Below are 144179 nucleotides of genomic sequence, written 5' to 3' on the forward strand. Positions count from 1 at the left end.
TGCTACCATCTTCCACACTGGGTCCACCCAGACAGTCCGGGATATGCGGCTCAATTCCAAAATCAGCTTAACAAACTGAAACCCACCTGTAACCCTAAGCCCTCTGTTACATGTATAGTAACGTAGCCATGAGATGTGGGGATTAGGCTCTAGGCATATTTGAAGCCATTATTCTGTCTTCTATACCCCAGTGCAGAACAAAGGCTTATGACTCATGGGAGATGTGCCAGACCTGGTACCAAATGGGATGTGGCTGGAGGCACCACTGACCCTTGGTTCTACTGTGTCACACACCACCTGCAAATTTAGTGTCACAAAACAGCTGATTTGTTACGTGCACAGAATCTCTGGGTTGAGAATTCAGCCAGAGTATGGCAGGGACAGTGCATCCCTGCTCCATGAGATCTGAGGCCTCAGCTGGGAAGATTCACACATGAGGGTGGCTGCATGGCTGGGGGCTGGAGCCTGCCGAAGGCACCTTGTCTGTGTGGCTGGCAGTGGTTGCTGGCTATTGCCTGGGACCTGGATGGAAACTTCTGGCTCACAGCTGGGACAGCTACAGCCGGTCTCTCCACCTGGCCTTGGTGTCCTCACAATATGACCACTTCTGGGAAGTGGAACTTCCCCTGTGTTGACTGAGGGCTCCAAAGGCTACAGCTGGGCGTCCAGTCCCAGACATGGAGGCGGAATCTGCGTTGCCTCAGAGGTCACATTACAACATTTCTGCCACATTTCTGTTGATTTTAAGAAAGTTACCGGCCAGGCGTGGTGGCTCACACCTGTAATCCCAGCACTTTGGGAGGCCGAGGCAGGAGGATCACCTGAGATCAGGAGTTTCAGACCAGCCTGGCCAACATGGTGAAACCCTGTCTCTACTAAAAAAAATACAAAAAATAGATGGGCATGGCGGTGTATGTCTGTAATACCAGCTACTCGGGAGGCTGAGGCAGGAGAATCACTTGAACCCAGAAGGTGGGGTTTGCAGTGAGCCAAGATCACGCCGTTGCACTCCAGCAGGGGTGACAGAGAGTGACTCTGTCTCAAAAAAAAAAAAAAAAAGTTACCATCCTCTCCACCTCCCTAATTCACAGCGAGGAATATTGGATTTCATCTCCTAATGATGGAGCGACATGGGCTGAGAAGAGCCTGCAGGATCGGAGAGGCTGAGGCATCCGTCTTTGGAAAAACAATCCACCATATTCTTTTAGGATCCCAGCAAGCCCAGATGCCAGCAGGAATGAAGGTGGTTTCCAGCCCAACCCTCATGCTAGGGTTGCCAGATTTAGCAAGGAAAACTACAAGACATCCAGTTAACTCTGAATTTCATGCGAACAGTGATTGAAAGCACAGTTATGCCCATGCAATATTTGGGATATACTTATGCTAACAAATTTGGTGTTTATCTGACATTCAATTTTCACTGGGCTTTTCTACATTTTATCAGGCAACCCTACTCCATGCAGAATGTCCATTTAAAAATATGTTGATCATCATCCCTGGACATGAGGGAGGAGAGAGAGTAACAAGGAGGCAGCTATGAAGAGGAAACGCTTGCAGAGGGAGGCTGAAAGACCCAGACCCGAGGTGGTTAAGCCTGTTTATTCCTTGGCCCACCTCAGAGCTGATGTGATCCTTTTTCTCTTTCCACAGTCTGTAAAAATACCTCCTAGCCTTCTGGTAATTAATGGGAAGTGTAGAACCCATTCTTCTGATGAACTTTCAATTAGCCTGCGTCTAATTTTCAAATGCTCATGAATAAATGATTAACTCAGATCAGAAACAAAAATCAAAGACCTCACCTGCTCATAGACAGAAAGGTGTGAGAGATTACCTCATCATCATTTTCACAGCCTGCACCATCACTGGCTTCCTCATGACCCAGAAAACAAGACTCATCAGCCGTTACTGAGCGTCTTCTCTGGGAGACACCGTCATGCGTTCCTTCATCCCTTGAAGAACTCACTGTTTCTATTATTTTCTGAACAATGCAAACCAGCAGATGGGTGGGTGACCAGCCCAGGGTCCCACAGCCAGAAAGCAGCAGAGCAGGAAGGATTCAGTCTGGGTCCCCCAGCCCAGGTCCTTGGATCTTTCATAGGAATCACTTTTGTCTCTACATTTCTTCAAGCCTCACAGTCTTTTTGCCTTGTGAGGTCATAAAAGTGAATTAGTGTGGACTAGCACTGGGGTGAATAGGTCCCTTTGGCTGCTACAGTAGCATGAATATTGTCCCCCCAAATATGTCCAAGTCCTGATCCCTGGTAACCCTGAATGTGACCTTGTTTTGGAAACAGGACCTTTGAAGGTGTCATCAAGGACCTCCAGATGAGATCATCCTGGATTTAGAGTGAGACCTAAATCTCTTTAGAGCTTTAGGTCTCTTTGATGTACTTATAAGAGAAAGGAGGGGATGTTTAGAGGCACCGGCAGAGCGGGAAGAAAGCCATGTGGAGACGGAGGCGGGTTGGAGTGATATTTCTACAGGTCAAGGAGGGCCAAGACTTGCTAGCAGCCACCAGCACCAGGAACGAGCCATGGAAGGGATGTTCCCGCAAAGCCCCCAAAAGGAACCGACCCTGGTTTCAGATTCCTGGCCCCCAGAACTGCAAGGCCTTGGATTTCTGTTGTTACAGCTCCTAGCTTGGGGCCCTTCATCACAGTAGCCACAGGAACATGGATGTTGTCTCTCTCAGGCCCGCCGTCCGCTCAGCTGCTCAGCTCCATCCCTGTGATCCCCAAAACCGAAGGCCCCATGTTTCTCTCACCACAGAAAACACACGGCTTTAGCTTCCTCTCTTTGTATGTGAGATGCAAATGGAGATTTGCGATTCCGTGTGTGCCTCTGCCTGCCCACCTGGTGCTGGAGAAAAGACAGATCATGTCACCAACACCCCTACTGGGGTCTTCAGAGGGAAATTTAGAGTAACACGAAGTCGTTGTGCTTTTCTTAGTCACATAATAAAAATTACAGCTTTTATAACTCGAACTACCAAAGCACTTAAATCAACTCCAGGAATGAGCCGGCCAGCCACTTGTTGGCATGACTCCTGAGAGAAAGCTGAAGGGGGCATGTGTCTGGGAGGATGAGAAATCTTTGCTAAGTAAGAAGCTCACTGAGTTTAAATCAAAACCCAGCACCTCTGGTTTTAGGCAAACTTTTAAGTCTTACAGCCCCTGTTTCCCTGTGTGCAAATACCCCTCGGAAAGGGCAGAAGCAGAACCGAATTTTGCCGCTTTGCTTCTTTCTCAGGGCAAATTCCACTGTGTCTCCGAAAATAAACACTGTCATGCGTCAACCAGCCAGTTCCCCACGACTCCTGCCTGCCAGCCCCTGCAAAGGCAGGTCTGGCGCTGCGTCCTGTGGTAACTGCCTGCGGAGCCAGCTGAACTCTTTTTCCCCTAAACTTCAGAAAGTGCCAGAATCACCCCAGAGCAGCTGAATGTGTGCCCTGTGAAGACAGCAAGGAAATGGGAGGGGATTTGAAGGATCTGCTCAAGAGCGGCTTTGAAGACCTCCACCGGGGTGAGAGCCAGCTTAGCACAGAGCCAGCCCGAAGAGGGAGCATTTTTCTAGTAAGGATCATCTTTAATTTGCATTGCAATAGCACAAAAGGAAGGGGCAGCTGTTGAGACCAGGGCATCAGTGAAATGAAAATGTATTGTTTCCCTCCATCTTCCCACCCTGGCGAGGCCAGGGGTTCTCCGAGACAGACACTCTCTAAGTGAAATCTATGAAATTTTGGAAACAAGATAAAAAACATACTAGAGTGCATTGCACATTCTCTCCGTGGAGCCAGGCACGCGTGGCTCAGGCTCTCTGGGGTTTGGGTTCGTGGGCTTCGTTTCCTTTCTGTCTGCTGCTTGCCCTGACCATAGTGCCCTGTGGGTGTGGACAGCAAGAAAATGAACCCAAGACCCCTTGCCACGGCTGTGCTAGTCACTCATTTTTAACCTGAGCAAGTTCTGATTTATTCTAAGCCATCCGCCTTTATCAGTGAAATGGAGATAATGGGGATAATGCTTTGCTGGGTAGTTTCGAAGATCAAATAAGGTGATGTCGGTCAAGATAATAGCATTGACTGCCATTGACTGAGGCCTGTCGTGCCTGGGCACCATGCTAAGTGCTTTCCAGGCGGGGCACTGATTTGCTCCCGTATTACACTGGAGGGTAGGGAGGCGCAGACAGGCAAGGGAACCCGTTCAAGGTCGTATGGTGCAGTAAGGAGCCAGGACTCCAATCCACATCTGAGCTAGTGCTCTGACTCGTTACGCATTTTTATAAAGGGCCAGATCGTAAATATTTTCAACTTGGCAGGTCTGAGTGGAAAACATGAACTCAGTGAAAGTGCTTTTTCCATTCTCTCACTCACAGCAATCAACACAGAAGACCTCTGTGATCAAATGTGGCAGAGAGGGGTTTCCCACACACAAAGCAAGCAATCAGTTCTGCAGCAGGCACCAGCTGGGTGTCCTCTAATGCAGTTTCATGGAGACAGCATCAGGTCCCACAGGTTGAGGGCTGAGTCCCCGAGACTGCTCCCCACCCAGTTCCAGTGCCAATCACAAGCCCAGGTTGTTTTGCCAGTGCTTCTGACCGAGGGGCTATAAATCGGAGTTCCCCAAAGCCCCTCCATGGGCTTAGTGAATTCACTAGAGTGACTCACAGAACTCGAGCAAACACTTACCTTTAACAGTTTGTTACAAAGCGTATTTCAAAGGATATAAATAAACAGCCAGATGAAGAAACACGTAGTGTGAGTTCTGGAAGGGTCTGAGTGCAGGAGCTTCTGTCTCCGTGGATTTGGGATGCACCAGCTGTCCGGCGCGTGGATGAATTCTTTTTCACCTTCCTGCCTCCTGGAAGCTCCCAAACCCTTTTCTCTTGGGCTTTTGATAGAGACTTTGTTGGATAGGCATGATTGACAACCACGTAGAAACGTGACTGGACAAAAGGAATCTGATCTAATATTAATGGATTGAGTGGGGAACCCCAGCAAGGCCTGTCTGTCCAGATTCTTCTTGGCCTCCCCTTACAGCATTCTTTCTTCCAGAGTATGGGACAGAACCCATTCTGAAATGGACTTCTCATTATAGACAAAGTAGGTCAGAAAATATTTTTATTGCTAGCTCCAAAACAGAGGCGGGGAAGATTCCTGCTTTGGGGAGAAAAGGGAGCAAGTGAAAGGAGGGAAGGGGAAGGTCAGAGAGAGAGATTCAGTTTCTAGGCCTATTCCTGCGGCCTAAAGCATGCAATACAATAACGAATGAGAACCTCTATCTGTCTATCTGTCTGTCTATCTATCTGTCTGTCTGTCTATCTATATATCTATCTGTCTATCTGTCATCTACCTACCTATCTAGATATTATGTATATTATAAATATATAAAACATAGTGTCACCACAGGTCTCTCTTGTATCTACTCAACTATTCAGCTCTGCCACTGTAGCACAAAAGCAGCCACAGACAATCCATGAACGGATGGGTGTGGCTTGTTTCAAGACAACTTGATTTACAAGACAGGCCACGGGATGGGGAGAGATTGTGTAATGGATGAAGGTTCTGTCTTTGTCCATGTGGGCTGCTGTAACATAATACTGTAAACTGGGTGGCTTGTGAACAACAGGAATTTATTTCTCACAATTCTGGAGTCTGGCAAGTCCGAGATCAAAGTGCCGGCAGATTAAGTGTCTGGAGGGCCCCACTTTCTGGCTCAGAGATGGTGCTGCATGTGTCCTTGCATGAGGGAAGGGGACAACTCCTGCCTCTGCAGCCCCTCATAAAGGCACCCATTCCATTCACGAGGGCCTCACCTTCATGACTGAATCACCTCCCAAAGGCCCCACCTCCTAATATCATCACATTGAGGATGAGGGTTCAATGCATGGATTTCAGAGGAACATGAGCAGTGAGTCCATAGGAGGGTTTTACCGTGGAGTGTTGGCAGTGCCTGGAACTAGGTAGACAGGTACACTGGGAATGTACTAAGTGCCAATGAATTACTGGCTTTAGGATGGCTAATGTTACATGAATTTCACTTCAACAAATTGTTTTTAAAAATCAGGCAATGGACCCAATTTGTCCCATAGGCCATAGTTTGCTGACCCCGGCAAGCTGTCCCTGGTCCTAACTAGGTTAGATGAAGATATTTGAGAGAAGTTAGGGATCAAGTCTTTATCAGCACCTTAAGTTGATGGATTCCATATAGACAGAGGCACTCGAGTCAGGTAGGAGGAATCCATAGTATGGGTGTTCAGTGCCAGCCACAGTGGGTTTGCGCCGTGGCTGTGGCAAGTACTACCAAGTCATCCCACGAAAATCATTTAGTATCTCTGGTTTCATTTCTCAGGTCTTTAAGATGGGGACAATAAGGATTCCTTCTTTATGGAGTTAAGAGGATCAGCTGAGTTAATACAGGTGAATTACCCAGACAGGGCCCAACGCATAAATGTCTCACATAAGAGTTTGCAATCAGTTTAATTTTAATAAATGAAGGAGATTTGCTTACCCATTAGCTGCTGCTCTCTGACCCGAGAACTCCCCCAGGCAGTTCTGTTTTTTCAGAGTTGGCATAAGCAAGCTATGGGTAGGCATCCTAACAAAAGGCAGCCAGGGAAGCTCCAGGCAGATGTGGCTTCTTCCTGGGAGCTGGCAGGTGCTGTGAGCAAAGCCCAGCCTGATAACTCCTGTTTCTTATGCGTTAGAGCCATACACATGGCCTGAATTTCTCTATTCTTCAGGGCTCACAGCCCAATCAGTGCCCAGCTGACAGTGGGAGAGGCTTCTTCTTGGCCACAGAAGGCTTGCCTTTCCCTGGGTGTGGGTCAGGACTCAGGACAGAAACTGACCATGAACTGGAACTGGTGATGAAGCATTTGGTAAGGTGGTATTTTCCAGATGTAGGCAGGTTGAAAGAACCCTGGGCTGATAATAGTGGAGGAACCACTTCTGCCGCAGTGCCTATAGGAGCAAGGAGGGTAGCAGTTATGGTAACTGAGAGAGGGGAGCTGTGAGGAGCCACAGCTGCCTGGAGCCAGTCACCCGATGGAAACGGGGGCTTCAGAAGAAGGATGGGGATGACCTGCTGCACTGGAGCAGAGAGAAAACCAGAGGAACAAATGCTTAAACCACTCTTCATTCTCAGATGGGTTCTCCCTTGAGGGGCCAAAGCCAGACAGCAGCCCCTCCAGGTTGAGGCCACCTCCACAGCAACCATTTCAGCCAACAGCGAAAGTTCAACAAAAGTCCTAGGGAAGGTTCTGATTGGCCAGGATGGAGTCTTCACTATTGCCGGTGGGAGAAAGCATTCCGATTGGCTAATCCTGGTGTACAAAAGGGTTCAGACAAGAAAGACAAGCTCAGAGGCCCAAGAATAAAGGAAGAGCAGGCGGCAGAGGATGATTATATCTGCTGACATCCACCACACTCATTTTTTTCTCTCAGAAAATGGCTGTTCCAGCCTTCCTTACCTGGATCACCAGCATTTTGCAATGACCTGCCCCAGAAGCCTACAGATCTCCCCATTTCCCCCTCCACCTCTTTCTTCTCCTCTCTTCTCCTGTCTCTTAAAGAATAGACTTTGCAGCTTTAGAGTCACAGCAATATCGAGTGGCAGATACAGAGATTCCCTGTGCATAACCTGTTCCCACACATGCACAGCCTTTCCGGTTATCAACATCCTTCACCAAAGCAGTGCATTTGTTACTATTGATAATCCTACATTGACAGGTCATTATCACCCAAAGACCATAGTCTACATAGGGCTTACTCTTGGTGGTAGACCTTCTATGGGTTCTGACAAATGTATGATGAAATGTATCTATCATTACAGTGTCATGAAGAACAGTTTCACAGCCCTAAAAATCCTCAGTATGCCACCAATTCTTCCTGCCCTCCCTCCAAGCCCTGACAACTACTGATCCTTTTTTTTGTTTCCAAAAAAGTTTTGCCTTTTCTAGAAAGCCACGTAATTGGAGTAATACAGTATGTAGCCTTTTAGATTGGCTTCTCTCGCTTAGTAACATGCATTTAAATTTCTTCCAAGGCTGTGTGCAGTGGCTCATGCCTGCAATCCCAGCACTTTGGGAGACTGAGGCAGGAGGATCACCTGAGGTCAGGAGTTTGAGACCAGCCCGGCAAACATGATGAAACCCTGTATCTACTAAAAATACAAAAATAAGCTAGGCATGGTGGCGGGCACCTGCAGTCCCAGCTACTTGGGATGCTGAGGCACTAGAAACGCTTGAACCTGGGAGGTGGAGGTTACAGTGAGCCAAGATCACACCACTGCACTCCAGCCTGGGTGACAGAGTGAGACTCCATCTCAAAAAAAAAAAAAAGTTTCTTCTAAACACTAACTCCATTGTCTGAATGAACCACTGTTCATTTATCCATTCACCAACTGAAGAATGTCTCACTTGCTTCTAAGTGCTGTCAATAATGAATAAAGATATTATAAACATCCATAGGCAGGTTTCTGTGTGGAAATACATTTTTATCTCATTTAGGCAATTACCAAAGACTGAGGTTACTGGATTTTATAGTAAGACTACAATAGTTTCCCCTTATCCTAGGGGGACATGTCCCAAGACCCACTTCAGATGACTAAAACCGCATGAATTTCTTTTTCCTTCTTCACAATTTCACGGATAGAAGATTCGTTTTTACTGTAGGTCTTAGCAACCTCAGCATACTATATTTTTTTCTTTCCTTATTAAGTCTAGAGCGTTCACCTTTTCACTTAAAGAAAGCACTTTATAACTTCTCTTTGGCATATCTGAATTGCCAGCATCAATAATCTTGCCCTTTGGGCCCACTAGTAAGTAAAATAACGGTTACTTGAACACAAGCACTGTGAGGCTGTGACAGTCAGTCTGATTACCAAGACAGCAGCTAAGGAGCTGAGGAGCAGGTAGCTTTAGGTGGTGTGAAGACCCTGGACAAGGGATGGTTCACATCCCAGGTGGGACAGAGCAGTCAGAGGTTTCAACATGCTACTTAGAATGGGGTACAATTTAAAACTTATGATTGTTTGTTTGGAGAATTTTCCACTTATTATTTTCACACCATGGTTGACTGAAGCAGCGTAAAGAGAAACTGTGGACAAAGGCGACTATTGTGTGTTTAGCTTTGTAAGAAATTGCAAAAATGTCTTCCAAGGCAGCTGCACTCTTTTGCATTCCCACCGTCAGAGAATGGGAGTTCCTGTTGCTCCACTTTCTTGCCAGCAGCATTCACTGTCATCAGTGCTCTGGATTCTGGGTACTCTAGCATATGTGTAGCATCCTTGTATTTATTTATCCTAAATGTGGATTAAGTGCCTCTCCCAGTTTCTCAGAATAGGATTAAAATCATGCTATTTTGGTATTCATCACAGCTTCCATGGAAAGGTGGGAGGGACAGGAAGAAGTTGAAGGAAGGCTGTGATTTTAAGCCAACCAAGTTCCATCATAGGAGTCAGTCTCCACGAGACGTGCTTCTCCTTAACCCTCAACTGAACACCAGGTTTCTTGATCAGCCCTCCAGGACTGCACCCCACCTCCCACCTGTCATCCTAACTCTTATTATGGGTCTGACCACCTTAAATCTTTGGGAACCAACAGAAATACCTCTCCACCTCTAGCCCAGTGCACACACACTCAAACAGCAAGTCCAGCTCCCCAGACACACCACCAAACTCCAGGTGAATTCTGTCCGCAGTGCTGACAACCCTTCAGATGATGGTGCAGAGTGGTTTCACTTCTCACAGATCAGAATCTCTCCATTCCTCAGCAGGGTTTGGGATTCCTCCTTGCAAAATCAAAAGGCTCATTGAAGTGCTTTGTGATTTTTTTTTGGTTAATTTTTTTTTCTGAAAAAAAAAAAATAGGATTGATATTCCTCCTAAGGATGGACTCAAAAATTTGCAAGCTTAAAAATAGCCTGTCTTCCTTCATACCTATCAAGTATTCAAAAACATGAAATTCAGGCTCAGAATATCCAGTTTACAGAAGGAAATATTAAAATATTACAGTTAAATTATTGTGAAAATCTATTTTCTGCTGGGAAGAATTGACCTGTGATGTGGCATGATGTTTTCTAGAAAAGCATCTCACTTTTGCCTATTCATCAGGAATCGTAGCTGGACCTCAGAAGGCTACATACAGGTCGGGAGCTCTGTTGCTTTGGCCAAGTGCATTCTCTGTTCTTCCACCCATGTCTGGAGATGCATTATAATTAATCCCTCCTGAGTTCGGATTTCTATTTTTTTGATTTTTTAAAAAGTACTTTTTAATAGATGAGCTTTCTCTGCCACCCCCAGTCAAGTCTTTGCAGTGTCTGTAATCACAGAGGTATGAAATCAAAACAGCAGAGGAGATTTTGCTCTGAGCTTCTGCATGTATCCCTAGCGGTGGGGGACGTTTTGCCCAGCAGATTTAATTGGTACCTTGGAGTTCTGAAGATAATGCTACTCCATTATCTGCTATTGTAATAAACATTTTAAACATTTTATGATTTCAGAGAAAACCATTTGTGTGTGTGTGTGTGTGTGCGCGCACGCACGTGCGCAAGTGTGCCTCTGCACAGATTGGTTCTTCTTTTCTTTCGTTTGGGAATGTTTACTACATCTTTTGGAACTGCTGATTTCAGTCAGGAAACAAATTGCAATCAATATGGGCATTGAGTATCGATCCAAGAGGCAGAGCAGTCCATGAAGGGGACCAGCCGGCAGCGGCTTCTCCATCCAGTGTTCTCTTGGACTCTAAGTCATCCCCTGGGCCATCAGGACCCCCATCCCACATCCCACGAGGCCTGGATGGCCACAGGCCTGAAGCACCTGAATAGCTTCAGATCTCTCTGGCCCTGCTGACTGCAATAGGTGACATCCTCAGGGGATGTGCATACCCTGAACTGTCTTTTCAGAAGCACATTTGTCCTATTGGCCTCTCCACATGTCTTCAGAGTTGCAGGTGCCAAGAGACATCCAGCCAGGACTAAAGAACTCACTTCCAACTTACAGGGAACAGTTATGAAAACAGTGGGGAGGGGTCTTAGTTGGAGCGCTGCTGATAGTTGCTGTGCCCAGGAGCGGGTAGAGCATCCACACCGCAGCAAACTGCAACGTGGAGGCTGATTCCAGTGCAACTGCTGTCCAAACAAAAGGTGCCCCGGCGCAGTCTTCACTTTAGGTGGCTGATTTTGGAGCACAACAGTTTGAAAGGACGGAGAAGGAAGGATCCACAGACATGAAATATTTTCCACGTGATTTCAGAGGGGTTCTACGTTTCCTGAAGCCTCACTTTGGGCCCCATGTTCAGAGCTCTTATTCTCTCAGATCTGCTCTGAAACCAACATGCTCATGTATCCCCTGATTTATTTAACAAACACCAATTGAGGGTATGTTAGGTACCAAGTGTTAGTGACACCTGAGTGAATAAGACAGACGGATCCTGTCCTTTGGGGGGCTTACGGTTTGTTGAGAGAGGACACACTATAAGCCAATAATGAACAAGTAGGGAGTTATAAAATGCACAAGTGCTATAAACAAACCCAAATTATTACTAACAGAGGTGAACTGGTGCTGACATGGGTGGTCATGTACTCAGAATGCTGGTCCAGAATGGTCTCTGTGAGGAGGTGGCATTTAAACCAGTCTGAGAGAGGATGAGGACAAAGGCCTCGAGGTCGGGAGGAACTGGGCGTGGTCCAGCACGGAGTAGAGGCCAGTGCGGTTCTTCCCAGGGAGCGAAGGGGAGAGATGCACAGAACTGAATCGTGCAGATTCCTGCAGGACAGGTGGGGCTTTGGGATTTTCTTCTAAGTTTGATAAGAAGCTAAGCATGGATGTGACCTATGGCCCATTTGAGGTTTAAGACTCCTCTTCAGCTGTAGTGGAGTGAGCTGGAAGGGGCAGAAGTGGGGAAGGTTAACTGGCGCAGTTATCCCAGTGGGGCCGATGGCAGCTTGGACTCGGGTGGCTGCAGTGGTGATACCAGTGGGCTAGGCGAGGCCCCCAAATGCCAGTGAGACCTCAACCCTGGCCAGTGTCTAGGCTCTTGATGCCCTCATGAGTAGGAATTCAAGGAGGAGTTGAAAAATGGTGAAACGATGGAGATTTATTGCAATGAGAAAAGCTTGCACTCAAGGCAGGGAAGTGCAGGGATACTCAAGAGGGTCACGCCTGAGGCAATTTGGGAATTCCATCTTTATGGGTTTCTTTAACCAAGGGGTGGAATATTCATGAAAATTCCTAGAAAAATGTGAAGATTTCTCAAAGCTGATGTATTTTTACGCCATGCAAGTGTGTTTGTAGAGCTGTCGTGCCACTGATGGGTGTGTGACTTAGAATGCTAATGAGCATATAATGAGGTTCTGGGGGAAACCTGGGTCAAATCCAGCGTGATGTTGGGTCCAGTCCTCTTAGCCAGCATGGCCCAGATCCTGTTGTTCGGGGTCTCGTTGGCCCCTCACTGCTGCAGCTATTTCAGCAGTTTTCCTTGCTAATCATGCGACACTGCTGCCTGGAAGTTTCTAGTCTCTGGTGACCGCCTGACCACCCTGTATTATTCATGTCTCGGTGGGGATGGAGAGATGTAAAGCAATTTGGGGCACATAGGTGGTGTGCCGGCAAGCCAGCTCTCTGGAATAAACATAGCCCTAAGTGGTAGGGTTTGCTGATTTCCTTGGTGTGAATACTCCCACCACGGGCTGACCCCACAGCCACCAGTGTGAGGTCATGGCCAAGCTGGGAGGCCTTGTGTATGGTCCAGCAGCCTCCCCCTGCTGGCTGGGAAGAGAAACCTGAGGCCCATGCATTGGCCACGGTTTGGTTTGCGTCGTTAAGGATGGCAGTTCCTTCAGCTGGGACGGTACAAGAATGCAAGGGACACAGATTTGTGGGTGGGGCAGGGGACTTGCAAACAAGGCCTGTCTGGAGCTCCTGCTCTCACAGGTGTCTCCATCAGCTCACAGAGGCCTCTCCCCTTAGAAACCTCTTGTACTCGGCCGGGCGCGGTGGCTCACACCTGTAATCCCAGCATTTTGGGAGGCCGAGGCAGGTGGATCACGAGGTCAGGAGTTCGAGACCAGCCTGGCCAGCATGGTGAAACCCTGTCTCTATTAAAAATACAAAAATTAGCTGGTTGTGGTGGCACGTGCCTGTAATCAGAGCCTGAGGCAGGAGAATGGCTTGAAGCTGGGAGGTGGAGATTGCAGTGAGCCAGAGTTGTGCCACTCCACTCCAGCCTGGCGACAGAGTGAGACCCCATCTCAAAAACAAAAAAAAAAAAAAAGGAAAAAGAAAATAGAAACCCCTTGCACTAGTGTTGGTTCTTAGCCTCTTATCGTAAGCACAGGGCCCTGCTCTCTAGTGTCTGATCACATAGTTATGCAGAGATCTGTGCAGTAAGTTGTAGTAACAGGGGTGCTGGGCTGGAAATCCACAGATCAGGAAACGGGCTGGAGGGTGATAAGCGTGGGGTTACCTGAGTGCTGAACCACTCACATGCAGGCCTTCTGACCCAAAAGGGCCCACCTTCTCCTCTAGGTTTTAAGAATTCCCTGATTCTTAAAAATCTATTCAAAACAGAACATAAAAACTAAACAGATATTTTTTTCTCATTTATTTCTCTAACCCTGTTTTTCTACTAAATTATTATGCAAGAGAAGAAGTAGCCTGTGCTGAAAAATGATAGTTAAATATTCCCTGTATAGTAAGGGGGAGAAGTAATGAACCGAAGCGTAAACGCTGCAACATACAAAGACAGCAGCAAACGTGTTCATTTAGAAATGATGCAGGTAGTATGCTTTGAGCTTTTGTTCTGTGTTAATCCTTCAGGCGCTGGTTAAACCAAGGCGTTGTACACACGGTGGACCTTGATCTGAGCCTTGCTGATATCAAAGGCTCAACCCGGAAAGCTTTCTGCTGATTTTCTTGTGTGTCTTCTACCATCTCCAGGCACTTTGAGAGCAATTTCAGAGCAACTGTCAAAGCTAGCAGATGATATTTATATCAAGATGCTGTTTGTGCTTATTTATTTAACATCTGATGGTGGCAGCCAACCTGCCCATTAGACAGTATTAATAAAATGCACAATGTTAACAAGGTATACAGCGGACTTTTTGCTTATCCTCATCCACTTAACCCAAGACAGAGCTTTTAATCTTCATTCAGGTAAAGTAAGAGGTTGAGAAGAAGCAAGAAGCTGAGGGAAGTAGCTCATGTGTGCAATTCCAGCACTTTAGGAGGCTGAGGCTGGAGGATCACTTGAGGGCAGGAGTTTGAGACCAGCCTGAGCAACATAGAGAGACCCTGTCTCTACAAAAAAAAAAAAAAAGAAAAAAAATAGCTGGACGTGATGGTGCGTGCCTGTAGTCCCCAGCTACTCGGGAAGGTGAGACAGGAGGATCATTTGAGTTGAGCCAAGGAGGTTGAGGATGCAGTGAGCTCTGATGGCAGCACTGCACTCCAGTCTGGGTGACAGACCAAGACCTTGTTTCAAAAAACAAAAAAGAGCAAAAACTCAAGAACTCTGGGGTCAGATAGATCCAGATTTGAATTCCAGCTTAGGCTCTTATTCACTACATGGTGTGTGCAGGCTTCTTTCTTTCTTTCTCTCTTTCTCTCTCTTTCTCTTCTTCTCTCTCTCTCCTTCCTTCCTTCTCCCCCCCCCCTTTCTTTCTTTCTTTCTTTCTTTGAGATGGATGGAATTTCACTCTTGTCATCCAGGCTGGAGTGCAGTGGCTCGATCTTGGCCCACTGCAACTGCCACTTCCTGGGTTCAAGCTATTCTCCTGCCTCAGCCTCCTAAGTAGCTGGGATTACAGGCATGCACCAGCATGCCTGACTAACTTTTTGTATTTTTAGTAGAAAAGGGGTTTCACTATGTTAGCCAGGCTAGGCTGGTCTCAAACTCCTCACCTCAGGTGGTCCACCCATCTTGGCCTCCCTAAGTACTGGGATTATAGATGTGAGCTACTGCCTATAAAGTTTCTTAAACTCGCAGGGTGTTTGTGTTCCTGTCTGTGAAGTGAGAGTCATCTTAGTGCATGTCATAGAGCTGTTCTGAAGATTACAAGTGCAGGTTTCTTCATACTAATGATGGTCATTATCATGATTGTTATCTTTATATTCATAACCTGAGTCCAGCAGATACGGGCTACGAGCCCAGTTCTGCCCTTTACTCACTGGTCACCTTGGCCCCCCCATTCTCCGAGGTTGTTTGAGAGCACCATGGACGCTGCCTCAAGCCCCCTAGCTCCTGTCAGCTCTGACATGTCTGCACGCCCTGAGAATTGACTTCCTCACAGTCAGTTCAGGGCTGGGTTTCTCTTTTTCAAATCTCACTTGCTCTTGTCTCTTTCTTTTGACTTACATGTGAAATCAGGCTCTTTTTGTGTGATTCACACACACACACACATGCACACTCACCCACTCACAAAACATCTGTGTATGTCATAGGCTTTACTGACAATGGAGGGGCTTGGAGGGCTTTCCCGTACGAGACCTAGATGTCTGACAACTAAATCTCAGGCACCTCTGCCATGAAAAGCCCTGGGGTCCCCCCACCTTGGCACCTGCATTTCCTATCTTTCTCCTCACCGCCTCCCACTCCACCGCCCCACTCTCCTCTCCATCCTCTGTGGTCCCAGAGCCTGTTCCTACATGAAATCCCAAGACCTCTAGAAAGACACGGTGATTCAGAGGTGAGAGCAGAAGGCTCTTCATTTTCCAGTCTGGGAAACTTTGATGGACTAGCTCCAAAAACGTCAACCACGCTAAATTCCTTGCCCACCTCTCTAACCACTCCCTGATGGCACTAGGAGGTCCCACCGATCATTTGAAATCTTTAAAGGATGAAAAACAGAGATGTTAGACATTCATCCAAAAGCATTGGTTAGGCATGGTGGCTCACACCTGTAATCCCAGCACTTGGGGAGGCTGAGGTGGGAAGATGGCTTGAGCTCAGGAGTTCAAATCCAGCCTGGGCCACATGGCAAAATGCTGTCTCTACAAAAAATACAAAAAATTAGCCTGGCATGGTGGTACGTGGCTGTAGTCCAGGCTACTTGGGATGCTCGTGCCCAGGAGGTCGAGGCTGCAGTGAACCATGATGGTGCAAGTGTACATCCAGCCTGGGAGACAGAGTGAGACCCTGTTTCAGTAAATAAATAAATAAGCATTGCATTAAAATTGGGTATTTTCTATTTAGCACTATTATGTCCCAGGTAAGAAGGTGTCCTGTCCTAGAAGCTGAATCCATACAACTGCAGTCAAACCCTCCTCCCAAACCACCTCACTGAGAGGCAGAAATCAAGAAGTGCTTACCACATTAAGAGTTAAAAGAGGAAAGGACTATTAATCTTCCCTTTTTAGCCATGAAATTTGTACCTGTATGCTTACGAGAAGTATTATTTTAACCTTTATATTTCTCTTTACATTACTTTGTGGAGACAAAGTTAAAAGTTAAAAATGGATACTTGACATCAAAGCTCAGCATGCTGAAGGGTACGACCCACAAAAAAAAAAAAAAAAAAAAGGAAGAAGAAATGGCGGCCTTTGAAGACTTTGGGAATAGCAACATTGAAGAGTTTGCATTGTCTACAAAGATCTATGTCAGAGAAATAGCCTAGAAAGACATGTGGCAGGGAAGGGGAAGATAAGATTTGAGTACTTTGAAATGAGTCTTTACAATTAGAAGAACATAAAACATCTGAAGAGGTTTCCACAAACTAATGAAGACAGTACACAGGAAAGCATACCTGCCAGCTAACCCTTATTTCTTTTCTATTTATAAATCATGGATTTTTCCCCCATATCTCCAGTAGTAAAGAGACATTTCACCTTAGCTCATCCTCTCTGCTTCAGTCATACCCTCTGCTGTGCCATGACCTGCCTAGCCTTAGCCCATAGCGGTCCAGGGAGGAGATCCCCCATGTGCTTATGAAGGTGAAAAAAAAATTCCTGTTCAAATCTCAATGCAACTCTTTCCAAGAAGCCCTAAGAACAAGGAGAGATACACTTAAGAATACTGCATGCCTCTTTTCTGATTATAAGAAACATCTCTGTAAATAAGCCATGAGTATAAAACTGTAGACAAGATAAGTATTATGTTGGAATGAAATACATCCATTAAGTAAAAAAATATTAGATCAAATGATTGAAAATAATAACTAGCATTTATTACATGTTTCCAATGTATCAGGCACTTTACTTAAACTATTTCTTTTATTTTGTACAATTACCACTTTAAGTTCTAGAATTTCTATTCCCATTCGACACACAGGACAGTGGGGCCAAGAGAGCTGAGCCAGGGGCAGAGGGGGCCAAGGACTGCCAGTGTGGAGTCCTGGCTTCCAGCAGGGGTTTCAGAGGCTGCCCTGTTGCAGTGATACAGCTGGGGCCTGGTACAGGGTACCTCCATAGAAAACACACCCTCCTCTCCTCCTTTCCGTGACCAGTCACCACGTATATAGGTGAAATGAACCTCCTTCCCTCCGTTCCTCCATCCCCCTCTCCGTTTCTTCCTCTCCATTTCTCTCACTCCATCTCTCTCTCCCTATTTCTTTTTCTTTTTCTCTTTCTCTCTCTCTTTCTTTCTTCTTTCAAGACGGAGTCTTGCTCTGTTGTCCAGATTGGAGTGCAGTGGCGTAATCTTGGCTCACAGCAACCTCCGTCTCCCAGGTTTAAGCAATTCTCCTGCTTCAGCCTCCAGAGTAGCTGGGATCACAGGCTCATGCCACCACCCCCGGCTAATTTTTTTTTCTTTTTGTATTTTGGTAAAGATGGGGTTTCACCATGTTGTCTAGGCTGGTCTGAAACTCCTGACCTTGTGATCTGCCTGTCTCAGCCTCCCAAAGTGCTGGGACTATAGGTGTGAGCCACCACTGCACCCGGCCTGGTGACAAGAACTTTCTAAACTCATTCCTTTGTTTATTTTCACCCATCGCTTTCCATCATGGAAAGTATAGTTTTGCGGAAGTTCAAACAAGCCACCTGGCTGAAGTCTCCCTGGGGATACCTGACCTTCTGCGCTCAGGCAAGCCCAAAATTAAGATGCTTCTGTTCTTTCTGGGCTTGTCTTTATCCATCTAAATAATAAATACTCATGTCCCTCTATCGTGATAAATATCCCCTTTATCATCAAGCACCTCGGTGCTGCTTGAGTGATGGATTTGTCAAAATCCCTTGAGGCTTGGCCTCTGCTGCTGCAGGCTGGCTGCCCCCACCCCCATCTGTTTTACTCAAGGACGGCACAGCAGAGCATCCCACTGACCTCAGCATATAAGGCGGTTCCTCCTCACGCCTCAAGGTGCTGCAGTTGGCGCTGGGCCCTGGGGCTCCTCTCCCAGATAACCCCGAGGTTCCTCAGGCTGGGCCCTGCCGGGGTCGGGACCTCACTTCCTTAGGACCTGGACACCACAGAGCTAGCTTTTTATTTCTTCATTTATTTTTATTGGGTATTAACACATTTTAATTGTGTATATTTATGAGATACAAAGCGATGTCATGACATGTGTATGCAATGTGGAATGCTTGAATTCTGTTCACTGACACCTCCATTGCTTCAAGTGTGTATTTTTTCCTTTTGCCTCACTAAAAAACTGCATCTGTGGTCAGCATCGTCCTGTTCCCCCACACCGCAGCCCCTGGTAACCACTATTCTGTTCTCTGACTCTGTGTGTTTGATTGTTTTAGGTCTCACACAGAAGTGAGGTCATGTGGTTTTTCTTTTGTGCCTGACTTATTTCACTTAGTATCATGTCTTCCAGGGTCATCTATATTTCCACAAGTGACACAAATTCCTCCTCTCAGCCCAACTCTTCCTCATGCAGGCGGGTCAGCATTTGTGTCCACAAGACCCCTCTTATGAGATGCCTGAGACTTTCATTGCTAAGAGCAGGATGAGTACCATCAGAAAATATGGCTCAGAATCCAGGAAACTTTCTATATAGAAGAAAAAGTAGATAAGCAAGAACATACCTTCGCTTTGACAAAAAAGCCTGCGGGGTCCTTGAAAGTGCCCATGTCCAGAACAAACATAGGCACTAAATGGAAATGAGAATTGACTTAAGGAGAGAAACTCTTCCCTCTGCCTCCCAGCATGAAGACATGAACACTCAGGTTGAGCTCCAAATACATTTTTTAAACTATGAAACAAACACACTTCTCTGTGCTTTACATTTTGTCTGAGAACAGGATGGAAAGGCATTCTGCAGGTTCCTGTTTTCTTTGGAAACATTTGAGCAGTTCTGTGACAGTGAGTTTGTCAAAAGCTTCAGTTCTTTTATGTCATGGACCCCTTAGGGTCCATCACCTCTTCTCCATGAGAAAAGGAGGACAGAGCAGCCTACTTCAGCCAGCCAGGATTGACTCACCTGCACTGCAGACCCTGGAGCATTGGAGATTTGCCTAAGGATATGACTAGCATGTATAAATACATACACAAACACGCACACGCAATATGTAAATGTATTAAGATGACCAACTAGGCTGGGTGTGGTGATGCATGCCTCTAGTTACAGCTACTTAGGAGACTGAGGTGGAAGGACCATTTGAGCCCATGAAGTTGAGGATGCAGGGAGCTGTGATCACACCACTGCACTCCAGCCTGGATGGCAGAGTGAGATCTTGTCTCTAAAGAAAATGCCAGTTATAGCACAGAAAGTCCTGTGTCCTAGGAAACCTTACAGTCCCAGGCAAACTGGTATAGTTGGTCACCCTCCTACTTCCTGGAGGCTGGCACCTACTGAAGCTAGAAGGAAGTCTTCTAGTTACATGATCAAGTCTGAGATGCAGAGACATTCTGTGGGCAACACGGGGAGAGGGACGTGCATGAGATGTCACTGTCTAGAGATGTTTTGCCCTGAAGCTGCATGACCACAAGCCCTTTGGGTTAAGTCACTCACTTCCCCCTACCCCATCCAGTAGCGAACCCAGAGCTAGAGCATGAAGACCGAGAGTCATGTAGAGGTGACCCAGAGGTGCTGGTCCTCATTCTGCCTCCTTGCTGGATGCGCTCTGAACGCAAGAGTCCAGACCCAGCAGTGTCTGAAGCTCTTGATTCAAGACTGAATCTCTGAGCAACCTGGCAGCACTTAGAGGGAGACCCTGCCATGGATCATGGACAGAGACTGCAGGTAAATTCCAAGGGAGAACTGAGGAGCAAGGAAGCAGGAGAGCTCAGGGAGGGGAGGGCCCAGAGGGAGAGTGACAGGCACCGAGCATGCTGTTGCCATCCTTGCAGGGACCCAGAGAAGGGCAGGTGCTGTGCTGGGCTCTGAGAGAGCTCTTGTTGCAGGGTGGATGTGAGAAGGAATATTGGACTATGAGGTCACATTGGGATGGGTGGAAAGGGCCGGGAAAGGACCGCATCTTCCTTCCAGATCAGCCTTTCATTTATTCATCATTGATGGAGTACCTACTATATGCCAGGAACTATTCTAGGTATTGAGGCTACAAATATAGCAGGGCTGAATAACAACTTCATATTCACATGTGCATAGAATATTGAAAGCCCTTATTTTCTTTATATCAAGGAGTGAAAACTCTGAGCCTTCATTTTTCCTGGCAAGAGGAAAACTCAACCTCACTTGTTTTGATGAATTAACTCCCATCTGCAAGCCCCACAGAAGTTGCAGGGTCTTAGGCAGCACCAGGCATTGAGGAGGTTGCCTTGGCCATTGCCATCAGGCAAAGGTGCTTGTTTACCAGAGTGAACCAGAGACATTCAGGGGCTCTGCTGCAAGTGCCTGTCCTGGGCTGCAGGAATCACTGGCCAGGAGCTCTGGGATGCAAGGCAGGGAGGTGTACCATACAGCTGTGCCCTAAGATGTAGCCAGAGCTGGGGTCTCATCCTCCTCGTCTATCTGCTCCTAGGAGGCACTCCTTTCCCCCAGTCCTGCAGATTCGACTCCGTTCCAGATTTCATGTTCTTCTCACCCTCTGCCCACATCTAATACCTGCCAAGCTCTTTCCTGTCCCAAGGCCTTTGCACTTTCTATTCCCTGTGCTATCAGTGTTATTTCCTGGGTTTCGCGTGTCTGTGTCATCCTTTTGGCCTCGTTTCAATTGTCATCTTCACAGAAGATGGCCTTCCGTGGTCACTTGATTTTCGTGGTCCTCATCCTTCATCGCTTTCTATCCTACACCCTGTTTGCTTTTCTTCATCATAATGTATTGCATCTTACTGTATTATGCTGACTTGTTTATTGCACATCTCTCCTAGCAGAATGGAGGCACATGAGGGGGATGACTTGTTTTGTTTTGTTCACCGCTGGACCCCTGGTGACCTTTCCAGCCTCTGACACACAGTAGGTGCTCAGTAAATACCTGTTGAATGAAGGAGGAATGAATTCAAAAAGTCTGGCTGCTCCCACACTAGGTAAAGTACTCAGCGTTCCTAACTCCTGACTCCAAAGCACCCCTGTGACTAGAGTTGACTGACTTGAGAAGTAGTCTATTTTATTTTGTTTCTGGATCTCATAGACTACATCTATTTCTATCTTAATTAAAAAATAAGAAGAGACAATAAAATGTGCTGTTACAGATTGGATGGGTAAAACATTGGCTTGACAGCAATCTAGGAATTTAATTATAGCAAAACATGCCCATGGAATACACATACTCAGGAAGGAAGAGTTGAAGAGGTCCAATAAATCATTGTTTTTAAAAACAGAAGAAGCCTTTGTAATCGTCCAGTTACTGCTGATGAGGCCATAAAGAAGCTCTAAGCAGCCTTCGTGCCATGCATCATGGGCTTTAATGTGCAGGCGCCTCTTTACAATGGAAAGCTGCCTGGGAAAAGGCTAAAGCATTTGGTTATTTATTATATAAATGGGAAGCAATGATGCAAAGTCTCGGGGAGCTGGCTAGCGAAGCTCCTTACTGCTGACCACATGGTCCTGCACATCTTTGGTCAGGGTCCTAAGGAGCAAGGGGAAGGGCAAGAACTGGCAGGAAGTGGTTGTAGCCCCAGCTGGGAAATCACCTGGGTAGACAGGTTCTGGGACTTCACAAGCACAGCAGACCTGGATGTTCTTCCTCCAGGTTCAGGGGGCTGAGGGCATCCTTCTGGGGGCCCACTGTCCTGACGATGGGTGCAGATACAGAGCGGCTCTGCAAGCCTTTCTGTTCTGGCATCTCCTTCATCTGCCAGCTCCCGAGAGAGGCCTCCTGCCTTTCTACCTGAATAACTTCCCATTCTGGCCCCTCCTCACCACCTACCCATCGCCATCTTTAATCTTCTTCAGAACCTTTATCCCCATCGGAAAGTGCCCTATTGCATGATTTTTTCATGCGCTACCTGGTCTCCAGTAGAATGCGAACTCCCAGCAGTCTACTGCGCTTCCATCAGTACCTTGGACAGCGCTGGGCTCCCATTAATTGTGTGTTAGCAAATGAGCATGTGGGCAAGGATGAAATGCTCCACCTGATCCTAAAACCAAACATTCATCCACACTAGCCTGCTCCTTAAGGAAGTGCAAGTGCTGACGACATTGATGAGCTCCCAGTGAGTGGAGGCTCTGACCCCACCCTGAATCTGCAGAAGGGACCATGGATTGAAGTCACGATTTATTTTTAATCTTTTATATTGATTGATGATTCATTGATTGAGAAAGGGTCTCACTCTGTCACCCAGGATCGAGAGCAGTGGTGCAATCATGGCTCACTGCAGCCTCAACCTCATGGGCTCAATGGATTCTTCAGCCTCAGCCTCCCAGATAGCTGGGACCAAAGGTGCATGCCACCACGCCCAGAAAATCTTTGTATTTTTGTAGAGATGGAGTTTCACCATGTTACTGAGCCTGGAATTTTTAATCCTTTAAACATTTGCTGAGATCCCAATTCTGTGAGAAAGCTCTTACCATGCACACACACACACATGGATGTGACACACAGAGACCTGTATACATGTAACACACATTATTAATAGTGCAGTAATCAGTGTGGATTGCTAAACCTGTCTAGCTTTCTGACTCTTGTGCATATATTAGGATCATACCTCTGGTGTTCTCTCTTTCCCTTCCCCATGGTTGGGTGGGTTTATGAAACCAGTCCTAGCCAACGAGTTGTGAGTGGATTGACATGTGTTACTTTCATGCCTGAGAACATCCTTCTGGTGTGAGACCTGAAAACGGTCTCCCATTCTTTGCTGCCTGGAGCAACAAGGCGCCAGGCAAGAGCTGCTCACTCAGCCTGCGTCCTGCCTGGGTGAGAGTCCCCTGGTGCAGTCCTTTCACTCAAATGATGATGGGCCTGTTGCTTAGAGGAGAAATGAACCTTTGCTGTTTTGAGCCACTGTGGTTAGGAAGCTGTTTGTTACCATAGCACAGCCTTGCCTACCCTGACTAATAAAAAATATTGTTTTTTTCTTTATGCAAAAATAAAGTATAACATAAATATTTTAATATTACAGAAACTAGTTGAACTCACCCAAATTCTTACTACTAAGGGATTTGTAATGTTTCCGAGTAGTTCCCTATATTTTTCCAGGGGTGTGTGTGTGTATGTGCACGTAGAGAGAGAACAAGGTATGTCTATTTAGATGTGTGGACATAAATATCATAAGAGACAAAGGAAGAGGCCTCTATAACTATGCACCTGACTCAGGCTTTATCATTGTGGCCAGTTCTTAGATCTGCAAATCTCTAACCTGTCAAGTAAGTAAATTTGAGCCCAAGGCAGGGTCTTGATACTCCCAAGGTCTTGGAGTTTAAGAGCAGAGCTGCCTGGGACAAAAAGCAAGTCTTTGTTCTCCCAGAAAGTCCCTCTACACCACGACTCACCATTCTCTTTGTTTCTTCTGATGATGGAGGATTTTTATTTTTATGCTTGGAGCAGGGCCCAGGAAGGTATTTCAAATATCGTCAGTTCTTTTGAGGCATTAGTCATTTTATGCCTGTCTTTGCACCTTTCCTTTCCTCTGATTCCTTGGTTATGTGTTTATCCTCAGGCTGTTTTGTTCTTCTTTAGATTGGAATAATTTCCCAGGACTCAGGTACTTCTCCATGGGTTAAATACAGCTTTTTTTCCAAAATGTTGTTTAAGGACCATGGGCATGAACATGACCTGGGTTGCTTGTTGTGCATTCAGCTGCCTGAGCCATCTCCAGATCTGCTGAGATGAAACACTGGGGTTGGGGCCCAGGACCAGGCATGCTTAACTTCAGGAGGAGTTTCTCATGCACCCTGAAGTTGAGGCCCATGGAACTGGTAGTAGTGTAACACTAAGCACCTGTAACTGATTATTAAATCTCCACAGTCCTGGGCTCAACTCTGATAACATTTATGGTGATGCTGTCATTTCGTGACTAGGGAGTAGGAAGGTCAAGTTGAAATTTCAGCATTTCCTAAGAAACTCAAGTTTATGAGGGATTATAAGAATGTGTTTGTTACTCTGTTCATTATCTTAGATAGGACCTGCCGGAGTAAGTCCCTTCCCACGCAGTGGACATCTGTGCTTGCCTGGCACTTGTACCTGGGAAATGGAATGTGCATTGTCCTTTTATGGAACCACCCTTCTGCTGTTTTTAGTCCAGGAGGTTTAAGAGCAGCTGTCTCCATCTCTATCCATAAGAGAACCGACCTGGCCTAGACAGCCAATCTTTCCCATTTCTTTGACTACGGTAATTTGTTCAGGGATGGGCATGACTCATCAATCAAAGGAGCCTTGATACTTGTGCTTAGAGAACTCTTTTTCGGAAAAAGCTCTCTCTTTGCTGGAACAATAAGCTGATCAGAGGTGAGCCTGGTGCTGCTAGTGGCCACCAGAATAAAGGGAGAAATGGCCCCAAAATAAAGTCAGTGGGAATGAATGTAAATTGAATGACGACATTTGAACACCTGTATTTGGCCTGGTTCTAGGTCTCTGGGTTATGGGGGTCAATTGTTTTCTTGTTTTTAATAAGCCCATTTGTATCAGGTTTCTGTCACTTAGAACCAAAAGAGCCCCTGGCTGGTGCGGCTTGAGTCTCACTCCCCAATCATGATTTCACAAGTCATCTCTCATGCTGGCCTGGTGCACAGAGCTGACAGTGGTGTTTCTAAAAGGTGATCGGCATCCCTGCAGGTACTGTTCCTGTGACATTGGGCCAACTGACTCATGATGCCAAATGCTTTCACCAGGGATCATCTCATGCAGGTGGTTGGTTTGACTCACCAGATGGTGCCACGAGCCTCACCCTGAGCCAAAACAGAACAGCTGGTCGCCCCATCTCCTGTTGCTTCCCAAGGATGCAGAGAACTCTACTTGGAGACTCTTTAAGGTCTGTTCAGAGGTTCTGCCATTCATTTTCTGCCAACCACGCTGGTCCCGGCTCCAGCAAATGGCTGGCTGCACCTCCCTTCACAGGTCCTTGTGTAGAAATAGGACCAGGAAGCTGCCTGCTGGGGTTTTAGTTTTGTCTTTATTTGTAAAAACAGAGCAAATCAAGTACGCTGCAAGGAATTCGTGTGTGAATGATAAAATGGAGAACTCTTCCCGCACAACATACAGAGCGCTGTGGTTCTGATAGGCTGGGAAACACCAGTTGCAATAGAGTAGGGTAGATTTTTGTGCTGCTGGGGCAACGTGGTGCAGCTAACACACCTGGGCTATGACTTGACCAGGCAGAGGTGCTGGCAGCCTCTGCCAACCCGACTTGCCCACAGGACTCCTGGTTTGGAGAGTATCTCTGGGGATTAAACGTTCTGCAGAGCATTCTTTGGGAATGCTTTAAGGATTATGAGAAGTAGAAAAGTTTCTTTTTGAAGTTTCCTTTCTTGTTAAAAAATAAGTGTGCTAATAACTTTGTTAAGCCCTATCCTACGTAGCTGTTAGACATGCCATGCTTACAGGCACGTAGTATATTCTGTGTCCTTGTACTTTAACCAAGATATCTGTGCTGGATGTGCTCACAGGCATGTCCCAGCTCTCCAATGCTTTTACCAATTTAGAAAAGTTTTAAGTTGTTAACCCATTGGGTTTTAGTTTAAATAGTGAGGTCTGGCTCCAGTCAACAGAAATCAAACACAGCAGTAAGGGGGACCCCAAATGTGTAAGGAATAAATTTGTGTGTTTTCCTTTGTTCATTGTACTCTCGTGGCACAAGCTAGCAAGGGTACCCTTCCTGCAGTCCAGGAAGTAAAAATTGCATTGCTGAAAGATCCTTTGTCTCAGTGCTCTGTGTGTGTGTGTGTGTGTGGCACTGAGCATCTGTTTCCAACAGGATAAGGGTGCAAAAGGATCTTCTCCCCTCCTGGGGTGCATCTGTAGCCCTGGAAAGTCCAGCATGAGAATCGGGGTTCCATTGTTTACCTTGCTCATTTGCCAGCTTCATGAGGGCAGATGCCTGCTTGCCTCATGTGCCTCTCTGTCTCCAGCACCTGCCACGATGTCGATGCGTGGTTGGCACAGGATGGACGATGGCTGAAAGAGGCAATGAAGGTGTGCGGATGAGGCTGCGTGTGCTCAGCGTGGAAGCGAGGTGAACTGATGCAGCAGGCAGGCTTTCTGTGGCCTCTGAAGGGCCGTGGTGTGAAGGGAGGGATTAGTTATACTCCTTGTGGCTTTAGAGACCAGAAGTTGGGTCCATGGGTGGGCTTGTCATAGAAGAGGAAGTCAGCTCTGGATAAAATAGGCTTTTCTAGCAGTTGGTAGCAGCTCAACAAGCAAAGTGCTGCCTCCAGAGCTAGGAACATATGAAGGCTACTTTAGAAGGATTTGCACCTCAGATTTAGGCTTGCCTGCTGTTATTTTTGATGGTAAGTCTGAGTCTACAATCGTGTTGAGATAGCCACGTGTTCTTTCCCTGTAACTTCTTAATCTGCGATCTAAGCTGTTTCTGAAAGCTGTTGGCATTGAACTCCATGTTTATTGAGCCGACTTCAAATATGTGAAGGTGTTGGTAATGTTTGTTATTTGCCCTGAGAAGCCCTGAATCCATACTATTGGGTACAGTTTGATTTCCTTTCATAAATTCAACATATATAAAAATAAGATAATACAATAAAGTGGTTAAGGAACAAAAGTGCTTCCATTTGCAGCAGTTCATTTACAGAGTGGCTGCTTTCTTGGTGATACTGAGTCTTATGGTGGGTTTCTCAGAAGCATAGCCTGATAAGAGGATGCCTGTGCAAAGGCTTTAATCAAGAAAGTGATCCCCAGGGAGACTGGCAGGAGGGAGTAAGAACAGCACCAGAATGCGGGCAGGCGAGCAGGGTGTGATCTCAGGTAAAGCCCCGCAGACGCAGAGCAGGCTTCCCTGATCCCGCAGGTGGATTCTGGAGTCTAAGCTACATCTGCATCCTGTCACCATCAGAGACAAGATGGAGAAGTTGCAACATTCATATACTGCTGGAGAATGCTCTAGTTCTTAAAAGTACTTGCCTAAGTATTAAGAGCGAAGTGCCATGGTGTCTCAACTAGCTCTCAAATGCTGCAGCACACAAAAAAAAAAAAAAAAAAGGAAAGAAAAAGAGAGAAAAAACAGTCTATGCATGTCTACACACATAAATGCTTCTTTAGCAAAATGTCTCTATGTAAATATCTATATCTAGATACACAAAGCACGATGTGGCAAACGAATATATCATGAAAGTGCATTCTTTCAGCTTTGCTATAGGTTTGTAATTTTCAAGATAAAAAGAGGAAGAGTTAACCATGATTCCACCTTCCAAAAATAAACACTGGCAGTTCTGTTCATATTTTGGTCTGTAGTGTTTCCTTCCTACTGTGTGTGTGTGTGCGTGTGTGTGTGTGTGTGTGTGTGTGTGTAAGATGAAAGTTTCTCTTAGAGTGGGAAATGGTAACATGAAATCATGGTGATAATTCACAGGGAACCCATGAATGTCCAGATCCTCCCCTAGCCCAGGCACTCCTTCACCACGAAACAACGCAGACCCCAGTGATCTGGTTCACATTCGTGGTGGGCTTCTTTGCTTGGTCAAGATTTGCTGAAATGCGCTGTTGTCCTCAGTGAATCCCCCCAAGTCCTTGGTTTGAGGAGAAGGATGGAGTCCAGGAGGTGGCTGGGGCAGGGCACGCTGGTGGCAGAGCCACAGTCTTCCCAGCAGAATGGGGGGCCCTGGGAAGACCACTTCTCCCATGAGGCCTTGCATCCAAGGAAAGAGAGAGGTGGTGAGTTTCTTCTCAGATCCTATGGAAGAAAAACAAGACATGCCATGTGCTGCGACCTTTGTCACTTTCTCAAGTTTTCCTCTAAAAGTGCAGTCCAACCATAACCCCTGAGCTTAGACAATTCTTCTCTAAGTTATAGATCAGTGTGTCTTTCCCTTAGTCCCAAGTCACCTTTAGGGAGGAAGAAGGAAGAGGCTAAGCCCGGACTCTTGATGCCATCAAAGAGATGGTAGGGCAGTCACCATGGTGCTGTATGTAACCTGCTTCACTTATTTGGTTATTTGCAAGTTAATAGACTTTTAGGGCAGTTTCAGTTTTACAGAAGAATAAGTGGAAAGTACAAAGAGTTCCCACATGCCAAGTTCACCCCCTACCGGCTTCCCTATTATTAACAGCTTGCAGTACTGTGGTGCATTAGGTACGATCTGTGAGCCAGTATTGATACACTATTATTAACCAAAGCCCATAGTCTGCATTAGGGTTCACTCAATGCTGTACGTCTGTGGGTTTTGACAAATGTATAATGACATGTATCCAGCATTACAGGGTCATAGAGAGTCGTTACTGCCTGAAGACCCCTGTGCTCTGCTGTGTTTCCTTTCTTTCTCCCCCAGAATTCTTGGCAACCACTGATCTTTTTATTTTCAATAGACCATTAACATTTTCTTATGCCATTAAATACTATTTAAAAATAAGCTTTTAAAGATTTACTTTAATGTTCTCTAGTTATTATATATATATATTTTAAAGATATATGTATATTTTAATTTCAATGTTCATTTGCGATACAGCAGGTACATGTGCGTATTTTTTACATGAGCATGTTACTTGCAGGCAAAGCAGCTCACGCCTGTAATCCAAGCACTTTGGGAGGCCAAGGTGAGAGGATAACTTGAGGCCAGCAGTTTGAGACCAGCCTGGGAAACATAGCGAGACCCCGTGTCTACAAAAGAAAGTTAAAAAATAGCTGAGTGTGGTGGTGCACACCTGCAGTCTCAGCTACTTAGGTGGCTGAGGCAGGAGGATTGTTTGAGTCCAGGAGTTTGAGGCTGCAGTGAGTCATGACTGCATCACTGCACTCCAGCCTAGGCAACAGAGAAAGACCTTGTCTTTAAAAAACAAAAACAAAACACATTTAACCATCTGTATTAGTCAGGGTTCTCTAGAGGGACAGAACTGATGGAACATACACAGAACTGATGGAATATACATATATATGTATTATATTATTTTATATATATGATGGAATGTATATAATATATATATATAACACATATATTCCATCATATATATTTCTACAAAAAGGGGAGTTTATTAAGCATTAACTCACACAATCACAAGGTCCCACAATAGGCCACCTGCAGGCTGAGGAGCAAGAAGAGCCAGCCCGAGTTCCAAAACTGAAGAACTTGGAGTTCGATGTTGAGGGCAGGAAGCATCCAGCACAGGAGAAAGACATGGGCTGGGAGGCAAGGCCAGACTCCTAGTTCAATTTTTCTGCCTGCTTATATTCTAGCCATGCGGCAGCTGATTGGATGGTGCCCACCCAGATTGAGGGTGGAGCTGCCTCTCCCAGCCCAATGAATCAAATGTTCATCTCCTTTGGCAACACCCTCACAGACACACCCAGGAACAAGACTTGGTATCCTTCAGTCCAGTTAAGTTGACACTCCGTATTGATGCTCACATCATCTTGCTTGGGCATTTAGGCCATTTTCAGTTTTTTATTCTACTGTCAGATTGCTGTGATGAACATCCTTCCACATCAGGGTTTCCCAGCAGTTGACACTTTGAGCAGGATAATGCTTTGTTATGGGAGCTGCCCTGGGCATGGTGCGATGTGCAGCAGCACTGCTGCTCCCTACCTCCTAGATGCCAGAATCACCCACCTTCCTCCCCTCCATTGTGACAACCCCAAATTTGTCCAGACCTTGTTGAATGCCCCCGGGGCTATATTGCTGCTGGTTGAGAAATGCTGCTTTACCTCCATATATCTGCACACATCTGATTATTTTCTGGGGCTAGGGTCTTGCAAGGGGATTAGTAACTCAGATTGTTTAAATATTTTTACTTCTTTTGATGAAGTTTTATATACTGTCCTTCACAGAAGTGTTTATCCACATCTGACCACAAATTATCCTCTTCTCCTTCCAAGGAGAGGCTACTTGGGGAAAAGTGGGGAGTGTGAGGTCCCAGAAGATCTAATCTGTGATATGGGGGTGTCTGGAGCCATCCAGGGAATGATGGGTATGGGCAGGATAAGAGCTCGCCCCAGGATAATCAAGTTTGCCTGTTAGTAGCTTTGCCCAGCACTGGCCTGAAATCAACAGGCAGTTAAAGATGCTGATGCTATGTCGTGAATTACTACCTGTTGTAAACCTCCCTTCCCTTCTGGTCATCACAACCCTCCTGGCTGACAGGAGCCCCAGGAAGGCAGGTGATATGATTTGGCTGTGTCTCCACCCAGATCTCATCTTGAATGGTATTAGTTCCCATAATCTCCACGTGTCATGGGAGGGACGAGGTGGAAGGTAATTTAATCATGGAAGAGGTTACAGTCTTGCTGTTCTCCTGATAGTAAGTGAGTTCTCATGAGGTCTGAGGGTTTTATAAGAGCTTTTCCCATTTTTGCGCACTCACTTCTCATTGCTGCTGCCATGTGAAGAAGGACATGTTTGCTTCCCCTTCCACTATGATTATAAGTTTCCTGAGGCCTTCCCAGCCATGCTGAACTGTGAGTCAATTAAATCTCTTTCCTTTATAAATTACCTAATCTCAAGTGTGTCTTTATTAGCGGTCTGAAAACAGACTACTACAGCAGGAGAAGCAGGCAGTGGCTTCACAGCACAGCCCAGCAGTCTAACGTGAGCCCCATGAGGAGCTCAGCTAGGCTCCAGCTCTGAGTCCCCAGAGAGGTGCAGATGAGGCTGAGCTGGTGACTGCACAGGCAGCTGCCTGATGAGAAGGCATTCCTTAGGACAAATTCAGCAAAAAGCAGGTCTTCCAGCTGGCAGTGGCTTGGACCTGAGGAACCAGACTTGACCTGATGTCTCACCCTTGCTTGGTGACCAGCCCCCTCCAAGTCCCACGATGGCCTTACCTTGCCTGCATTTTGATCCATGAACAGGAGGTTTAGCTGATGATCGCTTTATTTTCATCAAGAAGGGATTTAATTACCAGGTCACCGAGAGCGGAGAAAGTCTAGACGGCACTTCACGCCTCCAAAATTTGCTCCTAGCTGTCCTCCTGCTTGTGGTCTTAAGAACACGAACCCTCTGCAGACCTGCTGCCTCTTCCTCCTTGTTCGGGTGGCTTCTCTTCAAGGTTTCCCTTTCCTCTAAGTGTGCTGATTTAGATCAATCTATTTTCACCAGCTATGCGGCTTTTCCCTCCTCTAGTGGATACATGCCCCTTTTGATCAATATTCTTCTCTCTGCTAAAATCATGTTTGTGTTTCTGTGTTGCAGTCTTCTTTGTGCACATGTACCTGGAGCCATGAGTGCACAGAAGCATGAATTATCCACATCCTGAATCCCCTCCTGGGGAGTTCACTGCCCCATGTTTAAGGGGAGTTCATGTCCCCCTCCTGCCATCAGCTCCCACAGTGGGCAGTCACACCAGCCTCACAGCCGCCATCATAACTCACTGAGCTGATGGGAGGTGGAGTCCACTGTGCCGCTCTGTGTTGGGATCTGGGGGGTTCTCCTGACATAGATTCATGGTTCTGGGAGCCGTGTGGAGACATCACGTCTCACTTCCCTCATCCTCATGTATCCGGCGCAGGTGTACGGGGTGGCCGATCCCGGAGAATGTGGTCCTCCTCGGCATGTGAGGGAGACTCCGTCTGTAAGGGTCACTGGCTGTGAGCTAAGCCAGACTGCTGCATGTCAGCTCTTGGTACCAGCCACAGGTCCTTGTGAGCTCTTTAGGAACACAAGTCTCACTTTAACCTACTTAGTAAATCTCATTTGGCCACTAAAATAGCAGGTGTTTGATAAATGTGTTACGGTAGTCCCCGCTTATCCGCGGGGATTCTTTTCTAAGACCTCTCTACCAGATGCCTGAAACCAAGCACAGTACAGAACCCTATATAGCCTATGCTTTTGTCTTACAAATGTATACCTGTGAGACCATTTTATTTATAAATTAGGCACAGGAGATCAATAATAATATCTAATAATATGGAATCATCATAACAATATATTTGAATAAAAGTTATGTGAACGTGATCTCTTTCTTCTCTCTCTCTCGATATATATTGTACTATACTCTTTTTCTTGTGGTATGAGCCGATTAAGTGCCCGGATGATGAGATGAGGTGAAGTGAATGGCGGAGGCATGGCGAGGCACTGTTAGGCTGCTATTGACCTTTTGACCACAGTCAGAAGAAAGATCATCTGCTTTGGGGGATCTTGGATCATGGAGCCATGACGATGTCCTGTGGATGGACCGATGTCAGGAATAGAGGACGTTGGTGACTAATGAGTGGGTAGTGTATGCGGTGTGGACACACTTGAAGACTAAACTCTGATATTTTACTTCTCTTGCCCAAATTCCTACCGAAGGGGCCTGGAGAGTCTGCTCCACAAACCATAAAATCTCTTTAGAGGGGTCTTATTTAACCCTATCTAACACGGCTCACTTTCCAACCTGACTCTGGCATAATATCACATGATAGATAAAAAAGGAAATAAAAATATTTTACCCCTAAATATGTTTACTTGCTGTATTTTGAAATGACCCGCAAAGCCTTCGCTGTAGGGTACCATTGTCCCTGCAAAGAATCTCTATGAAAACAGTTAGATCTTTCCCCCTTCCAGGCTCGCCCAATCCTGAAGCGATTAACTGAGCATCTAGCACCTAATAGAGGTCTGAATAGAAAACATTTGCCATCTACTGTCTCTACAGGTGGCCACCTGTGAGGCTTCATCTATACTACAAGGGTCTTGCTCTCCACATCCCCTCACTGTGACCCAGATACTCCTTTCTAGTGATTCCAGGCCTTTCAGTAATAGCTTAGCTTTTTCATTCACTTGCCCATCAGAAAATCCTTGACTCCACCTACATCCTGTAAGTCTCCTGTTCCAAGTTGTCCTGTCTTTCCGGACGGAACCAGTGCATACCCACATGCCTTGATTGATGCCTTATGCCTGCCTCCCTGAAACATGTAAAACCAAACTGCAGCCTGGCTGCCTCGGACACATGTTCTCAGAACCTCTTGAGATTGTGTTCAGGCCTTGGTCACTCACATTTGGGCAGAATAAGCTTCATTTTATAGAGTTTGACTCCTTTCCTCAACACAGTGGACGAAGGATGATTTACTTCCCAGGTGGAACAGGGCGGGATGTGTGAGATTTCATCACACTACTCAGAATGGTGCACTAATTTATAACTTATAAATTGTTTCTTCCTGGAAATTTCTATTTAATATTTCCAAAACTCAGTTGTCACCAGGTAACTGAAACCCTAGGAAAAGAAAAAAAAACTGTGGATAAGCGGGGGGGTCTCATGTAATTAAGTCATGGAGAATGCTATCACATCTCCCCAAAGACTGCCATCATTGTGAAGTTCATTTAATAGGGATCATCCAGTTTTCAACAGAATAGAATAATTACATCTCATTGCTTGAGCAGGACGACATGGTTAGACAGGTTGGAATAAGAGCCTTATTGTCAAAAAGTATAAAAAGAAACCCTCTGTTGTTTATGAAAACTATTTTTTAAATTTATGTTCTTGCCTACATGCACACAGGCCACACCAGTGACTCGGTGCCTGCATCACGATCTCAACAGGACAGCTGATGAGTGAAGAACTCAACTTTCTGGTGGCGAGTTCAGAGCAAGAGAGCACATGTATATTCTGGTGCCTCATGAAGCCAAAGTGAGCAAACGCAAGACTGTGGAATGAGGGGTGATGTTTACAGGTCTGCGTCTTTCTCCACAACTGTGGTCTGTGGGCCCTGGGACCGAGTAAATGAAGATGGAACCACGTGGCTGGCAGCCTCCACATTGGTTTTATTGCCATATCATGCCCACACCAGAGGAATTGAACAATGTCTTGGACTGAGCCTGAGTCAGAAATGAGACTTTGACAAAGGTTTCATAAGTTTCAAAATTATATATAAATTCCCATGGCCCCTCCGTCAATTCACTCCCAGTCAACACCACCAGCTCCCGAAGGATATGGCGGATGGAGGGAAGCAGTTATCAGCAGAGAGTGGCAACCTTCACAAAGTGTCCTGAGTACCCTGGGTTTCTTCTTCAGTAGTGCAAATAAACTGCATCTAAACTCTCTGGGGCTCCAAGCGGGAGCTTCAAATTCTTAAATCTAGACTGACAGTCCCGTGGTTCTTCAGGTGTGATTTCTGGACCAGCAGCAGCAGTTCACCTGGGAAATTCACTGAAAATGCACGTTCTCAGCTCCTCCCAGGTCTCCTGAATCAGAAGCTGAGGGTGAGACTAGCAACAGGGCTTTCACGGCCAGCAGGTGATCCTGATGCATGCTCCAGTTTGGGAATCACTGGGATACACATTCCATGTTACCGGCCTTCTTAATCTTATTTACAGAGGGCTCTAAACTCCCTGCTAACAGAGCCACTCTGCATTAGCTGAGAATTAAAAGAGGAAGGAATGCTATTATGTAAATGAAGGCTATTCAAATCTCCATGCCTTGAGAGACTCCTTGAGCACTGGAGGGCAGTGGCAGGGGAGGAAGTATTAGAGTAAGAGGTGGTTACGGAGCAGAGATTCAGGCAGCCCTCCTGGTTCAAGTGCACGCACAGCTGAGTCCAGCTGCAGGATCTCAGCTAAGTTCCTTAACCTCTTTGTACCTTGTTTTCTTCTTCCATAAAATGCTGAACTACAGCACCTAGCTCGTGGAGCTGTTGGAGGGTTAAATCGGTTGAGTGAAGCATTTAGAAGCTTGCGTGGCCAAGACTAAGTGCGGCTTGTTGTTAGTATTATTTATCTGAATTCATTTTCAGTCCTTCTCCCATTTTTAATAGATCTCAACCGTGCTCTTATCTTCTTCCATAGCAACATGTCAGAGAACAAGTGCACCAACGTCCTTTCCATTTAAATTAGGAGTGTGGCCAGATTTAAGGGACAGACATTCAGTTTAAACAAATGAGAAGTTATTTTCCTCACCTAAGAATCTGAAGGCTGGCAGTTGCTGTCTTTTAGTGACTCATTAATGCAACTCACCTCTAAGACCACTTGCTTTTAGCTCTGTAGATTAAGAACTGGCTCCCTCTTGGGTCAGTAGGCCTGGGGAAGGGGATGAGAATTTGGGTGGCCGACAAGTCTGCAAGGGCTGCTGCTGCTGCCAGCCTGAAGGCTGCACTTAAAAGCCGATTCCGTGAACGTATCAGGATGCATCATCTGAGACTGGGAACATTGTGCCTTGAAGAAAATCGGGATGATGTTAGTATGAGTGAAGGGGGATAGAGGTCAGGTCTCCAACAGGCAGCCGGAGACACACCTCCTCACAACAGGCTTTGTCTCCTGAGGCTCCTTACTCTAGTGAGGTCACCATCCCTTTCCTAATCCCCAGAATTCATGGCACATCCTGTGGATAACAACAACCATTTTCAGGTAACCAGAGGACCGCTGAGGATGCTCAGTTTTGAGGGAATATTTCATATGATGCCAGTAGTGAAAAGACGTTCCTTCTGGCTGAAAACTGGTGTTAGAGTAGCAGCATGGCACAGCAGCTATAGCCTGCAGTCTTGTCTCCTGTCTCTGGATGACACTCTTCCTTTCTCTGCATGACACCGCCCCCCCCACGCTGGCTGAGCACCTGCTGACCTCAGAGGAGCCTCCTTCTGAGGAAGTTTGTGGTTAGACACAAAGGCAAAATCTCATAGAGGCAAAATCACTTTGGAAAATACAAGTAACTTTAATAAATCCCTTCCAGTTTGAGAACAGATTATCATGTCTTTATTGAATCCCATATAAAATGATAGAAGTTTATATTCATTAAACACAGACTACGTGCCAGGCACTCTAAAATACCCTGAGTAATGCATTTAATCTTCACAACAACCCACTGAGGAAAGTGCCAGCATCATGCTCATGGATTGGTGAGAAAGCTGAGGCACAGAGAGGTGAAGGAACTTGCCCAGGTCACACAGCTTTTCAGTGGTGGGGCCAGTAGTCTGGATTTGGTGCTATTTCTCTCCAATAGGAAAGGTCTTGGCTGGCACCTTGGAGTCATATTGTAGGAAAAACACATGTTTTCAAGCACTGGAATCATAGAGGACTGTGAGCCATTTCCCTGGAAGAGGCACAGGGGAAACAAGGCAGCTGGGGAGTCACAGACTCATGGGCCCACTCAGCTGGGGAGTCACAGACTCACAGCACCCACCCAGGCTCATTCCAGACCCACACTCCCGGGGTGGAACAGAAAGTGGAGTTTTGCGTGTGGTTCTTTCATCTCTCTCTCTGTCACTTCTGGATTTCCTGCCCCTGGAACAGTGACCAGTGCAGAGGACTCGCTCTGTGTCCCTGTGCGCCGAATGAATGAGGTGATGAGCACAATGTCCCCCACAGAGCACTTTACCCATGCCTGGGTCTTCAGTCGCCTCCTGGGTCTACTTCACCAGGGCATAGTTACACTAAGTTGTTTTCTCAAAGTGTGTTTAGCGATGCCCTGGGATAAACACACCTGGTGATAATTTTGGATATGACGTGATTGGCAACTACCTCCTATCCACCACAGCCTCGTTCTGATCGTCGTTTTAACTCAGTAATTATGCAAACTCAAGTTTTATATGTGACTGATTTTTAAAATTTGCATTATGAAGGAATTTTCCTTTGTGTGTACATGTGATAGATGGAAAGAGAGAGAGAGGTGACTGGCCTAGCAACACAAAACAGCAAAATAGCAAGCTACTGAACCCAAGGCATCTTTACGACTAGGAAAGAATAATCAGCAATGATACTCACTAATCTTCAGCATTTTAATCCCAATTGAGAAGAGGTGGTATCACTTCAGTCCCCTCCTCAGCTTGGTAGAGCCCAGGTTTGCACTCTTCCTTAAGGGTTAAGAAGCCATCATGGAAAGCTATGGAGTTAAGCCCTGGGGATGCCATGTGAGCAAGACATGGTCCCTGCCCTCATGAATTTTATATTTTAACTGAGAAATGGAATACTGACAGCTAGGTGCATAAGCATAGAGCTGCATTGTGGACACTTCTATGAAACGGGATTGGGGCACTATTGGAGTGGACCCCAGTAGACCTGGCCTGAGTCTTCACTTCTGAGCTGGTCTCTGAAGGATGGGTAGGAATGTGTCAGAGATGGGCAGGAGTCATTCCGGGGTAGTGAGCCAGATGCGCAAAGGTCCCAGGCAGGGAGGAGGGTGAGCACTGAAGAAAGTCATGTATCACACTTCAGGCTGCCCAGAAGTGGAGCGTTCTCCAGAGCTTTGGGGAAAACACCCACTTGAGGCTTTTCGAGTTGGGGTCCTGTCTCTCACGAAAGGACCGGACAAGGCCAGGCCCTGGCTCCCTTGCCCCTGTGGTCTGTGATGGGGCATTCATGACTTTGAGGCGGGGGCAGGGATGTCAGCTCAGTGCAGTAGGGACTTCAGGGTTCATCCAGGTGATGACGATGCCGGTAATGGCACCTGGTGGCCTTGGTGCCAGTCAGGCTCCCTTGGCTTCTTTCCCTGTCCTAAGCCTGATCCTGCAGCACCCCCATCAGTCCTATGGGCTCTTCATGGCCTTGAGCCCAGCAGTGACTTCCCAGAGCCCCTTAAGTTAACCAGAGGCAGATTCTCTTCTTGCAGTACTGAACCTTGACCGTTACAGAGGACCAGTGTGGCTGGAGCCGAGGGAGGAGGAATAAATTGCAAGACTGGTCAGCCAGGCCAGTCCCTGCTGCCATGCAGGGCCTTGGCGGTGGTAAGCTACAAAAGGGTTTCAAACACACAGGCACGGGGCATGCATTCAATGCCATCTAAAAGCCTCATTGCTTCTGAGATGTACAGGGTTTGGAAGGGGACTGGAAGGAGAATTCTATTTCCTCTTTCTTTTGAACATCTGGAACTCTAAAGAGTGTTACTTTTTAAGCTGCCACTAGGAATGCTGAAAGAAACGGGTTACCCATTTAGAGGATGATTATCAAGCTGCAGCCTGCATGACGTCCATTTTTATAGCTTGCTCTGACCCCCGAAACACAGAGTTGATCACGACAGTTTGGGTAATGCTTTGAGTTCAACGGCAGAGCAATAAAGAAATTTAAGTGGAAAGTGCTTCTCACTCCTGGCTAAGTCCTTCTCTCAGCAAAATTTCGCTTCAAGTGTCTTTTCATAATAAAATAATTCTGCATTCCAGCTGAGAACTCCATGCACTTGCGCTAGTCATGTGGCAGTAGCCTGTTTTTTCACTGCTGGGCACGATTTGCTAATGGGCCCTTTATTGCTAAGTGTGTTGTCCCTTTGGGAAAAAAATAATTTTATCCCAGCGCGTGTCTGTCTCCGAGTCTACTGATCGTGGCGTTATTATGCTTGCAAGAGACATTTGTAAGCTTTTCAAGTGATATGCCAACGTCTCCCCTCCTCCAGGTAAAAGAGAGAAAACGCTAAAAGCAAAAAGCTAGATCTCCCAGGGGATGGGGGGAGGCGTCCTTGCCATCAAATTGATGTTTATCTTACACGTGTTATAAATCAGGATGTGCCCTGCTCGCTGCTGTTTTTTGTGCAAGTTTTCGAAGTTAGTCTAGCTATTAAGAGCGGAAGTGTACTCAGATGAAAATTCAAGTTCCTGTCTCACTCCTTAGCTGTCAGACTGAGAGAAAGGGCCCCAAACTCCAAGCCTTGATTTTCTCATCTGTGAAACGGGAACAGTAAGGATATTTCGTTCTTAGGATGATTGTGAAGATTAAATGATGTAACAAAGCCTAAAAGCACGGAGCACTATTTTGAGTACATATGAAATGCCACTTTGCAGTGGGTTCTGGTTTTTTTTTCTTCGGTAGGTGCAATTTTTGCAAATGCCTCAACATTCAATGGATAGTCTATGCTGGAGAGTGTTCCTTCTCCCTTTACTGTTAATCACAAACCAGTTTGGGGGCAAGGCAGAGATAACATCTGTCTCTTTATTTTTTTCTGAAAACATTGCTGAATGTCTTAAAAACGAAACTTGCCTGGAACTTGCTTGTTATGTGCTCAGAACTAACACATACTCAGTCCTTGCTGACAACGACTCTCTGTGAGAGGTTTGTGTGTGTGTGGTTTGAATGTTCTTATAAAGATTTTCATAGATGGATAAGCTGATATTTAAGAGGTTGGGTAACCCGCCTAGGGTTGCCACTGAAGTAAGAGTCAAACTAGGCTCTGAAGCAAGGTGCTTGAGAACCAAGGTCCTTCTTAATCTTAAAACATCCTCCCAGCTTCTCTGCCATTCTCTGGTGCTCTCATTCCTGAAGGAAGATAATCCCAATTTAGAATATGTAGGTCAGGATGACAGGTGGTCTGGAAACAGGTCATTAGAATGTCAGCTATTTTGCCAACAGAGTTTCTCAAATTCAGCCATGTGGGCTGCCAGGTCCACGTCTCCTGCCCTCGTGAAGTGAACTTGAACTTTCTCGTTGGTGGCTCTTGAAGGAGATGCCACACAAGGCAATGGCTCACTACAGTTGTTGCCAAGCAACTCATGTAAGCCCAAAGCCACCAAGGGGATGTCTTCCCACAGGTGAGCTAGTGGGGTGCCCTAAGCTTGGCTTGTTTATGGTGGCTGCCACCAGACCAGAGGGGAAAACTGAGTAAAACCATCCTATATTCACTAATAAAACATAATATGCAAGTGCATTTCTCTTTTATGAAACTTCTTACCCCATACATTTAGTGAACTCAATTCTTAACAGCTGAAAATTCTAGGAGAGTTGAATTTGCTCCTGACCACGCTTTCCAGTGATCTTACAAGCCACTACTGTGCTCTGTAGTTGGAGGGATTATCATGGAGGAAATATGGATAGTTCAAGCTCACTGCCAAGTGAGATCTTTTAGTTCCGTGTCCCTGCTGAAATCTCAGGCTGAATTGTAGTTCCCAGTGTCAGAGATGGGGCCTGGTGTGAGGTGATTGAATCCTGGGGGCGGATTTCCCCCTTTATGCTCTTCTGGCAGTGAGTCCTCAAGAGATCTGGTCATTTAAAAGTGTGTGGCACCTTCCCCCGTCCTTCCTCCTGCTCCAATCATGTAGAGGCTGCCTCTCACTTCACCTTCTGCCGTGATTGAAAGCTTCCTGAGGCTTCCCAGAAAGCCAAGTAGATGCCAGCATTATGCTTCCTGTAGAGCTTGCAGATCTATGAGCCAATGATAAATTACTTTTCTTTATAAATTACTTTGGTGCTCTCATTCCTGAAGGAAGATAATCCCAATTTAGAATATGTGGGTCAGGATGACAGGTGGTCTTTTCTTGATAAATTACTCAGTCTCAGGTATTTCTTTACAGCAGTGGGAGAATGGGCTAATACACCAATAAACTGATTATAAAGTTGGAGGACAGGATGGGACAGGGGAGGATCTTTACTGTTTCTGATATGGCTCCTCTAATCTTCCAAAACTTGACTCTCAACTGGGGACGATTCCCTTCCCAACCAGGAGACATTTGGTAACATTTGGAGACATTTTCAGTTGTCACGACGGGGAGGGGGGTCCTCTTGGCATCTAGTGAGTGGAGTCCAGGGATGCTGCTAAACGTGCTACAGTGCCCTGGACTGGCCCTAGCAACAAAGAATTATCTGGCTAGAATTGTTCATAGGTCAAAGATTGAGAAATCCTGTTTGAAGTTTAAAAACAAAAAGTTGAGCATCAAAAACCTGCAGTCGTCCACCAAAAAGGTCAGTTTTACTGTATATCAACTTAAAAGTAGAAAAGTAAAACGTTATCGCATAGACCTCTAGATTTAATTGCCAATTTACAGGAAATGCAGATGAGTAGGACACGTTAAAATGAGGCCAGGAGGATGCAATCTGCAAAATCTAGACTTCGGAAAAGTCTATGGTACATGTGACCTTACCAAACCTTGTAAGAAAATAAGACTTATGATACATAACAATGAATTGCAATGTATAGACCTCGTTTGTTAAAACGAAACTAAAGAAGTTGTCCTTCAGTGTTTATAAGGGATTGGTTCCAGGACAACCTTCCACCCACCCCTCCCCCAACCTCAAAATCCATAAATGCTCAATCCTCAGGTATAAAATGGCATAATATTTGCATGTAACCTATACACATCCTCCCATATACTTTAAATCATCTCTAGATTACTTGCAATACCTAACACAATGTAAATGTTATCTAGTTGATATATTGTATTGTTTTTTATTTGTATTTTTGTTGTATTGTTATGTTTTATTTTCTTCAACTAGTTTTGATCTGCAGTTGCTTGAATCTATGGATGTAGAACCCAAACAGATACAAAGTCCACTGCATATCAGATGATTAAGGAGGTGAACAGGAACTGAATATCTCATGGTGTTAAAATATTATGTTTTTAGTGCAATATCATACTGCAGTTAGGTATAAAGGAGTCTCTGTCTTTTAGAGATATATTTTGATATACCCACAGATGAAATTATGTTTGAATTCCATTTCAAAATAATTGGAGGGAGTAGAGTCTGTGATTATAGGTGGAACTAAATTGACATGAGTCAATCCCAGTTGATGAATGCATGGGGCTCATGATTCTTTCTCTGTACTTTTGTCTATGTTTGGAATTTTCCATACTAAAATGTTTTCAAAAACAAACAGTGCCAGAAGCCGAGTTACATGGGCCAAATTCTCATAGCTCGGGCAATGCTATCTAACTCAGATGGGCCCTGCACGTCTGTTCTCCTCACAGTGCCCCACGGGCCACCGAGGGTCCTCCCTGGCTTCCACAAAGGACACTGGGACTTGGAATTTGAGCAATTACCTGTGCGCGTGAGTGCGAAAGTGGTGGGGCTGGAATTCAAGCTCAGATGCTTCTGCCCACAAATCTAGGTTCTTTCTGCTCTGCACCGTTGCCTACCTCCTCCAGAAGGCAGGTGCTGTTTTGCAGGGTGGGTGGAAGCCTATGCTAATCAGCTCCCTTCCAAAGCTGCACATAAGCTCTCCTTGTCACCTGGTATTTGGACAGCTGAACCTTAAGGAATCACAACATAATGCCTGATTACTACCCTGGGAACTACAAGCTAATTCCAGGTCGAAATGTAAATATTTTCCCCACGGAGAAGAGGTGGTTTTAGCTGCTTCTAAATAGGAAATGCTGGCAGCTGTTAATATTGGTAGTTATTCCTTGAAAAATGGCTTCAAGGTACTACTAATCAATTGTCTTTCAGAATGAAGAATGGAACACTCTGCTCTCCCGGAATTGCAACATGTATTTATAAACACATGCTTTGCAGAACAGACAGGCAAAATGAGCCAAGTCTTTGGCATGATGATCGATATTCAGAGTGATGAAAGCAATGATTAGCATCTATATTGAACTTTGAATTTACAAAATTCCTTCTTTAAAAAAACTGGCCATTGTAGCTATTTTGTGTTTCAGTTATTTGATGTTCTGCTAGGTATACCAAATTGTGCTACGTGGCATTGGATTGAAAGTTAACAAGGGCTGGGACTGTTTCTTTTCTCACTTGGTAAATAAGTAGCTTTGCACTTGGCTAGAAACATCTGCATGATTTAGGCACTGGCTTGTAACAATGTTTGCTTTGCTTTGTCCTCCTAGAACTGATATTTGCATGAAAGGCTCATGGCAATGAGTTTCTTTTTTTTTTTGAGACGGAGTTTCACTCTTGCTGCCCAGGCTGGAGTGTAGTGGCGCCATCTCGGCTCACCGCAACCTCTGCCTCCTGGGTTCAAGCAATTCTCCTCCCTCAGCCTCCAGAGTAGCTAGGACTACAGGCACGTGCCACCATGCTCAGCTAATTTTTGTATTTTTAGTAGAGACGGGGTTTCACCATGTTGACCAGGATGGTCTCGATCTCTTGACCTCGTGATCCACCTGCCTCGACCTCCCAAAATGCTGGGATTATAGGCGTGAGCCACCGTGCCCGGCCATGAGTTTCTTACTCAGCCTAGATTTAATGTGAGATGGATGAGGGAGGTTTTGGTTCTTTGTTTTGAAAACCCTTCTGGGATCCAGGATCTGGAGAGGCAGGAATTGGATTCCAAGATGATCTCTCATTGTAATCCCTCCCGTTGAATGTGGGTGTGACCTGTAACTTGCTTTTAGCAATTGAATATGGCAAAGGGGATAGAATATTATTTATGTAATTGTGTCACGAAAGGTTGCAATATCTGTCTTGCTAGAAGACCCTCACTCCCTTGCTAGCTTTGAGGAACCCCCACCCCCACCCCCGGGGCCATGCTAAGGATGCTCCTGTGGCAGGAACTGTGGATACCCTCTGGTTAAGAGCCAGCAAGGAAGACCTCAGTCTGACAGCTGCCAGGGAGTGTGGCTGCCATCCAACCATGTGAGCTCAGGGATGAATCCTGCCACAAGCGAGCTACTATGGGCACCTTGATTGGAGCCTTTGAGAGACCTGGAAGCAGAGAGGGGGCCCAGCTAAGCTGTGCTGGACTCCTGGCCCGCACAAATCCACGAGATCATAAAAATGTGTTGTTTTAAGGAACTCGTCTGTGGTCAGTTGTTACACAGCAATACACTGATACAGCAGGTAAAATAGCCCACTGTGGTTACCCAGGTAGCCAATGGTAGACCAGGGACTAAAATTGATTTCACTTTCCTTTTTCTGAGAGGTTGCTCAAGGCAAAATTTTTAGGCTCCTGATGTAAAGCAAGAAAATTAACTGGTGGAGTTGGTGATGGAAAATGGATGATGGAGTTGGTTGAGGGTAAGAACTCACAGAGGTCTTCTAGCATGTTCCCAGTTTGCCTTTTTTATAAAAGTGGGAGACTTCTGAGGATCCAATATCATATCCCAGTGTCTCAGCACTTACTATAGCCTAGGATTTTTGAGAAAACTAACTTATTTAATCCTCAAAATAACCATATTTATTCTATGTTATTATGCTTATCTATATTATTCTGCTTAAAAGAAACCTAATGTCCAGAGTGATTCAATGACTTGAAACATTTTATGCAGGTGGTGAGTACTCTGACACCACAGTCCAGCTCCTAACCTCCACAACCTGCAGGTCCATTTTAGTAACATAAAACTGCCTGGCACATAGTTATAAAGTGAGCACAAGACTGTATTCCAGTGTTATGAATGAGTGAACACACTAGAAATATGTGGGGACTTTGATGTGCAGGGCGGTTTTAAAATGTGCCTTGGATTTGGTTTAAGCGGGTATGGTAACACATGCAGACACAAAAATGTTTGTCATTAAGAAAGAAGTTTATTATGCTCATGGTCCCAAGAAGCAGGGAGCAGACCCACCGCGCAGGGCCATGGGGCAAGCAGCAAGGGAGACGAGGAGGCAGCAGGAAAGGGGCACTGTGGTGGGAAGCCTCGCTGTGTTTTCATAGGAAGGAATGGGAAAAACAAAGTGAGCAAGTGGGGCAGCCTTTGCATTGGAGGTTTTGAATTATTCCGGCAGGCTCTGAGCTATGGGAGTGTTAAGGTTTGACTGTGTCCTCACCCAAATCTCAGCTCAAATTGTGATAATCCACACGTGTCAAGGGCAGGGCCAGGTGGAGATAATTGAATCATGGGGTAATTTCCCCCCTACTGTTCTCGGGGTAGTGAATAAGTCTCATGAGACCTGATGGTTTTATAAATGGGACTTCCTGTGCACACTCTCTCTTGCTGCCACCTTGTAAGACGTGACTTTGCTCCTCATTTGCCTTCTACCATGATCATGAGGCCTCCACAGCCATGTGAAACTCTGAGTCCATTAAATCTCTTTCCTTCATAAATTATCAGTCTCAGGTACGTCTTTATTAGCAGTATGAGAACAGACTAATGTGAGGAGCTTATCCTAGTTGTTTGGTATCTAGCTCTAGGAATGATTAGGGCAAGAGAATGTGTCCAGACTTCAGGAGCCTAAGAAAATAAGACAGGTGTGGGTATGAATTCTGACTAATTTGCATATCCAAGGTGTGCACTCAGGCAAGGTATTTGCTATCTAGGAATTAGCCAACCCTAGAAAGGGTGGTCCTTTTTCAGGTCCCCAAGGCCTCAGATGTCAGAACATCAAGAATACAGAAAATAAGAAAATACAGTTGATATAAGGTGCTATTATGCCATATGAGCTGTTGACAAAGCATTGGCAATAGTTAGGATATCAGTTAGGAGATCAGACTCTTTCTAAGTCATAAAAGAATGCTGCAAAAAGGGCCACAAGCATTGGTATGTCACTGTTATTCCAAGCACAGATAATGAGATGACGGATTCCAACTCCTCCTTCCTCGGAAACAGTGACCTTATGTTTACATGTTTAACAAAACACAGTGGACATCTCCATTCTTAGGTAATGTGTGTTTGATTTCTGTTGTTGTTTTTCTGTGCTTAAATACAGCCATTGCTCTTAGAGACCGCTGATTGGCCCTTTGTCATGATAAGCACTGACAATGATTTCTAAAGTGCAGCCTCCCCTCTCTATAAGGGATTGAATGTTCAACATCTAATACTCTGCTGAGTTACAGAGTTAGCCAGTGCATGCTTGGTTTTTGGTGCATCTTCCAGAAAACTCACCCATCTGTTTACCCACTGGGTTGGTTACATTCATCATGAACTGTGAAAGGTGGATGTTGAAAAACTACAAGATTCCTCTAAGGAGTCTATTAGGAAGTCCTGCTTTTCTTCCCTTACAAGCCAATATCCCATGATTTTCTTTTTTTTTTTACAAAGAAGAATACATCATTGTCTCCTTAATGTGTCATGAATATGAAAAGACTTGAACTGTGTCTAAGCATCATAACAGAAAAAACGCCCTTCCTCCCATCCCCAGCACCAGAAATCCTGTCATTTGCAGGAACACGAGTGCAACTGTGGGTTGTTATGTTAAGTGAAATAAGGCAAGCAGAGAAAGACAAATATTGCATGTGCTCACTCATATGTGAGAGCTACAAAAGCAGGTTTTATGAACATAATAGATTGGTGGTTACCAGAAGCCAGGAAGGGCTGGTGGTGGTGAAGGGGAAGGTTGAAGAGAAATTGATTAATAGATATACACGCACAGCTTGACAGAAGAAATAAGACCTACTGTTTAATGGGTCAGTAGGGTCACTATAGTTTACAGTAATCTATTGTATATTTCAAAATAGCTAGAAGAAAATAATTCCAATATTTCTAGCATAATTAAAAGATATTTAACATGATGGATACCCCAATTATACTGATTTGGTTTTTACAAATTATATGAATGCATTAAATTATCACAAGTACCCCCTAAATAGGTACATTTATTAAGTATCATTAAAAAATAAAACAAAAAGAGAATTATCTAAGGTCTTTCCCATAAATATATTGCAAGGCATAAAAACATAAGGTTAAGAAGCAAAAGGGCAGTTCACAAAGAGAAGCAACCACGTGAAATGCTTCCTGAATTAATTCACACAATGTATGGAGAAGACCTAAGAAACTTAGGATGTTCTTCAGGGCGGACTGTTCTACCTACAAGTCAGAGTGGTGAAAGGATCCTGCTGGGCATTCTCCAACATGGTCTGTTCACATCTCGTCTTCATTCATTCATTCATTCATTCAATTGGCAAATGCTTATTGAGCACCAACTGCATGCTGTACGTGATTTAGGTGCTGCGAATAAAGCAATGGGCAATCGTTTCCTACCTTCACAGGGCTTACATTCTGACGATGGGCACAGTCATCAGAATCTGCTCTGCTCCAGGACCCCAAAGACCACCATTCTGCAAATTTCCTTGATATTTCTTGAGGCACCGCACTTAACTACGGGGGCTATACCTCCTTTTTGTAACACCCTCCTCTTCTGGGCCAGGGAGAAGGCAACGGTGTGATATACTCTAAAGAGGTAGGTAGGATCCAGACCATTTGGGACGTCATTGGTCACAGTGGAGATTTAAAGAAAAAAAAAGGAAGCTAAACTATTTTAATCAGGTGCATGTTTCTGTCTAATTTGTTTTTATTTAAAGACACGATGGCTTTGAGGTGGGTGTGGCAAGGGAAGAGGAAGAAGGATCTCTTAAATGTCTTCTGGAGTACAAACCAGGCCAGAAGAGGCAGCAGGTTAATAGTAGAAGGAAGAAGGTGAATGAATCTGAAAAAAAAAAAAAAAAAAAAAAAAAATCAGAAGCAGCGGCATGCTGGTAAATGTCAACAACCATTTCTCTAAGGGAAAAAAGATAGCAATTTGTGGCATTTACTAATTTCAAGCAACCAAGTTGGCATCACTGAATGCAGATTTCAGAAGAGATGCACAAAATAGGCTCACGCAAGCTAGAATGAGCCGGCTTCGTCACAGCACTCTCTTAGCAGGGGAAACAGGCAATACGTGGTGATGAATTGGATGTGGGAATGAAGGAGAGAAAGAGGTGCCAGGAATGAGCGGGAGCTTCTGATTTGCTGAACGGAATGAATGATGGAAATGTCCACAAATAGAAACAACGAAGAGGAACGGGCTTGGGGGAAAAAGATCTGTGAAGCTAACGATAATGGGGGAGTATTAGTCAAAGTTATCAGGAACTGGCAATCTGAAGGGGGACCCAGAGGCTGAGTGGATGGTATATCAATCCAAACTGTGTGTTAACATTTTTAGGTCTACACTTACCAAGAACTCCCTGATTTTTTTTTTAACCAGGGATGGAATCCTATTATGATTATTTTGCAAGCCTATTACATTTCAAGCTTTTGTGAGGTGTCTTAGAGGATGGGTCAAGGAGGTGGTAGAATATTCCAGCTAAAAATCAGAGGAGTGTCTGGGCATGGTGGTTCTTCCCTGTAACCCCAACACTGGAGATCAAGCGTTTAAGACCAGCCTGGGCAACATAATGGGTCTGCATTTATACAAGAAATTAAAAAATTAGGCAGGTATGGTGGTGTGTGACCGTAATTCTAGCTGGAAGACTGAGGTGGGAGAATCAATTGAGCCCAGGAATTCAAGACATTTGAGCCCAATTTGAGTGCAGTGAGCTATAAGCATGCCACTGCACCCTAGCCTGGGCAAGACCCTGTCTCCATTTTTAAAAAAGAATAGAGAAAACGAAATGAGAGGAGTGATCTTGGCTGAAGATATACATTTGAGAATCATACAGGTATAAGTAAAATTGAGAGGAGATTACCTAGCATGAAAGTAAAAACTTCACCTATAAATGGGGTCTCCAATTTCTCTTTTTCTCTCCCTCTTTCTTTTGTGAATATAACATGTACTGTCTGGGTAAAGGAGGATGTGCCCTAAAAGGAGAATGAGAAATAAAACCCAGAAGGAGAAAAAAATGTAGAGAATATTGCTGACTGCAGCCAAGGGAAGAAAATGTTTCCAGAAGGAAGTTACCACTGAGAGGTCAAGTAAGGGGCTGGAGAAGGCTCCTGTATTTTGACGGGTGGGGCCATTGGATGGAGTAGTTGTGGCCGAGGGGCAGAGCAGAGTAGAGTGAAGAGTAAATGTGAGATAAGAAAATGGATCAGGGGAATAGTCTAATATTTTAAGAGATGAAAGCTAGATTGGTCATTCAAGCAAAATGTGAGACGTTTTTAAAACAAAATACTTCAGCTATTTAACAGTTGATGAAAATGATCTAATTAAAATCTACAAAAAAGAGAGACTTGAAAATTGCAGAGTAAAGACCTCTGAAAATTCCCTCCTCCATAAAAAAAGAAACTTGCAGAAAAGATCAGAATAAGCTTTTTGAGAATTCTGAAATTAACCAAAGCTTGCAGCAATGCAGGAAGGGTTTGTTTTTTCCCCAAGAAAAGTGGCTGAATCTTAGTAAGAACAATAAGCTTTGTGGCATTTTAATTTTCCCTTGTCTCATCTCCCACTCTCCAACTCCATAATGATCTTACAAAATAGCAGCTCACATCCCCAGTGCAAACTAAAAGTCACTAGAGAATGCAGAGGGGAGCTAGAACTCTTCAAAGCCTCATTCTCAAAGAACTGTCATTTTTGACATGTCAGGTAATTCCCTGGAAGACCCTACTTACAAGGCTGTCTGTATGTGATTTGATTTGGAGCTTACACAGTGGGAAAAGCCTTCTCTCTAGGGGTGATCACTTAAAATCATTACTGGATGTTCTTTAAACTTTGTAGCTGCCTAAGGTGGTAGATAATCATTTATGTAAAAACATACCAACAAAAAACTTTAAGAGGAAATGCTAAAACTCCTAAAATTCAACATTGAGAAAAAAAATAATTTAATTAAAAAGAAGGCACAAGATTTGGACACTTCACCAAAGAAGGTAAACAGATGGAAAAGAAGCAATCAAAAAGATGTTGAACACTATGTGGCATTATGGAATTGAAAATGGAAAAATGAGTTACCACTGCACTCCTGTTAGAATGATTACACTTCATTCTTTTTTTTTTTTTTTTTTTTTTTTTGCAAATGACACAGTGTGTGTATGTTAGAGACCTTCCTTCCTCTTGCCTTCCCACCCTGTCCTCTACTCACATACAAACACAGTCTGCATTTTTTTTTTTTTTTTTTTTTGTTTGTTTTAAAGAGAAAGAGAGAGAGAATAGGAAGGAGGAAAAAGGAAGAGAAAGAGAGAGAGAGAATGGGGAGGAGGGAGAAGGAAAAGAAAGAGGGAGAGAGAATGGGAGTATTGCTTTCTTGCCCAGGCTAGAATGCAATTTAGTAATGGGTATTGAAAACCTCTTTTATACTGATAATTATACTTAATGATGTAGTCAGGAAGGAATAAGGGAAGAAGATAACAAACAGCCAACCAATATTTAATTTAAACCTATGAAATGCTATGCGATTACTGAGGAGTGATTTACTTCCAATTATATAGTCACCTTTGGAATAGGTGTGAGGTGGTAATGGATGTTTTGTGTATTTGAAGTGGAGAGTTCTATAAATGTTTATTAAGTTTACTTGTTCCAGGTCTGAGTTCAAGTTCTGAATATCCTTGTTAATTTTCTGTCTCGTTGATCTATAGAATCGTTAGCTCTTCTTGTTGCATTGATCCTTTTGCCATTATGTCATATCATTCCTCACCTCTTTTAATCTTTGTTGCTTTAAAGTCTACTTTATCAGAGGCGAGAATTGCATCTCCTGCTCTTTGTTTATTAGTTTATTTTTACTCTCTGTTTGATTGGTAAATCTTCCTCCTTCTCTCTGAGTCTTTGTGTATTGTTGCATGTAAGATGGGCCCGGATGCAGCATACCAATGGGTTTTGGCTTTTTATCCAATTAAAATATATATAAGTTTAATACCAGCGTTTGATGCTAGCTGGCTGTTTTGCCCATTAGTTGATGTAAATTTTTTATTGTGTTAAAGTTCTTTGCTTTTTGATATATTTTTGGAAAGGCTGATATTGGTTGTTCCTTTATATGTATAGTGCTTCTTTCAGAAGTTCTTGTAAAGCAGGCCTGGTGGTGGTGAACTCTCTAAGTACTTGTTTGTTCGCAAAAGATTTAATTTTTCCTTCGCTCATAAAGCTTAGTTTGGCTGGATAGGAAATTCTGGGTTGAAAGTTCTTTTCCTTAAGGATGTTAAATATTGGTCCCCACTCTTTTCTGGCTTGTAGGGTTTCTGCTGAGAGATCTGCTGTAAGTCTAATAGGTTTCCCTTATGGGTAACCTGACCTTTCTCTCTGGCTGCCCTTAGTATTTTCTCCTTCATTTCAACCCTAATAAATCTGGCGATTATGTGCCTTGGGGTTGGTCTTCTTGAAGAATATCTTTGTGGTGTTCTCTGTATTACCTGGAGTTGAATATTACCCTGCCTTGCCAGGTTGGGAAAATTTTCCTGAATGATATCCTGAAGAGTATTTTCCAACTTGGATTCATTCTCTTCATCACATTCAGGTACACCTATCAAACGTAAATTAGGTCTTTTCACATAGTCCCATATTTCCTGGAGACTTTGCTCATTCCTTTTCATCCTTTTTTCTGCATTCTTGTCTTCTCGTTTCATTTCACTGAGCTGGTCCTCGACTTCTGATATCCTTCCTTCTGCTTGATCAATTCGACTGTTTAAACTTGTGCATGCTTCGCGAAGTTCTCGTGTTGTGTTTTTCAGCTCCATCAATTCACTTATATTCTTCTCTAAATTGTCCATTCTCGTTAACATTTTGTCAAACCTTTTTTCAAGGTTCTTAGTTTCTTTGCATTGGGTTAGAACAAGTTCTTTTAATTCACAGAAGTTTCTTATCACCCACGTTTTGAAACCTGCTTCTGTTATTGGAACACACGTGTAATCTATTAAGCCTTGTTCCGTTACTGATGAGGAATTGCAATCCCCTGCAGAGGGAGAGGCATTCTGATTTTGAGTATTCTCTACCTTTTTACGCTGGTTTCTTCCCTTCATTATATATTTGTCCGTCCGTCGTCTTTATAATTACCGACTTTCTAACTGGGTCTCTGACGTCCAACTTGTTGATTCCCTGCGCCGAAATCTGAGCAATCCACTGAGCCGGCCAAAACAGCGGTGTTAAGATTGATGGTGCTTTTCTGCCCAGGAATCTCCGGACTCTGCACCAAGAACTGGCGTGCTAAGGTACCAGCAAAACCGCCACGCCGGCCACAAGGGTCGCCCTGGCGACCCGTGGAGCTCCTCCACTGGGAATCTCCTGGTCCGTGAGCAACTAATATTCATCTGAAAGTGTGGCGTCCTCTCGTTCTTTGCACTTTCACTAGGAGGTACGTGCCCGAGCTGCTAATCATCAGCCATCTTGGATCTCTCTCCATGATTACACTTCAAAATAACACCAAACAAAATGTTGGTGAGGCTATGGAGCAACACGGATTCTCATTTATTTCCTGGGAGTAATGAGAATAAAAAAAAATGGTACAGATACTTTGGAAGACATTTGGCAGTTTCTTACCAAAAAAAAGAAACTGACACAATATGACAGTCATGTCACACCACCTGGCACTTAAGTATTTACACAATTGATCTGAAAACTTATATCCACACAGAAACATGCACACAAATGATTATAACAACTTTATTAATAATTACCAAAAATAGGAAAAAAGCAAGTTGTTCTTCAGTAGGTGAATGAACAAAAAATTTTGCTGCACCCATGCAATGGAGTCTCATTCATCCATAAAAGGAAAAGAACTATAGAGCTATAAAAACATGGTGAGGGGGGATCTTAGATGCATATTGCTAAGCGAAATGAGCCAGTCTAAAAAGGCTACATACCATGTGATTCCAACAGTATGACATTCTAGCAAAGGAAGAACAGTGGAGATAGTAAAAAGGACAGTAGATGCTGGGGGCTGGGGGTGGTATGAAGAGAGAAGATTAGTAAGTGGAGCATGGGGAAGTTTCAGAAAAGTAAAACTATTTTGTATTATACTTTGATGGTGAATACATGGTATTATACATTTTACATTATGCCTATGGCATAAAGAAACCCACCAACGATACAATATAAAAGGTAAACTCTAGTGTAAACTATAGACTTTAGGTAATAATAAATAATGTATCAATATTGGTTCACCAATTGCAACAAAACTACCACAGTGATGCAAAAAGTTAATAACTGTGGAAACTGTGAGAAGAGGGAGGAGGAGTATGGGGAGCTCTCTGAACTTTTCTGGTCAACTTTTATACAAATGGAAAACTGCTCTAAAAAATAAAGCCTGTTAAGTAAAACATAAAAAGAAAACATGGAGCAATGAGAAAGCCACAGGGGTTTTGAAAAACTCTGACATATTCCTGAAAAAACAGAGGACCATGCGCATACATAGAGAACGAACGTGCTCAGGAAAGACTTAAAAAGGCCCTGAGGTCTCACTTCTGGCTGATCTTGAGAATATGTGTGAGCAGCAAGTGCTAAGGCAGAGTTGTGAATTACCTGGCTGAGTGTTGAAGCCATGCCCCTATATGGGTGGAGAACATTGCTGACTGCAGCCACGGGAAGAGAATGTTTCCAGAAGGAAGTTACCACTGAGAAGTAAGGGACTGGAGAAGACTCCTGTATTTTGGCAGGTGGGGCCATTGGAGGGAGTAGTCTTAGGAGCATTTGGAGATATATTGGCTCCATCTATTTAAATATATCTATGTCCAGTAATTAGCTAACCACTAAAGACTTCAGTGATCAAACACAACAATGAACACAGACCATACAGAATTAGTTCAGAAAAGTCACGAAACTAAACAAAACAAATAAAAGAAAAACCCAGCAACTACAATAAACAGCAACTGCAGACCCTAGAGACAGAAGAGAGCAAAGAGAGAATACAGAAAATAGCAAAATGGAAGATGCAAATCCAATAGTATTAGTAATTACTCTAATTGGAAATGTGTTAAATTCTCCAGTCAAAAGGCAGAGATTTACTTAATGGATAAAATATATAATCCAACTATTTGCTTTCTACAAGAAACATAACTTATATTCAAAGACAAAAGTATGTTGAAAATAAAAAGACGAGAAAATATCTATAATGCAAACAGTAACAAAAGGAGATCTGGGAAAGCGCATACCACGAACGTAGTAAGCAAAAGAGAAATGGAAACAACTATGCCAGGCAAACAGTAACCAAATAGAATTGAGGTGGATATACTAACATTAAAATAGAGTTTAGGACAAATATTTTTAGTAGATATAAAGAAAAACACTTGATAATGATAAAAGAATGGATCCAAAAAGAAGATGTAATAATTATAAATGTATGAACCAAATAACAGAGTCCCAAAATATATGAAGGAAGAAGTGATTGAATTGAAGGGAGAAATATAAAATTCAACAATTGTCAGAAGCCTCAATACTCCACTTTCAATAATGAATATAACAATTAGAAGATCATCAAGGAAATAAAAGATTTGAACAATACTATAAACAATTAGGCATAAGAGACATGTATAGAAGAGTCCACCCAAAAATAGCAGAACATACATTCTTTCCAAGTGTATGTGGAAGATTCTTAAGGTTAGATAACATTTTAGGTCATAAAAATAAGTCTCAATATATTTAAAAGAATTGAAATCATAATAAACATCTCCTTCAACCACAATGAGTGAAACAAGAAATGTAAACAACACACTCCTAAATAACCAATAAGCTAAAGAAGTAGTCACAGTGAAATTAGAAAATACTTTGAAATTAAAACTCTACTTACCAAAAGTTAAGGAATGTGGTTGAAGTAGTGCTTAGAGAAAAATTTACAGAAATCAATGCCTACATTAGGACAGGAATCGATAACCTAATATTACAGCTTAGAAAACCTAAGCACAAAGCAAGCAAAAAAGGAAATAATGAAAGAGGAAAAGTAAATACAATGGGTCATAGGTTAAGTGAAATTACCAGGTACAGAACGACAGAGTACATGATGTCACTCATACTCATCTAAAAAAAGTTAATATTACAGAAGTAGTGAGTAGAATGGTGGTTATCGGGGGTGTGGTGAAGGGCAGTGGTGGGGAGATGTTTGTCAAAGGATACAAAATTTCAATTTGATGGGAGGAATAAGTCCAGGAGATGTAGTGTACACCATGATGACTATAGTTAACAATATATTGTAGTATTAAAAAATGTAAGGGTGAATGTAAACTGCTCTCACCATAAAAATGACAGCTACATGAGGAATATATGTCGTAATTAACTAGATTTAGTCATTCCACAGTGTTTATTATATGCACTTCAAAACATTATGTTATACATGATAAATATGTACAAATTTTATTTGTTAATGAAAAAAATAGAAAGAAACAAAACCAAACATGGTTTTTTGAAAAAATATTAACAAATTGATAGGTCTCTACTTGACTAGCAAGAAACAAAGAGAAAAGACTCAAACTTATAGATATAAAAAGGATTATAAAGAAGTATTATGAACAGTTGTACGCCAATAAATTAGATAATGCATATGAAATTAACAATTTCTGGAAAGACGCCAAGTATCAAAACTGACTCAAGAAAAAATAGACACCTAAATAGATCTAAAACAAGCAAAGGGATTAAATTAGTAATCAAGAAACTACCCACAAAGACAGGTCCAGCAGATGGTTTCACCTCTTAATTCAACTAAACATTTAAATAATAATTAATAGTAATTTTTCACAAACTTTTTCAAAAAATAGATGAGGAAGCAGTTTCCATTCATTCTATGAGGCAATTATTACACCAGTACTACACAGGAAAAGGCATCATAAGAAAACTACAAAGCAGTATTTCTTAAAAATGCAAAAATTCTTAATAAAATATTTATATATTGAATCTGGCAACATCAAATATTCCACACCATGACTAAGCGGGATTTTTCCCAGGATGCAAGGTTTGGTTCAATGTGTGAAAATTGATCTTTGTAATACACTAGTCAAATAAAATAAAAAACAAAATCACATGGTCATCTCAATAAATGGCAAAAGGCATTTGACAAAATCTAGCATTCTTTTGTGATGAAAAACACTCAACTAATTAGCAATAGGAGGGAACCACCCCAACTTCACAGAGAATATCAATGAAAAACCCACAACTAACATTACACTTAATGGTGAAAGACTGGACCTTCCCCCTAAGACCACAAAAAATACCAGGATGCCTGCTCTCACCATTTCCATTCAACATCCTACTAGACATTCCAGAGAGGAAAATTATGCAAGAAAATGAAATAAAAGACATCTAGATTTGAAAGGAAGAAGAAAAAGTATCTTTACTTATGGATGACTTGATTTTAAATGTAGAAAATCCTGAGGAATCCATTAAAAATCTCATAAACTAGTTAAGCAAGGTTTCAGAATACAAGCTCAATATATGAAAAGCAGTTGTACTTTTCTTAACTTTTTGTTTTAGGTTCAGGGGTACATGTCCAAGTTTGTTATATAGGTTCAGGGGTACATGTCCAAGTTTGTTATACAGGTAAACTCATGTTGTGGAGATTTTTGTACAAATGATTTTGTGACCCAGGTACCAAGCCTAGTACCTAATAGTTATTTTTTCTTCTCCTGTCTCTCCTCCCACCCTTCACCCTCAAGTAGGCCCCAGTGTCTGCTGTTTTCTTCTTTGTGTTCTGAGTTCTCATCATTTATCTTCCATCTATAAGTGAGAACATGCAGTATTTGGTTTTCTGTTCCGTGTTGGTTTGTTAAGGGTAATGGCCTTCAACTCCATCCATGTTCCCACAAAAGACACATATGCTTTCATATACTTGCAATAAACAATCTAAAAATGAAATTAAGAAAACAATTCCATTTACAATACCACCAAAAAAGAATGAAATATTTAAGAATAATAACAAAAGAAGTGTAAAACTCATACTCTGAAAACAATAAAACTTTGTTGAGGGAAATTTCAGAAGAGCCAAACAAATGGCAAAAATTTATGTTTGTAGAAAGGAAGAATTGATATTGTTATGATAGCAATATGACCCAAATTGGTTTATAGATTAAAAGCAATCCCAGTCAGAATTCCAGCATACTTTATTTTTATTTTTTTTATTTTTATTTTTTTGAAAGAAAGAAAGAAAGAAAGAAAAAGAATAAAGAAGAGGAGAAAAAAGGAAGAGAAAGAGAGAGAGAGAATGGGAGTATTGCTTTCTTGCCCAGGCTAGAATGCAATTTAGTAATGGGTATTGAAAACCTCTTTTATACCGATAATTATACTTGATGTAAACAGGAAGGAATAAGGGAAGAAAATAACAAACGAGCAGCCAACCAATATTTCGTTTAAACCTATGAAATGCTATGCGATTACTGAGGAGTGATTTACTTCCAATTATGTAGTCACTTATGGAATAGCTGTGAGGTGGTAATGTATGTTTAATGTATTTGAAGTGGAGAGTTCTATAAATGTTTATTAAGTTTACTTGTTCCAGGTCTGAGTTCAAGTCCTGGATGTCCTTGCTAATTTTCTGTCTCGTTGATCTATAAAACCGTTAGCTCTTCTTGTTACATTGATCCTTTTGCCATTATGTAATGTCCTTCTTTGCCTCTTTTGATCTTTGTTGCTTTAAAGTCTACTTTATCAGAGGCGAGAATTGCATCTCCTGCTTTTTGTTTATTTGTTTATTTTTACTCTCTGGATGGTAAATCTTCCTCCTTCTCTTTGTTTTGAGTCTTTGTGTATCGTTGCATGTGAGATGGGTCTGGATGCAGCATACCAATGGGTTTTGGCTTTTTATCCGATTAGAATATATATAACTTTAATACTGACATTTGATGCTAGCTGGCTGTTTTGCCCATTAGTTAGTGTATATTTTTCATTGTGTTAATGTTCTTTTCTTTTTGATATATTTTTGGAAAGGCTGGTATTGGTTGTTCCTTTATATGTGTAGTGCTTTTTTCAGAAGCTCTTGTAAAGCAGGCCTGGTGGTGGTGAACTCTCTAAGTACTTGTTTGTTCGCAAAGGATTTAATTTTTCCTTCGATTATAAAGCTTAGTTTGGCTGGATAGGAAATTCTGGGTTGAAAGTTCTTTTCTTTAAGGATGTTAAATATTGGTCCCCACTCTTTTCTGGCTTGTAGGGTTTCTGCTGAGAGATTTGCTGTAAGTCTGATAGGTTTCCCTTTATGGGTAACCTGACCTTTCTCTCTGGCTGCCCTTAGTATTTTCTCCTTCATTTCAACCCTAATAAATCTGGCAATTATGTGCCTTGGGGTTGGTCTTCTTGAAGAATATCTTTGTGGTGTTCTCTGTATTACCTGGAGTTGAATATTACCCTGCCTTGCCAGGTTGGGAAAGTTTTCCTGAATGATATCCTGAAGAGTATTTTCCAACTTGAATTCATTCTCTTCATCGCATTCAGGTACACCTATCAAACGTAAATTAGCTCTTTTCACATAGTCCCATATTTCCTGGAGACTTTGCTCATTCCTTTTCATCCTTTTTTCTCCAATCTTGTCTTCTCGTTTCATTTCACTGAGCTGGTTCTCGACTTCTGATATCCTTTCTTCTACTTGATCAATTCGACTGTTTAAACTTGTGCATGCTTCGCGAAGTTCTCGTGTTGTGTTTTTCAGCTCCATCAATTCACTTATATTCCTCTCTAAATTATCCATTCTCGTTAACATTTCGTCAAACCTTTTTTCAAGGTTCTTAGTTTCTTTGCATTGGGTTAGAACAAGTTCTTTTAATTCACAGAAGTTTCTTATCACCCACGTTTTGAAGCCTGCTTCTGTTATTGGAACACACTCGTAATCTATTAAGCCTTGTTCCGTTACTGATGAGAAATTGCGATCCCCTGTAGAGGGAGAGGCATTCTGATTTTGAGTATTCTCTGTCTTTTTATGCTGATTTCTTCCCTTCATTATATATTTATCCGTCTGTTGTCTTTGTAATTACCGACTTTCTAACTAGGTCTCTGAGCAGACGTCCGACCTGTTGATTCCCAGCGCCGAAATCTGAGCAATCCACTGAGCCGGCCAAAACAGCGGTGTTAAGATTGATGGTGCTTTTCTGCCCGGGAATCTCCAGACTCTGCACCAAAAACTGGCGTGCTAAGGCACCAGCAAAACCGCCATGCCGGCCACAAGAGTTGCCCTGGCGACACGTGGGGCTCCTCTGCTGGGAATCTCCTGGTCCGTGAGCACCAGCATACTTTATATAGAAATTAGCAAGCTGTTTCTAAACTTTGTATGGAATTGTGACAAATCCTAAATATGAAAAACAATTTTGAAGGAGAATCAAATAGGTGGATTTACTTCTTGATTTCAAAACTTACTACAATAAAATGGTCATCAAGAAAGTATGGTCCTGGCATAAGGATAAAGGAGAAACATAGATAAATGGAGTAAAAGTGAGAGTGCAGAAATAAAATGTTGCTTCTATGGTCAAGGGAATTTTGACAAGGATGTCAAGACCACTCAACAGGGAAAAGAGAGTCTTACCAACAAATGACATAAGGAAAGCCACATGCAAAAAATGAAATGGGACTCTTACCTCTCACCAAACACAAATAGGAACTCAAAGTAGTTCAAAGACCTAACTGTAAGAACTAAAATTATAAATCTTTTAGAATAAATCATAGGGGAAAATCTTCCCAATCCCAGATATGATAAAATATTCTTAGATATGACAATAAAAACATGAACAGCAAAAGAAAAAAATAGATAATTTGAACTTATCAAAAATTTAAAAGTTTGTTCTTTAAAAGACACCATAAAGAAAGTGGAAAGTCAATAAACAGTATGGGAGAAAATATTTGCAAATAATATATCTCATAAAGGACTTATATCTAGAATTTATAAGAACACTTACAATCAAGAACAAGAATATAAATAACCCAATTTTAAAATGAGCAAAGTATGTAAACTCACATTTTTGCAAAGAAGATATAAAAATGTCCAATACGGACATGAAAGGATACTTGACATCATTAGTAATCAAGGAAATGCTAATCAAAACCACAATAAGATACCACTTCACATCCACTAAGATGACTATAATCAAGAGTCAGAGAATAACAAGCGTTGCTGGGAATGTGGGAAAAATAAAACCATCATGTATTGCCAGTTCAGTGCAGCTCCTTGGAGAATAGTCTGGAAATTCATCAAATACTTAAACATAGAATTACTTTATGATACAGAATTCCATCCTAAGTATATGCCCAAGAAACCTAAAAATGTATATCCATACAAAAAGTCGTACACAAATGTTTAGCATAGCATCATTCATAATAGCAAAAAGGAGTAAACAACTCAATGTCCATCAACTGACACATGGATAAATAAAATGTGGCATATCCATACAGCAGAATATTATTCAGCAATCAAAGGAATGGAGCACTGATACGTTCTTAATCGTGGATGAAACTTGAAAGCATTATGCTAAGTGAAATAATCTAGTTAGAAAATGTCACATATTGTGAGCTATTCATTTGAAGTGTCCAGAATAGGAACATCTATAGGGACATAAAACAAAATAATGGTTGCTTAGGGCTTGGGAATGAGAGGGTGTGGTGGTGATGGGTTAAGGTTGTGGGATTTCTTTTGGACACAATGAAAATGTTCTAAATTGACTACAGTGTTGGCTGCACGTGTCTGCAAATATGCTAAAAATCTGACTGAAGCACTTTTAGTGGGTGAATTCTATGCTAAGTGAATAATGTTGCAATAAAACTGTTAATGTAAGAAGTATAAAATCTGATATACCTTTAACAAGTAAAGAGATTTAATTAGCAGTATTAATAATAAACAACTTACCAAAAGCAAAAGCTCAGGATTGGATGGCTTCATGGGTAATTCTACCAAATATTTAAAGAAAAATTGACATCAGTACTACACAAACACTTCCAAATATAGATGAAGAAGGAATCCTTCCCATGTCATTCCATGAGCTCTGTATTATGCTGATTCTAAACCAGAAAAATAAATCATGAGGTAAGAAACTGATATGCCAATATCCCATATGACCATATACACATAAAACCAAAGAAATACTAGCATGCTGAATCCAGCAGCATAGTAAAAGTATTATATACCATGACTAAAAGTATATAAAAGTATTATATACCATAATAAAAGTATTATATACCATAAATGAGATTTGTCCTAGGATGCAAGTTTGGTTTGTTATGTTAAAAACAAATAAATAAATCCTAGATTTATCCTAGGATGCAAGGTTGGTTTGTTATGTTAAAAACAAGGTTGGTTTGTTATGTTAAAAGTATATAAAAGTATTATATACCATCATAAAAGTATTATATACCATAAATGAGATTTATCCTAGGATGCAAGGTTGGTTTGTCATGTTAAAGTTAATCAATGTAATACACCATTTGATAGAATAAAGAACGAAAACCACTCGCTAAATAATCTCACTAAATTTGCAAAAGCATTTGACAGAATACAACACCCTTCCATAATAATAACATTCAAGAAATTAGAAACAGAAGAAAACTTCCTCAGCAAGATAAAAACCATTTATGAAAAGTCCACAGCTAAAAATCCTCAGTGGTGAAAGACTGAAACTTTCTCTCTAAGATCACATACTATACAAGAATAACCACTCTCGTCATCTGTATTTAACATTGAACTAGAGTTTTTAGAGAGGGCAAGTAGGTGAAAAAAAAAAATTGAACACATCCAGTCGAGAAAGAAAGAAGTCAAACTATTTCCATTTGTAGATGATACGATCTTATAAACAAAAAATCCTAAGGAACACAGACACAGACACACACACAGACACACACACACACACACACACACTTAGAACTAATAAATGACTTCAACAATGTTGCAGGATATAAGATCAATATTAAAAATTAATTGTATTTCTATACATTTACAATAAACAATTATAAAGTAAAATCAAGAAAATTCCATTTATAATAGCATCAAAATGATAAAAATATTCAGGAATAAGTTTAACAAAAGAACTGAAAACCATGAAACAGTGTTGAAGTAATTTAAAGATGCACATAAATGGATAAATATATCATGTTCATAAACTTGTAGATTTACTATTGTTATGACAAAAATACTCCCTGAATTGATCTTTAGAGTTGATGTAATCCCTGTCCAAACTTCAACTGTCATTCTTACAGAAATTGAGAAGCTGATCTTAAAATTCACATAGAAATTCAAGGGACTCACAAGAAACAAAACGATCTTGAAAAAGAAGAAGGAAGTATGAGAACTCACATTTCTCAATTCCAAAACTTAATACAAAGCTACAGTAATCAAGACAGTGTGGCATAAGCATAGACATACAGATCAATAGACTAGAATTGAGACTCTGGAAGTAACCCATACATCTATGTTCATTTGTTTTCGGACAAGAATAATCCTTACAACACATGATGCTGGGACAACTGGATAGCTGCATGCCAAAGAATGAAGTTGGGCCTTTACTTGTCAAATCACGTACAAAAACTAATTCAAGATGGTTTAATTGTCTTTATCATTTCTTTCCTTTGATTAATTTTAGGTTTGGTTTGTTTTTGATTTTCTGATTCCTTGAAGTGCATCGTCGGGTGGTTTTTTGAAATCTTTCTAGATTTTCGAGGCTGGCACTTGTTGCTATAAACTCATCTCTTAACACTGCCCTTGCTGTGTCCCATAGGTTTTGGTATGTTGTGCTTCTGTTTTTATTTATTTCAAGAAATTTTTAAATGTCATTCTTAATTTCTTCCTTCACCCATAGGTTGTTCAGGAGCCTGTTGTTTAATTGCATGTTGACACTCATAGGTAGAAGCTAAACAAAAGTTGATCTCATGGAAATAAAATGAAGATAGGACACTAGGGACTGGGAAGGGGCAAGGGAAGGGACACTGTTAGCCAGAGACTTGTTTGTAACTTTGGACACAAAGTTACAGCTAGACAGGAAGGATCCGTTCTACTATTCCATAACACTGCAAGATGACTATTGCTAACAATAATATATTACATAGTTTCAAATAGCAAGAAGGAGGATATTGAATGTCCCTAACTAACACAAAGGCATAGCAAATGTTTCAGATGGTGGATATGCTAATTACCCTTGTCTGATTGCTGTGCGTTATATGAATTGAAACATCACTATGTACTTTGTGAATATATTCAATTATTATTTGTAAATTAAAAACTAAAGAATAAAGACTGGGCACAGTATCTCACGCCTGTAATCCTGGTGCTTTGGGGGGCAGAGGTGGGCTGATAACCAGAGGTCAGGAGTTTGAGACCAGCCTGGTCAACATGGCAAAACTCCATCCCTACTAAACATACAGAAATTAGCTGGGCATGTTGGCATGTGCCTGTAATCCTAGCTACTCAGGAGGCTGAGGCAGGAGAATCACTTGAACTCAGGAGGCAGAGGTTGCAGTGAGCTGAGATCGCACCACTGCACTCCAGCCTGGGCGACAAGAGCAAGATTCTGTCTCAAACAAAACAAAATAAAACAAAACAAACAAAAACCCACTAACTTAAAAAAAATAGCTTATTGAGTTTTATGGAGCTAAAACTATGAAATTCTTAGGGAAAAAAATGCATGAACTTGTATTAGACAATAGTTTCTTAGATGTAACACCTAACAGAAAAGCAAGTAATAAAAGATGGGTAAGTTGGACTTCATCAAATTTTAAAACTTTTATGTGTCAAAAATACTATTATAAAAGTGAAAAAGGAACCCATATAGTAAGATAAAAATATTTATGATTCTTATTTCTGATAAGAATCTAGTAGTCAGAATATATAAAGCACTCTTAAACCTCAACAAAAAAGACAGTCCAATACAATTTGGGCAAAATATCTAAATAGACATGTCTCCAAAGAAGTATACAAGTGGCAAACAAAGGCATGAAAGGATGCTCAACATTATTAGTCATTTTGGAAGAGCAAATCAACGTCCCCGTGAGAGTCCATTTTGAACTGCTGCATGGGCATAATAAAGAACAAATGGCCGGGCACGGTGGCTCGCTCCTGTAATCCCAGCACTTTGGGAGGCTGAAGCAGCTGGATCACCTGAAGTCAGGAGTTCGAGACCAGTCTGGCCAAAATGGTGAAACCTGGTATCTACTAAAAATACAAAAATTAGCTGGGTGTGGTGCTGTGCCCCTGTAATCCCAGGTACTGGAGAGGCTGAGGCAGGAGGATCACTGGAACCCAGGAGGTGGAGGTTGCAGTGAGTTGAGATTGTGCCACTGCAATCCAGCCTGGGGGACAGAGGGAGACTCTGTCTCAAAAAACAAAACAAAACAAAACAAAATGGAAAATAACAAATGTTGGCTAGGATGTGAAGAAACTGGGACTCTCATATGTTGCTGATGGGAACGTAAAATGGTACAAACAATGTTGGAAAACAGTCTGGCACTTTCTGAAAATGTTAAACATAGAGTTACATCTGTGTAGCCTTATACACAAGAATAATGAAAATATATGCTCACAAAAACTGGCACATGAATGTTCACAGCAGCATTGTTTAAAATAGCCAAAATCCAGAAACCACACCTATGCTCCAAATGTCCATCAACTGATGAATGGATAAATAAATACGGATGTTCATACACTGAAATGTTATTTCACGAAGAATAAAGGAATAAAGTCCTGGTATATGTTGCAACATGGATGAATCTTCAGAATATTATGCCGAGTAAAAGAATCCAGACATAATAAGCCAAATATTATATAATTCCATTTATATCCAGAATGGGTAAAATACATAGAGACAGAAAATAGATTATTTGTTTCCAGGGGTTGTGGGGAGGCAGAGAATGGGAGTGACTACTCACAGATACAGGTTTCGTTATGGGGTGATGAAAATGTTCTAGATTAAATAGTGGTGATAGTTGCACACCTTGTGAATTTACTAAGAGGCACTGAATTGTGTATTTTCAAAGGTGATTTTATGGTATGTGAATTATGTCTTAATAAAAATAAATGTAGAAAGAAAGAAAAAATAAACACGTGCATCCAAGCTGGTCAATCCTGTCAGGTTTCTGAATGAGCAGGAAGTGAAGAATCCAAGGTGTAGAGAAACTGACGTAGGATATACCTTCTGCCCACAGTGCAGGGTTCTACATTTGAGGATGTGGAGGAGGAATGCCTGGGGGACATGAATATTGGTGGATTTTGGTATCTGAGGAGTCCTGGAACAAATCCCTCTGCATACAGAGGGAAGAATACACTCAGAGAAAGTTTTAGGATACTCAGAGAAACATCTCAATTTTAAACAACGGGAGAGAAAGGAAGAATGAATATGGATGCTGTTACAGACATGATGGGAAAGATGGAGTCTGTTCTCGTCTTTAAGACCAGAGATGAGGTCTTTAAGAGAGGAAAAAAGTGGAATGCATGGACATTTGGGGGACTGGAGAGCATTAGAAATAGATACTGTGGAGGCTGGGGCAGGAGCCAACCATTAAGCAGGGTTGAGAGCAATTGAGTTGATGATTGTAAATTGATGATAACACCATTTTCCCTCCTATGTGACTTTCTGCAACAAGGTTTGGCTTTTTGGGTGTGGTCATGGAGAAATGAAACAGTTCAGTTCATCGAGGACCAGTTTATTCAGACAAGTGGGGTGACGAGCCTAGGGTCCAGCTCACAGGTCCTAGAATTGATAGTAAAAGAAACAACGGATGGCTGTGAGTCTGGAGAGTGGAAGTGTGGTCATAGTGGAGTAATTAAGCAAACATGCTAGATAGAGGGGAGGTCAAAGAGGGGGCAGTAAGCTCAAAGACCCGATTTTGTACCTGACACACTTAGGGATGGTGACAAAGTCAGTGGGAGAGCAGAACAGAGAAGGGAAGGTGGAGGGAGGAGGACCCAGAGCTGGAGCAACAGGGCATTGGATGCCTCTCCCATTCGGATGCTGGGGTCACGAGGTTTTTCCACTTCAGAGACTTGTTACTTTGTCTTCTAGGGCACTCTTCTCCCAGATTGGGTCACAGATCATGGATCACTCCTTTTTATTATCCAGGATGTGGCATAAATATAACTTTTTCAGAGTAGTCTCACTGTCTCTTTACCTCTTGCCCCCATCTACACTCATTTGCTCTCAAAGCACCTGATTAATTTCATCCATGTTTTGTATTTGGTAATTACATATCTATTTACGTCTCTCCCTCCTTCCGTTCGCCTTCTGCTTCCCCTTCCCCTCCCTTCCCCTTCTTCCTTTCATTCCTGCCTTTCTCTCTCCCTCCTTTTCCTTTCTTCCTCCCTCACTACATTTCCTCCCTCCCTCCCTCCCTTCCTTCCCTCCTCCTCCCTTCCTTCTTCATTTCTCCTTTCTTCCTCCCTTCCTTCCTCCCCTCCTCCCTCCCTCCCTTCCTCCTTCCTTTCTTCTTTCTCCCTCCCTTCCTTTTTTCCTTCCTTTCTTCCTTCCTTCCTTTCTTCTTCCTCCCTACTTCCCTCCCTCCCTCCCTTCCTTCCTTGTTTCCTCCCTTCCTTCCCTTTATTGAGCACCCTTTATGTGCTGGGCACAGTTGTGAGCAGTGGGAATAGAGCATAGCAGAGACAGACTTCTTGCTTTCATGGAGATTAGAGGAGTTGGGGGATTGCTACTAAACCCAGTAAACATGCAAATATTATCTCAGATGGTGAAAAGCACTAAAAGGAAATAAAACAGGGTAAGATGATTAAGAGAGAGTCAGTCCTACAGTGATGAAGAAAAGAGCATTTCAGGCAGAGGGAACAGTCAGTGCAAAGGCCCTGAGGTTAGAAAGAATTTGGTGTTGGGGGCCAAAGAAGATCAGTGTTTTGGAGGAGAGAGTGGCAGAGAGAGTGGACAAGGTTAGGATAGAGGAGAAGTTTGGAAAGCCATGGAGTTTATTCCAATTGCAGTGTAGAGCTGCTGGTGGGTGTTGGCAGATGGCAAAGGATACTCTGCAGTGGTGTGCTTTTTTGTTTATGACTGTGGACCTCACAGGAAAAGGGGCTGTGTCTCATTCTCTCACAAGAGAGTCGCATGGTCTGTTCCAGATCCTGGCACATTCCCCATTAGCTGGTGATGAGTGAATGAATGAAAGGAGGAATGCTGGCCAGAGCTTAAACGGTTGCGTCCCTGCCTTTAGCATGCCGGGGGCGACGCTTTGATTTGGGCTTTGAGGCCCTTCCTGACTGTTTAGTTTAGATTTTGCATTTGCTATGTTTGACATGCCTCTAAATTTTATATTCTTTTCTCCTCATATTTTATGCCAAATTTCCTAAGCTTGGGAAGTCTGGCTTTTTTCATCTGAGAAAAAAATGCATGTTTTGATGCTCTAAAATAAAATTTACTAAGAAGAGGTTTTTTTTGCTCGTTATTCATTTGTCTTTTTCAATTTTGCATTTTTAAAATTAATTTTTATTGATTTTTTTTCAGCATTATAAAATTAGAATCAGTCTGCTTCCCAGGGATCCTTCGAGTCAGAATACAGTAATAAGTTGTTTCCAAAGGCGAGTGAAGCTTGCCTGGTAGAAGCTGCCCCAGCATTCAGTGATGCACACAAGATTCTCACCAAATTTTCAGAAAAGCGAAATCTACTTATGTAGCTGGCCAGGGGGTCCTCCATGACCTTGTCATTTCTTGACCTCAAAGTGACTGCATTCACCTTGTGATAATATAGTTACTGCGTCTGTTAAATAATGCAATCATTTTTATTAATTCTCAATCCATCTATGCAGGTGAGAGGATCATCTGTATGGCCATATGGTTGACTGTTTAATGGATACAAAATACCTGCATGTCATAGGAGGGATTCTGGATGGGCGCACAAATTAGACATCATGATTTCCTGTTAAATATCAAACCCTGATAAAATCCTCTCCTAGGAGACCATTACTATGTGGTTGTATATTTGAAAAAGGAAACGGCTCAGAGAGAAAGCGCAAAGCAGCAATGCATACTTAATAGCTTGTTCCGAGGAGTAAATTAAGCCTGGAACTGTTGAGGTATTAAACCTAGCAGAGCGGGTCCTGAGTATTAAAGAGAGAAATGTCGGAGAGAGAGAGTTCATTCTTTTCCATTGACTCAATAGTCAAATAAAGTGAACTCTGACAATATGATTTAGCGACGACTCTAAAACATAACATGTTGGAATGACTGTGTATCAAAAGTTATTTTTCTGTTCTATTACCTTTAATGAATAGCTGAGATCACTGAATATATTCGCGGAGCCATGGCTCAGTGCATTTTTGATAAGGAGATAAAAAGCGCTATGGATTTTAGTGTAATTTTATTTATGACAACCTTCCTCTTTCTGTATCTACACATGTAACAAACATGTCTGTTAACACATGTGCTCATATGAATATTTTTCATGTAGGCCTTCTATTGAGCTAGGATATGTTAGGTAATAAAGAATTTTATTGTATTTTGTTGATCTTAAAGAAATAGAAATTTAGAAAATCCTTTATTGGAAATTCACTGAAGGGAGACGTGTTATCACATTAGTACCCAAATGCCCAGCTGCTGCTGCACGATGATGACTTATCTCCAGTTACTCACCACTCTGTGAAAAGGGTTCACATGATTTAGCCTGTAATCTAGGAAGCGCTAAACGTCTCCTGTTCTACGGTTTCAAGCAGAGTTCAAACCAACATGTCCTTTATTTTCGGAGTTAAAGTAGAAAGTTTCAATGAGCCTTCTGTATGAAGTCTCTTCTTGCAAAGTGCTGTCATTTGGGTGTGGGGAGGGAAAGCCAGTCGTGGCTTCTCCACAGTCTCAGGCAGGGGTTGGACCCCCACTGATCCCACATAGCCCCTCACCTATCCCCAGGATCCTGCATCCTCTGAGTGGAACTGTGACTGTGAAGTCTCTGTATGAGGTGGTGTGGAAGCCCCCAGCAGATTGCTGACTGGGTTTGGGATTACACATCTCAGCTAGAACCAAAGCTTTGCCAACTCTGTTCTCTTCAGAGAGCAAGGTGGTCTCAGACCCACCTTCCTCTCACCTTGCTGGCCTTTTCTCAGACTGCTTATGACTCAGTGCTTTTTCTCTTGCTTCATGCTCTGTCTAGAACACCCAAGCTGACCTGAACAAATACAAATCTTGTCAGCTTGTTTATATCTCACTGTCTTCTGAGTCTACGTACGTCCATTCACTCAATGAGTTGCTCCTGATACCCTGCAGGTGTGAGGCACTGTCCCAGGTACCAGGTATAGAGGATGTTCTGAAGGAGACTGCTGAGATTTTAGCACAAACAGAACTTAGTACGGAGGCCACTACGTAATTATTGGGTTGGTGCAATAATTTTAATGGTTAAAATTGCAGTTACTTTTGCACCAACCTGACAACATGATGTGGCATCGTTCAGTTATTCCTTCTCTGGTTGGGATGAGCCGCGTGCTGCACAGGCCCAGAAGCCCTCGTTCCGGCTTCCACAGTGCTCCTATCACAGCGTGCACCACATTATATGAACAAAGACCTTTCCACTGCAGTGTAGGCTCTCAGGGATGGGGACATGCTGTTTTGATCTTTTCATTCATATCATGGTGCCTGTGAGGTGGTTTCCAGAAAGTAAATTCAGTAATTCATCCCACAAATGTTTACTGAACTCTTGCCACGTGGCTTGCCTCGCTCTCACCACTGGAGGTAAGTGGGGACAAGCCAGGTGAGGCCCCTGCCCTCCTGAGTTACCTGGATGTGTCAGGGAAGGGAAGGAAGCCTAGTAAACAGCGAAGACAACTGTTAGGGCACGTGCAGCTTGCAGCTGGGCCCTGAAGATAATCAGCGTAATACTTCCTGGACTTCAGCTGAGCTTAGGAGTCACGGGGGCCCACCCCAGCGTTTCTGATTTGGCAAGTCTGGCATGGGGCCTAAGAATGTGCATGGAACAAGCTCTGAGGCAACGCTGTTGCCTGAACCGAACATGCTGAGAAGATTTTCCACTGAGACCTGGGGGAGACAGAGAAAGAGGCAGAAAGTTTCAGACAGAGGTGCAGCAGGGGCCCAGTCCTTGAGGTCGGGGTCGCCCAGTCAAGGAGCACAAGCGGCCCATGAGCTGGGGTAGAATGAGTGAGGAGGAAGGTCATGGAGAGCTGCTACTGGAGTCAGATGGGACCAATTCACACAGGGAACACTAGGTCATAGGCAGGCGCTTGGAGTTTCAACTGAAAGCAATGAAGAAGTGTGGGGCGTTTTAAGAGTTGAGTGACTTCACCTGGTGTATTAATTTCCTATTGCTTTTCTAACACATTCCCACCAACATGGTGCTTTAAAACAATTCAAATGTCTTCTCTTTCAACTCTGAAGGTCAGAAGTCCTACAAGATCTCACAGGGCTGAAGTCAAGGTGTTGGCAGGACTGAATTTCTTTCAGATGCTCTGGGGGAAAATCAGTTTCTGCCTTTCCCAGCCTCTAGTGGCCCCTGCACTCCCTGTCTCATGCCCCTTCCTCCACCTTCAAAGCCAGCAATGGCGGGCCAAGTCTTTCACTCCTTCCCTTCTTTCTGGTTCCATCTTTCACTGTTAGAGATCCTTGTGGAAACACTGGAGCCCTTGGATAATCTAGGATTCTCTACCTATTTTATAGCCAGCTGATCAGGAATCTTAATTTTATCTCAACCTCAATATCCCTTTACCATTGGACCCAGTATGGTTCCAGGAAGCAGACGTGGACATCTTTGCAGAGGAAATTGATCTGCCTGCCAATCAGCTATGTTTAAAATGAACATGGGGATAGTGTCCAGAGAGTGGCAGGACCAGGGAGGGGCCTAAGGAGACCCACGTCAAGGCCCTGTTTGTGGAAGGTGTGAAGCAGCCTGGCTTGAGCAAGGGTAGGGATGGCAGAAAGGAAGAGGCACCAGTGGCTTGGAGAGACACAACTGGGTGAGAGCTGAGGAATACATGGAGGCTGACTGCCCAGTTTTTGGTTTGAGTCACAGACTGGTGGTGATGCCTTTAATTTGAGAAGGAGGAGGAAGACAAGGGTCAGGAGTGAGGCTGATGTTGGTTTAACTGAATTGATTTATCAGTTACACAAAGTTGAGGTTTGGAACAACACTGGTTTTCTTTAGTTTTTGAGCAAGAGAGTAAAGCTAGGGCTGCAGGTGTCTTAAGGAAGCTGTCATTCTGTGGGCCGGAACTTACCGACTTTACAGGGCCAAAGGAATATACATCAGTTCTGGAATGTTCCATAAAGAAAAGCAAGGTGTTTGGGGACCATGCTAAAAGGCAGGGTGGACCTCTGTGAGGAGTACAGGCCATCTGCGTTCATGTGTTTGTATCCCAGCTGGATATGCGTTAGTTGGGTTATCCAAAGCACTTGATTAACTTCTCTGAGTCTCTTTTGTCATCTGTGAAATGGGCCTGAGAAATTCACTTTGCAGCGTTGTTGGAAAGATTGGCTATGATGATTGCAAATACCTAACACTGCTCCTAAGAACTCATTCCTGTAGCCTTGTGGTCTCTGTTGAGTTATGATGGGTTCAAAATCATTTGTTCTTTTATGAATGCTTTGAGGCAATGACTTTTCAGGCTGCTATTGAATTAGTGACCCAATTAACATGGTCCCGTGTAAAGGCCCTTCCAAGCAGCCAAGAATTGTGGAAACAAAGTTTGTTTTTGTTTTTAATTTCAGCACCATTAAAAATTATTTTTATTATTCAGCCTTCTGAATGGGATGGCAGACATTTGGAAAAGTTGTTCTAATTAAGTATTAGAGAGCCTCTGTAAAAGTTAAGCAGCTGTCTCTGAGAGGTAGAAAACATTAAATATTAAAACAATATACTATCTGATGTTTTCTGAACTGTAAACCTCTGCTCTCCTCCAGAAGCATTCTCCATTTTCTCTGTACATTCCCATCTGGGTACACAAACAAAAACCTTGTAAAAAAAATCAAAGTCATATTAGTATGTTTGCTTTTTAAAATCACTGGCTGTACGTAGTTAATTAGCAGGTCTGATTTGGTTTTAAATTCAGTTCTGCTTCCTCATTAGCCAAGCAAGAGAGGCTTCACAACCTGAAGACATTTGGAATTTATTTTCCCATTTGTATTCATGACACCCATGATCTGAAATGACCACTCTAATGTCCCCCAAGCCTTCTATGAAACAAATTAGTGGAGTCAATGGCTTCTGGCCTGAGGTCTCATTCAATGAGCCAAACGTAGCCAGGATGCCAAGTTCCAGCCCAGCATAGGGCTTTATAGTACCCTGGACATGAAGAGACCCTGACAGGCCTCATCCCAGCCTGGCAAGAGGCCAGCACAGAGCAGCTGCCCTGCTCTCATCCTGAGCTATTACATCCAGGGGATGAACACAGCTAGCTGCTCAGGGTTCCCTGCCTGGGAAGGAGCAACAGGAGAGGGCATAGCTCCACAGGGTCCTGACTGCAACACAGGGCAATTTGTAAGATTGTTGTCATTATTTACTGGCAAAAAATTTCGAACTTTTACTATCACTTTGATTATTTCTGCAGAGTATAAAGCTGTTGTATGTGGATTTTTATGTTTAGCTGCTATTTAATATGAGAATGATACAGTGGATTTTGGGGACTTGGGGGGAAGAGTGGGAAGGGGTGATGGATAAAAGGCAACATACACGGTGTGGTGTATACTGCTCGAGTGATGGCTTCACCAGAATCTCACAAATCACCGCTAAAGTACTTACTCATGCAACCAAATACCACCTGTACCCCGGTAACTTATGAAAAAATAAAATAAATACTATGTTAAAAGTAAATGACACATATATGATTTGTACAATGTAGATTAGAGAACACAGAAGTAATACAGAATATAGAGGTATGTACACATATATGGTGTTTACACATGTTCAATGCTACTACTTATCTTCTGATGTATTCCATAATTTAGTCATTTATGTTAATTGTCCTTTCTACCAGAATTTTGTTCTCCTGCCAGAATTTTGTTAGTGGGAAATTGTATTTATTTTCTGATGCATCTCTAGCATCCAGAGGAGTTTCTGGCACATGGCAGGTACTAAATCACTCTGCGCTACGTCACTGAATAAATTAATAAAAGTGGGTGTCCTTAGTGAGCTGAAGATAGGGTTCCAGAAGGAGATGAGACACATGGATGGTACTGGTGAGCAGGGAGTGGGATGAGATCCCCCAGGAGGGATGGAGCAGAGAGAGAAGAGAACAAAACGCAGTGGCTGAGAAGGTCGGAGGAGCCCCAGGTGAGTGCGGTATCGGGGGAGCCCAGTAAGGAAAGGGTAAGATGGATCCACACGGTGAGGTTCATGGCTGACTGTGAGATTTATCAATGTGGAGATCCTTGTGATCTTTCCAGGGCAGTTGATGCAGGGCTGAGGCTAGGAGCATCCAACTGAGAGAAGGTATAAGAGAGAATGGGAGGAACAGAAATGAAGACATCAAGTACAGCCACCCCTCCAGGATGTGTTTCCATCCAGGGAGAAGGGAAATGGGCAGCTCTGGGAGGATAGGAGCTCAAGTTCATTAAGGTGGGAGGAATCTCAGCCTACTGTCCATGGAGGGGAATGAGTCTGCAGAGGGGAGAAAGCTGATGATCCAGAAAAGCGAAGTGACAATTGCTGAGTGACATTCTTGCATCGGTGACAGGGGCTGGGGTCCTGTGTGAGCAGGTACTCCATGCTTGGGGAAACTCTTTAAAACAGAGTTTTTTTTTTTGTTTGTTTGTTTATTTGTTTGAGATGGCATCTTACTCTGCTGCCCAAGCTGGAGTGAGTTGGTGAGATCTCTGCTCACTGCAACCTCTGCCTTCTGAGTTCAAGCAATTCTCCTGCCTCAGCCTCCTGAGTAGCTAGGATTACGGGTGTGCACCACCATGTCCAGCTAACTTTTGTATGTTTAGTAGAGACAGAGTTTCACCATATTAACCAGGCTGGCCTTGAACTCCTGACCTCAGGTGATCCGCCTGCCTCGGCCTCCCAAAGTGCTGGGATTACAGGTGTGAGCTACCACGCCTGGCCTGAAGAGTCTTATTTTATGGCATGTTCATTCATGCATCCTCCCCTCTCTCCAAACATCAATCCATCATGTTTTTTATATACATTTAAAAGTAAGTTACAGGCAATCATGCACCTTTTCCTGAACACTTCAACATATATAACATAAACTAGACTTCAATATTTATTTAGAGATATTTTCCTTTATGGTAATGTTTGCATAAGATTAAATGCACAAATTATAAGCATATCATTTCATGAATTCTGGCAAATGCCTTCACATAAGTAATGGAAAACCCTGTCAAAATACTGACCCTTTCCATCTCCACAGAAAATTTCCCCAGTCCCTTCCCTATCACCTATTCTTTACCCAATCCCAAAAGGCAGCCCCTTTCTGATTATTTCCTACCATACATTATTTTTCCCTGTTCTAGAATGCATATAAATGAGCCCATACACTATATGCTCTTCTGTGTAAGCTTCCTTGACAAAGCATCATGATTTTGAGATTCACTCATGTGTGTACCATAGACTGGTTCTTTTGATTGCTGAGTGTGTTATTGTATAGACAGACTACAGGGTCTGTCTACAGATTATTGTAGTCTGTCAGACTACAGTAATCCACTCTCCTGTTGATTGACATCAGGAATTCCCCGAAATCTTTTATTGGCACATGCTTTTATTTTTCTTGGGAAAATACCTAGGAGTGGAATTGTTAGGTCATGGTGTAGGTCTGTGTTTAGCTTTATTAGAAACTTCTACCAACTACGTGTGAGTTCCAGTTCCTCCACATACTTACCAACATTTAATATTGTCAGTCTTTTTAATTTTAATTGTTTTGATGGGGTCTGCTCATTTCTTATTGGAGCTTTAATTTTCCTTTCCAATATACCTAATGGTGTGTTTATTGACCAGCCATGTATCTTTGTGAAGTCTTTTCAAATGTGTTGACCAGCTAGTAAATACTGTTGATTTTTTTTTTTCATTATTGAGTTTCAAGAGTCCTGGGCTCTCTATTCTGCTAATTGGTCTATGTGCCACTCCTATCCAAGTAGCACACGATTTTGATTATTGGAGCTTTATCATAAGTCTTGAGGTCAGGTGTAAGTCCTCCAGTTTTTTTCTGATTTTTCAAATCTGCATATACATTTCTTGAACAGAAGTCTATTTTGACTTTCTGCTCCTTCTTGGGTCAGTTTTAGTAAAAATAGTATTTTTCAAGGAATTTGCCCATGTAATCTACATATTCAAATTTTGTTTATATAAAGTTATTCTAAGTATTTCTTTATTTTCACTTAAACTGTGTAGAATATAGATTGAGATCTTTCATTCCTGATATTAGGAATTCTCTCTCTTTCTCTGATCTTTCTTTCCTTTTCTGATGTTTTTCCTTGATCAGTTTAGATAGAGCTATGTTAATTTGGGTTTGTTATATTTCCCTGTCATTTATCTGTTTTCTGTTTCATTAATTTCTATTGCTTTCCTCATTATTTTAATTCTTCTACTTAGCTCTTTATCTTATAGTTTCTACAGGTGAAACTTTCAGTCATTGATTTGGACCTTTCTTCTTGTCTAATATAGACATTAAGGATACAAATTTCCCTCAAGTACCCCTTAGTTGATAAGTTGCACTTTTGTTTCTATTTAGTTTGAAATGCTTTCTAATTTCTTCTTTTGCCCATAGATCAGTTAGGAGTACGCTGTCTAATTTCCAAATAATTGTTTTTTCCTAGATATCTTGTTGTGATTGATTTTTAATTACCCTACAGTCAGGTAACATACTCTGTACAATTTCAATACTTTTAAATTAATTGATATTTAATGTCTCAGTGTACAGTCTATCTTGTTAGATTGACCACGTGCACTTGGAAAGCATGCATAAGACGAAATGCACTCTGCAGTTGTCAGGTATGGTGCTCTACAGTATCATTTAGGTCAAGGTAGTTGCTGGTGCCGTTCATCCTGTTTCATGTCTTTCTTTCTTTCTTTGGTTCTGCAATTCCCAAACGGTGCTCTGAGGCCCCCTGGGGTACTGCAATGAACTCGTAGGGGTGTCTGGGATATTTAAGCTCAGTGTCCTGTGTTGCACACTGTGTGAACTACTGCTATGGAGTCTTTGGCAGATCTTTCGAATGTTGACATATTCTATTCTATATAAAGAAAACATATTCATTAATATCACCACTGATTTCATCAGAAAAATTGTCAACTACTGGGAATCATGGTGGAAAATACAAACTTTTCCAATTCAAATACCAATTCCAAATACCTAAGTCTAAAAAACCATAGTTTGCCTATTTGTCATTTTTTTCAAGCAAGGATAATGTTCCATGAAAAAAGTGCTAGTTTCGTTAGCAATTCTAACAACTGCAAAAATATGTCTTTTTGACACAGACACCATTGTTTATTCTGTAGTAGAAATGCTTTATGAGAAGTTTTCATTTAATCACACAGAATATTAAAAACATGGGCGATCAAATTTTGAAACTTAATGCAATTAATACATTCAATAATTAATAATTTTTACCACTGTATCAATAACAGTTTAAGTGAGATTGGCTGTTGTGCTCTTGTGTTGCTGTTCGGCTGTGAGCATGTGGTCATGAAGAATGAAATCACTGCTCGCAGAGTTAGTTGCTGGTGTCTTGATCCACGCTCAGGGCTCCAGAAGGTTTACCCACCATGACTGTGCCTCCGTCAGCGCAAATGACAGTACAGAAAAAAAAAAGGCAATGAAAAGAGCTTTGTCTTTTCAGATTACCTTGAGGACTCTACCCAGGGGAGAAGTCTGTGGACCAGAATGTGAGAAACATTGAATAAAGAGATTATTTCAATAATCTAGTCTCCAGAAATTCAACATTTCTGTTATCTTGAACCCTGACTCTGCTCCAAATTACTCTCAACTGATTCTTACGTAGTTTCAAAAATCATCTTAACAGAGTACAATGCAGCAAGGGTGAAGAAATCAAATTTGTTAGGAAGACCAATTTAGGCACAGAGAAGAATCTAAATACTAGGAGACTGGCAGCAAGGGGGAAACAAATTTGCCACATGCTGAAGGCAAGCTGGGAGTTTGCACACAGCCTGAGACCACAGGACCTTACACCTCCCTAGCTCCAGCCACCCCAGGTGCTCAGCAGTTAAGAGCAGACGGAAGAGCTGCATCAATCTGAGTCTAGTAAGGTCAGATTACCCCAACTCACTCCTTAATATCAATTTTCCACAAGTAGGAAAAGTCCAAATATAGAAGTCTTTTCTCTGGAGAGCTACATACGGCAAGGCAGAGTGGTGAAGTGAAGAGCCGTAAGCTCAGAGCTCAAGACAAGGAGCTGAGATTCTAATCCTGGCCTTGCTGGTTAGACTCGTGTCACCGTGGGTAGAATATTTCTTCTCTCCAAGCCTCAGCTTCCACATTTGTAATACAGGGCTATAAATAGTCACCTTGAACAACATTTATGAATGTTAAAAATGGTAAAGTATGCCAAATATCCAGCATAATCTCTGATTCACATTAAACACAATAAATGATTATTGTTCTTGCTGGTTTTCATATTAGCAGAATAGTCAGGAGCCTTGATGTGGGACCCAGTCAGTCAGGGGTTGAATCAAAACCCCTTTATTTTTCAAGTGTGTGACTTAACTTACCTGAACCACACAACTCATTGGAAAATGAGGACAATAATAGCTACAGCACGTCCTTAGGGTTGAAGAGGCAGCATTTGTAAGTTCTTAGAACAGGACTGGCCCATAGCGAGTGACATGCACCTGTGAGCTATTGCTGTTTGTAATAATGCTATTATAACCTTCATCATACGGTCATTTTCATCTTTATCATCACCAAGTAGGGTGACCAATAGTCCTGGTTCACTCTAAACTCTCCTGGTTTTAGCACCAAGTCTCGGATACTAGGTAACACCTGAGTTCTAGACAAAACATGACCGAGTCGAGCTCTCCCTTGTCTGCCAGCATTGGTGTCAACACCTTGCTCTCATAAGCTGGACTAGGTCATTACATTACAGAGTTTATGCCACCAGGTCAGCACCCGTTCCACACCCCAGCACAATGGAAGGTAAAGCTTTCATTTCTTTCTCGATAATTTCCAAGGAACTGGTCATTCTAGGCAACTGGAAGAAAAACATTTTTTATGAAGAAGAAGCATTTGAGCATGGAAAACCTTTTGAGTCCCAGTTTCCGCTCTGCCTTGGAAGCACCGTGATTTGGAGGGGGCCCAACAGCTGTTAGTTTCACTCTCACAAACCAATCATTTCTAAATAGAGCAATACCACAATCTTAATTTTCCACTCAATGGTGAAAGCAGTCACATTATTCAAAATTATTCATCAGCACTTAGTAATTCACATTCTAGAGCAATCTCAGAGTGCTTTAATGTATATATTACAGGCGAGATTTATAGTGGGAATTACAGTATAGCAAATCATTCTTTAAAATGGTGCTTAAATCACGCAACTTTAAAATACTAATTATGTAAAATATATTCTGAATTTTTAATTTCTACCTTTGTTTAACAATATGCTCAATAAATACCAACTTCAGAAATGGAATAGCTGTATCTTCAGAAACACTCACTCTGAATCCATCCATAGTGGAAATCACCCAGTGCTTTTACAATATCGTTTTCTCCCCAACGCCCCCATTAAAAAAAAAGTGAATAATGATCATCTAAAAGTCACAATCATCGTAAGATAATGAAGCATGAAATTTCATTCTCAGACAAAATCCATCTCTATGAAGTGCTTGAGAAGCTTTTGATCGCCATGAAATAACTATTTAAGTTAAAAGATAAAATTTAAGAAATATTTTTGCTAATGATGTAGCTTGGAAAAAAGATACATTATCACCATTTGGTTCCTGCTGTGTACCCATCAACAGAGAGCCTGTGGGAGGATTTTGCAGCCACTTTGATTTTTTTGTTGTTTTTACCCATTTGAAAAAAAACTTGATTGACCTCTTAGAACCCAGGAAGGCTGGTCACTGTTTCTTTGCTGGAGTCTGGCCAAAGGCCATGAAGAGTGGGGAGATGCCCCATTTACACACCCTTGGTTCCAGAGTACCACCCTCAGGATACATGAAAGCCCAAACTTTGTTTTAAGGTTGTTTATAGTAGCTCTCCCTGGCCAGGCACAATGGCTCATGCCTGTAGTCCCAGCACTTTGGGAGGCTGAGGCAGGTGGATCACCTGAGGTCAGGTGTTCGAGACCAGTCTGGTCAACATGGTGAAACCCTGTCTCTAATTAGCTGGGCGTGGTGGCAGGCACCTGTAATCCCAGCTACTCAGGAGGCTGAGACAGGACTATCACTTGAACCTGGGAAGCAGAGGTTGCAGTGAGCTGAGGTTGCGCCATTGTACTCCAGCCTGGGCAACAAAGTGAGACTCCATCTCAAAAAAAAACAAAAAAAAAAGACCCAAAAAAATGCTCTTCCTATAACCCCATACCCAGGTGCAGCTTTCTCAACCTGCAGAGAAGTGCACATCTGTGGGTGGTGCATCTCAATGTCGTCTTCCCAAAGTGCCGGGATAACAGTCATGAGCCACTGTGCTGAGACTAATAGCATTTTAGACTCCCTGCTGTCATATGCTTAAAAATGAGCCAAAGTCCCTGATGTGCCTAGAACATTGTTCCCTTTTAGTTCTGAGGCACCCTTTCCACTGGGGAAGACTGGTCCACAACGGTTCTTAGGTGGCTGGCCTGGCATTTTAAGTGTTTAACTATATTTACTCCCCTCCTGCCCCAGTCTGATCTCCATGTTTTACCTTTATTTCTTCCCTGGGGAAGTCTGCCATTTTCCAGTTCAGCCTTTCTTTCAGGTCATGATCATGTGGGAGCCTTTGGAAGGCAAGGTGCACACAGGCACATGTGCCACGGCCACAGTCACAGCCACAGCCACGGCCACGGCCACAGCCACCGTATCCGGCACTGCAGGTGGGAATGCTGACCCTGTTTTTTGAAGGAGTAGCTGAATCAGATTAATCAGTTAGCAGCTGGTATTTCATGCTGACTCCAGGAAGAGTTCCGTACACAGGTTTGGATTGGAGAAGTGGGAGGGAGAGGGGCTAAGTGGCAGAGAAGAAGGGAGGGAAGAGGAAGCTACTTCAAAAATTATTGTTGTTTCTCAGCACGGATTGATTATTGCATGTATTCTAGGCAAATATTGCAGCATTTTGGGGGGAAAATGATAAAAAACCACACTTGTTTGTAAATAAATGATGACTGTTCTGAAAAAATAAAGAGAGCTAGGTAATTTAAAGTTAAACATTGTTACACAATGTCAGCTGTGCCGACACGGCTCCCTGACCTAGCCTTGAGTCCTCCCTTCACTCATCCCCACAGCGGCCAGAGTGATATGCCTCAAGGTGTCCTTCCTGCGATCAAATCTCCCCAAGGCCAGTCCGTTGTCCCTCGGCTGTTTCTCGTGGCAAACTGAGGCCTCCCTGGCTGGGCCTCTGCCTGCTTGCCCAGTGCTTGGCCTCTTCTCCCACCAGTCCCCACACTCCCCATGCAAGTCTGGGCCTGCTCACACCCATGATGGTCCAGGTTCTCTTCTCTGGACCTAAGAACCAAGATATTCCCTTGGGCAGCGCCACCGCTGCCTGTCTCTCAAGGGTTAGTACAGGCACTCCCTCCTCTGGGAAGTCTCCCCTGCTTGTCCACTCTTCAGTGCAAGGTGCTTCTCCTTTAGCTCTTCTAGAAGCCGGTGTGCCTTCTACCATAGCAACTCTTATGGTTTATTTATTTCAATAAGTCAATGCTCAGACAGCACTCAGTAATTGCCAATCACCATTATTTCTACTATCATCATGGTGATGATGACGACAATGACAACGATTTGTTTTCTTCACAAGCCCCAGATGCCCCTAAAAAAAAGGACTCCCTTGTCATCGCCATGTCTCCAGTGTCCCCCGGTGCCCAGGCAGTGCCCATGGCAGGTGCCCCGTGCGTATGTACAGCAGGAAAAAGTCGCCATCCTGCTGTTTGGAAGTAGTCATGAAAAAATGCAATTTATCAGATGTTTAGACTGGAAGTTTAAGGAGCCTAAAGTCGATAGGAGCTCAGGTACATATTCCAGAAGCAGGGGAACAGGGGAAAAGTGACAGCAGCAGCTAGCTGCCCTCTGTGTGTGCAGATGACGGAGTGGGAGGCCATGCACCGCAGTCTCGCAGCCTCTGAGAGCAGTCACCCCTTGAGAAGGGATGACCCGTTCTACCCTGTTTCTTTCAGCACAGAATTGGATGTGCCAGTGAATTGCTCTGAGGAGTAGATGAGGGTCGATTTCTTTCGTCGGTGAAGAAGTGTTTGTGTAAAAGAAGAAAGGATCAATAGCCAGCTCCCCACCCCGTCTTTAGGAGTGCACTTTCAGAACTCCCAAGTCAGAAGGCCCAGTTCCTGTTGAAACCAAACTCCTGTCAGACAGTTGATGCTCCACCAGTTTTCATAAACACTCTTGTTTTTCATACTCTGGAGGCTCCAGTATTTTTAAGCTGGAGGGCTCCCCTGTGCATGGACTGCACGCTGAGAACTACTCTTCACACTAATTACTCCATAAGCATCTTGTGGAACAAATATCCACAGCTTGTGAGAAGCAACCTGGAGCCAGACATCAATGCAACCCCAGTCTTGATGAGATAGAGTGTCAGTCACTGATGCTGAGTCACCAAGGGCCTTTAGATGCTGGAGCACACAATGGGAGGCCTTCTGAGTTGGCAGAGCTAGAGGACCTGCTGGATCCTCCCAAATCGGACCGTTGCCCCCAGGAGAAGGTATTCCCAGAGTATGGAAGCCATGAGTTAGCAACAATGTGAATCAGGTGGGGACAGAGAGAGCAGAGCCATGGCACTGCGTGTTTTTACATCTCTGCGAGATGACGTAATTCATCACATTCGATTTTGCAGAAAATCAACTCATTTGACAAAAGAACAAAGCATGCATTGTTCAAGTATAAGAGGCCTGGGCTGCAGGGGATAATCATCTTAGCTCTGAGACAGGGAATGAACGTCACACCTTTTGTTCCAGTCGGATATGCACAAGCATTCCAGGCAAATTAAACCCATGACATCCCTCTAATATGGCTGGATGTTATAATTGTGGTGAATTTCCCTGATTATTGCCAAAATCTGTTAATTGTGCCTAAGGTCAGAGTGGATCATATGCTTGTTCCATGAAACCTTCATTTGGTGATTTAAAAAACACGCTTCTTTTTAAAAATTGCCTGAAACGGTTAAAGAAATGGTGTTCTGATTGAAACTGAATTTTGTAAAATTAAGATGAATCTCTGTGTAGCTCTGTAACCCCCTCTGATGGCCAGAATCTTAGTCCCTCTTGACTTTACTTATGTGGCTCCTTGGACTTGGGGTAGAAGCTGAATTCAGAAGCCAACTGGGCCCCATGGCACAGTGTCCACATTCACTTTGTTGAAGAAATTTCTGGCAACTGTGAAATGGTATGGGAATCTTCTGTTAAAGGATGTGTCCGAGACAAGATACTGATCGGCTTTTTTCTTCCAATTTGGTATCATTGCAGTGAACAAAACAGACCCAAAAATCGTAGTGTGAGAGAGATGGGGGTGGAGAGAATATACCATGTACATACGTGCATATATGCAAATGTATGCATACTATATGCATATCTTCTTGTAGAAAGGCAGCAGTCGTAACACCAGCAACAGTTCACAGTGGTTGTGTGTTTACTCTGTGCTAGGCATTGCTTCAGAGCTCTACATGCATTCATTGTATTATCCTCTTTAGCAACCTCTGAGGGAAGAACACTTTTCCCTTTACTGGAGAAGAAACGGAATAAGAGTTTTAGCAACTTGCCTAATGTCTTGTAGCTAGTAAGTGGTGACGTGTGTGTGTGTGTGTGTGTGTGCCTGCGAGTGCTTGTGAACTAGTAAGTGGTGATGTGGGTGTGTGTGCCTGCGAGTGCTTGTGAACTATGTACTGAGACACAGCACACATGCACAAAAGCACATGGAGCTTAAGTGCACAGCTCGGTGAATTTTCACCCTGACGCTGCCACGGAGCCACCTCCAACCAAGAATAAACTTACCCGAGTCCCAGGCTTTACCTCCTGCTCAGAGTAACCCTCTGTATTAGTCTGTTCGGGCTCTTCAACAAAATATCACAGAGTAAGTTAAACCACAGAAGTTTATTTCTCACAGTTCTGGAGGCTGGAAGTTCACTCTCAAGGTGCCAGAAGGGCTGGATTCTGGTGAAGGCCTTCTTCCTGTTTTGAAGATGGCCATCTGCTCTCTGCATCCACACATGGCAGGAAAAACAGAGAAAGAGAGACAGACAGAGAGAGAGAGAGAGAAAGAGAGAGAGAGATACAGAATAGGTACTCTTTGATCTTTTCTTATAAGGATGCTAATCCCATCACACGGGCCTCACTTTCATGGCATTATCTAAACCTGTTTACTTCCCAACAGCCCCATCTCCAAATACCAACAAGCGTGGGAGGTAGGACTTTGACACGTGAATTTGGAGGGTACATTACTCAGCCCATAGCGCCCCTTTTTTATTGCTAAACCATAGATTAGCTCTGGCTGTTTGTAAATGTACATGAATAAAATCCACACTTAGTAAAGTACACGTGGGTTGTGTCTGCCGTTTGCTCAACATCGTGAGATTCCAGCAGGTTACTGCACAGGGAAACTGGGCATTTGCAGCACTCCCTAATACCGACGTGTGTGATGGATCTTGGGATTGTTTTCAGTTTGGGCATTTGCAGCACTCCCTAATACCGACGTGTGTGATGGATCTTGGGATTGTTTTCAGTTTGGGCATTTGCAGCACTCCCTAATACCGACGTGTGTGATGGATCTTGGGATTGTTTTCAGTTTGGGGCTCTTTCACATAGTGCTGCTGTGAAGTACTTTTTCTATAGATGTTGGTAAGGGCAGCCCTGCCTTTCCACTGGGAATATACCCAGGTGTGGACTCACTTGGTCACTGGGTATTTGGAAAATACTGTCAATTTCCCACAGGGCTGTTCTTATTTGCATTTCAGCCCACAGTATATCAGAGTTTCCACAGACTCACACTTTCAGCAATACTTGGAATTGTCAGTCTTTTTCATTTCAGCTCATCAGGTGGGTGTACTGTGGTATTGCACGGTTGTAGTTTGCATTTCCTGGAGGAAAAATGAAAGGACGCTCCCTTCGATGTTCACTGGCCATTTGGAAATCCAGAAGGCACCGAGCCAAGGCTTCTTGCTGTACTGTCTGCCTTTTTCATTGTTATCAGTCAGTGTTTGTTTACCACTGGTGCTCTTTGTGCTCCATTTAGAAAATCCTTGATGAGGCCGGGCTCAGTGGTTCACTCCTGTAATCCCAGCACATTGGGAGGCCAAGGTAGGCAGATCATGATGTCAGGAGATTGGGACCATCCTTGCCAACATGGTGTACCCTGTCTCTTCTAAAAATACAAAAATTATCTGGGTGTGGTGGTGCGTCCTTGTAATCCCAGCTACTAGGGAGGCTGAGGCAGGAAAATTGCTTGAACCCAGGAGGCGGAGATTGCAGTGAGCTGAGACTACACCAGTGCACTCCAGTCTGGTGACAGAGTGAGACTCCATCTCAAAAAAATAAAATAAAATAAAATAAAAAATTTAAAAAAAGAAAATCATTGATGAACTCAATGTCATGAAGATATTCTCTTACATTTTCCTTTATGAGTTTTGTGATTTTTCCCTTTCACAGGTAGGTCTACCGTACACTGGAATGGAGTTCTGCATATTATGTGAAGGAGTGCAGACCCAGTTTTGCCCACATAGAAATCCTATTGACCTAGCACATCAATTTGGAAGAAGGACCAACCCCATTGTACTGCAGGATCACTTTTGTGAAGGATCAGGTGGTTTTGGTGAGCATCTGTTTCTGGCCATGGGCCATGCTCTTCACCACCACCAAATGGGCCTAAGTGTTGCAGAGAGAGAGTCAGTGCTCTGACAGCATCCTGGAGACAGAGGCCACTTCCCTGCCTTCCTCCTGCCAGTCTCCAGGTCTCAGCTGAAGTGCTGCCTCCTCTAGAAAGCCTGTGATCTGGGACATCCTGTTCAGTGGGTGATCCTGCCTCCAAGCATCTTGTTTATAGTTGTGGGGTTCTATGTGGCCTGGAAGAGTTAAGGTACAACCAGGGCATTTAATAGCTGTACCCATGCTTATCAAGGGCTTCCTGTTATTTATTTTAACTATTATGTATTATTCCCTTTGCAATGGTTTGAAAACAGCATTTGGGTAAGTCACTCCAGATAGTGACTCTGGAACCCACATAGAAAAATGTAAGGTTCATCATTTTTGCAAAATGCCAAGTTTTCTGACTTTCTATGCAATAGTTATCTACTTTTTTGTAAACATACACACATACACACAAATGAACATGCACATATGCAGAATACACACATAAACATGCACACGAACATGCACAGATGCAGAATACACATATAAACATGGACACGAACGTGCACAGATGCAGAATACACACATAAACACAAATGTATACATTTCAAGGCACATGCCCATGCAAGTACACATGCACACACACAATCTTCTCTAGTATTTGTACTGATACATATTTAGAAGTATAATCCCTTCTTAGAATATTCAGCAGATTATTCACACTAAAAACTCTGCAGCTTTTTAAAAGCTGTATTTCATTTTTTTCCTGTGTGTCAGACAGAATTAATCAAGGTTCTAAAGATTGTTCTGCAGGTGTTATTTCAAAAACAACCAATACTCCCCAAATCATTAAATTTACAGGGAGACTTTTGATTACAGAAGCTGATGACTATTATTTCTAAAATAGAAGAGATGCAGAGTGACAAAAATCAATGACATGGCCATTAGGTTAGAGCTAAATTTATCCACGTTTTCCATTGGTGAGGTTCTCACACCACTTTCTCTGCAAATTTTCAGCTTATAGTGACTCTTGAGTATAGATACCTAGATATTTATAATTGTTATTTTGATGATTTTTTTTGGCTTTTCTTTATTTTGTTTTATTTAACTTTTTTTATTTCAATGGCTTTAGGGGAACAAGTGGTTTTTTTGTTACACAGATGAACTGTGTATTGGTGAAGTCTGAATTTTCGTACACCTGTCACTCAAGTAGTGTACATAGTACCCAAAGGGCAGTTTTTAATCCCTCACTTCCCTTCCCCTTTCTGATTCTCAAGTGTGCATTATACCACTCTGTATGCCTTTGTATTCTCATAGCTTAGCTCCCACTCATACGTGAGAACATGTGATTTTTGGTTCTTGATTCCTGAGTTACTTCACTTAAAATAACGGCCTCCTGTTCCATCCAAATTGCTGCACATTATTTTGCTCCTTCTGTGGCTGAGTAGTAGTCCATGGTGTGTGTGTAATGTTTTCTTTATCCACTCATCAGTCGATGGGCACTTCAGTTGGTTCCACATCTTTGCGATTGTGAATTGTGCTGCGATAAACATACAGACACTGGTGTCATTTTGATATAGTGACTTCTTTTCCTTTCAGTAGATACGCAGTAGTGGGATTGCTGGATCAAATTTCCGAGCATTGACTGTAGTAAAGGCCTGGTCATGTGGCAATTAGGGTAGTTTGATTGAAGCCTCCAGGGATTGCATCTGTTTTGAAGCCCAAGTCTGTGAGTGCAGAACATCTTTTGATGAGACTAATATGCTAATAAGGATTTCTTTTGGGAGAGTTGCTCAATTGTCAAATTTGAGGAGTCGTAGTTATTCTAGTTTTAGGTCTGTTATAGGGGCTATGTAAGAATCGAAGCCTATGTCTTCATAATCTGTATAGTCATAGCTTCAATATCATTGGTGGCCAATAGTTTTGACAGTGAGAGAGGGGTTGTTAATTTCATCTGTTATGTACAGGATACGTAGGGATGGGAGGCAATTAAAATTAGGATTATAGTGGGCAAGATAGTCCACACAGTTTCTACTTCTTGGGCATCTGTAGTGATAGTATGTGTTAATTTTGTTGTCAATATGAGGGAAACAATATGTCGATATGAGGGAAATAAACCTTCTTTGAGTTTTTTGTGACACCTCCATACTGTTTTCCGTAGAGATTGTACTAACATTCCTACCTACAGTGTCCAAGCATTCTCTTTTCACCACTTCCCTGAGAACATCTATTGTTTATTGACTTTTTAATAATGGTTATTCTGGCTGGGGAAGGTGGTATCTCACTGTGGTTTTAATCGTGGTATCTCACTGTGGTTCTGATAATTAGTGATATAGAACATTTTTTCATATGTTTTTTGGCCACTTGTATATCTTCTTTCAAAGAACGTCTGTGTTATGTGTCTACTTTTTAACGGGGTTATCTTTTTCTTGCTGATTTGTTGGAGTTCCTTGTAGATTCTGGATATTAGTCCTTTGTTGGATGCATAATTTGCAAATATTTTTTCCCACTCTGTAGGTTACCTCCTTACTCTGATGACTATTTCTTTTGCTGTAAAGAAGGTTTTTAGTTTATTTAGGTCCCATTTATTTATTTTTATTTTTGTGGCATTTGCTTTTGGGGGTCTTAGTCAGAAATTATCTGCCTAGGCCAACATGTAGAAGAGTTTTTCCTAGATTTTCTTCTAGAATTTTTATGGTTTCAAATCTTAGATTTAAGTCTTTAATTCTCCTCGAGTTAATTTTTGTATATGGTGAGAGATAGGGATCCAGTTTCATTCTTCTATATGTGACTATCCAGTATTCCCAGCATCATTTATTAAATAGGGTGTCCTTTCCCCAGTTTATATTTTTGTAGGCTTTGTCAAAGATCAGTTGGTTGTAAGTATCTGGCTTTATTTTTGGCTTCTCTATTCTGTTTCATTGGTCCAGGTATCTGTTTTTATACCAGTACCATGCTGTTTTGGTTACGATAGGCTTTTAGTACAGTTTGAAGTCAGGTAATGTGATGCCTCCCTATTTGTTCTTTTGTTTAGGATTGCTTTGGCTATTCAGGCTCTTTTTTTGGTTCCATATGAATTTCAGGATTGTTTTTTTCTAATTCTGTGGCAAATGATGTTGGTGTTTTGATAGCAGTTGCAATGAATCTGTAAATTTATCTGGGCACTACGGTCATGTTCACAATATTGGTTCTTTCAATCCACAGGCATGGGATGCATTTCCATTTGTTTGTGTCATCTATGATTTCTTTCAGCAGTGTTTTGTATTCTCCTGGTAGAAATCTTTTATTAATACCTCATTGGTTAAGTATATTCTTGGGTATTTTATTTTATTTTTGTAGCTATTTTTAAAGGGATTGAGTTCTTGATTTGTTTCTCAACTTGGACATTGTTGGTGTATAGCAGTGCTACTGATTTGTGTATATTGATTTTGTAAACTGTGACTTTACTGAATTCATTTATCAGATCTGTGAGTCTTTTGGAGTAGTCTTTAGGGAATTCTAGGTATAAGATCATATTATTGACAAAGAGAGATAACTTAACTTGCTCTTTTCCAATTTGGATGCCTTTTACTTTTTTTCTCTCTTGCCTGATGGCTCCAGCTAGGACTACCAGCACAATGTTGAATAGGAGGGGTGAAACTATCCCTGTCTTGTTCTAGTTCTTAGGGGGAATGCTTTCAGCTTTTACACATTCAGTATGATGTTAGTTGTGGATCTGTCATATACGGCTTTTGTTATTTAGAGGTATGTTCCACCTATGCCTAGTTTGTTGAGGGTTTTTATCATAAAAGAATGCTGGGCTGAATTGAACGCTTTTTCTGCCTCTGTTGAAATTATCACCTGGTTTCGTTTTTCATTCTGTTTTTGTGAAGAATCACATTTATTGACTTGCATATGTTGAACCATTCCTGCGTCCCTGTGATAAAATCCACTTGATTATGGTGAAAGAGTTTTTCGATATGCTGTTGGACTTGGCTTGTTAATATTTTGTTGAGGATTTTTCCATCTGTTTTCATCTGGGATATTGGTCTGTAGATTTCTTCTGTTGTTGTTGTTATGGTCTTTCCTGGCTTTGGTATCAGAGTGATACTGGCTTTGTAGAATGAGTTACGGAGGATTCCCTCCTTCTCAACTTTCTGTAATAGTTTCAGTAGAATTGGTACCAGTTCTTTGAATGCCTGCTAGAAATGGGCTGTAAATCTGTTTGGCCTTGGGCTTTTCTGTTAGTAGGTATTATTAATTATTATTATTATTACTGATTCAATCTCACTGCTTGTTATTGGTCTAGTCAGGATTTCTATTTCTTTTTCTCTGATTCAAGCTAAGGGCATTGTCTATTTCCAGGAATTTATCCATTTTATCTAGATTTTCTAGTGTGCACACAGCAGTGTTCACAGAAGTCTTAAATAATCTTTGATATTTCTGTGGTGTCAGTTATAATGTCTCCATTTTAATTTCTAGTTAAGCTATTTGTATCTTCTTCTTTTCTTGGTTAATTTAGGTAGTGTTCTATCAATTTTGTTTGTCTTTTCAAAAACCAACTTTTTATTTCATTGATCTTTTGCATTGATTTTGATTTCAATTTCATGTAGTTCTTCTCTGATCTTTGCTAGTTCTCTTCTCCTGCTAGCTGTGGGTTTGATTTGTTCTGTGTCTCTCCTTCCTGGAGGTTGATCTTAGGTTGTTGATCTGTGAGTTTTCAGACTTTTTGACGCAGATGTTTAGCACTGTGAACTTTCCTCTCGGCACTGCTTTCATTGTATCCCAGAGGTTTGGATACGTAGTGTCACTGTTTTCATTTTGAAAAATTTTTTGAACTTCTGTCTTGATTTTGTTCTTAACCCAAAAATCATTTGGTAGCATATTTTTTTATGTTCATGTACTTCTACAGTTTAGAGTGTTCTTAGAATTGATTTCTAGTTTTATTCCTCTGTGGTCTGAGAAGATACTTGATATGATTTCACTATTTAAAAATGTATTGAGACTTGTTTTGTGACCTGTCGTATGGTCTATCTTGAAGAATTTTCCATGTGTTGATGAGAATAATATACAATTTGTGGTTCTTGGGCAGAATGTTCTGTACACACCTGTTAGGTCTATTTGTTCTAGGGTGCAGTTTAAGTTCAGTGTTTCTTTGTTGATTTTCTCCCTCAACGATCTGTCTAGTGCTCTCAGTGGATTATTGAAGCCCCTCACTATTACTGTGCTGTTGTCTCTCTTTTCTTAGGTCTGGTAGTATTTGTTTTATGAATTTGGGAGCTCCAGAGTTAGCAGCATATGTTATTTAGGATTGTTATATCTTCTTGTTGGATTGATCTTTTTGTCGTTACATAATGACCTTCTTTTTCTTTTTTCACCATTATTGCTTTAAAGTCTGCTTTGTCTGATCCAAGAACAGCTACTCCCTTTCACTTTTGATTTCCATTTGCATGAAATATCTTATTCCACCTTTTTATCTTGAGTCTGTAAGAATCCTTATTTGTTAGGTCTGTCTCCTGAAGACAACAGATATTTGGTTTGTGATTTTTTAAATTCATTCCACCAATCAGTATCTTTTAAGTGGAGCATTCAGATCATTTACATTCCACATTAATATTGAGATGTGAGGAACTGATTCAGTCATAGTGTTGACTGTTACCTAGTGACTTTGTTTTTCTTAATTGTCTTAAGTGTTTTATAAGCCTTATGAATTTTATGCTTTCAGGAGTTTCTACTCTGCTGTATATCCACCTTTGGTTACAAAATGCAGTACTCCTTTCGGCATTTCTTACAGTTTTTGTCTAGTATTGACAAAAATCCCGCAGTATTTGCTTGTTAGAGAACAACTATTTCTCCTTTGTTTATGAAACATAGTTTTGCTGGATATGAAATTCTTGAATGACAGTTCTTCTTTTTAAGGAGATTAAAGATAGGACCCCAAACCCTTATGGCTTATAAGGTTTCTGATGATAAGTCTTTTGTTAGTCTGGTAGGTTTTCCTTTAAAGGTGATCTAACGCTTTTTTCTCACTGCTCTTAGAATTCTTTCCTTCATGTTGACTTTAGACAACCTGATGCTGTGGTGATGTTCTATTTGCAATAAATCTGTCAGGAGTTCCTTGCACTGCTTGTATTTAAATGTCTAAATCTCCTTGATTATTCACTCAAATATTTTTTCCAAACTTTTTGCTTTTTCTTCTTCATGAAAACCTGTGATTCTTAGTTTTGGCCATTTTACACAATCCCACATTTCTTGGAGACTTTGTTCATTTCTTTTCATTCTTTTAAAATTTTGTTTGATTAGGTTAATTTGAAAGCCTTGTCTTCCAGATCAAAACTTCTTCCCTCTACTTGTGTGAAGTATATTGTTTAAACTTTCCACTGCATTTGTAGTTCGCTCAATCTGTCTTTCATTTCTAGAAATTCTCATTGGTTTATCTTTAAAATATCTATCCCTTAGAATAGTTTTCATTTATAACCTGAATTATTTTAAAAAATTTCTTTATATTGTTTTTCACTTTTCTCTTGTATCTCCTTGAGTAACTTAATAATCAACCTTTTGAATTCTTTATCTGAAATTTCAGATCTCATCTTGTTTGGATCCACTGCTGGGGAATTAGTGTGATCTTTTGGGGGTGTTATAGAACCCTGTTTTTTTATATTGCCAGAATTATTTATCTCACTTCTTCTCATTTGGTTAGATTATTTCTTCTAATTATTTTGAATATTTATTTTTTATTTGACTGAATTTTCAAAAATTATTTTATATTTTTCCCTTAGGGATGTGACTTTAGCATTTATAGTTTATTGTCACCTAGCTTGGATCTGGGTGTTTTCAGTGGTGACATAACTGGGTGTTTCCTTGGTTATGGAGAATCTTTGTGCAATTGCTTTCTCAGATGCTGGTTGTAGTAACAATGTGCTGTCTCCTATGGGCTGGAATGGAAGAGGTCTCATGAAACATATCTTGTTCCCCAGTGGTATGCACTTAATTTTTGTTTTGCCCCAGTGTTTTACTCACTGGGTTGAACAGTTCAGACTTCAGGCCAGTGAGAGGTGTCCGTGGGTAAAAACTGGCTGTAGTTAAAGCAGGTGGGCAAATGCAGTAGCCCAGTGGTGTGCAGAGGTCCTAGCCTTGACAGAAGCGGCTGCATAACCTCTTAGTAAAATGCACCAGCGTGTTTTCAGGGGAAGGGGAGGGGGCCACCACAGCTCCTTCCAGGCCAGCAGGAAAGCTATTCACGTCTCAGTCACTCCTGACCCAGCGTTCCAGCTACTCAGATCAGACAAGCTCCTCTTTTCATCTGCAGGAATGCTGATGTTCTATGTAGACAGGGATCATGACTCCACCTCTCATATAAGCCTGAACCTGGAGGGCACCCTTCTGTGAAGACACAGTCACTCTGAGACTTTTCAGAAAGACTGTCTATGAACACACCCATGTGGAGCTCCCATGAGCGATGCCCCAGCTGTGTCTGCAGTGGTGGGCAAAAGGGAGAAGAAGCCCTCTTATCCAAGATCCTTCATGAGCACAGGCTGCCTGACTGTTGTAGAGCTGAGGACTTTCCCCGCTGAGCTCAGCACTGCACCTGTGCCTCTGCTGAAAGAAACTTCCCACAGGCAGAAAGTTCAGGGACTCAGGGCTTGTACTCTGGTTACTTTTGTCCCAGAGAGGATTCCCTTAATGTCATGCACTCCCTCTACGCCTGGGAACAGCAGTCCCTGAGGGCCAGGCCACTGTGAACCCTGCTGTTCCTGGGTCTAGCCACCCAAAGGGGCTGCCACCCTTCAGGTTCTTGCTGGAGAATGTCTGCAAGGGATCCAGTGGTAAGACCTGTCCCCTAGTCTCCCGACAGTGGAGACCAGCAGCAGTTCTAATGGGATGGGAGGGGTATGGCATCGACTTTGTGAGACTTTCTTGGTTATAAATAGACTTAGTGTGTTAGCTGTCTCAAATTCGAGCTGTATTCCTAATGTCCTGCGCACCTCAACAGACTCAAGATCTCCTATTTAGCCAGGGTAATGCAGGCAAAGGCAGTAGCTGCCAGGGTAATGCAGGCGATGGCAGTAGCTGAGGTTGTGCAAAGGATTTCTCCTTTGTGAGCACCGTGTTATTTTTTTTGCCTGGTTCACACTGTAGGCTGCTGCCCACCACTTCTTTCAAAGGCTGTGTGGTTTCTTTCAGGTTTTCTGATAAGTTCCTGTGTTGGTTCTGAAAGCTCTAATCTTTTTCCTGTAGCTTTAGACATCCAACCTGACATTACCAAGATGTCTGGGAGTTTGTGGCTAAAGCCTGCAGAAGAAGAGGTGTATCCCTTCCCAGATATCTTATCTGTTGCCCTGGATAATGAAAAGATTCAATTTTTAATTATTTATTTTTAAAAAATTATTATTTTTTGGCCAGGCACAGTGAGTGGCTTATGCCTGTAATCCCAGCACTTTGGGAGACCGAGGCGAGCGGATCACCTGAGGAGCCAACGCACCTGATTTCAATTTTTAATTAAAAAAATATTTTTATTTATTATGGATACATAATAGTTGTACATTACCCTGATAATTTTTTAAGGATTTTGTAAGGATCGATACACAAAAATTTATTTGACAATATTTATTGAGGCGCTAACAAATGCAAGGACCCAGGTTAGACCCGGGGTATCTGGAGATGAATCAGGCAGACCTGTTCTTGCCTTCGTCAACTTTTTGTTTTCCAGAAGAGATGGACATTAAACTCAGAACCATTTGCATGCATGATTCATAGAAAATGCATGTGCGTACTTCTGTACGGACATCTTATGGGAAGTAGCCCCAAGGAACAGTGTAAAGCTGAATTCTTGAAAGCATGGAGGATTCCCTGGGAAATTGGTTCTAGATATAGAAAAATAATGTTTCCTTTCTATAGCTCTTTTTACCCAAAATCATGTTTCTTCACTTCCACATTCAGTAAGCTGTGGAAAGCTCAAATTTTGAGTTAAAATTTATACCATCACAAGTTCAAAACAGCCGTATCGAGGAGACTGAGCAGGGAACGTTTCGTAGAAAACCCTAGAGGTTTGTTTCTGCTTGTGAGTCCTTCCTCTCCCACAGGGGGGTGTGATTTTTGCCTACATTTTCCTCCTCTTTATGAGGGAGCTTAGGTGACATCTGGAAACGTTTTTGGTTGTCACAATTGGAGGTGAAGTCATGTAATGAATAGAAATCAGGAATGCTGCTAAAAATCCTACAATTCTAAGGATAGTAACCTCGTCCTCCGACTCCGACAGACAACCGCTGGGCAAGAAGTGTCAGTAGCTCTGCTTCCTCTGGTTTCCCTCTCTGGGAGGGACTTCACTCTAAGCACCCCAAGTAGTGCAGGCTCCTCAGCGTCAGCACAGGGCAGCAGCAGATCCTACTGTGCACATACCTGCTCTGCCCTGGATGCCCTGCTCTGCCCTGGATGCCCTGCTCTGCCCTGGATGCCCTGCAGGGCGAGTCCTTGTCCTGCCAACTACCAGCTCCGCAGCTGGCAAGTCTCTTACATTCCTGAAGCTTTAGTTTTCTCCTCTCGAAAACAGCAGCGCCTCCGTCACACACTCATTGAAAGCCCTTATCAACCCTGGAGGAAGTTCACAGCTTCTAGAATTTATATCCTAATTTATGTTATTTTTCCTTTTAAAAGTTCAAACTAAAGGAACATATCTCCAAATTACAGCTTTGGTGAGAATGTAGAAGGAGAGCTTATTGGCCTTTGAAATGGCCCCGACACTGAACAATGGTGACAGGGTAGATTACCAAGACTTCACTGTCTCCAACCTGAGGCTGGGCCACGCCTCCATGCTATGTCTGCATCTATCACTTCTGTGGCCTGCATCCCACTTTGAATGCATGGCAAATTGGCCTGTGATTTCGATGTTTTTGACTTACTTCACCATGAGCCAGCGCTAAGATGGTACCATTTGGATAATGACAGGGTGCCCTTCTGCTCTGCCCTATTCTTAGATTCCAGAGAGCTGTGGGCCCCCAACCCAGGCACAAGAGCTGTCTCTTCCGCCAAGCCTGAGCTACGTAGAGAGAAGTTGCAAGGGTCCTCGTGACAGAATCCCTGTGTTCCCCTGATGCCACATGTCACGTGCGGTCATGTCAAGGCCCAGGCACTCAACAGTGACCCTCCAGGATGTTCCAGAATATGTGCCTGATCATCTGCCCCGTCTTCAGCTCACTCTGGGCCTGGCCTTGTCATAGTGAACCAGATGAACCTCATTCCTACCTTTGCAGTGTGTATAGTCCAGTGGGGGAGAGGCGTTTTTTGTTTTTTGAGATGGGGTCTCCTTATGTTGTCCATGCTGGTCTCAAACTCCTGGGCTGAAGCTATCCTCCTGCCTTGGCCTTACAAAGTGCTGGGATTACAGGTATGAGCCAATGCGCCTGGCTGAGGGGCATTCGTTTAAAATACACCCATACCTGTGAAATTAAACTGGGAAAAGAGCTGCAGAGGGGAAGAAAGGGCAGGTGCTACCATTGCAAATAACTCAGGGTCTGGTGCAGCCAGGAGGCCAAGGAAAGCTCAGCTGAGGCTGTGACACTGAAGACGGACCTACCACCAAGGATGATTGATTGCTCCAAGAGCTGTGGAGAGTGGGGTGGGAGAGGCCAAAGCTTGCAGGCTGGGAGTGGAAGAAGATCACTCTGTGCTGGAGGGTAGGCCTAGGGGGAGAGTGCAATGACAGGAAATCTTGCACTTCACTCTAAGCACCCCAAGTAGTGCAAGACCAAAAAGGCTGGGAGGTAGAACCTATCTCTCCTTTCCAACTTAACTCCCTGATTGCCAACAGTAGAAATCCCCCTCCCATGATAGGACTAGGCAAGCTTTTCCCCATCAGAGCAGCACTCCCTGCAGAACCTCCTGCCATCTACAGCACAACACTCAGCCCTCTCACTCTCCTGGACATCCTGGCAGCATCTCAGATCTCACAAGCAATGAGAGACAGGAACATTTCTGCTGGAGAAGGACATGGTCAGGTGCATGAGTGGAAAACCTCTTAGCTTCTCCCAGGACAGTGGATCAGAGTAGGCAGGGGACCAATTTGAATTCTGTTGGGAAGGGAATGATGGTGGCAGTGGCAAAGGGAGGGACGGATGCATTCCTGGGACATCTCAGAGCTATGATGCCAAGGTCCTGGAGTTGCAGTTTGAGGGTTGAATGAGCAGGCTGGCAGGTGTGACTCCTATGCTTCTGGCTATTCTCTTGCATGGACAGTGACTACACTTGTGCAGAAGGGTTTGCTGAGAAAATCCCCTAGAATGGCACCATGTTTGGGCGAGTGGGGGAGGTGTTGTGTGGACATGCGCCCTGTCTCATCCTGAATACCTGTTTCCTAGATGTGGCCCGTGCTCCCCAGCCCAGACCTCCACTCACCATCCTGCTCTTCTCTTGACCATCCCCATGCCCCATATCTTACTCTTCCTTTAGTGTTTGGTGAAGTTAATTTGCCCTCTAATAAGACGTCTTCAACATCCTTAGCCAGGCATAGAGTCAGAATTTCACTTATTTAAACAGAACCTCAGAGTTTGAAAGGAACTCAAGGTCACCAGTTGCCATGAGCAATGGCAGCGTTTCAATCCTGAGTCAGTGACAAGGAGCCTCGGTGGAGTCCTTTATAGTGTTCCCCTTTTCCCATGGGGCACCTCAAGTCTTCTCTGCCAAAGAAGAGAAGTCCTCTTACCTCTCTTTCATAGCTCTGAATGCCAGAAGCATCTGTCCCTCAGGCTGCTGTAGCAGGCGGCTGGGTGGTCTGCCCGGATGATTGGGTACATGCAACTTCCACCAGATGAGTTTCTTTTTAGGGTGCAATACATGAGAAGTCAGTTTCTGTGCGCCAGGACCCACCTTTCCCTGTCCGGTGTTGATGACTACTCTTCACCAGAGTCGTCCACCTGCTCCTGCACAGAAAACATTCCCTTTGTGTCCAGCGTTTGCTTCTGGGCTGTCCTTTGCCCATTGCTCCTAAGAAAGGAAGATAACCACGTGCTGTTTCCTCTAGAGACGTAAATCCTCTAGGCCCACAGGGGTTGCCTGAGACATCTGCCTCATGACCGGCGATGACTGTTGCCCTGTCTTCATCCTTCAGTACCATCTGGAGGGCAGGGGTCTTGTTGCAGTGAAGCACCTAGCACAGTTGCTGGCACAGGGGAGGTCCTCCGTAATTGTCTGCTGAGGCCATGTCTCATGAGGAAGGAGATTCCAGGAGGCAGGAAGAAGCAGTCAAGCATCCCCTGGTGACTTCGCTGCTGTTGGACAGCCGACACTCAGAGGATGGCCTCCTGGAACTCCAGAGCAATTTAAATTTCTGACTTCTCACGTTTTAAATAGTGTTTCAGGCTTCCAATCCCAATTGGGAAGGAAGGGAGGGTGGTGGAGGGGGAGGCCAGGGGAGGGCAGTGGGCCCAGAGTGGTGGTCAAGAGCATACCCTCCCCCACAGCATGGCTGCCGGGGTCTGGTCGTGGCTCTGCCACTCACCAGGTTGTTTAACCTCTCTGTGCCTTGGTTTCCACATCTGGAAATGCAAACGATAGCCCCCATTTCCTAAGCTGTTAGGAGCATGCACTGAGTTAATATATGTGAGGACTTAAAATAGTGTCCATTGATGCATTAGCTGTCATTATGCTATAAGCACTTGTTGAAAAAGAAAAATGATATTAGAATTTTCAAAAATGCATCCAGGTGAGTCTTATGAAAAGAATAGCAGCTCTTTGTTGGACATTTTAACCTTACTTTACAGTTTATTGGAGGGATTTAATTTGAGTTATGAATCTGGTAGGGACACCGTAGTCTTCTCTGTCCTTAGAGTCTCTGAAAACCTTAATACAATATCGATGGGGAAGACAGGGGAAGAAAGGGAGTCCTTGACAGATGGAGGGGAGTGGGGACAGAGAGTGGGAAGACACAGGTGGGAAGTCCTCCCCTGAGAGAGGAGCAGCGCTTGGTTTCACCCCTCCTTTCCTTTTGCTCCTCACTATATCCCCAGGATTAGCTCAGCGTGACTGAAAGGAGGTATCCAGGGTCCATCCCTTGCAGGTGCGCCTCACCGACGCAATGAGCTTTTACTCAGGAGACCCGGTGCTGGCCGTCACCTGCCCACGGGAGCACAGCTCTTGAACCCAGCTACTTCCATTCATCCTGAGTGCTCCTTGCTACTGGATTCTGTTTGCATCTAATCCCACTTCTTACTTTGCTAACAAATCTAGCTCTCATGTGGAGTTAATTTCGAGTGTAGGAAAACCCTTGGCTGGAGGAGGTGGTGCGGTGCCAGCTCTGTTTCCACCACTTACCTGTGCCATGAATCCATTCTGTCAGGCAGGTGATGCCTCCCGTGTTATTTGGGCACTGAGGATGAAGGGAAGTGCAAGGCAGATCCAGTCTCTGCTCTCCTGTGGGCAACTAAGCCACGTGCAACCATCAGGCAAAGAAATAGAACCCTTAAGATTTTTTTATAAGAGTCATGAGCTTGCAATCAGGCTCTGAGACAGAGAGCTATCATATTTGGGCGTGTATCTTGGCATCACCTAGACTCAGTTTTCTCACCCTAAGATGGGTCTAACTTTGCCTACATGGTAGAGTTGTCACGAAAAGAAACATTTCATACAATATTTGGTACAGGGTCTAGCATGGAGCAAATGATCAGAAAGAGCAGGATTCTCCCTCCAAGAGAGGGACTTTTGAGAGTGAACATTCTATTGCTGTGTAAAAAAACCACCGTAGGACTCGATTACTTTAAAGGACTCGGTTACTTTAAAGAACCAACATTTAGTATGTGACAGTTGCTGTGGGCCAAAAATTTGGGAGTGGCTCAGCTGGCGATTGAGGCTCAGGGCCTCTCAGGAGACTGCAGTTAGGATGTTGTCTGGGGCTGCAGCCCTCTGGAGGCTCAATTCCACCCTGACTCCCTCGCATGGCTGTAGGCTGGGGGGACTCAGCTCCACGGCACCGTGAACTTGTCCACAGAGCTACTTGAGTGTCCTTACAATATGGTGGCTGGCGACTTCCCCAAGAGAGAACAAGGAGGGGAGAGGGAGAGATATAAGAGATAGAGCTGCCACAATGCCCGTTAGGTTCTAATCTTGGACATCACACATGTCACTTTTACTACATTCTATCTGTTAGAAGCAAAGCACTAAGTATATCCCATACTTGAGGTGGGAGGAATTAGCCTCCACCTTTTAAAGTGAGAATTATCCATGAACTTGTGGACGTCATCAAGAGAACAAAAGATCCAGACATGTAGGGCCTTCCTAGCATATTTGTGTCTTGGTCTTCCGTGTTCTCTAGACTCTGAGCTTTCATGTAAATAAAAAAATACATCTTCTCATCTTTCCAGTTGTGAATTATGAAAATTAAGCCTCCATGTCCTCTTCAGTATGCCTGGTGGAGCTGAACTGTGAACCTTCCCTTCACTGACCATTTACACTGTGAGACCATGCCATCCATCCGTCGGTGTGGATGCACACTCCTTCCCTACGCAGAGCTTAGTCGCTGAAATTTAGACAGCCGTGCCCAGGGACTTCAGCTCTGACATTAAGGTGTGTGTTTTAGCCTCGCCAGAGGGGAGCAAGAGGATTTCTCCATCAAACAAAGAGGTCAGCTCTCCAAAGCATCTATAAAACCAAAGTCAAGCTTGCTATTTTGCTGTTCTGTTTAGCCAAGGCCTATATGTTCTTTCAGTTCCCACCAGAAAACACTGTATTTCTGGAAAATTGCACCATGGATTCTGTTGATTGCCGCAGTTTTTCTGCCTTAATGTCCTGAAGGAATACGTTCTTCACCAGAGATCCACAGAAGGACTTCAGATACCTTCGGAAATGCTATGCAAACTCTGTGGCCATAACATGCAGTTTTTGGAGAGAGAGTCTGGAATTTTTTCAGACTCTCTCTCAAGGTATTCAATGCCAGTCCCTCTGCCTCCCACTGAAGCACAGATATAGCAACAAAAATATTAAAATGCACAAACCTTACTCCCTAAAGCAAAGTGTGTGGTTTTCTTCCGATGCTTGTGACACTGGTATACCTGGTGAGTGGAAGGACTGATGCTGTGACCGTATGATGGTGGCTGTATCTGCCCTTACCCCCTGCAATTAAACTGTGAACTTCAAGATGGGAAGGGCCGTGCCACCCTCTTCCATCAGTGATCAGGTTTTTCTTAACAAATGGTTGTTGAATTGAGCTTTTTCATGCTTGCTGGAACTTGGTTAAGGAGCCATTCCTTGGCAATAGTTCCTGCTGCTATATGCTGGTCTTGTCCAAAATAGAACTGAGTTTTTGCTAAATGGCCATCAGTTTGTCATGTGCAAAATAAACAAGGTAGGTCCACAGGCAGATCCAAACAGAATTTAAGAAATAAATGCAGTGCCGCTGACCCTGCCCTTTACGGACTGCCTAGAGTCCTTGCCTTCTTCCTCTTTCCCTCCTTTAGCGAAGCTTTAACCCAGATTCACCACCTGGCTATCAGTGTGCCGAGTGTCAGGAATTTGGGATGAACAGGATGCACTTGCTACCTTGAAGCTCCACGTCTAGAAAGGCTGGCGTTTAATAATCAGACACTCTCAGAACTCATTGACACCATAGATCAGGGAGAAGATACCTCCCAACCCACCCCTACAGCCTGTTCTCAGCACAGCAGCCTGCGTGGTCCTTTACAACATAGATGAGACTGACACCTTCCTCCTCTGCTCTGAAATCCTTCATCGTCTGCCCTTTACACTGGAGTGGAAGCCCCATCTCGCAGCAGCCTGCGGGACCCCATGTGATCTCCTAACTCATCATCTCTCCCCTCCACACTCTTCCCTCCTGCCTCTTTCACTGCTGCATGGCCTCACTCCCCTCCAGCCCGTGTACCTTCATCTAGTTCTGGAAGCAAACACCGCCACTGGGCTTCTGACCGCAGGGCCTTTGCACTTGCTGCTGTCTCCTCCTGGAATGCTTTTATCAGAAGCGCCTGTAGGTGGCTTCCCCTAGTTGTTCTGATATCACTGCAATAGTCACCCCTCATGGAATCTTTCCTTGTTTACTCTTTTCTGAATGGCCCTCTCGCCCCATCACTCTGTCCCTGTCAACCTTCACCATGTCTTTTTGCAGGCGTCCAGCCGTTTTGTCTTTGCATGTGTCCATAACTTGAAGGCCATGCAGTGGGGAGGGGCTGGCTCACTTCTGGAATCCTCAGTGCCCACCACACCCTGCCACTGAGCTAGTGCCAGCCAGTATTTGTTGGATGAGCAAAGGCCAGGTCTTTCTGATTCCAAACCCTGTGTTCTTCCCACCACCCAGCCCGCCCTGCCAGGATCTTACCCCACCTGCTATTCGTCCCTGTCTGAGAGGCGCCTCACCTTTGTATAGGTCTAATTTCCATGTGTAATGACGTTGCACTGATAATATCAGCATCCAGAATAGTGGCAGGTGCTCAATATTCATGTGTAACTTGAATAAATGAATGAGTAAAGGAATGAATGAATGAATAAACAAATGGAGTTTAACCAGAGGTGCTAACTCTGGCTAGGAGGGCCAGGAGCCTTCCCAAAGGAGGCAGATGTGAGTTCTTTCTGAGGACAACTGGAATCGGCCCATTGAGGCAGGACAGGGCATAGCTGGGAGGGAGTGTCCCCTCCTCCGTGGTCCCTGGCCCCCTCCATGGCCTGGCCTCCTGGTTCTTCCCCACTCTGCACTTGAATAAGTTCAGGTCTCTCCTGGTTTGAAAAACACCCAGTTCACCTGCCCCGACTGTGCCTGTTAGCTGGAGTCTCCTTTCTTTTCCTTTCATGCCCGCCTTCTCAAATGAGAGTTCCCTGTTCCTTTCCTCCTTTCTTCTCCACCCGCTCCCTCCTGAAACTTTTATAGCATTTTTTGTGCAGTCATTGTTCTCCTTTGGAAATGGAAGTCTATTGAGTAAAGAGGGGCAAGACAGCTTGAGATCAAGAAGTCCTGTGAAAAGGGAGAGTGATTTTTGAAGACATTAAGACAGTGGTGGAAGATGAAACAGAGAGGAAGAATGCCCCGGCCTTTTAGGAAGGTGGAAATGGGCACTGTGAGCCCTGGGAGGCAGCCATATCCCTGTTCCTGAGAGATCACGCCAGTCTTAGTGTGCTATGATCATGAGCACCTCGGTGTTAGGACCTGTGGGAAAGATAAAATATATTGTGTCATATAAGTGTATCTATGGATGCATATACACTTATGTGCATGTATAAACATGTAAACAAAACATTAATGTGTGGACCAAACTAGTGGCTTAGTGTTATAGATTTTGGCTACTATAGCTTCATTTAGAGCTGTGTGCACAATTAGACCCAGAAATTCTGCTTCTAGTCATTTATCTTAAGGAGATGCTCACATATGTACACGAAGATGCATATTTCACAATATTCATTGCACCATGGTCTGTAATAGCCTTCTGCATGTCCATGGATAGGAGACAGGGTAAATAAATTCAGGTAGAATGAAGCGAGGCATATAAATCAACAAGCACCCTGAAACAAGATGAATCTATATTTGCCGATATGGGAAGATCACCAAGACCCGCTGCTTTGTGAAAAGTGCAAGGGCTGGGCGTGGTGGCTTACACCTGTAATCCCAGCACTTTGGGAGGCCAAGGTGGGCAGATCATGAGGTCAAGAGTTTGAGACCATCCTGGCCAACATGGTGAAACCCCGTCTCTACTAAAACACAAAAATTAGCTGGGCGTGGTGGCGTGCGCCTGTAGTCCCAGCCACTCGGGAGGCTGAGGAAGGAGAATCGGTTGAACCCGGGAGGTGGAGGTTGCAGTGAGCCTAGAGGATGCCACTACACTCCAGCCTGGTGACAGAGAGAGACTCTGTCTCAAAAAAAAAAAAAAAATGCAAGGGACATTCTATTTTGAAAAAGATGCTGGTGGTATGCATGTATGTATATGTGTATGTGTGAATCCTTTGTTATTTAAATTCTCACTGTGTTTCATTTTCATGATAATGTCTGATTTCATTCAGTAATTTAAAATTGCTTTTTAGATGGCACAGATAGTGCAGACGGCTGTGTCTCTCAGGTGTTTAAACTGCTGCATCTTATGTTAGTATTGGTATGTTTTGCAAGCAAGAGGTGTGCAGGCTTTGGAAGTAAAGTGAAATGAACTCTTTCTTGTCTGGGAAAGTGGCTCTCCTTTGACACCTTCATGACACATCCCAGCCTTTGAGTCTAACTGTCATTTAGCACCCACATGCCAGTGGTTCTTTCAGACCAGGTGACAACATGCCCCATTGTCTCCCAATGCTCTGTCTGCTGAGTATTAATTCAATATATGTTTTTGAGCACTTACCAATAACCAAGGATTGGGCTAGGAATATCAGGTGAGCAAGATCAAATGTGGCTCTGCCCTCCTGGAGCCCACAGTCGCGAGGGAGAGGCGGATTTTCATCAAAGGACCTCAGAAATAACATGTCAACTGACAAGTATGGGAATTGCTGCAAAAGGCAAAGCCCAGGGCACTGTGGAGATGTGTCATGGGCCTGCCTGCGTGGTTTTGCAGCCCCTACATTGACTGGGGGCGCCCTGTGTTTGTGGGGTGCAGTGGGAGGGATCTGAAATCTGGTCCACACTTCGCTGACCCAACTGCACTTGATTGGAGAACTGTGCCTGCATGGCAGGGGGCACCCCTTCCCCTCCCTAGGCTGCAAACCTTCAGCACTGTGCTGACCCAGGGAAATGCCCTTTCTAATTTTCCACACAGACAGGGAGCCACAGATTAATTCTCACAGGATTCCCTGTAGGTTGGACGTGTCCTTGGCTATGGCCTTATAGGGATATCAGGGAGGGCTTCCCAGAGGAAGTGGCAGATGAACTCTGAGGGGTGTCAATCAGTCATGGAGAGGAGGGACAAGTTCTCAAGCTCCAAAACAGCAAAGGCCCAGGGTGGAGAAAGCACAGTAAGTGTCGGATGGTGGTGATGGGGGATAGGCCAGGGTGATGCAGTGGGCATCTTTGCCTGTTCCCTTTTGCACACAGGTGTGGACATTATGTATGATAAATAAGAGTTTGACTTGCTGGGTCAGAGCTTGAACACCTTTTGTCAATCTAAGTGACAGAGGGAGGCTCTCTAAAAGACAATGGTAGTTACTTGGGAATAGGTCATTGCAACAGAAATGTGCTCACCTTAGTAATGTGCGTATTCAGGGAGGTAAAAAAGACAAGGGCTTTTTAAAGGAAAGAAGAAACGGATTACATAACCGTTTTCAGAGGCTTATCCTTGGCTGTGAGGATGAATAGCAAGGGCAATGCCAGTCTGGGGTTGGACAGACAGTGGCTGGGCAGGCGTCCTTGCAGAACGAGTTTTGTGTGTAAAGTTACGAGGGCCTCTGGGCAAGGTTGTGGATTTTGCGGAGTCTTGTGATGGTTCCTGTCATCAGGTCTTCATGCACAAGAACTCTTCTCTTCACGGCCTTCCATGGCTCTCTTTTTCAGATTTTGTTTTTTTAAACGCAAGTGACTCTATTTTGATTTTGAGTACTGTCACACTCTCAATGAGACACAAGCAAGAGGGGCCTCACTGGGCCACAAAGAAAGACTTCTCCTCCTCACCCCTTCTGGCCAGAGCCAAGCTAACTCACTGCTGGCCTAGAAAGGCCACCTTCGTGTCCTTACCGGACTTCCAGCCAACTCCTGTCTTCCTTTTTTTAAACACCCTCTGAATATGGCTTGCGGGTGTCTCTGAAAGGAAATGAGATAAGTCTCTTGTTTATCTGCAGTTAGTGATATGGTTGTGTTTGCATCCCCACCAAATCTCTCCTTGAATTATATCCCCATAATCCCCATGTGTCAAGGGAGAGACCAGGTGGAGGTAATTGAATCACAGGGCCGTTTCCCCCATGCTGGTCTTGTGATAGTGAGTTCTCACGAGATCTGGTGGGTTTATAAGGGGCTCTTCCTTGCACGCTCTTGATGCCTTGTGCGGAAGATGGCTTGCTTCTTCTCCTTCACCAGGATCATATGCTTCCTGAGGCTTCCCCAGCCATGATGAACTGTGAGTCAATTAAACCTTTTTCCTTTATAAATTACCCAGTCTTGGGCAGTTCTTTACAGCAGTGCGAAAACAGACTAATACAGTGAGGTAGTCATAGATGCCAATACCTGGCTGCAGATGTCAGCCTGGTCTCACTGCAGATTGGATGTGTGTGACCATGTGTGGTGGGCTGAGATGCGTGTTCCCATTTCATAAGAGGGACCCCACCAGTGGAAGAAAATGCTTAGTGACAATGTGACGAGGACTTTAGAGCTACAAGGCAGTGACTCTCTAAGGGCCCTGGAGCCTGCAAAAATGCTTCCAAGGAACATGGGAAGGGGAAGGGAAACATGGGACCAGGGCTTGCCATTTCTGCTTAATCACAGCGGCTCCTAATTTCTCCTTTTTCCATAATGGGGTCCCCAGGGCTGTCATGTTTTTAAGTCTCACGGCACAGACAACCTTTGTAATGGGTTGAAAATTGCTGATGGGATCCAACGCTATGATTTTATACAGATAAGAAAACTGAGGAACAGAAAACTCTCAGCTATACAGGCAATCAGTGGCAGAGCCTAGGCTGGGATCTGGAGCTTTCTGGTCCCAGCTCTTGCTCTACCCCCTCTAGGCTGGGAGTTTTTATACAGCTGGGTTGTGAGCCCTGGCTGCATATTAGAATCACCTGAGAAAAAAATGTAAAATTACCACACCTGAGCCCATCCCATTCATGCTATCAGAATCTTTAGGGGTGAGACCCAGGCAGCTGTAGTTTTGAAAGCTTCCCAGGTGATCTGAATGTGCAGTGATTTCTGAGAACACTGCTGAGTAGAAACCTTTAATGGGAGGCATCAAAGTTGCCTTGGATGGAAAAAATAAAACTGCAGTCCTTGTGCTGGACATAAACTTTTCTGTGTTGCCCTTCAATGTTGTTATAGTTGTAGAAAACAAACCAGATTCATGAGCAACCACACTTTCACGTGTGGTGCGACATTGCCCAGAAACATGAGTCTACAGGGTTTTGAAGGGGCTCATGACCTCAGTGATGGCTTTATGCATATATAATGACACACATATAGTCAAACACTTAAGATCTGTGCATTTCACTGCATTTAGAGTTTACTCTGGAAGAAAGCACTCGGGGACTACTGTTACCTCCCCAGAGTGATCTGGTATATTGCCAGTCTCTCCAAGTGGATTCTAGGGCACTCGAACCTGTTTCTGAAGCTTGGTGTTGACCCTGTGGCCATAAATCCAGGGATTGCTGACTCTGGACTGCCTCTCCCCTGACATCTTCCTTTGGGCTATTGGCCAGTTGAAAACAGCTCCAGGGGGAACTTGTGTGAAGGATAAGTGCGCAGAGGGATGCATTCAGATGCCTGTGATGTTGCAGAGGAGTATGTTTCATATCATAATTCATGTTACATGAAGCTTGTTAAGCTGAAAGTGGTCACATGTGCCTGGCGATGTCAGTTAAGTGTCATCAGTGCATCACACAGAACAGGGATACAAAATGTGGAATCTCAGGCCTGTGGAGAGCCCCCTGGGGGCCTTTTCTCCTGTCTGCAAGGGGCCAGGTGTCTTACTCTTCCAATGCCCCATTTATTCCTGCTGAGCACAACTCCTTAGCAAGATGCCTGAAGCTACGGAGCCCTTTGCTGGAATTAAGGCACTTGTGAACTTGGTCCTTTGCAAGAAATGCAATAATCGAGAGGAGACAAGGTCTTTCTACCTCCCCAATCCCACGGAAGCCTGTTTATCTCCATGATGGACAGTTCGCTCTTCATTCACCTGTCTAACCTATCTCCCAGCAAACTAATCTTCCCACTGATAAAGGTTGAGCTGTTACAGTTTCAAAACTCTGAATGTCACACATATTTGCTGAAATTTTCCAGTATCCCGGGGGCCTGGACAAGCCTCCAAGCCTTTGTTTTGTATGCTAGGCCTTGACACTATTAATAATAGCAAGAGCTACAGTGTATTCATAGAGCTGATACAGCGCACCAGGCTTTCTGTTGGGTGTTTTGCCTTCACTATATTCTATTTTTACAAAACTGAAGTAAGATTTACAGACAGTGAAATTTATCTATCTTAAATATGTAATTATATGAGCTTTGACAAATGTATAACAACCAAATGAAGATACTGGAACTCGTTCATCACCCTAGGTAAACAATACAAGACCATCCAGATTTTGTTTCTCTTTTTACTCCAGTTCCTTTAAAATAAGTTTCCTTATATTTTTAATTGACAAATAACAATTGTATATATTTTGTGGATGATTCAATGCATGTACATATTGTGGAAATATCAAATCAGGCTAATTAGTCTATCCACATCAAATATTTAACATCCTTGTGGTAAGATTTTCTGTCTTTTCTCACACCAGTTTTGGTAAGTTGTGTTTTCCGTTTCATCTAAGTTGTCAAGTCAATCGGCATAAACTGTGTATAATAGTTCATTTTCACGCTTGTGGGAATCTGTGAGGATATACGTTGTTTTATTCCTTTTGTTGGTAATTTATCTTTTCCCTGTCTTTTCTTGTTTAGTATTATTAGGGATCTAAAAATTGCGTTATTTTTTCCAAATACATAACCTTTGGATTTTTTTCATTTTTTTCCCACTTTTGTCCATTTCCTATTTCACCAATTACTGCTCTTATAATTTCCATAAAGTAATAAAATTAATTTTCTTCATTTTTCCCCATTCCTCCCACCTCCCAGTCCCTGACAATCGCTGACCAATCTACTGTATATTTCTATGGATTTGATTAATCTGGACATTTTATTTGATAGTCACAAAATCTGGGCCTTTCCTTTCCCCCAACATCACGTTTTCAGAGTTCGTCAACACTGTAGCATATACTAGCACTTCATTTCTTTTTATTGCCAAATTATATTCCATTGTATGAATAGACCTTTATCTTTCCAGTCATCAATTGATGAACATTTGGTGGTTTGCCCTAGAAATACTACATATGGATTTTAAGAGTAGAATTACTGAGTCGTAAGTGACTATCTTGAAAAAACGTCAAAAGGTTTTCCAAAATAGCTGTGTCCTTTTATAATCACAGTAGACAAGTAAATGATTTCAACTTCTCCACATCCTTGTCAGCACTTGTTACATTCTTGTTTATTTTAGCCATCTTAGTGAGTGTGAAGTGGTATCTCATTCAGAATAATTTATTTCCTTCGTGTTTCTGCTTTGACCTGTGGCTTACATAGAAGTACATTCTTTCATTTCCAAATCTTTACGGTTTTTCTAGGGTTATGGATATTAATTAACATTACTTTCCAATTTAGTTCCATTGTGATCAGAGAACACTGTAAGATCTAATTCTTTTGAAACTTACATATTTTGAAAAATTTTATATAAATGAAGAATTCAGTATGCAGTGTTTTGAAACTGGTTTCTTTCACTAAGTATAATGCATTTTAAATTCTTAGATTTTTGTATATATCAGCAGCTCCTTTGTATTGCTGCATAGTTTTCCATCATATAAATATACTGCAATTCATTTCTCCATTCGGGTTACTTATATTTTTTGACTATTAATCATTTGTGTACAAAACTTTCTGTGGAGTGAAATAGCTGTGTCATTCATTGAGTGTAAGTTTGACTTTATAGAATTTCCAAGAAATTTTCCAAAAATTCCCAAGGAAATTTTTTAAGTGGCTGAAATATTTTCTATCTCACTGACAATATATAAGAGTTTTATTCATTCCGCTCCCATCCAAAAGTTGATATTCTCAGTGTGTTTTATTTAAGCTATGTGTCTATGTGTCAGTTGCACAAAGTTGTCAATTGTTGTTTTAATTTATATTTCCAAAATGATTAATTATATTGAACACTCTTATGTGCTCCTTTAGTAATATATATCATCTTTGGTGAAGTGCCTGATTGTGTCTTTTACTTCCTTTTAAATGTGTTCTTAGTATTGAGTTGTAAGGATTCTTTGTGTATTCTGGATACAAGTATTGTGTTAGATGAATGTTTTAGAAATGCTTCTCTTGGTCTGTGGCTTGCCTTTTTATCTTTCTAATAATAGTGCCTTAAAAAGGACAAATGTTCTTAACTTTGAAGTCCAATATTTTTCTACTTTTTCTTTTTAAAATTAAACTTTATATTTCGAGATAAATGTAGATCCACATGCAATTGTAGGAAATAACACAGAAGGACTCCATGTACCCATTACGGTTTCCTTCAATGGCAACATTTTGCAAAATTTCAATATTGCAACCAGTGTATGATATTGGTAAAACCAAATGCAGAACATTTCCATCAGCACAGGGGTCCTCATGTTGTGCTTTATAGCCACACCTACTTTCTGCCTGCTCCTATCACCTCCTTAAACCTTGGAAACCACAAATTTTTTCTTTATTTCTATAATTTTATTTCAAGAATATTATAAAAATTGATTCATACAGAATGCAACCTTCAAAGATTGGCTTTTTTCACTCAGCATAAATTCTGTGAAGTTAGTCCAAATTGCTGCATGTATCAGTAGTTTGTTCCTTTTTATTTCTGAGTAGTATTCCACAGAATGAATGTGCCACAGTTACTTTTCTTTTATTATTATACTTTAAGTTCTGGGATACATGTGCAGAACATGCAGGTTTGTTACATAGGTATACACATGCCATGGTGGTTTGCTGCATCCATCACCCTGTCAACTACATTAGGTATTTCCCCTAATGCTATCCTTCTCCTATCCCCCCCACCCTCTACTATCCCTCCCCTAGTCCCGCCACCCATCATCAGGCCCTGGTGTGTGATGTCCCCCTTCCTGTGTCCATGTGTTCTTATTGTTCAACACCCACCTATGAGTGAGAACATGTGGTGCTTGGTTTTCTGTTCCTGTGTCAGTTTGCTAAGAATCATAGTTTCCAGCTTTATCCATGTCCCTGCAAAGGAAATGAACTCATCTTTTTTATGGCTGCATAGTATTCCATGGTGTATATGTGCCACATTTTCTTTATCCAGTCTATCACTGATGGGCGTTTGGGTTGGTTTCAAGTCTTTGCTATTGTAAACAGTGCTGCAATAAACATATGTGTGCATGTGTCTTTGTAACAGAATAACTTATAATCCTTTGGGTATATACCCAGTAATGGGATTGCTGGGTCAAATGGTATTTCTATTTCTGGATCCTTGAGGAATTGCCACACTGTCTTCCACAATGGTTGAACTAATTTACACTCCCACCAACAGTGTAAAAGTGTTGCTATTTCTCCACATCCTCTCCAGCATCTGTTGTCTCCAGATTTTTTAATGATCGCCCTTCTAATTGGTGTGAGATGATATCTCAATGTGATTTTGAGTTGCATTTCTCTAATGACCAGTGGCAATGAGCATTTTTCAATTTTTGTTGTGCTGCAGTTACTTTCACCATTTTCCCACTGAAGAACATTAGGAAGTTTTCAGCTTTTGCTGTCACAGGCTATAAGATACATGTACAAGCTTCTGCATAAACATACGTTTCATTCTCTAGTATAATTGCCCGAGAGTATGATTGCTGGATCTTTGGTAATTCATTTTTAGATTTATGAGAAACTTTCCAACTATTGTTCAGAATAACTATACCATTTTACATTTCATGAGCAATGTAGGAACAATTTAGTTTCTCTCCAGCTTCACAGAATTTGGTGTGATTATTATTTTTAAAAATTTCTGGCCTGTTGAGAGGTGTGTAGTGAATTCTGGGTGTGGTTTTAATTTCCATATCCTAAGTGGCTAATGATGTGGAACATTTTTCCAGATGCTTATTTGACAGCCACATCTTCTCTTCAGTGAAACGTCTGTTCATGTTTTTTGCCCAATTTTTAATTGGATTTTTTAAAAATACTGAGTTTTACAGATTCTTTATACATGTAAAATATGAACCTTTTTAAAAAAATATATAATTTGCAGAGATATTTCCTGTTCTCTAATTTGTCTTTTTATTTTCTTGACAGGCTTTTTTGCATAGCAAAATGATTCATTTCAATGAGGTTCACCAGTGCTTTTAGTGTAAAGTGGAAAAACTCTGCATAACCCTAGATCCCCAAGATTTTCACCTATGTGTATGTATTTTTCTAATTTATAGTTTTATGTTTCACACTTACGTCGTTCATTTTCAGTTTTTTAAAATAAATTGTTTAACTTAGGTTGAGGTCAGAGTTGTGGTTATGGGTATCCAATTGTTCCACCACCATTTTTTGAAAATGCTATAATACCTTTGTTGAATAGCGTCCACACCTTCGTCAAAAATCAATTGGGCATAATTGTACTGGTCTGTTTCTGGATACTCAGTCAGTCCTACTGATGTGTGTGTTGCTCCTACACCAATGTTACACTGTATTTATCACTGTAGCTATACAGGAAGACTTACCGTAGGGCAGAATTGTTCTTCCCCCTTTACTCTTCTTTTTCAATTTTGTTTTAGCTGTTCTAGAGCCTTTACCTTTCTATGTGAAGTTTCTAATAAGCTTGTCTATTATGACTACAACCTTGCTTGAATTTTGACAGGAATTATATTAAATCTGCATACCGATGTGGAAAGAATTCATACCTTTGCTACACTGAGTGTTCCAATCCATGAACACAGATGTCTCTCTAATTATTTAGATCTTTGATGTCTTCTATTATATTTTGTAATTTTCAGCACATAGATCACGGGTGTGTTTTGTGAGAACCATACCTAAAGTATTTTACTTGAAGCATTTGTAAATGATATTGTGTTTTTTATTTAGGAAACTTGTTGGTCCTTAGTATGTATATGGAAATGAAACTGGTTTCTGTTGTTGATTTTGTATTCTGCAACCCTGCTGAACTCAGGCACTAGTTCTAGGGGACTTTTGTAGATTGCTTGGAATTTTCTAGATGCTATAACAATAGTAAGGGCATACATACTTGCCTTTTGCCTAATCTTATGAGGGACATATTCATTTTTTCACCATTAGATACGATGTTAGCTATAAGATTTCAATGATACCTTTGTATCATAGTTTGCTTAGACTGTTTATCTGGAATGGATGTTAGATTTTTGTCAAATGTTGCTTCACCTATCAAAGATCACATGGATTTCATTTTTTAGACTGCTAATGTTTAATGTGACATTGATGTATTTTTAAATATTAAATCTTTCTTGCTTTCTTGGGATAAAACTGACTTAGTAGTGATGTATTATCTTTTGTATGTAATGTTACATTTGATTTCCTAAAATAAAAATAATTTATGCTGGTATAAGGGATGATGGTTTGTAGTTTTATTATGTATTTGGGTTTGTTATGAGAGTAATGCTGCTTTCAGAGAATGGGTTGGAAAGTGTTTTCCAGGATTTTCTGGATGATTTTGTGTAGGTTTGATTAAGTGTTTTGTGCTGTTCACTAGTGAAGCCCTCTGGACCTAGAATTTCTTTGTTGAAAGGTTTTAAAATACACATTCAATTTATTAAAAAGACATATGGCTATACAGGTTATTTATTTTCTCTTGATTGAGCTTTTATAGTATGTTTCTTTTTTAAATTGCTAATTTCACCTAATTTGCCAAGTTTATTGACCAAGTTATCCACAGTATTCTCTTATTATGTGTAGGGTCTGCAGTGAAAACACCGCTTTCAGTTTTGATGTTGGTAATTTGCATCTTTGATTTTTTCTTTTTTCTCATTTTGGCTATGGTTTTATCATGTTATTGATCTCAAAGAATCAGGTTTTGGTTTTATTGTTTTCTATTGTTTTTCTAATTCTTAAAATTTCTGTTCTTTTTTTTCTGTATACTTTGGATTTAAATAATTCTTTTTACAGTTTCTTAAAATGGGTGTTGCTACAGCCATTGATTTGGAACAGTTATCTTTTCTAATAGAGGCACTTAGTACTATAAATTTGCCCCTAAATACCACTTTAGCAGCATCTAAATTTTGTAATGTTGTTTTAATTTTCATTCAGTTCAAAGTGCTTTATGATTACCCTTTTGTGTTTTTGAACTGTTTTTAGAAGTATTTCATTTCCAAATATGTGAAGCATTCTAGATATCTTCTGTAATTGATTTGTAATTTTAATTGGTTTGTAGTTTAATTTTATTGTGATCAAAGAAGATATCTTGTATTATTTGATTCTTTTTAAATATATACAGACATACCTTATTCCTCAATTATAGTCCAACTTGATAAATCAGTGTGCATTTAAGAAGAACATGTATTCTGTTGTAGTCGGGGAAATGTTCTATAAATGCCAAATAGGTAATATTGTTGATAGTATTATTCCTTTTTCTATAACCTTACTGATATTCTGTAAACTTTATCAGTTATTGAGGGAGAGGTACTGAAATTTCTTAATACAATTGTGGATTTTTCTATTTTTTCCTAAAATGACTTTTAGTTTTTGCTTTAAGTATTCTGAAGGTTTGTTATTTAAATGTATGAATCTTTAGAATTTTTTTTTAGTGAATTGAACCCCTTATCATTATTAAATGAACTTCTTTGTCCTTGGTAATATTCTTTACTTGAAAATCTACTTCGTTCGACATGAATATAGATACTCCAACTTTTTACTGATCATGTTAGCATGGTGTCTTTTCCAATATTTACATTAAACTTAGTGCTGTCTGTAAAGTGCATTTCTTCTAGGCAACGTATATTGGATATTACTTTTTAAGTCAAATGTGACTTCTCTGCCTTTTATTTGTATCCGTAGAACATTTATATCAATTGTGATTGTTGACAAGCTGACGCTTAGATTTACCGCCTTCTATTTGTTCTCTATTTGCTTCATCTTTTGTCTCATTCTTTTTCTTCCTGCTCCTTCTTCTTTTACATTGGATGTGTTTTCATGATACAATTCACTTCCTTTAAAGGCTTATTACCTATAACTCTTTCTTTTGTTACATTAATGTTGCTTTTTACATTTATATTATATAAAATTAATTTATCACAATCTACCTTTAAGCAATATGATGCCTCTTCACAGATAGCATGGTATAGTAGGATATTTTCATTTCTCTTTTATTGGCCTTTGTGCTAATGTCATCTTACATTTTCTTTAACATATATTGTAAACACCATTCCACATTGCTGTTACATTCTAGATTGTTGCTAATTATCTTTTGAAAATATTTAAATAATAAGGAAATAGTGTATATTTGCTCACATGTTTACCACGTTGGATGCTCTTCATTTCTTTGTGAAAATCCTATCTCCATCCATTATCATTTTCCTTCTGCCTAAGTACATTCTTTAACAGTTCTTGTACTAACTCTTCTTATGAGGAATCATTTCAGCTTCTTTATGTATAAAAGAACCTTTGTTTTCCCTTCATTGTTGAAGCATATTTTGGATCTGAATAGAATTTGGGTTGACAGGTTGGTTTTTGCTCGTTTTCCCTCAGTGGAGTTGCTTCCACTGTCTTCTCACCTGCCGTCTTTTAGTGAGAAAACGGCCATCATCTTACCTTTATTTTCCTGTATGTAATATTTCTTTGGAAATAAATATTTCAGGTCGCTTTCACACTTAAATCCTGGTAGGTAGAAAATATTTTCTGACTGTGAAATCTGCCTCTTGATCTCTAGACTCAGTCTAAATCCTGTGTATGAGGCACTACGCCGGGCACATGAAATATACAGATACAGAGCACATAGATCCTGTAGGTCCCATTCTCAGGAAATTCATAGTCTAGCGAAGGAAACCCAGGTCACTTCCCATTGCTGGTAGGTGCTTCTTTTCTGTCTTCCTCTCTATCCTTCCAAATACACCTTTGACTTTGAAAGCTGGCACCCTTCTTAATAAGCCTGTCAGTTGATTTCTCTGAGAACAGAAAAAGGCTTCAATAACAGAACTGGTAAAAGCTATCACTGTTTCTAAATGGAAGTGCCTTCCTCCCCACCGCAGTAACTGTGATCGTCTGGGTTGTAAAGGGTTAGACTTTTATGGTCTAACCTGACACGGCTAGGCTTTGTGTCCTCACCCAAATCCATCTTGACTTGTAGTTCCCATAATCCCCACATGTTATGGGAGGTAATTTAATCCTTGGGGCATTTCACCCTCATGTGATAGCGAGTTCTCTTGAGATCCGATGGTTTTATAAGGGACTTTCTCCTCTTTTGCTTGGAACTTCTTGCTGCAGCCATGTAAAGAAGGATTGCTTCCCTTCTGCCATGATTGTAAGTTTTCTGGGGCTTCCCCAGCCCTGAAGAACTGCGAGTCAATTAAACCTCTTATATTTATAAGTCACACAGTCTCAGGTATTTCTTCATAGCAGCATGAGAATGGACTAATACAATACCCAAGGTAGTGGTTTGCAGAAAGATAGAAGTTAGGCAGGAATATGAATCTACATAGAAGTAAAAGTATGTTTTTGTTGAGCTTAGTAATGATGGGTCACAATCGCTAAGCCATTTTTCTTCTTGTGTTGATCATCAAGGATCAGCAAGTCCATAGCACTAGCTGGGATCACGGGCTCATCCCTTGAGTAGGGTCTACTCTGCACACTGATTGATAATCCTATCAATAATGCCACAACAGTGCACGAGGCTCCCAGTGGGAGATGGAAGTGCTGTTATACAAAGGAGAAGGAACGACGTCCACCAGGCAAAAACACAGAAGCCCACTGCATTTACAAATATTATGACCAGTAAAATGATGCAGTATGAAGAGTCCCTCTTCCCTGTCCCTACTAAGCACTGGCCAGAGTATTGATAACACACATGTATCTCAGCTCAACATTATGTCAAAGTTACTGGTTTTCCCACAACGTCTCATCTCAGTAAATGTGTTTGCAAAGAGTTGTCTAGAAGTATAAAGGAATGCTGATATTCATAATATTTCTGTTTTTTGTGGCTTTACCTAGTTAATTTCTTCTTAAAAATAAGATCAACCTTGAAATCTTGATTAATTTTTTTTTTTTCAGAAAAAGTTAGATGCAAGGCATACAATATTACCAATGCTTGGCAAAGATAGATTTGAATATCAAATGCCTATGTAGGGAAGTGGCTGTATGCATTGGGAAGTTTGTGCTGATGTGTTTACTATGAAATGTGAAGCCCCTCTTCTATTCTGTACTCTGCTGCAAAGCATCCCAGTTCTTGTGAATATTTTATATGGTACATAATTTGAACTGTAATAAGACAATCATTTTTATGGGATTTGCAAATATTTTCATTTAAAGCTGTCTTTGTGACATTCTAATATTACCACATGTGAAGGTCACTAAAACAATGTTCCTAAGAAAAATCCATGTTAATATTAATAAAGATTCCTAAGTAATATACATTATACCATGTTTGTCTCTGGGCTCATAGAACATTTGGTCTTTGTTTTATTTTGTTTTAGATTTCAATTACTCTGACATGACTGGACATAAACATACATACTAATAGTACAATTCTATTATGGAGCCTAGGATTTGCAGTCTAAGGCATTCTCACCGGGAGTCTGTCCCCAGCTTCCGTGTCCGCTCCACCCTTAACTCCAGTGCAGACAAGCTGATAAGTAAAACTCTTTGTTTTTGACTCTTGGTTTTAAAGGCAGAGAAAATGTAGAGTTTTGTTTTATTTTGTAGTTGTTGTTACCCAAATGCTTTCTTTTCTATAAAGTACATTGTTTTCAATTTAAGCTCTGTGAGGGCAAGGCTTCTCTTCCTCGCTCTCCCAGCATCTAAAACAGTAGCTGACATAGATGCTCTTAGATGTTGCTTAAAAATGCGTGCTTATGGCAACTAATGCACAACCTCTTACCCAAAACCAATTATCTTAAAATCCTAGAACAGGAGCCTGTCACGATCCTGAGCAATGTCTGTCAGCCTCATTATAATAATGACAAACTAACGAGCAATCTGCACGCGGACTTGGGTTAGCTTGTTACATCTGTGGGTTAGCTTGTTGCATCAATAATTGCATTATTGATGGACTGAGGAATTCAACCTGCTTCGGATGATTCCAAGTCAATGAAAGGGATATACTTTGGTGGTCCAGGAGAACCACCCTGGCAAACACATGACAATTCAAATTATCTCAAGACAACTAGAAATGATTATTTTCTTTGCAAAACAATAGATCACCCTTTATCTGGTCCCAGAATTAACCACCAGATATGTAAAGGAGGAGGTCCTGGAGATCACTGCAGCCCCAGACACTGTGCAAACTCATGAGGAACCCCCAGTGAGAACTGCCCGGCTGACCAGGTTGATATTGAAGCCAGAGAGCTCATCATAGCACACGACTGTTATTTTACATCACTGCATTTGTGGTTGTTTGTCATGCAGCAAGGGGTAATTAGAGCAGAACTGGTAATGGGCAGCGTGGGGTGCTGGCATAGGGAAGCCAAGTACGTGCGACATTGGCCTCAGAGCTAAGGGCCGGGGGGACCAGGAAGGGTCATGAGCTCCCAGCAGAGGCTGCAGGACTTGAGGGAGCTGTGAGGGTTAAAGGGAAAATGCCTGAAGCTGGAGAAAGGAGACCTTTGATATGAGGTGGCAGGAGGTTTGGCCTCAGTGCTGCTCACAGAAAAACAGGCAATGACGAAGGAGATGATTTACTAAGAAAATGTCCGGGCAGCGTGTTGAAGGTGCCGCTTGGCCTTTTTCTACTTCCCTATGATAAAATGAGAGAGGAAATAGAGGAGCTAAAGAGTAGTCTGTTAAATACAGAGGAGTCAGTACATGATGAGTCTGAAAATTAAACTGTTTCTTATTCCAGCCTGTTGAGAGAGCAAATGGTTCTCAAATAATGGAACCGCCTCCAGGCAAAGTGCCCCGATCCAGGGCTCTGTGGGTAAAGCTTGGTGGAAGAAGAAAGCACAGATTGGACGGTAGCCTCTGTAAAATCTCAGAAAGGTTTAGGGCAGCACCTGAAGACCCTTTCAAAGAGACAGAGGTCATCTAAGCCATCTCCAGGACCATCTCTGTGGATGAGTGGTGTCTCCAGCCATCTCTGGGATCTTGTTCCTTAGCAGCATCACAGGAAGCTGGCATAGAGGAGACATGTGGGTGTGGCCTTCATCAAATGGCATGAAGTCCACTAAGTTTTAGAAGATACCTGCAGAGTTGTGAAAGAATCCTATTGACAGAAACACTGTCCACTGGGACTAAAGGGGATGGGGACGGTAAAGAATGAAAGGAGGGTTTAGATTCTCAAATGTCTACACTTAAGAAGCTAGAAGAGAAAACAGTTCTGATGCAGACAAGCGCCACATATTCATGGCGAAGGAAGGATCGTTCAGAGAGCAGATTCCAGAGCCCGGGGCAGAGCCAAGAGCCATGGAAAGCTTTTCCGGGAAGTTGGCCTTAGCCCTGCACGAAGAACTGCCACACATGCCTGGCTGGACTTCAGGATCGATGTGAACTCATGGGTCTTTCCTTCTTTTGGAAGAGGAATATCTCCAGTGGTGGTTTTTATGCCTGCCCACCCCTGTGTTGAGTGGATGGGTGGCAGGTGATGTATTTATTTCCATTCATGGGTCTTCAGATTGAGGGTAATGATGCTTCAAGAACTGGACTCAAGAGTGACCCAGGAGCAGCCTCATCGGAACCTGAACTTACTTAGAAGTGGACATCTTTTTCTCTAGCTTGAGCCTGGAGCATAACAAGCAGCCCTTTGGAGGTCTCGATGGGATGAATGAATTGTGCATGTGGGAGAAATATGAATGCTTTGTGGCCAGAGGTAGCACTGGGGAGGATTTAGAACATGCTCCCAAATTCTTTACGCTTCTTCCATCAAGCGGTGGAGTCTGATTCTGATCCCTTTCCTTTTAATAGGAACTAGCCTAGGGCCTGTGCTTTTGTGAATAAAATGTAGCCAAAGTGACCTTTGAGGCTAGGTTGGAAAATGTCATATAGCTTTCCTGGATCTCTCCAAAGACAGTTGCCCTTGGAACGAAGCTGCTATCCTACAACCCCAGGCTGGTGCAGAGGCTCCAGCAAGGAGGCTTGGCTGAGGTTCCTGTTCAGGACATGTGTACATCATCATCTGTAAGCCAGGAGCTTCAGATTCCTCCATCTCCAGCCACTGTGTGACTGTGACCACGTGAGAAACCCCATGTGAGGAACACCTGGCTGGTTCCAACCAACCCCCAGGACTCGTGAGAAATAATTAATAATGATAATAGGCCTCCCTTTGGGAGGCTGAGGTGGCTGGATCACCTAAGGTCAGGAGTTCGAGACCAGCCTGGCCAACATGGTGAAATGCCGTCTCTACTGAAGATACAAAAATTAGCCAGGAGTAGTGGCACATGCCTGTAATACCAGCTACTCCAGAGGCTGAGACACGAGAATGAGTTGAACCCAGGAACCCAGGAGGCGGAGATTGCAGTGAGCTAAGATCATGCCACTGCACTCCAGCCTGGGCGACAGAGTAAGACTCTGTCTCAAAATAGTAATAACAACAACAACAACAACAACAACAACAGCAAATGACTGGTATTATTTCATACCACTATGTTAGGGTTGGCTTATTATGCAAACAACCAGCAGCTCTGTACAATGAGCCAGACACTGTGGGAGCCCCCAGAAGGTGTGCTCTTCTGCTCATCAAAGGATGTCACTGCCCCAAAGAAACTGGAGATCCAGATATCTAAATACAGTTTCCTCATTTTGGAAACACTGGGAGGAGCCACACACTGTCTCTGTGAGCTGGACTCCACCCACGCACTGCCTGTGTGCTACTCCTGGGATGGGAGCTAGCTAGCCTGATTGATACTGGGATGCAGCAGAGTCCAAGCAACAAAAGCATGCCCTCTCGCCAGCCTGCTTTTCTCTCGGCTCTCACTGCTTCGCATTCTGTTGGTGACTTCAGAAAAGAGCATTTCCATCCCGCAGCTGCATGCAAAGCTATGAAGCCCAGCCAGGCTGACCCTCTCGTGGCATCATTAGGAAACAGTGTCTTATTTTCAGAAATTAGGAATTGTTGACCAGAGATCCCAAACAAAGACTGTAAACGCCGGATACTGACAATGCTCAGAGGTTTTTGGGGTCTGACTCTGAGCTGCAAAGGCAATGCTTATTTATTCATTCTGTTTAATACAGTTCAGTAACCTTTAGAAATATTTTGGAAATTGGAATATGCAGTGCCTCCACTGGCGGTGCTGTCTAGACAACTTTATTTAGCCGGAGCTTATAGCACCAATCAGTATCTGGAAATGAAGGGCTTTCGTCTCCTCTCAGTTTTTCAGGGGGATTGTTGGAAAAATTACACATTTTGGTGAAGTCATTTTTTCGAAGAAGGATTTTGACTTATGCCATATAATCCAGCAAGTGCTTTTGTAGAAGAGTTTTATTGTCAGAAACAGGGCTTTGGAAACCCCTGAGCAAGAGGGCCTTAGCCTTTCCTCAGCTTGACTAGACATTTAAGGGGCCTCTTCATACCGCTGGGTCCTGAGCTCCCTGTTTTTCTAGAGCATCTACTGTGGACAACTCATAATTTCAAATTCTTCCTCTGCCCCATTGAGATGTAAATATTTTTAAGTCTCTTGCCAATTTTACAACCCAGGAATGCCTTTCCCAAGAATCTGGCAGCCATCCCTCGGAAGGGGAACCATGGAAGGAGACAGCACCCCTGTCTCCCAGTTTCTGTGAGAGAGTAGGAATATAACTTCAATGATTACATTCAGTGGGCTCCAATTTGGCAATACAGATGGCCTAATCCTAGAAAAATCATGTACACTCAGGAATAAGTCAACGTGCTGGACACATCTCATTGATCAACTCTTTCCCACACCATCTTTCCACCACCTTCTTTCCACCAGGGCAGCCCAGTGCCAAAAACCCTCCTGCCTTTCGTTTCAGCTGGGTTAAGCTCATACTGAGTTCTGGCCTCTCTCCAGTTGTGATAGCCTTGAAAAAGTCTTCCTTACCTGTCAAATTCTATCTGGTACTTTTTTTTTTTTGCTTTGAATCACACCACTATTTTTCAATTATTTATATTTTGATGTATTTAAGACTTTGTGTACTTATATTCTGAATTCTATAGAAGGAGAGCCTGTTCACTTCTTTCAGGAATTGTATGTGTGAGTTATCATTGGTGTGAATTCCAAACCAAATGTTGCATTATGATTGAGCAAAAGGCAGGCCAGCGATCTTCCAGAACGGTCTCAAGTACCACTGCTCAGTGTGCTCAGTGGGGATGTTGGATGGGGACAGAAAAGATCCAAGTCCATGGTTTAGAACCTAAGGGCTCCTAGAAAGGCCTGGCATCATCTCTAACAAAGATTCGGCTTTTGCTCAACTGAGGACCACCTGGCTGTGAGGAACACTTATGCTTGAAGCCTACTAGTCTCCAATGGTGTCTTCTTGATTATTCCAGCCACGGAAGAGGCACAATGGGTGGCCTATGCCCAGCTGACTTCCTGTGGCACTGCTGGGTCTTCTCTGATCAAGTCTAGACTTGTTAGCTTTTGCCAGAATTTGTGATCTGAGCCACAAGAGCCTTTCTCCTCTCATTGTCTATTTGTCACTTCTGCTTCTCCAAAGGGAGTAAGACTGCGGACACCAAACAGCCACAGCTCCTGCTCCCTTTCTAACCTCACCCCGTAGTGCCAGGCATAGAGCAGATATCCAACGTACATCTTTGGTGGCTTGATTAGAAAGAGATTTGTATCTGTTACCCACCACACTCCCCGTAGTCTAGCAGTGCTGACCTTTGAGGATCTGGGCTTGGGAGAAGTTTCCTTTGAAGCTTATCAGGTTCATTACCCCAGCTTTCCTTTTTCCCCTGCACACACACATCGGCCACCCTGTATGCACCAATCACTGTGCCAGACACTGGGGAAAAAAATGTTTATTCAAGTCCCTAATCTGCATGTTGAATTGAGAGTAGATTTCCTTAGTTAATAGATTTTGTCCACCTAAGAATTCATTTACTGAGTGCATATGAAATGTGATTTGATTCTTTCAAAGTCAGTTTACATGAGCAACTCAGGCACACATCTACCGTGTACAGCGGAATGCCCAATTTACATCTGTAGAAGCAGAAATTAATTTCTCATGAGTGGGAAGGGAAGTAAAGTTATTATGTTATGTATCCTGATTATGTACCAATTAAATGTCTCCAGTAAGTCCACACAGTAGGGCAGCTGATATTTGAACCCAGCTCTGTCTGATTAGAGCATGGAGTCCCATAATGGGGGCAAGAATTCCACAGGTTCTAGGGTCAGTACTCTTTCCATGAGGATACATTGTCTCTTACTTTTAAGAAAGCAGATTGTGTGGAATATTATTCAGCCTTAAAAGGAATGAGTTGTGGGTGCATGCTGAAGTGCAGACGAACCCTGGAAACATGATGCTAAGTAAAAGAAGCCAGTGTGGAAGGTCACATGTTGTGTTTTTCCATTGGAACAAAATAACAACAGGCAAATCCACAGGGGCGGAAAGAAGGTGAGCGGTGGCCCAGCACTGGATGAAAATGAAATGGGCGGGGACCGCTAATGAATGAGTTTCTTTTTAGGGCAATGAGAATGTTTGGAGCTATGCGAGGCGAAGGTCACGCAGTATCCTAATGTACTGAATGCTACTAAATTGTACTTTTTAAATGGTTGACTTTATGTTACCTGAATTTTACCTCAATTAAAAAGAAAGCCAATAGAACTCCTCTCTAATCTGGTCAGTTAGAAGAAAGGCCAGCTGCTCTCTGCACTGGCAAAGCCTGGGCCATGTTCTAACCTGTGATGCCACCCTGTGAGATTTCCACAGGACCAGGTGGGCATCCCTGCGAATTTTGACTTGGGGTCTGAATTAGCCACTTGCTGGTGAAAGTTGGTCCTTCTGGGACGAGTACGAAGGATCTATGCCAATGGTATCACCTCCAACAGTAGCAGAGAGCTCAGGCTCTGGCTTGGATCCAGCCCAGGCCCCTCCCAGATAGGCGGTTCTTTCTAGGCTTTTCCAAGCCTCAGTTTCCACACTTCGAGGCAATATCTTCCTCTTGCTAATGTTGTGTGGGTTAGGAACACAGGTACGTAAAGACCCAGCACTGTGCCTGACACATTTCCAGTGAGCCCCCTGGCAGCGGGGCCTCACACAACAGTGCTCTGCCATGGCACAGAGATCCTGTTGGTAAAGGTCAGGGTTGTGCTGTGCCCCGCATAGCTCCAGAACATGCAGGGTACTCACTAGGGCGGTAGGAATGAGCACATGGTCTTGAGGGACCTTCCCAAACTCCCCCATCCATAATTTCCCTAGCAAATGCCCTCTGCTTCCCAGGGACCTGTGGCAGGTCTGATTTTGTTCAACCAATTCCCCACGGGCCACAAGCATCAGCTTCAGAAACAAAGGAGCTGGCTTTCATGCACACACACAGTCCTTGGGGAGGCTCTCCCAGCCCAAAGGCAGTGAGATTCGCAGGTGCCTTGGAATTCATCACTCGCACAGCGACTTGTAGGGACCATGGCCATGACAGTCCCTTCCCTGAAGGACAAAAGTGCCTGGTGGGAGTTGCCTTGACCTGGAGAACAAAGCGCCTTTCTCTGAGTGCAGTGTGTTTACTTTCAATCTGGTGTTCATTTTCAGAATGTCTGAAGCATCCTTTGGACCAAAGGCTGCTGCATAATAGAGGCCCACGGTCTTCCAGGGCTCCTTGACATTTGGGAGGCAATAGCTCTGTTGTTCTCTGCCTCAGAGATAATAAGCACAAGCCCTTGAGGGTGCTTTCTGTATCTTTTTGCTTGAGGTGGGAGAAAAGCAAAAGTTTGTCTTTTCCTCTCGAATGTGAACACTAAGGGGCTAAATCAAGAAGCAACCAACACATAATCATATGCAGGAGGATTGGTAGAATCCGCTCGCGGGCTTAGGGGCAGCTGCAGTGAGCTTTGTCATGAGCAATTTGAAGCCTGAAGAAAAAGTCACGCTCCAGCCCCCTGGCTTTATCCAGCTGAGCATGACTGAAGTCCCAGCTGTCCTCCTCTCCTCTTGAAGCTCAGCCTTGCATACCTGCTTTTGTAGCCAGAGCACTGTAATGAAAGGGGGGACACCGCTCCAGGCCGGATTCAGGGTGGGATCTTGCTCAGCGTGGATCCCAGCTGGTCCTGCGTCTCTGCCTCCAGCCGACAGGCTGTGCTGCTGAGGTCCTGGGAGCCGAGGGGTGTCTGCAAGTGTCCACTCTGATTCATTCCTGAAGTTGAGAGTGGCTGTCCTTGTGTGGACTGAGGGGAGATTTTAGTGGCCAGTAATGTGTTGCTTGGTCTGCGTGCTGGTTATATGGGTTTGTGAAGTTTGAGAAAATTCATCACGTTTGTTATTTCAATAAATACACGTTTTCAAAGGTGTCCCTGAGCTAATCTGCAGTGGTGACATCGATTCTCCATCCCTGTTCCTTTACACTGAATGATGAATTGGACATGCCCAGGATAAGTCCCTGAGTGCATGGGGCCTTCAGGAAAGGTTGCAATTGGGCATTGAAGAACTTTGAGATGATGAAGGTGACAAATGAAAAGTGCTCCAGATGGAGGGAGCAGGCATGTCAGAGCTCAGACCCCAGAGACATTAGAAATGCCAGGAGCCCCGTGAGAGGGCACTGCCTGCACGCTGTTGATGTGAGCTGAGGGGTCCAAGGCGGGTCTTGTAAAGTGCCCTGCTCGTATCTGGACTTCACCACCTGACTTCGAGTCCCCTTCTTCTCAGTGCCTCCACCTGGCCCGCTTCAGGCCTCCCACCTACTTCCGCTCCTGGAGGGACGGGCTCGCCACCCTCTGCTGTGTCCTCTCTGTGACAGCCCCGTGTCTGAGTCCGCACCTCTGTTCTCATCTTCATTTCCCGATCCTGTCCTTGCCCACGTCCTGCCCCCAGATCCGACCCCAAGCCTCCTCTGGTATTTTCGTCTTCATCAGCGTCCTCGTGCGGGACAGCTGGTCTACCTGGTGACAGCAAAGCCCTCCTGGCCACTCTCCTTTCTCTATCAGCACTGCCTTTACCACAGCGGCCTTGTCCTGCTGCCCATCTAGCAGTGGGATGCGACATTTCACAGAACGTTTTCCTCTTGAGAAGAAAGCCAGCCTGTAAAAACTACGCTCTTTTTTCCCTGCTCCATTTTCAGTGAAACCAGAGGACAGATGGTCATCGTCCCCCACGTTAAGGAAGAAAAGGATCTCACTAACAATTAAAACTGAAATGACCAGCATGTAAAAATATCATCTCAGCAGAATTCTAAAATACAAAATAAATAGCAACATTTCCTGGTTGCAGTAAAGCTCAATGGTGGAGTTCTCTTTTTCAGAGTAGGCCAAATAATATCATAAGCCCACAAAACTTTAAGTTAAAAGAAGATAAATGATTTCTTTTATTTCTTAACCAAGGATTGTGAGGCACTAATTTACATGACCTCTGTCTTTCTTCGCAGCAGGGGCCTTTAGTGCAGTTGTGTTCAGAAGAGAGTCTCATGAGGACCAGGGCCACTTGGAACCTCAGTGCTATTTTCGTGTCCGCAGACAAAAGTGGGAACAAAGCCGGCCTTCATTACAGATGTGCAGGGGAGCCTGCCGCTGTATGAAGCTCGCAGAAACCCTCAGAGGATGAACAATGGCTCCCAGAGAACATGAACAAGATACATTTCAATTTCAGAAACAAATGCACATGAAAGATCATCTTTTACTGGAGAACATATGTTAACTTATCCTCTCTTCAAAAACAACCAGGAAACAGTGACCTTTCCGATGCCTTCACGAGCTGCAGTTTTAGGAGAACATAATAATGCCACTAGACACTGGGGAGCAGAAAACACGAGGATTCAACAAATTAAACTTTGGAACATGCGCCAGGGACACCCAGAGTGGACCTGTGTCTGCAGTCACTGCTATTGTATTACTTTTTCCATCAAGAAGTTGACGTTCAGAATATTCAAGATATATGACTGCCCTTTCAGACTTCAAATTTGGATTTATTTTCTAGTGATGCTGTGTTTATTTAGCCTTGTATGAATGTCATGCATCAGAAATGGGTTTCCATGAAAACGAAATTTCTTACTTGACTTTTTGCTATCTGAATTCAGCATGGATGCCATTAGAAGAATAAAAGGTTAGGCTAGTTCTGATGTACTTACAGCTCTTTATATGTGAAAGTGTCACTGAAATATTTTCTGGTGTGATTTTGCTTCCATCATTTTGTTAGAATGTATGAGTTGGCTACAATGATCTAGAAACTAAATTAGGCTTAAAATTCAGGGAAATAGAGTAAAGAGAATAGGCCTACATATATATTGGGAAAATGATCCAACTGGGATGGTTTGGAGGGCCTCAGGAGAAAAGTCAGTTTCCCATGCCAGAATTTATCCTCTTCCCTGCTTTTATGGGTTGCACATAGGTTTGTATTCTTGAGGTTTATTTATGAGCAAGGTTTCATCACCACCACCAGACTATTTTCAAACCAGCTTTGATTATTGTTACTTTCAAATTTTCTTGTCTTCTTCATGTTCCTACCTGCATTTTCTTAGGCTTTGGGACTATGAAAAGGATAAATAACAATGGCCACATGGGCTCACCTCAGTGCTAAGATGCCTTATGGGGCCTCCTGTACACTGAGGGCAAAGCTAACCCGGTTTCCAAGTGACAGGGCAATGCATGTCTCCTCAGACTTGATATTCAGAGATTTCTTTAGCTCAAAATATCAAGTAAACCATTTAATCCTTCTTGGGAATGAACTGTTGTGTTGACCAATAATGAACATGAAAATGATGCTTCTGAAAGTAGAAGATGCTAATCTTGCAAATCTATTTTCTTTTCCTTAATGAGCACAATGAGATTTTTTTTTTTAGTCTGTGGTCCTGCAAAACCAAAAGATTATGGCATAAAATTATCTCACTGTCAAAAATTACTTTGGTTGAAACTGGAGTCAACTTTCTTGAATATTTAGCCTTTAATTAATCTGTTTTTAGTTTCACTTAAGCTCATTCTCCATTACAGAAGTTAAGATATGATAGCCAAGCATTTAATGAGGGCTAAAAATGCAGGTGCCTGACCACCATGACAGCCACACCTGGAGAGGTGCAGACCACTAGTCAGAGGTATACTCCAGGGGTGAGGGGAAAGAGCAAAGTGGTCCAGATGAGTGTTCATCTCTCTGTGAAAAAGAGGTCAGAGAGGGGTCTCGGCATAAAGCAGGACCAAAGAACGGCCTTGAAGGTCAGGCAAACTTCAGAGAGATAACACATGTAGTTGCCCAAGGCAGAAACGTTCCTCTGTCTCTTTCACCCCATCCCAACTTATCTGTTAACTTTTTACCTCTCAAGCATCTCATGACCACATCTACTTGTAAACTACCCTCTTCCCGCATCGTGGCTCAGCCACCAGCACTCCTTCCTTCCTGGGCGGTTGAAGCAGCCTTCTCTCCAGGCTCTGTTCCTATACACTTGCTGCTCTCTAACCCATTCTCCAGGTGGCAGTCAGAGATACAAAACTCATCCTGCCCTGCTCCATTGCCAGCCTTCAAGGACTTCCCATTGTCTCTAGGACTGAGTCTAAACTTTTGAACCCTGATGCCCATGCCCTTCACAACCTGACTCCTACTTGCTACTAACCTCATCTTGGGATGCCCTGATTTGGTTCTCCCAGCACTCAAGCCTTAGTCAATTTGGTTAGCTCCTTAAGAACACTGTGTTCTGCTCTGTCTCTTTCTGTCTCTGTCTCCTTCTCCTTCTCTGTCTCTTGTTTCCTCCTGCATCTCCCAGCCTTCTACACACTATCCCCTTTGCCTAGAATCCCGTTCTTCTCCTTCTTGCCTGGCTGTCTCCTTTTTATCCACCAAGAATCAGATTAAATGTCGCTTCCCCTGGGAAGCCTTCCCTGACCCTCGTGGAGACCATCAGAGTATTTTTCATGCTTTATTACACCTATCTGACTATCTTTTTTTATTAGTCTATATGTAGAAGTCTATAAGTTATGGACTTAAGCCAAATCTATTTTTGTAAAGTCATATTCACCATGCCCATTTATGTTTATGTTGTCTGTGGCTGCATTTGCACTGCCGTGGCAGAGTGGTTGTGACAGGATACATACGACCCACAAATCTCAATACTTATTATCTGGCCACTGACGGAATAAGTTTGCTGATCTCTGCTGGAAACAATTAGGTCAGATATCCCAGCACTATTCCATCATCATGACCTGGGACAGTGCCCAGCAGTAACCATTTATTAGCTATTTGTTGAATGGGTAAATGAATGAATGACTGTTGCATACACAGACACAGAAGATGAGCACTAAAGCCAGACACTGGACACAACTGGAATACCTTTGCAGAAGGTTTGCTATGTAGAAAAACGCTAAGCTCTGAGCTTCCTATTGCTGCTGTTGCTGATACTCCTCCCGCTAGTTATGTATTGACTGTTTACCGCATGCCACATACAGAACGAACTGACTTATCTGGCTTTTCTCATTGAATCCTCTCCACAATCCAATATGGCTGGTTCTATTGTTGTACATCTTTTACAAAGAAATAAACAGAGGCTGAGAAAATCCAAGTGACTGGCTATGATTCTACAGCTAGGAAGTGGACCGTGGGGAGCCCACCATTTTAATCTCTATGCTTCCAAATGTATTATCTCATCTGTCTATTTGAGAATCGTGTCTTTAGTTCATTTTGCTTTGAAGGAAAATGTATCTTCTTTTTGAGAAATTGACTAGGTAGTGAGGTGAATGGTTATTTTTGTAGGAAGTTAGCCTTCTGTATTGGAATTGGATTTCTCACAAATTTTATTGCAACCAAAGATATAAGATATATTTTCAAAATAGTTATATTTGTGCCAAAAAATGCCCTAGTATTGGACTACTAAGAAAATTATAAAATTATAAAATCAGAAACTGCATGAGAGTGACTGATAAGTACCAAAATAACCAAATGATTTCAATGACAAACAGCAGCAGCATTGCTGAGAGGTGTTTTAATAGTTCAGGAATGTGAGTTTTCTCCTGTGTGTGAAGATCTGATGAGTGGTGGTGATTGGTTCAAGATGCCAAAGACATATCAGCTTTGCACTGGATTATAAATAGCAGAAGTATTTCAGCACAGTGTCTGTGGTACTCAGTAGAATAAACAGTCATATCCCATACTGACATACAGAGTGGAGTAATGTTTGGAGTTTGACTTTGGCCTTCTTTTCGCTCCTAACTTCTCAAAGTTGGAATCACATTTTTATTCATTTATCTTCAATCCCTGACATTATATGTGATTCATATTTTGTTTATCTTTCCTTTTTCTTGCTTAGTGAGTTATTTACTCTAAAACAGGTCCATAGAATGAAGAGGACTTGAGTGCAAAATGAAAAGCCAGAGAAAACGTGTATTTCCAAAATTTGATGAACTAGTTGGAAAAGGCAATATTCATGATTGATAAGGAAGCTTGCTTGGTTGGATGACAGGATTGTCCATCCAAAGGGAAAAATAATTTGAGCTTAGAGTTATGGCCAAAGTTAGAAGTGATTGAATTGCATCTTTGAAGTAAAATCTTCAGTTTCTGTTTTGATACATTCTTTTTAAAAGTTTAACCATTTGAATTATTAAACAAAAACCTTCAATGAAAAGCCCAGGACCAGATAGCCCTGCTAGTGAATTCTACTGAACATTTAAAGAAGAAACAATACCAATTCTTCTAAAACTCTTCCAAAAAATCGAAGATATGAGAGTATTCTCAACTTATTCTATGAGGCCAGAACCACCTTGATATATAAGTCAGGGTAAGACATCAAAAGAAGAGAAAACAGACCAATATGTTCCATGAATATAGACATGAAATACCAACAAACCCAAGCTAGCAACATATTGAAAAGGCTCCACTCAACCAAGAGGGATTCATTTCAGAAACACAAGGGAGATTCGACATATCAGACTAAATCAATGTGAGGCACCTCATTAGTAGAAGGAGGAGGGAGAAAAACAAGATCATCTCAATAGATGCAAAAAGAGAAAAACATCTGATGAAATCCAACACCCTGTCAAGAAAATATAAAAACAAAATCAAAAAAACAACTTAATCTAGAACTAGAAAGGAACTCCCTCGACTTGATAAAGGGTATTTATGAAGAACCGAAGCTCACGTCATACTTGATGGTGAAAGACTGATGCTTTTCCCTAAGAACAGGGACAAAACAAGGGTGCCCACTTTCACCATCTTTCCAGCATTGTTCTGGAATTCTGTCCAGAGAGGTTCGGCAAGAAAAATTGAAAGACACCCAAACTGGAGAGGAAAAATAAAACCATCTCAAATTACAGATGATATAGTATTATATATTTTAAAAAAATCTAAAGAACTTACACGCAAAAAAACTATTATAACTAATTAATGAACTTATAAAGATCAACGCAAAAATAATGAATAGCAATAAATCATCTGAAAGGAAATTAAGAAAAATTACTCCATTTACAATAGCATCAATAGAATGAAATACTTTGGAATCAGTTTAACCAAGGAAGTAAATTTTTATGACCTTAGATTTGGCAATGGTTTCTCAGATATGACATCAAAAGTACAAACAACAAAAACATAAAATAGATAATTTAGACCTTGTCAGTTTTGTAATCTTTTCTGCATCAAAGGGCACTATCAAGAGCAAAATGATAATCCACAGAACGAGAAAACATTCTGAAATCATATATCTGATAAGTGTCTAGCACCCAGAGTACAAAGAGTTATTATAACTCAACAACATAAAGACTAATGACCCAATTAAAAATAGACGAAAGCCTTGACATTTCTCCAAAGAAGATGTACAAATGGTCAACAGGCATATGAATAAATGCTCACCATCAATATCATCTGGGAAATTCAAATCAAAATTACAATAAGATAACACCACTGTATACCCACTAAGATAGCAACCATAATAGTAATGGTAAGAAAAACCTAACAAGTGTTGGTGAGAATGTGAAGCAATTGGAACTCTCATACCTTGATGGTGGAAAAGTAAGGCAATGCAGTCACTTTGTTGCAACACAGTCTAGCAATTTCTCAGTAAGTTTAACACAGAATTACTGTATGAACCACAAAACCCACTCTTAGGTACAAACTCCAAAGAATTGTAAACAGGCGTTTTAACAAAAATTTGTACATAAATATTTATAGTTGTTCAATTTACCATAGCCAAAGGTAGAAACCCCAAATGTCTAATGGATGAATAAGTAAAATGTGTATCCCCAAAATGGAATGGAATTCAGGAATTACCCCAAAAAGGAATGAATTACTGATACATGCTGAAACAGTAATGAACCTCCAATCCTCTATGCTATGTGAAAGATGCTAGACATGGAGGCCACATGTTGCATGATTTCATTTACATGAAATGTCCAGAACAGGTATATCAGATGAGACAGAAAGTAGATGAGCTGTTACTTGAAACTTAGGGGTAGACAGTGATGGTAGGTGACAACTTCATAGGTACACATTTCCTTTTAGGACAATATAAAGTTCTAGAGCTAGAGAGTGATAATGGTTGCACATGTGAATATACTTAATACCACTGAACTGTGTGTTTTTCTGCTTATAAAAGCACTATGTGTTCCCTGTGAAAGGTTTCAGACACACAAAAGGAGTAAGAGAAAAATGAAATGCACCTGTATTCTAAAAATTAACTACAGTGATTTTTTAAAATGTTGAATCCTTCAGTCTGTTTTGTCATGTGCATATGGCGTGTGCACACAGACACAGCATTTTCATTTTTAACAAAACTGTTATTATACAGTACACAATGCCTTATAATCTGTTTTCCCCCTTCCTATATCATGAGCATTTTCCCATTGTCATTTTGTATTCTCCCACATCACATTAAATGCCCAGATAATATTCTATCTTATGGATGTAACATAATTTATTTAGCCAATTTCTATTGTTGGATGGATTCTAACATTTTAGAGCTGGAATACACTACACACATTATCATGTCCAACTTATTTCTTTCCTGAGCTTTATAGCTGCAAGCCTTAAACACATGGCACACAAAAACCATTCACATTTTGAAAACGGAGTTAATTTTCCACTTTCCAGCTGGATTTGGGTGTTGTATGGGCTTTGGATTCACCATTCAGGAACCTGAAAGATAGAAATAGTGGTGGTGGGGGCGGTTAGGAGGGGGAACAAGCCAGGTGTAAAATAATGCCCAAACATCAAAATTCTATCCTGGATGGTTTTGTTTTCCTGAAAATAGATATGGAAGACCACAAAATAGGCTGCATTGAATCTGTTGATGACAGTTCCATCATGCAAAATGGATAATGCCTTCAGAGAGAAGCGAGTAAGTAGCAGAGCCCACAGCAATGAATGTCTCCTGTATTGAAGCAGCCCTCTGCCTTACCCACAGTTCACAGAATGAGAACATCCAGTCATTCGGTCATGCTGTGCTGAGCTTCCCTTTGTGTTTCCAGAGGCATGTGAGCCAGGCACGAGAAGCAGTCCTTTCCTTTTTCATTTTCATTTCCTGTCAGAATGAGAGAAATCAGGATATTACCCAACAATGTCTTTAGATCCAGATGACTCATAGGGTAAAAATAAATATGTTCATTCCTTGAGGTACATAAGATACATAACATATTTTGGATGCTTAAAAATCAGTGAAATTTTGTTCAACTGAATGAAAGATGAAATATTGATTTCCATTATGCTTTCCAGCCTTTATGTTTTAATTACTAAGTCCTTTAATCTTCAACATTAGTGTCCATTTTTAATATTTCTTAGTATTTTATTTCTACATGTATATAGAGAGTGCCCCCTCTTCTACTTAGCTCTCTTAGCCACCCTGGATTTAGTTTCTTTTTATATATATATGGTGTGAGGTAGGGAGATGAGGAACACTATTTCAAGGCCACCAGTTATAAATTATAAAACCTTGTGTTTTCCAAAAACAGATGACTACTCAGAATGCATTTTCTCTCTTTGAAAACAAAGCATAAAAAGAAGTCCTGCTTGCTTACAGTGGTAAAAACTTCATTTTATATGAACTCCCGGTCACTGAACTTCATATAATCTTTATTCCTAATTAAAGCTAACACAAAGCTTAGACACATGTGTTTATAGCCCCTTGGTCACCCTTCTAAGGGAAGACATTCTAAAGTCATTCACAGGTTTACAAAATGCTTTCTCATGACCTGTGCCAGTTACAGAAGAATTTCTGTATGGCCTCAGTATGTCTTTACTAAATTGATGAACTTTATGGAATAAAAAGGTAAGTAGAGGAGATAAGGTCAAAATATCCATGTCCAGAAAAATCTCCCAAGAAAGACTTCTCCTTTGTGCCTGGCCCAGGGAATTTGCTTTATATTAAATTGGCCATGGGGAAAAATAAGAGAACCACTGAAGGGATGAAGCTTCCCAAGGGGTAGGACTGACAAGCAAGTCATCGTGCTCAAGTTTGGCAGGGAGGTTTGTGACCTAGAGAACCTCAGTGATCCTGGCTTCAGCCTTCTACTCTTTTGATAATTTTTGTATGGTTTGGCTGTGTCCTCACCCACACCTCATCTTGATTTGTAGCTCCCATTATCCCCATGTATCGTGGGAAGTAAATGAATCATGGGGGCGGGTTTTTCCCATGCTGTTCTCATGATAATAAGTCTCACAAGATCTGATGGTTCTAAAGAGCAGTTCCCCTGCACACTCTTGCCTCCTGCCAGGTAACATGTGCCTTTGCTCCTCCTTTACCTTCTGCCATGATGGTGAGGCCTCCCCAGCCATGTGGAACTGTGAGTCCATTAAGCCTCTTTGCTTTATAAATTACCTGGTCTCAGGTATTTGTTCATAGCAGTATGAAAATGAACTAATACAATTGCCTTGATAAAGGAGGATTGCTCCTTTGCCATCAAAGGGAACACAGTTCAAACCAGCTTCTGTCAGCTGGGATACCTTGTTCCTTCTTTGTCTACCAGAGCATGGACAAGTGCAAAGAACCTCTTCTAAATGCAGCAGAGTTAAGTAAGTTAACCAGAAGGGAGGAAAAGCACACTGAGTGATCTGGGACACAGTGACCGGTGCGTTATTCCAAAAGAACAGACTGTCCTCATCGAGTGGCTCACTCAGTCGTTTCTTGCCCGGGAATTTCTCCTACCGGCGCAAGTTGACCTTCTGGTGGAAGCGTCGCCGCCCACAGAAACTTTCTGCCCTTGTTCCCAGAGCCTTTCTTCTCAACTTAGTAGCACTGGGAGTGCTAGCAAAAGACTAGAGGTGACTCAGCAAGCAGGAGTGGACCATCCTGCCCCACATCAGGTGCCGAACTGAGAAAGCAGCAAAAACCAGAGGACATTGCTGAGTGTAGGCTGGGACGCTGTGTTTGCATTGATCTCTGATGCAATTAACAAATTCCTAATGAACGTATTCCACACTGGTTTCTGTCTTGAAAGCACCAAAAACCTCCCTCTGGAAACTTTTGGGAGCTATGCTTGTTTTCTAGGAACCAGGTGAATTCAGGGAGGACTAAAGGTTCACAGAGCCCAGTCCCTCCTGGAGCTCAGCTTGGGTTTTTCTTCTTACCCTCTTGAAATGTGTTCCTATTTAGTTCTCTATGAGCATGAGGCATGAGTCTGCCACACTGATTCCTGCTGGGAAATGAGAGAAGAGACTTGTTTCAGTTAGAGTCTCTCCCTTATTCCTTTCTTTGCCTGTGTCTGGTCAGATGGAAATCGTCAAATTCTGTTGTACAGGAACCTCTGTGTCTATCCAGGGTCGTGAATTATGGTTTTTGCCAAGCTAGATATTGAACCATTCTCAGATCTGGAGGCTCCTTATAGGGATGGGATTCCAGGATTCCAGAGGGCTCTTCTTGTTTTGCAAAAAGAAAAGATTGCTCAGACACCAGTCCACTCATGTCTTTGTGTGTTCTGGCAAAGTCAAGATGGTTTCTTGGAATTGGGTTCAGTATCTTATACCTACTGGCACCTGAATGCCCATTTAATTGTTATTACACCCAGCCATAGATCTTTCTCTTTCCCAGGTTTATTATCTCCCAGGAATCCACACGTACCATTAGGTGCAAAGGAATACCACACCTGCTTAGAGCACCGTGGTCATCACAGAGAAAGTTAGTGGGAAAAGGGTCTGGAGCTGGCTAAAGGCACATGCTGGCTCGAGGCTGGCACCTCTACCCTTGGGATGCTGGCATCTCACCTCATAGTTGGGAAACTAGCCACAGAGAAGCAGATGGATCTGGGGCTGGAGCAGCCAAGTGGCTCTGCTTCTGCATTCAGTGTTTGTGGCCGAGTGAGTCTCTAATTCACAATGTCAAATGAGCTTGCCTTCCACAACCTTAGCTCCCTTGGTGAAGGACAGGGGCTCTCCCGGATGTGCTTCAGAATGTACAAAGTGGAGCCTCTGTCTGAGAACCCCCACTCAAGGGGCCCTTCCTAAGCACTGAGTGGTTGCTCTACAAGGCGTATTGACAGCCGCCTTCACAGGAGACCTCTGCCGGGACCCTGGAGAAGTCCTTTGGCTGAAGTGGCAGGAGGTGGCTCTGGGAGATAGTGACATGTCCCCTGACAGGCCTAAGTGACAGAGGGTTGCTCGTTGCCTGGGCTTCAAACCAAATGTGTCCCCAGGGCCAAGCTATGCTGTTTAGCACACTGGAAGCAAAAACTAATATCAAGAGGGAGAAAAATCCGTGGAAAGTGCGTTTAGCACTTCCTACCTACCAGGCTGTGAGCTAGGGCGGCCATCACAGCCTTAATTGTTATGGTGCCCTTGTGACAGCTGAGACTGAAGGTTAGAGAGGTCATGAGACTGTCACCCCAAGTTACAATGTGAAGCCAAGGAGACAAGACCCCAATCGGGGCTGTCTGACTCAGCTATGTCAGGTAAATCCTTCGGACCTATGCTGTGAATAGAGATATTTAACACAATCCTCCAAAAGTCAACTAAAGATAGTGAGGAAAAAACCAAAGTCCCCCCTCCCCGCTTGACTCCTGCAGCTTGAACTCCCCACTCCCTTCCCCTCCCCCTCACGCCAGCAGCCTTGACCCCACGTTTGCTTCAGCAGATTCTGTATCCTGACCTGCTGCAAAAATCTGGGGAGGAAGCTACTTTCTTTTATGACTTGTAACTGTTTTGGTGTAAATCCTTAGATGATGAAGCCTATCCTGATTCATTTATTCTCCAAATATATGTTTTTCTTCTCTCCCAGGGTCTGACCTTCTCCTCTTCTTTCTGTACAGTGTCAGCTGTCACAGATAGCAAATCTAAACAAGTCCTATAATTTCCCTGACGACGTCCAATTGGTGAATGTGGCAGCTGAATAGGCATTGTGTACGTATTGAAAACCCGTAGGCAAGCAAAAATGACAGCCGCTTCTCTACAAATGTGCCTGAAACTTCCCATCTCCTCCACCCCTCATCTCTTGCTGGGGTCTTATTATTTTCACGATTACTAGTTAGATAGAAAGCAGGTGTGTGTGTATGTGTGAGGTGTGTGTGTGAAGCTTCCTGGTTGCTCAGATACAATAGAACACGTTCTGTTCATTGTTTTAAAATCTTAAAAAATAATTATTGGCTTTCTTGCCTTTCCTCTCCAGTTTACAGCCTACAGGTGCAGGAAAACCCCAGCTGTGGTCCCTACTCAGCCCTTTGTGGGAAGGGTGCAGACATTTCCTTCAAAAAGGTTAGGTGCTGATTTGCATGGGGCTTACATGTACTTAGCATATTGATTGCTCATTTCCAGCCCAAGGCTGAGCGCCCAATCTCCGGCACCGCCCCTCCCCTTCTGCCACCCACTTCATGCCTATCTGCTGCAGGTGGATTTTTAACCACAAATCCAACATATATATTTGGGGAGCTCCACCTTGAGGTGAGAAGCTCCTTCAGAGTGATGGTGAGTACTTAGACCAGAAGGAATCCTCTGTCATGTTTTAAAATATACAGTAATAAAGTTTCAGGAAAACTCTTGTTGCTATAATTTTTCCATAATTTAAAAACCAAGATGATATTCCTCAACATATAGAACTCAATTTGTTTCTCTTTTTTCTTTTTCTCACTCTGGTGAGAAGAGTAAGTTGTATACTGACCAAGCTCAAATCACAAGGGGTAAAGGTGAGACCTCCCCTGAAATCCCTTCTTAAGATCTCACATTTCCTCCCTATTCTGAAGGATATCAGTAAGAACACGCCTGTTAAGGTGACCACCAATGTTTTGCGCCACTGTTTTAGGGAGGTCTGCCTTCCTCATCTTCCTGGCTGACATTCTGTATTAGGGCCCTACATTTGTTCATGCTTTCTCCAGATACACAGAGCCCATGTGGTTGCTTGATTTGTGTGTTACTTTTTTGTGTATAACTGCTCCAGTCTTCCTCCTGAGCTGTCCCATTTGCTGTATAAGAAATGGGAGGAAAATTTTAGTTCATACCAGTAATCTTGGAATTAGACTCATGAAATAACTAAGTGTTTAGGATGGTAAACCTCAGTCGCAGCTTTCAGATTTCTTTTTTTTTCTTTTTTTTTTAATATGTTTTTTATATTTTATTGCATTTTAGGTTTTGGGGTACATGTGAAGAACATGCAAGATTGTTGCATAGGTACATACATGGCAGTGTGGTTTGCTGCCTTCCTCCCCATCACCTATATCTGGCATTTCTCCCCATGTTATCCCTCCCCAGCTCTCTCTCCCCTAGTCCCCCCGCCAACAGACCTCAGTGTGATGCTCCCCTCCCTGTGTTCATGTGATCTCATTGTTCAACACCTGCCTATGAGTGAGAACATGTGGTGTTTGATTATCTGTTCTTGTGTCAGTTTGCTGAGAATGATGGCTTCCAGTTTCATCCATGTCTCTGCAAAGGACATGAACTCATCATTTTTATGGCTGCATAGTATTCCATGGTGTATATGTGCCACATTTTCCCTATTCAGTCTATCATCGATGGGCATTTGGGCTGGTTCCAAGTGCTGCAATGAACATTCATGTGCATGTGTCCTTATAGTAGAACTATTTATAATCCATTGGATATATACCCAGTAATGGGATTGCTGGGTCAAATGGAATTTCTGCTTCTAGGTCCTTGAGGAATCGCCACACTGTCTTCCACAATGGTTGAACTAATTTACACTCCCACCAATGGTGTAAAAGTGTTCCTATTTCTCAGCATTCTCTCCAGCATCTGTTGTCTCTGGATTTTTTGATGATCACCATTCTAACTGGCATGAGATGGCATCTCACTCTGTTGCTTTCCAAGTCAAAAGATTAGGTGTAGAGGCATAGTGTGTTGTGTGTTTGTGGTAGAGGAAAACAGGAAGCCGTAGATATCCATGGCTCCTTGGGAACCTTTCCACGTCCCCTCCTCAGGTGTCTGCAGGGACTGTCCATTGTCACCCTGATTGCTGCAAGTCACATGGTCTACTGAAATCATGCTTTCATTTTTATTGCTAACAAATCATCCCCAAACTGAGAGGCTTAAGATTATTTTTCTCACAATTTTGTGGGTCAGAAATTTGGGAAGGGCTCAACCAGCTAGTCTCTCATGGTGTTCACACAAAATGTCAGCCAGGACCACCATCATTTCAAAGCTCAACCAGCCAAATGACCAAATGACCAGACCACAATGACTCACCGCCATGGCTGGCAGTTGACACTGGTCATCAGCTTGGAGTTGAATTGGGCTGGCAGCCAAAGTGCTGACATGGGGTCGAATCCTCATGGTAGTTTCAGGATAGTCGAGCTCTGTGCATGACACCTAAGACGTCAGAGAACAAAGCAGAGCCACGTGCTTTGTAGGACCAGGTTTCAGGAGTCACACCGTACCACTCCATCACAATCCAAGGTTACAAGTGACCCGAACCTGCCTGTATTCAAGGGTAGAAAGTAACGGGGTTCTCAAAGAACATGTGTCGTGGCAGGTATCCTTCTGGATACATTTGGAAAATACAATCTGCCACAGCTGATCAGGTCTCATTCTAGATCTTTCAGTGCTAAAGCCGTCTTGGATGAATTATTATCACCTCCATTTAACCGTTAGCTCGGAATGTAGGGTCACCTTGTTCCTTGCCACAGTTCACCCTGATGTAGAATGTTTGCTGGATTTCAGTGTAACTGATTCCTCCATTTCCTCCTTTAGAGACCGCTGTGACAGACACTGGAGGGTGTATATTCCCTCCCCTTGAGTTTTGTAGGAGCTAAGAATTTAGGAAAGGAAGCCGTTGTGACTTCTGAGATGAGTCATAAAAGGTGGTAGAGCTTGGGGTGCCCCTTTCTAGAACACAGCCTCCATCCTGTGATGAAGCTGCAGAGGCCGCATGAGAAGGTCCTAAGGGTGTTCTTGCTGATAGCTCCACTGCTGTCCTACCTGACAGTCAGCACCAATGGCCAGACGCAGGAGTGAGGGTGGCTGCCGACATTTCCTGCTCCTGCTCTTGAGTTACCCTCAGGCTTAAAGTCTTCAGTTGAAGCTGTAGATGTGACCGAGCAGTGACAAACTTGCCCATCCTGAGTCCTGAGCTAAAGACAGTGAGAGATTAAAAAAAAAAAAAAGGTGGCTATTGTTTAAGCCACTAAATTTAGGGATGGTTTATTATGCAGCAATAGTAACTGGAACATCTGCTAACCCATTAAGATAAATATGAAGAAGGCAACAGATAGACACATCATAATTAAACTCCAAAAACTAAAGTCAAGGAGAAAAACATGGAAGGATCCAGAGAAATTAACATGCTACATGCAAGGAACAATTCAGGAAACTGATGATTTCATCTCAGAAAAAAATGAAGACCAGAAGACGAGGGGAAAGTATTTTTAGACTGTTGAAAACAAAACAAAAGAAAAACTTTCAGCTCAGAAGTCTGTGTCCGTTGTGGTATCAAATGATATGGCTTTGGAGAGAGATCTGATTAGAATCCTAGTTCCATTGCCCTATTTCCAATCCTAAATGTGTCATTAATACACAAAATATGGCATTAATATACAAAATACGACCCAGGCAAGGATTTACACCTCTGAGCTCCAGTTTTCATATATTTTCTTTACAATGGAAAAGTCCTATTGCAGCCAGTTGAGAGCGCTATTATGGCATTCTGTAGACAATAAACATGAAAATGCTTTGTAAACAGAACCAGCACAAAGAGTAGAATCTGAAACAGACTTACTTTCCTTTGAGCACACATGAGTGAGAGATATGGATACAGTAGCAAAGGCTAGTCACATGGTCTACTGAGATCAGGTTTTCACTTCTATTGCTGAGTAACAAATTGTCCCCAAACTGAGAGGCTAAAGATTATTTTTCTCACAATTTCATGGGTCAAGTCTGACCTAGAGTCAGATGTGTAAGGATTAGATGGCTCTTTCTTTTCACTACTTGCTAACTGAGATAACTTATACTGATTGATCATTTATCATCTCTAAACCTCATCTTTTTGTATCAGTCCGAAGGTAAAGTAATGGAGTTACTGGAGGAAGCTGTTACAAGGATTAAATGAGATACACAAAGATACCTCAACTGTGCTTGGTATACAGTAGGTGCTCAACAAAGAGTGGCTAGGTTTTCTACTTTAGTGAAGTGTATATTAAATGTGTATATTCATCATCAGTTTGGGACATGTGAAGCCTAAAAGTGAGACAATAGGGTAATTCCCAGTGTCAAACGTGGGCAGGTTGCTTTACCTCCCTGCACCCTAGTTCCCCCCTTGTGGAAATGAATGTGAAGGGTCGGCACAGGGTGAATGTGAAGCTTGTAGAATGTATACGGCACTCGTGTGTGCTCAAATGAAGGAAAAGTAAGTGTTTCAGATTCTACTATTTGCACTGGTTCAGTTGCAAAGCATTTTCATATTTATCGTCTATAGAATGTCATAATGGTGCAGTCAGATGGCTGCAATGGGACTTTTCTCTTTGTAAAGAAAATACATGGAAACTGGAGCTCAGAGGTGTAAATCCTTGCCTGGGTCCTATTTTATAGGAACAGCCAGATCGTTACCGCCACTCTGAAGCTCTTATCTGCCCTACATAGACCCTTCTTCTCCACTTCCCTCATGTGATTTCCAATTATACCACATCCCAGTAGGTTTTAAGGTTGTGTATATGATATCCACATTCACAAATCTGGCCAACTGTGACATCAGGAAATGTTACGGCATAGCACAGCCACGAGGCCTGGGTCCAACCCCCAGGTCTACCACTTGGGTGATTTGGGGCAAGACACTTAACCTCACACTTCTCAGTTGGTTCCTCATTTGCAAAACAAGGATAATAGCAAATTCTAGCTCCTAGTGTTATTTGGAGGATTCATGAGTTAATATGTAAAAAGTGCTTAGCACGGTAGCTGGCATGTCCCCAGTGCCACAGGGTGGCTGTTATTATTTACCTCTGTGAGATTGCTCCATAAAGGCAGGGATTCTTGTTCATTGCTCGGTACATTGTGGTGTTCGCTAAGTATCTGCTAAAAGTTGCTGGGTAAATTTGTCCTTAAGTGCTAATAATAATATTGCTAATAATAATAAAAAGAACGATAGTAACTTCTAAAATAATTTTCAAAGTAACACGATCAATAATATGTGTTGCTGTTCTCCTGTCTCTGCCCTGAGCTCAGTGCCTCTGGTGCTGGCACTACAGACCCCCACACTGCAGGATCCCAAGAACACTCATTCTATTTTCCATTTCTGCCTCCCCCTGCCCAGCCAGGCCTGACTGGGGAGATATCTATCTCACGGTGTTTCCACCGGCTTCCCCTTGAAGACACTGATATCCTTCTCAAAGTCTCCCACTAGGATAAGCCCCAGGGGCACACTAGTTATGAAGCTTACCAGAATGGGATGATGCTTTAGGGACAGGGAACCTTCCCCAAATCCTGCAAAGCGCATAGTTTGCCCTTGAGAAAGGAATCGCTTGATTGGTGGCATTTGTGGAAAGGGGTGGGGAGTTACTGAGTCACAATGTAGAAGTGAAAATACACAATTCAAAGTCTAAAATATTTGAAAGCTTCCCTGGACTCACAGGCCTCCCGTCCACTCACAGCCTTTTGAAGTAGCTCTGTGGACTTGCACCAGAGAGATGAAAAGCTGAAATCCAGCCACCGTTCATTCCTGCTTTGAGAATAGGAAAGGTAGGGCCGAATTTGGGCAGCTGTACTCGGAAGCTTTTCCCCAGCTGCTGGAGGCCTGCCCCGGAGGTGCACAGCTCCATCTCTGCTCTCCAGGCTATGAGCAAGAAAAGCCAGCAGCCTCCTTCCCTCTTCCTCCCCATCCATTCAGGTACAGGCCACAAGTCTGCAGCATCTCACTACAAATTTAGCACAGAGGCAGTGATCACACCATGATGAAGAAAAATAGATTAAAAAGAGAGGGAAAAAATCAGCTGCTAGGACAAAAGCCAAACAGAAATGTGTTCCTTAAATTATTAGTAGTGTATTAGAGGTGATTTAGTCCTTGCATACCCATTCCTACAACTGCAGAGACCCCGAGTCATATCTTATTCCCTTTGTAATGCAGATGGCACTGAGATTGCTCTCATCTTCTGGGCTTATAAGCAAATACATTTAATTTGGATGTAATACAGCCAGGAGGGTGATTTCTACAGATGGCGATTTAAGCAACAGATCAAGAGATGAATTAAGCACCTCATTCCTTCAGATTCTAGGAGATCTGCAGGTGGCAGGGATCCTGCCTCCAGCTTGGATCCGGGAGAAATTCGGCCAAGATAAAGCCTTTTATTGGCTGTATGGATTCCAGCCTCCTTCATTAGCATGGCAATTATCCAATTAGTTAATGCCCCCTTCTTGAGTTGAGTAAGCTCCTAGGGGGTAAAATTTGTAGGTGGAATCTTAAAGCTATAATAATGGTATTTTACTGCTTGAGGAGATGCATTTGATGGGTGTTTTTTTTTTCTGCAGAACCTGATTCCGTTTAGAATATGAATCAAGTTGTAAACAAAACAAATCTAGTAGCAATCAATAGAATTTCTCTATGGTAGATCTGAGTAATTTGAGATTAATTAGCACAAAGCAAGCTAAATCAAACCAACCAATGCTTAGTGTCTTTATGAGCAAGATCTCAAACGGGGGTCTTTAAGGTGGCTCTTAGCTGGTGGCTCAGGGACTAGCTTTAGGGGATTTGTGTAGTTCTGCAGATGGGATTGCAAGGCCAGCTGGTATGGGCACTTTTGGGGGGAAAAGAATCCTTATTTTTTCATCGGATTCTTTACAGAAGAGTGCAGTGCTCCCTCTGTCTTAGGAGTTATAGAACTCGTAAAAGATGATTTGGGGAGAGATTAAAGGCTTCAGAAGGAGAGATGACCCCAGACCTGGGTCTTGCAGATGTAAACTGCTGTCCTGTATGAGAGGAGAGGGGGGTGTTGTCTACCAGTTACAGAGCTGCTGGGCATACAGGCAGAGGGATAAGAGCTGTGGCCCTGTACCCAGTCCCTGCATCTGCATCCTGAGTTTTCCATGAGCTGTGTGACCTTAGCCAAGTTTCTTAGCCTCTCTGTGCCTCAACTTCCTTCTCTGAGAAATGGGGATAGTGTTTTACACAGAGCTGGACACACTGCAAATACTCAGTGACGGCCGCTGCTTTCTGCCACGGCTAAAAGTGTTGCTGTGGTTTTCCTTCCAGGTTTTGTATACTTCAATTCCCTACCTGTTCCTGCATTACTTAACAGGTGATAATGTATGGAGCTAAGCTCTTGGCACACATAAGCAGAGTAGATATGCAAGGAGGGTTAACTGTGGTCCATTTTTCTTTCCGTCAAACACAGTCTCCTGATAAAAGAGCCATTCAGGATGCCTGGAGGAGCCCAGATTTCAAATCTGATGAAAGCTGCAGTTCTATAAATTCCCTCCCTCTTTTGTGCTGATGGCAACGACTTTTATATGTATTTCCATGTCTTTCTCTCCAGAGATAAATTTTGTGGCCTGCCACTGAATCTGCTTCCTAAAATGTAGCTTGGAGATTTTATTTGAGATAAACTATCATGTGAATAAAGATAGATACTATATTTTAATCTGGGAGCATTCCATTTGGAACCTTTTTTTTTTTTAAGTCAACATTCATGGTGCCATCATTCAAAGGATATGGATGTTTGGGGGAAATTTACATCCAACTGTGACTACGAACCTTTTGCCAGAATAATATTATCTGTTTCTCTGAAAATGACAATGGCTATGGATGTAAAGCATGATCTCAGATTGCAGTCCTGAAATCAGGAAGGTCTATTTCAACACATCTCCTGGCTACAGGGGCAAGGTTACAGTGCTGACATGCTGACATGGTGGGGCCTCTGACTCGCAGGTAACACGTGTCCATCTGAGAATAGTAAAGGAGGTCCACTTGTTCATGTGCTGCTGGTGGTGAGGAGCTTCACAGAGGTGGAAAAATAGGGACTGGCAGTTGAGTCCCCCCGAGAGACCTCTGTTTCACATTGCCCCACCCCAGAGACCATGGGAGAGGATCCTGGCAGAGGAAAGTGACATGCCTCAGTGCAGCGGGAGAGTGACTAGATGAAGAAACAGGAAACCGATATCGCTGTAGGGTGTTGCCCTTTTTTCATGACCACAAAGATGCAAAATGTTGAGCCTTGTTATTTCTGGCCCAGGTAGACATTGGCACTTCCATTTAATTAGCATGATATCATAGAATCAGATTATTGACCATGGGTTGGGTCCACACCAAAACCCCTGAGCACCTAAGCCCAGGAGAGCCCTAAGCTCTGTCCTTGTCCGAGAGTCCTGAGGGAGGCACCCTAGGAGCCCCTGCAGAGTTCTGGGGGCCAAGTGATCCCACAGCTTTTAGGGAGAAGATGCCCCTAACAATACTGTCTTTCTCATTTGTGCGATGTGCAATAAATTCATCTACCCACAAACTGAAATGTGAACAACTGCTTTAGTGTCACAAACCAACCCATGATACACCTAAAAAGATGCTTTTCCAGGAAGTAACAAAACTGCACGTTCTCTGGGCCTCACGCCTTTTATGGACTTTCAGTTCTTGGTGGTAGTGGGGACGATGCGGGGTGAACAAGGCGAGAGCACACCAGAGGCTGTGTGATTTGGGGAAACTTTGAATGCCTCTCTCTTTTCCTCCCAGGCCCCTTCCAGTGAAAGTCCATTTTAGGATTTGCA

The sequence above is a fragment of the Aotus nancymaae genome, unplaced genomic scaffold (genome assembly GCF_030222135.1).
Source record: "Aotus nancymaae isolate 86718 unplaced genomic scaffold, 86718_ANA_hifiasm-v0.15.2.pri h1tg000029l, whole genome shotgun sequence".
Taxonomy (NCBI): Eukaryota; Metazoa; Chordata; class Mammalia; order Primates; family Aotidae; genus Aotus; species Aotus nancymaae.